Below are 128,083 nucleotides of genomic sequence, written 5' to 3' on the forward strand. Positions count from 1 at the left end.
CCCAGGCTGGCCCATACATGTCAGATTGTGGAAGATAAACACCTCTGAATGTCTCTTACCTTAAAAAACTCTTTGGGATTGCCATACATTAGATGCATGTTGATGACAAAACAAACAAATAAAAGGCAATAAGGAAGCAATCCTAAGCTAATCTACTTAGAAGTTTCAGTTTATTAAGTGGGGCTTACTCTCAAGAAAGTGTTTTTAGGATTGTAACCATCTTAGTAGTCTTTCCTGATTTGGAGGCAGGGCTATGGTGACCCTAATGCTTTACTTTATCCTAAGCAACAAGAAGTTTTGAGATGCAGGGGCATTCTAGAAAGGTCCCATGAGGACACATCTGTCTTCTTTGTTTCCACTACAAAATCCATAGCAAGAACAGTAGATGGTGCTACTTACTTGGCTGATGCTCACATGGGACATTTGGACTCATGAATGTTTTCTCTTGCATTTCTCAGTCCGCAAGATAAAAATAATCAGAAAATAATTTTTGCTCTACTTCTTTTAGTTTAGCTTTACCATGTAACCTGAATTCCTGACCTCTTTTTAGCTGCTCTGTCAATCTGAAGCCCAAGAAAGCTGTTAAATGACAGAAGCTTCTGCTGTAAGTTTATATTTTGCCAGGAATTGTGTTTTCCAAAATGTGGCATTAATATCCTTGGGAATTCTTGACCAGTCTTTAGGGAGAATACAAAACATACTGCAAGGCTTCAGAGATCAACAGGAACATTTGTGTATATGTGTTTTCATCCCATCAATGAACCATAGCAATAAAAAGGGGTTGCTGTAGCTGTGTAACATCTCTTAATTGCCATTCTCAACTAGAATACTTCAGGCTGGGATTGTAACTATTGCTGACTGACAAAGGTATGAGTGAAGAAAGAAGAATACTTGGAAGGGAGGCAGACAGAGGTTCAGTTCAGGCATTGTGAGAAACCATAGTTTCACTGTTGAGTCTTCAATGCAGTCCCTCATGGGGCTGCATAGATGCAGGCTGACCTGTGTCTGTGCAGTCCCATGCATGCCTGCACAGAAGATACTTGTAGTTACAGGTACAGTGGAACCTCAGTTTTTGTTGGTAATCCGTCCGAAAAGAATAGATGAAAACCGAAACAAACTTTTCCATAGGAATCAATGTAAATCCAATTAATCCGTTCTAGGCACTCCAAAAGACATACCAAAAACACATTTTTTGATGAATAAACATAGTGTTTAATGCTGAAAACAGCAACAAACAATAACACTAGGACCAGCTTCAGAGCCAGTGGACCAATGTCGCACCAGAAAGCTGTCCAAAGAGGTCTGTTTCTGATGCCTCTTTAAGATTTGTCTGAAATGGGGCAAGACATTGTCATTAAACAAGTTGCAGACACAGCCTGCAACAGCTTTGTCCGGGTGATTTTTCTCCACAAACCCCTGCACCTTACTGCAAATCGATGAAAACTGAGGCAAATTGATGAAAACCGAGACAAATTTTTCACTGAAAAAATAGATGAAAACTGAAACCAATGAAAACCGAAGGCAATGACAACTGAGGTTCCACTGTAAATGAAACTTTTTATATTAAACCTTCTATGATTAGTGTGACTGAATGTAGGCCATTTCACTAACTATACTTGGCTAGGTTCTGTCAGATATGAGCCATTTATGCATGCACCACTCACCCCGCTTTGCTTCACAGTGAGTTTTTCCCATAGATTTTTGTTTACACAAAGATTCTCTTCCTGAGGAGTGTCCCTAGCTGAGCCAATCTGCCATTTTGCCCACCCGCCCATTCCACCCAACCTCTGTTTGAGTAGTTGCCTGCTGCCTTTGTTGTGTGTACCATCTTTTATTTAGTGGTTGCAGGGAAAGCACTATAATTAGATGCGTGGATTGTTACTTTCATCAGTTCCTGCCATCATGGCCAATTGGCCATGCTGGCAGTGGCTGATGGGAATTGTAGTCCATAACATCTGGAGTGCCAAAGGTTCGCCACCACTGTTTTAGTGTTACTTCTCTAGACCATGTAAATTTCATGTAAATTTAACAGAGTAATAGATATTCAGCATTAAAAAGAAAACAGCCCTTCTGATCATCCTGAAATTGTGTCCTGAAGTGTGAAAGGAACTGCTGTGGTGTGGGTGAGAGAAGGCAAGGAGGAGCAAGAAAACCCAAAGAAAGCTTCATGTACAATGTTCTCCTTTGCTTTCCCTGTGAAGGGAGAGAAAAAGTTGCACTTTAACAAGTTAAGGAAACTGCAGGGATTCTCTGATTTGAGAGTGTGGTAGGTTCTGAGGAGGGGAAACATGTGCGACTAAGAGTCAATCCTGAAGGTAATGTACGCTCATTTCAAAGGTGACCACAAATGTGTAAATGGCCAAGAATCTTAAGTTGGTTCATCATCTACTGTAAGTCTCAAGAAAACATCCTCTTTTGCATTAAAATTGTTTAAATTACAAGAAGCAGAGAGTAAGAATAGATGGACAGCCCTCACAATGGAGCAAAATAAGCACTGGACAATATGTAGGGGACCATGGCATTTTAATTTGTTTATAAACAATCTTGGGGAGAACAGTGTAGTGACCAAGTTTGCTGATGACACCAGATTATTCAGGAAGGTGAAAACAAGATGGATTGTGACATGCTACAGAAGGATCTGTCTAAATTGGACAGGAAGGCAACAGTATGGCAAATGCAGTTCAATGAAGTGAAGTGGAAAATGATGAACACTGGAACAAAACAAATCTTAGCGTCAGAATTAGCTGAGCCTGAAAGAAAAGAGATCTTCTTGGTTTAGTGGACCATAATGGCACTTCAGTGTGCAGCAGGGGTGAAAAAGACAAACTCCATGATGGGGATCATTTGGAAAGAAACCAAAAATAAAATATCCAATACTGTAATGCTCCTGTATAGATCTATGGTGGAGCTTCGTTTAGAATACTGTGAGCTGCTTTGGTCACCTTATCTTCAAAAGGATGTGGCAGAGCTGGAAAAAGAGTAGACGAGGGCAACCAATATGATTAAGGAGTTCCTGCACATTTCCTATGAAGAAATACGGGACTTTGCAGTTTAGAAAAAACAATGATTGAAGGAAAACATAACAGAGATTTATAAAATTGTGCATGGGGTATAGAAAGTGCATTGTGAGAACCTGCTCTCTCTCTAGAATTTGGAGGCAGAAGGTGAACTTGATGGGCAATTGATTCAGGACAGCCAGACGAAAATATTTATTTACTCGACAAGAAATTGAATTGTGGAATTCGCTGATTGTGGACATAATGACAGCCATGAGCACAGATGGCTTTAAAATGAAGTTACACTGATAGATGGCGGACAGCTCCATCAGTGGCTGCTAGCCATAATGACTAAAGGGAACCTCTGCATCCCAAGGCAGTAAATTTCTGAATACCAGCACTAAGAGGGAATGTCAGGGTAAGGCCTAGGCCTTTATGACCTGTTTGTTGGCCTTTCATAGCCAGTTAATTGGTCACTGTGGAAACAGGATGCTTGACTAGATTAACCACTGGTCTGATCCAGTAAGGCTGGTTTTATGTTCTTATGGTTTGTCTGAATGTAGGCATACTGGTTTATAACCTGTCCTAATCCTGGCTTGTTCTTTGGCAATACCCTGTGAGGATATAGAGAGAAGTTGAGCATCTTTGCTGAAGACTGGACATCTTTGACAAAGCTCGCCCCCATATCTACCATCTACCATTTGCACTGAAATCATGCATTCCTCAAACATTCTGTTCCCGATACAGTTTACTTCCAACTACTACTAATAAACTTCCCCAATACCTCACTATTATGCTAGTGTCCACAGAAAAACCATGCAACAGTCCAGGGCAGACAACAGGTATAGCTCTATGTCTGTATGGGTTCTGGTTTCCAAGTAACTGGTGTATCTATACTCTAAGCTTTCCAGAACTCGTGCATTGGAGATGTTTAGGAACTAAACTTTCAGTTTTGGAAAAAAGTTTTTTTAAAAAAATACTAAAACTCCACTGCAAAGGTTTCCTGTTTGAGAACTCAAACAAGATGGTGACAATTCCTGTATTGGCATTACAAACTTTAAAAAATAATAACGCATACTCATATTTATCTGGAACTGTACTGCTATTATGGGATGTTTCCTGCAAGCATCCTAAGTCTTTAATTTTTGACCCACCACCTGGCCGCTTCCGGGGTGCGAGGCACTGTCCTTCAGTGGATTGCCGTCGCTCGACCGACCCAGCAGTTTTGCGTTGTTAAGGGGACCAAGCCTCCCGAAAAGCGCCCACTTCAGTGTAGGGTGTACCTCAGGGAGCCTGTTGTCCCCGCCTTATTTTCTTAACATCTCTACACTTCCACCCTTTGCTCCAGCGTTGGTGCACGGAGCTTTGGGCTGACCTGTCACCAATATGCTGATGACACTCAGCTCATTCCTGCGGTTGATGGAGGGAAGCGAACAGTCGCCGCCTCTGTGGCTCTCCCAGCATTGTTTGGGAGGTGGTCGCTGGTTGGTTGAAGCAGAGGCAGGTTAAAGCCAGCTGAATCCATCGAAGACGGAGATCCCTTTGGCTGGAGTCGGGGGGAGGGGTTGGGGATTTTCAGCAGCCGGTGTGGGGAGGGCGCTACATTGGCACCCGACCTCCTCCGATCACTGTTCAGAGCCTGAGGGTCCACCTGGATTCGCCCCTTTTCGGCCGGAGGAACCCCAGGCCCCACCCATGTAACCCTCGGGTTGTATTTTTTCCATTCCGCCAGCCCGCTGCTGGCCACCTTCCCTTCCTCTCTCAAAGCGGATCTAGCTACTTTGCGGTGATCCATGCAACAGTCACCTTCCAGAGCTAGACTATTGCAACTCGCAAACTACGCATGAGCCTTCCTTGTGTCTGATTCGGAAAACTAAAACTGGTCCACCGAATGTATGCCCGCTTTGCTCGGCCAGGGGGGGGTGCCGCCAGAGAGCCATAAGTGTTTTACCTGTGTTATGCTCGGGCCAAAACTGGCTCCCCTTCGCCGGAATTCCGAATCATTTTTGCTTTTTTGCAAATTGTTGGTGACCTGACCTTGCTGCCCATGCCGCTGGGACCTCCTGCATGCCTGCGGACCTGCCTTTGCCCCATATGTTCCAACCTCGGCCTCTGGGTTGCTCAGCAGAGGCCAACCTACTGGTAGGATCCCCTGGTCCCTCAATGATGCGGTTGTTTCACCCGGCCAGAGCTTTTACAGCTCTGTCCCTCAGCCTGGTGGAATGCTCTGTTCTCATTCACGCTGGTCTCTAAGTGGATCTAAATGATTTCCTCAGAGGGCCTGTGCTATAGAGGAGCAGCTGTTCCGGCTGGGCCTTTGAGGGGGTCCGCCGCTGATGGTTCCCTCCCTCCCTCTTCTCTATAACATCTGTGGACTCCAATGCCTCTTTTCTTCCCCTTTTCCTCTTCAGGGATTGATTAGAGAGAGGACGCCATCAATATATTTGATGTTAGAACGCTGCTTTTAATGGGGTTGGGTTTTAATATATAGAGCTGTTCCTAATGATTTTATAGTTCGATACTACTGATTTTATTGTGCTCTATTGTCTGTTGTTCGCCGCCCTGAGCCCTCTGGGGGAGGGCGGCTTATAAATATAATTAATAAATAAATAATAAAATAATAAATAAATTCTGGGCTACCTTGCATAATTCTATCCTCAGTTTCCATTAGGTTTTTTCTCCTCCAATGGCCTTATCCTTTGCAAACAAACATTTTTAAAATGTGTACAAGATGTGCAGTTCTGTGTACAAGCAGTTATATGTATCCCTAGGCACCTTTCACTATGGCCTTCCAAACTCCTTTCACTCCCAGGATATCTGCTGACTGGGGCTTATGGCAGAAGTCAGAGAACTGTATGCACAACACATTCAAATAACAAACCTGAGTTAGCAAGCCCTGGCCAAAACATGTTAATTATGAGGAGAGGGAGAAGAGGCAAGAAGCTGTTGTACCTGATTTAAATTTAGCAGGATTACAAGAATCAAGAAAACATAAGCTTACCATAACATTCCAACAAAGTGAGATGGTATGTATGAACTGAGAACCACTTAGTTTCCACCACTTACACACAAATAGTATTTATCCATAGCATTCGCAGAAATAACGTTGATAAATTACTCAGGATTCAATTGTCCAGCTGAAACCACTAGAAGATCTTTGTGTACGTTTCCTTCACTTATGCAAACTCAATCCAGTATCAGAAAAAAATCTTGTGTATTTCCACCAACTAATGGGCTGGTTTTTTTGCAGACCTCCTGTTAAGTCTCCACTCTAATTTTACTTATTTTAAAGTAAATTGTTACATTTATATCCCATCCTACTTCCCTATGTTCCCAGGAGGTGTCCTCTCCAGCACTGACCAGATGTATACTTGTTTAGCTTCAGCAAAGCTGCTATATTGTGTGAGAAGTGTAGTCTACTAGCCCAATACATATTTCATAATTCTAAGGCTCAACAAAGTTCTTGAGGGAAATGTTAGAGCTATTCCCTGTTATACTGTTTACTTCGTTGTTAAAGTACCTAGGTATTTGACTTGCCAATTCATCAGGGATGGGAGGACCTGTCAACTGGATTGATGACATTTTGGACTGCATCTGCTTTTACTTGCATTCTACAATGTAATGCCACACACCTAAACCATGAAAAACTAGGGTTTTTAGCCTCTAATTTTATACTGTCCCTCTTTCTCATGTTGTGGTAACCCCCAAACCTAACATTTATCCATTTTACAGATGGAGAACACTGATGCAGAGAGTCTTAGGTGACCCCTGTGAAAGGGGTCACGACCCACAGGTTGAGAGCTGCTGATCTAGATACTATACTCTTACTGATGTAGCATTGGGTTTCTTGGCTGCCGCATCACACTGCTGCTGCATGTTCAGTTTGAGGTCTACCAAGACTCCCTAATCCACAGGTGACAAACTCGCAGCCGTCCAGATGTTATGGACTACAGTTCCCATCATCCCCTGCCAGCATGATGTTGTCCATAAAATCTGGAGGGCCGCGAGTTTGACACCTATGCGATCCCTTTCACATGTACCGTTGTCAAGCCAGGCATCCCCCATCCTAAATCTGTGCACTTTATTTTTTCTGCCTGTGTAGTGTCTTAAATTTATAGGTATTGAAATTCATTTTTTTCATTTTGGCCCAGCTCTCTAATCTGTCCAGGTCATTTTGAATTCTGACGCCATTCTCAGGGGTATTGGCTACCCCTCCTAATTGGTGTCATCTGCAAATGTGATTAGTTTGCCCTCTATTCCATCATCCATCACTGATAAAAATATTGAATAGCACTGCACCCAGGGCAGAACTCTGCAGCACCCCACTAGTCACTTCTCTCCAGGATGAATTTATCTCCAGAATGAAAAGACCCAGAGCAGAGGTATTTTGCCTGTCTTTAAACTGCCACCTTTCATCTAAAAAGCTTGTGTTTTAAGAGATATCAGAAGACACTCCCCCCACCCCCCGAGAGTTTTGCTTTGTATATGTTGTGGTCTATATCATCAAATGCTGAAGCATGTACTTCTGAGTGCTATATAAGCCTGCCAACCCTCAAAATAAATCCCTTTATGGGAAAGTTCGGGACCAGTTCAAACATTATTCTATGTTTGGTAGTGGCCACATTGAATGAGGGGAGGATATAGTTTAATACAGGTTTGAGTCTTGGACTGAATTAAATCCATAAACTGAATGCCTTAGGTTACTGCCCTATCTTATGCTGTGTGATGGCTGATTGAGCAAAAGATCCATAGATGTCCCCTGCCACACATGCTTCTATATTACTTAATTTTTCCACCACTGGAAACTGAAGGTGTGAGACTTTTCAAAAGTATTGCATTTAAGCCCATACCAAACTTCTTTCTGTAGTATTTATATATAAGATGTTTCATTCAAAGGTGCAGTGTTACATTCAACAAGTAAATAATGTGTATGCGCAAACGAGGTCCTATGCTCACAGTGGTGAATGGATATTTTAAGAGTGCTTTTTGGTGAGGAGGGATCTCAGAATTGCCAAATTCCAGGTGGGGCATGGAGATCTTCCAGAATGACAATTAATGTCCAGAATACAGAGATCAGTTCTCCCGGAGAAAATGGCTGTTGGAGGATGGGCTCTATGCCATTATCCCCTACTGACGTCCCTCCCCTGCCCCACCAAAGACTCCGCCCCCAAATCTCCAGAAATTCCCCGCCCCAGAGTTGGCAACCCCCAGTAGATGGTCCGAATATCGTGAGAACAGCTATTCAGGTTGTGAACACCGCTTTCTGCTCTATTTATCGCCCGCTTTTGCAGGAATTTCCAGCGCTGGCGCTACCCCTGCGCCCGCTCTCTTTGGTTGATAGTCTCCTCAGCCTTGCGTTCCCGTATTGCTCCTTCTTCCCCACCTCGTTTTGTTCTGTTAACACGTGCCCGCGGCTGCTTGCACGTGTCTGCCGCCGCCATGCCCGTCCTTGCAGGCTGGCTTTCCTTGGCGGCGCCCGGGCGGACAGGCGGGCGAAGTGGCTCGAGGCGCGCGCGCGGCTCCTTTAACACGGCGGTGCCACCTCCGCCCCTTCCCTTCCCTTCCCCTCCTCGGCAGCCCCCTCGCTCCTTCCTCCAAGCCCGGGGGAAGGCGAGCGGCGGCCGGAGCAGCCCTCGCTGCCCGCTGGAGCCGGCGGCCCGGTGGGGCGCGGCCAGTGCATGAGGACAGCGGGCGGAGGCGCAGGAGAAGGAGGCGGAGGCGGCGGCGACTCCCTCCCGCCCGCCCGGGCACTGGCAGCCCCTGCCGCCGCCGCCGCCGCCTCCGCTACTCCTCGCCGGGGCCCGGGAGGCTGAGGCCGCCGCGTCGCGCCCGGGACATGCGGCCTCCCCAGCCGCGGCCATCGCCGAGGAGACGAAGGACATGAGGCTCCGCAATGGCACCTTCCTTACGCTGCTGCTCGGTTGCCTCTGCGCGCTCTTCTCGCTCTCCTGGTACGGGGCCTTCGGCGGGCACAAAGGTAAGGACGCAACTCGCCGGGAGTCCGCGGAGGGAAGGAGGAGCGCGCTCGCCTGGCGCACTGCGCCTGGCCGCGCTTAGGGGTAGGCAGCAGCGGCAGCAGCCGCCGCCTCCAGGAGGGACTCGGGAACAGCCCTCCAAGAACCCCAGAATGGCCTCGCGTGGGTTTCTTGGATAAGGAGGAGAGTCCTCACCTGAACTTAAAGGTTGCGCTGCTCTCTTTTAACCGTCATTCCTTTGGCCTCCACCAACCTAAATCCTACCCAAAATCCCTTGACACCCATAGCTGACTCCTCTTCCAATCTTTCTTTTCTCCCAGGCGGCCGTCTTCCAACCAACATTTGTTTATCGGGACCGGGGACAGGGACATTTCTGCTTATTTCTGAGATCTGTCGTATTCCTTTACTATGGAATAGGGTGAACATGGGCACCCCCCCCCCCCCATCCATACACACTATTTTCTTCTCCCTCCCTCGAATTTGTGGAAATACTACAAGCAGAATAAATAGTAAAGTGTGGCCTGTGGTTCTCTCCTGTAGAACAGGTAGTTGCCCTTTTCATGCTTCTCTGCTAGATAGTGTTTGTCTTGTTCAGTTAACAAGATCTTTCCCCAGTAGGGAACACTGTAAACCCTAACGTTACTCATTTATTTTGGGTGCTTCTCTTATATGCAGCCCAGTTACCTCTGACTCTGGGCTTCAGCCAAAGTGGCCAGGCGTGGCTGGAGCCCTGAAGTGCTCAGGATGTCACTGAACTTTACAATGCTCAGAGTGAGCAGAAGAGGGATGGCATTCTCTAGCCTTGCCTTGTGCTCTTGAACACACATAGGTGATGTTACTTTGGATTAGCTGGATGTTGGATTAGCTGGACATGGACTAGCAGTGGCTATTGTTTTGTCTTGAACTTGTTTGGTAGCCACGTGCTTATAAAATCAGTCAGTGATATTACTCTGCTTTCTCTTTTTACAGACATCTGAGGTCTCACCATGCTATTTGCTCAACATCTCTTCTCTTCTGATTATGTGTGTTCTAAATACTGTTAAATCTGAGCATTAGCGTCCATAAAGCAATTAAAAAAACCTTCACACCTTTTGATATGCTGTGGCATACAAGGGCATGAAGGACAAAGGAGAGGCTTTAGGGCTGCTTCCCACATTAGTTCTCTAAACCTGTTAATTAATTATTTTCCCCCCAAAAAAATCACATGCACAAATGTGTGGCTAATGGTTCAGGCGCCCTTTTATTCCAGGTGCACACACAGGATGATACATCTGGAAGCTGAATTTCTGATGTGCATATTTGTGAATGTGGAAAACATTTGCATCACAATTCACCCATTACATTTTTCTGCTTTCATGACAATTTCATTCCTTGTTTTTACACACAGAAATGAATTTCCATTTAGAAAAAAAAATGCTTTGTAAAACATAAAAGGCTGTGTATTCACTGGAAAATCCAATCAGTCGCTATTAATATATTGCAAAATGCAAGCTTTAAAAATAATCTTTCTGTAAGAAAAATTACAATTAGCGCTCTGATTAATTCTTGTAATTTACCGCTTAAAGCATAGAGGGTACGCTGGTGTTCACCGTCAGCGTTGACATCAAGATTGTCACCGGATATCCAGAGTTCCCTGCCAGTCCGCCCCTAATAACTGTTCATAATTCATTGCTGCAGACAGCAGCAGTGTTGAAGAGAAGATTCGCGCTTAAACAAACCCGCATCTAAACGCATCTGTAATTTGCCGCCGCGCAAGGGTTTCTTTTAGATGCCGTTCTTCAATTGTGCAATCGGTAATAACTGAAGAGGGAATAGTGGTAATCTCCCAATGGATCTGCCACCATCCTGTACAGTCTTCACTGCCCCCTGGACTCCTTGTTGCCATTCTACCATGCCTCTTTTCCTGGCTTTCTTCTGTTAGGTGAAATATCAGCTGTTTCTCTCTAAGCAGATTGAATAATATAGCTGTCTATAGCATCCAAACACTACCTAATAAATGCAGGTAAACTCTTTCTCCCAAGTTTTAAATTCCTGTACGTACTGTTCCCCTCAACAGTTATTTAATGAAGGAAGTTGACAAGTGTCTCCTTCTCTCTCTCTGGAATGGACAGAATTGTTTTCGCCTTGAGGGTGCCTAAAGCATGATTGCTTTCTTAAGGCAAATGTATGTTGCAACCATGGAGAGGGGTTTGCTGCTTTTCAGTCTAGCACAGGGGTAGGGAACCTGCGGTTCGAGAGCCGCATGCGGCTCTTCTGCCCTTGCACTGTGGCTCCACGAGCTGAGCCGCCGGCCCCATCCTTGCCCGCCCTGCAGGCAGCAGGGCGGGCACACCAACTGCCCACGGTCAGCTGGGCTGCGCCGTGGGCTTCCCCTCTCGCCCGCCCCATTGGAGCGGGGCGGGCACTTTCCCAGTGGCTGGTGAGGCCGAGCTGCCGGCTTCATCCTTGCCCGCCCTGCAGGCAGCAGGGCGGGCGCATCCATGCACTTCTCAGAATGAGCGGAGTAAAAGGTTTAAAAAAACCCTATATATACAGTGTTATCTTTATTTTTAATGTCAAAAATTATTTGTGGCTCCAAGTGTTTTCTTTTCCCGTGGAAAACGGGTCCAAATGGCTCTTTGAGTGTTAAAGGTTCCCTACCCCTGGTCTAGCAGAAGAGAGAGAACTGCAGATGTTATACTGGGATTTTTAATTGAATTGACCAAAGGTTTGAATTATACAGTTGGAAAAGTATTTAGTCGATATTTAACTTGATAGCAAAGTTGATTCAACTTCTGCTGCGCTTAAGTTTCTCTTTGTTGATGAAACCCCCGTGTCATAAAACTGTAACTGTGCAAATGCAAAAGAAAACTGGCGCTCATAACCACAAGCGCAATATTCTCTGACTTTGGGTGACCAGATATAATATGTTTAATCCTCACACTAACTGTTCTTGTGTACAAGGGCCTAGAATAAGCCTATATTTTGTGACTGCACTAGACATCATTATAATAGCACAGCTGGCTGACACCATGGGATCTGGAGGCCAGTGCACTTGAATCATTACGGCTTCAGTCTTGTCAGCAGGCAAATGCTTCTCTTAAGAGAATTGCTTCTTTTTGTTTCCAGAGGTTCTGCCTAGGCTGTGAGTTGCTGTGCCAGCAAAGAAGAGGGGGCAGGGCTGACAGCAGGGAGGGACTGCTGTCCAGTTGTACTGTTACAAACCATGGCAATGGGTCTGAATCCAGAGTTTGATGGATCTGAATCTCAAGGATTGATTGCTGGCAAAGCAGAATCGGTTGCATTCAGCCACACTAGCAATGGCCAACCGGAGCAGTGGTGTGCTGGGTCATCACACAGAATGGAAAAAGATAGAGGGGATATGGTAAGAGAGGTCACAGAGTGAGTTAAATGATAGTATTTAGCATAAATAATCCCTGGTTAGATCTCTGTCATTTATTTGCTTTAATCGGGATGAACTGGACTATACATCCCAGGGACTCACCATTCTCCACACAACTCAGTGGTGGGTTAAAATCGAAGGCAAACTTAATGAGTTGGGCATTCCCTTGGAGGACCTGCTAATCACGTTACTAATAGAGCAGCAGTGGCGTAGGAGATTGCTAAGAGCCTGTGGTATTCAATCTCGGAGGACCTGGGTTTGGATTCTAGCTCTGCCGTCCTGAGCTGTGGAGGCTTATCTGGGGAATTCAGATTAGCCTGTACACTCCCATACACGCCAGCTGGGTGACCTTGGGCTAGTCACAGCTTCTCAGAGCTCTCTGTACTCCCACCTACCTCTGCGTTTCTAATGAGTAGGAGGCGGCATGGAGATTGCAACCCCTCTTTGAGCCTCCTTTATGAGAGAAAGGGGGGATATACATCCAAACGCTTCTTCTTCTTCTTTATGGGGTTATTAAGAAGAGACTTTTTGACAGAGAGTTCCAACAGGTGCTAGAGGAAGCTGACAAAACCTGTTCCCCGATCTCCCTGGGAATACCCTTGGATAGGTTAATCCGTAGCCTGGTACCTTTATCTCCTGGTTGAGGCCTGTTCATTTTTCGTGAGAGCACCACCTTTTAGCTAGGTGTAATGCCCTACCTTCTTCCCTTAGTCTTGGACGCCACCTTGGAATTCCACATAAAGACAGGAAATACCTGTGGTGCAAGGGTTCTAGTGTAAAACAGTATCTCATATACTGTTGAATTGTCCCTTTTATGAGATAGAGAGGAAGAAGCACATAATCTCCTTCCTGCATGGAAATGAAGACATTACAGATAACCAGAAGGTTATATATCTTTTAAATAGCCAAAGCTACAAGTTGTTGGAAGCGGTGGCAAAATTTTAAAATGCTGTTATTTTAACTCATCCGAAGTTGTAAAGGCTGTTGTCTTGTAGTGTTGATGTTGATGCTGAACTATTTATATGCCATTAAAGGTATTTGATTCGATTCTGTCATTTATCAGTCCATTTACAATTTCAAAAATCTGTACTGTGTTTTGTTACTTGGGATCACTGTTCTGAATCCCAGTTATCCTTTATTAGGGATCCTTAAACTAGTGGGACAAACTTTTGACTGTTCATAACATGTTTAATAATACAAGACTTCCTTTTCATACCTATCAATAGAATCAACGTGCTCAGAAAAAATTATGTGGATCAAGGAGAAAGTATGATACCATTGAATGTTATGATCTTGAAGTGTAGGTACCTGACAGAATGAGGGATAAATGGATAATGATCTCTGCAGGGTTAGGATCTTCCTTCGTTTCTTCAAAACATTTTCCTGTTTAATAGAGAGGCCTCAGCTACATTAATGAGTGGGTTTGGATTTTGTGGGTTTAAGATGATTAAAGGTTTATGTATGCACACTCCTTTTTAACCTTGTTATACCTGTTGCTCCACTTTTCAACTGTGAATTCATATACACAGTGTTGATAAGAATTATATATGTTATTTAATTTTTCAAATATATACTTTTAAAGGGGAAAGGGATAGTTAGAAGACTAATCAGTGTTAACCAGAGCTATTGGCTGAAGAGAAAATGAATCCATCATTCAGCCTACAGCTGACAGAGGCAGTTATTCAATGATTTTGGCCCCTGGTTTTGCCTCTTTGGTGGAGGATTATGCTGTCACAGTATTCCTTAATAACAGGGCAGTAGCATTTGTGGAGAGTTTCAGGGCTGTGCTGGGAATGCTGCTTTGGGACCTGAGGTTGGGGCAGTTTTGCTAGATTTTTTTCAAATGGTCCTGGTGCACCACTGCTTAAAGAAATACTCCTTTCTGGCTGTTCGTATTAGTCTGAAAGTTAATTAATATTGTTCTTTGCACACTGCATAGCCTCCTTATTAACTTAGTGTCTCTACTTTTGCTGCTAGTTTCTACACTTTAAAAGTCATTAGGGCCACATCATCCATCTGTCTGGAGGCTACTTTACTTCCCTCTACCCTTTTAAACAACTGTGTCTTTGTTACTGCTGTATAATGGGTTTTGGCTTTGTGATGGTTACTTTATTTTCCTGCATTACTCATCAACTAAAAGGTTCTTTCAACTGAGATTTAAATCCCATTAAAACCATATCCTTTCAGAGCTCTAGATAAAGAGATTTGAGAACTGATATTGGTGCAGAAATTTCTAATCATAGGTACTGCAGTTTAGATCTCATTCCTTAAAACATTATATATGATGTGCATTGCCACTACTTTTGTCTAGTAAATGCATACATACGGAATAACTGACAGAGTCTGAAAAATTATTTTTAAATAGAATGAAGCACATGTATTGCAGAAAGATTGAGGATAAAGAAAAATATTTTTATGCAGGTTATTTTTGTTGTCAAATCTTTCTACTTTTACTTTAGGGTAAGAAGAAAGATTGTTGATTCTCTTAAGTTACAAATATTTCACATTTTATTATTTTAAAATATGTCTGAGCGCTGTTTTTAGCGAGCACACACAAAGGAGAGTTCACATGTGCAGTCCTGCACTGGGGACTACAAATGCAATAAATTGTAATTGCCATATTTTAGTTGTTTATAATTTATACAGTTTTATATCATCTCAACATATATGATGGATGCCAATCTAAAATGGCAAATTGCTTTTATTCTGCACTATTCAGTAAAAAAATAAGTTAACTGTCTTTTTAAAAATATTGAAACAGAGACGTGCATTTGGATGGCTTTCCTAACTTCACTTAAGTAAAAATGTGCAGTCTGTTGCTGAACTTGTATGCATGTCAATCTTTCTATCCTCTCTTTTTGTGAAGGGAATTGACTAGCATAAGTCCCTCTACAAGTAACCATGGTTCTAAATTTCTGATACCTGTGTGTGAGAATAGAGAGTGGTAGAATGAATTAAATATCACATTTGGTGTTGAAGGCTTTCACGGCCAGATTCAACTGGTTGTTGTGGGTTGTCTGGGCTGTGTGGCCATGGTCTGGTAGATCTTGTTTCTAACATTTCGCCTGCATCTGTGTATAACAGACTGCTCTCTGTGATACACCTCTGAAGATGCCAGCCACAGATGCAGGCGAAACATTAGGAACAAGATCTACCAGACCACGGCCACACAGCCCGGAAAACTCACAACAACCAATCACATTTGGTGGGGTTTTTTAAAGTTAGCCAGATCTTAGTTGACCAGACCTGAGTTGTCCTGATACAGTCCTGGATCTCCACAACTACACAGCAGTTGTGAGAAATGTTTTTTTTTTAATAAAGGAGAGCCACGAGAGGCTTGGAATTCTACAATGGGGGGAGGAAGGGCTCATGCCTTTCTCCCCAAGCTGTTTTCCCACATCAAAACTGTATTGGGAGGAGTTATTTCCCCATTTTTGCTGTTTCCTGCAGATTATTCTGGGCACAGGGAGCAGCAAAAACAGAGAAATAACTCTCCCCCTGTCCTGTTTCAGAATATAAAAATGACTGTGGGTGGGGGGAGGGAGGGAGGAGTCCTTCCTTACTCCATGGTGGTGTTCCAAGCCGATTTGGGCTCTCCTTCATTTTTAAGTACCCTTGTTCTTGTTCCTAGCTGCTGTGTGACTGCAGGAATCCTAAGTTACATCTGAGTGACCCTGAGTAACTCATTAGAAACTTGAATGTGTAGCTTAGTCTTGAGGTGTGTGTGAAGTAGATTCCATCCTGTACATTTTAACTTAGTCCTAATAAGTGAACCATCTGAATGAAGCCTTACAGATCATGAAATCTGGAGATAACTAATAGTCTTATTTAATGGGCCTCATTTTCAAGCTTTTCAAATGTAAGCATGGCTTTAAAGCCAAAACTCTCCCTTTCTCCCCAAAAATCAAGATAAAAATTCTCAGAAAATTTTGCAATTCATATTTGGTGGGAAGGATGGTGAAGAGTATATTGGACCACAACAATAAATCAGCCTTGTTGTTTTTACATCGCAAATCAAACACCAATTTTATAACATCTGAATAAAATCTGTGTGTTGCCTAAACTGACAAGAATGGAAAAAAATTGACAGAAAAACCTAATAAGGGTCTTTGGGAGAACATGCGAGATGAGACTTTTTAAAAGTGGGTTTTTGGTATGTGTGATCACTGGGCAGTTTGGCTTTTGTTCTGCTTGGCTGCTGCAAAAATATAAATGTCTATGATTTCATCTAACATTCTTGGTTTTTATGAGCCGCCTTCAGTCCCTTTGCAGGAGGAAGAACAAAGTATAAAGAAATATTATTGGTTTCCCCATTAACTGGACTGTCTTGAAAAGGAGAACAGTTCAAAATAAACAATCTTTTCTGTTGTGACTGAAGTTCTCAGATGAGCCAGTACACAAAGGGGTGAGAGATGGTGGAGCTAAGGAGTATCTGTAGGCAGATCTTGATAGGAGAGAGTGTTGTACACGCGCTACTAGTCCAGCATTAGGCCCTGAAACAGCAGATAACAGAAGCTAGAGGCAAAATTAAAGGAGGAGCAGAGGCGTATCTAGGGTAAAGCAGGCATGGGGTTTTTCTTAGGCACTCCTTGAAGGAGGATGCTGCGGCCCACACCACTGCTGGGAAGACCTGGCAGCCCTCTGGGAGCATGGCCAAGTCAAGACTACAGAGCAGGAGGAGCATACAGAGCAGTTGGACAGTTGCTGGTTCAGGTTGCCTTTGGGTTCCCCTTTCTTTTGGGTGGGTGTGCAACACCCCTCCTCAGGCTTGACGGCAAAGTGGGTGAGAGACGCCCCAGCTGGTTGCTCCTCTGGTGGTTGGAGCTGCCTCCCTGGTCCCATACAAGATTTAAAACTATGACTTGCTACCTACAGCTGGCTACTTTTGACGCCTCCCTCCTTCCTTCTTCTGCCGGGCCACCCTTCCTCTGGCAGCCAGGAGTCATCACACTGCTTCAACAGAAGAGGAGGAGCAGGCAGCCAGTCTGACTCGGCCTGTGGGCTTCAGTGGCTGCTGGACCTTTGCCTTTTCCCTCTTTTCCTCTCAGCTTTTGCTTGCTCTGGCACATGTTGCCATCCAAGGTGACCCTTTCTCCCTTCCCTCCAGTCATTGGGCTTACTTGGAGTAAATATGCAGATTGATCAGGCTGAGTACAGATTGTTCGGGTGTGGCCTGGACAAGGGAGCAGTCTCCATTCCCTTCACACTCTTCTGTTTCTGGGCAGATGGTTTGTTGCAGGCTCTCCCGCTCAGAGTTTCAAACATGAGTTGTCAGATCCATGTTGGGACCTCTGAGCAGTGATGCTTCCCCTCCTGACTTAAGTTTTTTAAAATAACCCCCCATGCCCCCTTCCTCCTCCACAGGGGTGCGTGTGAGAGAGTGTGTGAGTATGTGAAAGGGGAGATGCCTGCTCTGGGCTCCCAACATGAAAGTCAGGGATGATGTGTGGTGCAAGGGAAAAAGGAGGCGCGGGTGGCTGTGCATTGAGAGCTGTGCTCATTTGGAAAAGGGGCCCTGCCTCCAATCCCCCCCCCCCCCATTCATCTTCAGTGCTTGCCCTAGGTACCATTTTCTGTAGATTCACCCCTGGGGAGGAACATCATAGTGCTACAGTTTTTCTTCAATTATTTTATTTTAAAAAGCATCTTCTGGGAATGTGATTTGAAGTGGAAGATCATCATAGAGAGAATGGGACTATGATTTTTTTTCTCATGCTACTTTCTCACCAAAAATAACTTCTCCCTTGCTTTATTTACCTCTTCTGGGAAGATTTTATGTATATACATATTGGTTTTTTCCTCCATGCAAGTAAAAGAAGGCTGGGTATTGCTATTTTTGGTGGAGAAATGGTGCAAGGAGAAAGAGTTATAGCTCCTCTCCCCCTTTAACTTGCAGCTCCAGTAACTATTTTTGGAGTTTGTTTTAAATCACTGCATTACAAAAGTGTGTAGTTCTTCTGCTCCAAGCCTAGTAGCTAACTCAAAATGTCATTCCAACATTGATCTGAAATGCATTAAGGGCTACTGTGCTCCAGGAGAGAGGAGTGTCTTGTACACCCAAACTCCTTGAAGGGGATCTGTCCCTCCCTTGAAGAAGCACTTGGTCTCTGAGGGGTGCATTCCAATAAAGCTGGTATATTTTCTATCCCAGGCCTGCTGCCAGAGGTAAGATAACTGGAGCTGAAAGAGTTTCTTGGAAGCTGTCATCTGTTTCTATATTGGCAGCAAAATATTCTCAGGAGCAGGGAACTGAGGAAGCATAGTTCCCTGGAGCCTTCATCCACAGAGGACTGCAAGAGTAGTTCCCTGAGTTCCAGGGAGAAGGTATTTGCAAGGGTGTTCCAGGATTTGCAAGGGTGTTCTAGGATTTCTCTTTCAGTCTGAAAATAATTTTGACCCATGCCACAACTAAGATTGCTTTTAAAACTGACTTTACCTCATTTGGAGCAGCTCACTGTGTGCAATCTAAGCTGTTCTCACAACCTGAGTTTGATCCTGACTGAAGGTGTCAGATAGTGGTTCAAAATGTTGACTCAGCCTTCTAAGGGCAGTGGAATGAGTACCTTGCTGGGAGTAAAGTGTAGATGACTGGGGAAGGCAATGACAAACAACCCTGTAAACAAAGTCTGCCTAGTAAACATTATGCTGTGTGTCGTCACCTCATGGGTCACTAATGACCTGGTGCTTGCACAGGGCGCTACCTTTATCTTTTTACCACACTAAAAGCATAAAAACATCATGAAGTATCTATAAACATACTGTCCATCGAAAGAAACTAAAAGCAATGAGATAGTTATAAAGTGACTAGTCATAAACCATTACAACCATTACAAGAAGCCTGCAATAAAAGATATGTTTTGTTATTCCAAACCATTATATCGTAGTATTGTTGAAGGCTTCCATGGCTGGAATCGACTGGCTGTTGTGGCTTTTCCTGGCCTTGTGGCCATTGTCTGGTAGTTTTTGCTCCTAACATTTCACCTGCATCTGTGCCATGGAGTGCCTCAGAGAGAAACACTTCTTACTGTGGCATGCTTCTAAAGATGCCAGCCATAGATTCAAGCAAAAACTACCAGACCATGGCCACACAGCCTGGAAAACCCACAACAGTCACATATCATTGCTTGCCTCCCAGTCATGTGACCTCTCTCACCCAGTTTCCCTTCTGCCCTAAGACTTCCTCTGCTTTTCTTTTTCCCTTGATCTTCAAACCAGTTCTACCTCCCATGTCCCAACCCTTATTTGCTTTAGTTTCCTTGGCTCTTGTCCTGATTCCTTAGAGATGGCGTTTCCCTACATTTCTTTCCCTTCTGCCTGTACTCCTTATTTCAAAGACCTGAGAAGCTAAGGAGCCAGAGATCTTTGCTCAGCCAATGACAGGCAGATGTCCTCCTGCTTGTTCCACCTCCCAGTGACATTAGGGCAATTCAAACAATTGCTGTCAGATGCTTCTGTTGTGACAGAATCCCTTGTGTACTGCAAGATATACAGTGGTTTATGATAAACAATTGTAAACTATAAAGGAAAGCAAATAACAAAAGGGGTTGGGTCGTGGGGAAAGAAGCTTTATGGGACTTACCTTGAAGCATGTAGTCCAGGGGTCCTCAAACTTTTAAAACAGGGGTTCAATGGAAACCAGCTGCTTAAGAGTCAGTTTTGAATAGTGGTCAGAATGTTGGACTAGGATCTGGTAGGGGGATAAGAAAGAATTTAATAAATACTTTCAAATGTAAGTACTACCGTTTAAGGTACAGTGATTGTTAAAGGCTGTTTTGCTCATCTTTTAGCTCACCTCTGGATAGTTAATCTTGACTTACAAGAAATAAAGAAAAACTATTTGATTCTTTGTTTACAGAATGGAAGAAGGAAACATAGTAGCAGTTTCTACAGCAGAAACCTTAGCGAATGGACTGCAGTCATTTATTTAATAAGCTGCCAGACAGCTCCAAATTCTGCCTGCTACCACAGTGACAGGTTTGAATGATGATCTAGAGGTGCAAAAACACTGAGGTGGCCAGTTAGTAATTAAACTTTTGAGCTGCTGTCTTCCATTGTGTAACTCCTGGCCTCCACTTGTGAAAAATATTCAGCAAATAATTTATCTGCGTTGCCACCAAGTTGAGATTGAATGTGTTCTACTTACCCAGTGCAGGCTTACTGTTCTAGAAAGCTGGCAGTAATTTGCTAGAGATGGCAGTGTCTACATAATTTCTCTATAATTAGATAAGTTTACCACATTATTTCTAGTAAAAGAAGAATCAGCACAATTATATATCCTTACCAAAGTATTTCATTCTTTCAGTAGACATTCTGATTCCATACTTTGTTGGAATGGGCGAGGTTGCATTCCTGACACCACTTATTTGGGAACAAAGCACCACTGAAATCAATGGAAAATGAGTTGTACTGATTGCAACATCTGCCTCACATTTCCATTTTTTTACCTTGTCTTGTTTTAACATTCCAATTTACTGCTAGTACATGGGGCTTTTTCCGCTGGTTACAGCTCCTTGTGCTTGCATAGTGACAGATTGGGTTACACAGATACTGTCTTTTTTTCTGCAGTAAAATTAGATTTACTGCGTGCTCAGGGCTGGTTTAACTGCATTTAACTTTTCCAATCAATGTCTTCTTTGTAATGAGGTTTCCTGTAGCCCATCGTTACGACAGGGAATACCTGTTGAATGAATTAAAAAACCTCTTACTGTTCCCATACTGTATTAACAGCCTATTTTTGTTAAGAATAAGAGTCTGTTTCTTTTTTTCTCTCTCTTTCACTTCAGGTTGGCCAACAGGCGTAATAGACTTACGTGGCTTTTGATAGGGCTGGCTGTTTGACTGACCAAAGAAGATTTGATCAGTTGACAAGTCAAATGTTGGTTGTGTATTTTCATCAGAACAATAAGTGCTTTAATGCCAACAGATATGCTACTTAAGCTGTTAAAAAAAACACTGGTTAACTCTTACAGTCAAATATTGAAATTAATTTAAAAATTTAAATGAATTCGTATAACTTGACAATATTGCATTTCTGATGTGAACAGTCTTTTTGTTTTTTATGTTAAAGTATCATGTTAGCTACAGTTTCAAAAGATTAAAAAAAACAGAAACAAAACCAATTTTTAGGTGGCAGTTGTGCTAAGCAGTCAGGCCTTTTTGGAAGCATCTGTCCTTATAGCGGAAGGAGCTCTGCTATGTTGACAGGTTTGCCCCTGGCTGCTTCAGGACTAGAAGCCAGATAGACTTCACTCTTGCCTTTACTGGCTAAAGATACCGTAGTGAAAGGAGCTGCCATCTGCACGTTGACATTCTTGGCTTTGTAGAATATTTTTGACCATATTTAAAATGCAGGAAGTCAGTTAAACTTTTAGTTTTTGATTGACCAGTGTGCCAACCATGGTAGAATTTGATGAGAGTAGTGCTAATGCCCGAGTGACTTGCTCTCTTGAAAAGAACTATTCTTTTTCTAGAAAAAAGTATGTTCTAATACCCACTCTCTTTTTCTTGCAAAGTTTATCTATTCGAAAACTCCTTGAGGTAGGGGGAAGAAGACAGGGAAGTATTGGGCAGAAGTGAAGTAATAACTGGATATTTCAAAACTGAAATTCTTGCATGTTGCTGTTTACTTTACCCCACCCCTTTTTCTGTCCAAAAAGAGATTTTTGTTCAGAAGTTAAACAAAAATAAAATAGTTGTTAACCTGTGATGTGCAGATAATGGCACTGTGATTTTTCTGAAATTTGGGTGCTGTGTGGTTTCCGGGCTGTATGGCCGTGTTCTAGCAGCATTCTATATTTCTTTGAATCTAGCAGCATTCAAATTTCTGAAATTTATTTATTTACTTATAGTCCAACATTCTTTCCAAGACTCAGGATAGATTAGAAAATTTTAGAAAATTTTAAATCAGTGCAATAGTAACAGTACAAGACATACAGTAAATAATGCAATTAAGATTGGATTACAATATTAGAAAAACAATGCAATAAAGCAGTATTTTTATGACATCATAATGCAAAAACTAGATTTCAGAAGTGAAAAGACAATGCAACAAGAGCAGGGTGATTGGTTGGATCCACACAAAATTTCTCTATGCATTAAAGCTCTTGTAAAAACAAAAACACAAGAAAAAGACTGCATAGCTACTTGTCTCTCCAGTTGTATTCCCACTTGCACAAAATCTTATGCAACCAGCCTCTGCCACTGTAACATGTAGGGAGGAAAAGCACTAGGTGTTGCATCAGATCTTGAGCAAGTGGCATTGTGCTAAATCAGTTTATGTTTCTGCTTGTACATCACTAGATCCAAGTCAATACAAAAAACAAACAATGAAATAGACTGCAGCCTTCTTCCCTTTATTATAGTACTTTCCTGAGCGTTCAACTGAGGGATGAGATACTGAATCCTGTCCAGGAAAATGAGCATATCATGTATGGAACGTTTCTGGATACATTCTGAGAAAGATAAGTTGCACCTCTGCTATGGCTGCCAGGCTTATGCTAGAAGTTTCAGGAGATTTTGGGAGTGAGACATGGGAAAAATAGGTTGTTGATGCATGGATGTCACTTCTGGCTATAATTGACATCACTGACTATGGAATTGACATCACTGACTTTCTAGGATTTCTCCAGTCAATGACAGGTTTTAGCCAGAAGTGAGATCGATATTTCCTCCTCCCATTTTCCCCGACCTCTCATTTGAGCAGCAGAGTGGAGGCCAGGAGAAGGCGGCAGTAAATCACCCACCATGGCAGGTAAGTTGGCAACCCTTTGCAGTGGTGAATGCATTATACCTATTATAATATTTTTTAAAAGAGAGATCATCGTGATGGAACCTTATTTATATATGTGGAGGAATCCCATTCTTAGTGCAAATTTTCACAACCAGTAGTAAGAGTTGTGAAGTTATTTTTGGTTTGGAGAATTTAAACTGAACTGGCTCTCCTTAAGCTGGCAGTTAATTGGATACCTTTGGATATTCTTTACACCTTGGCTTAGTGTGCACCCAGTACCGCAAACACTGCAACAAGTCCAATTGTACCTTTCCAGGGAGAGCTTTGTCAGCTAGGTTTAAGATCTGTAAACCTCACTATGTCATTTGCAGTGCCAATTTAGCAAGTGACTGACTTGCTCAGTGTGAAAAAAAAATGTGTGTGTGTGTGTGTCATGAAGCCCTAAAGGAACTTCAAAAGTATAGTACAGCATTTGTTTACAATTCTGCTATATCAGGAAGTTGTGATGTTTTGAAAAAAATATTCTGCTACACTGCCCTTCTCAATTTATTCTGCTGATCTGTATGTATGTCATCTATACAAAAGCCATCTCATTCTTATTAAGGTCTGATCTGATTGCAGCCAGTCAGAGTTAAGGATGGTCAAATACAAGAATGATATAGAATGGTGTAGGGCATCTTAGCAATGTTAGGCATTTGTCTCTATCCAGCTATGGATATCCAACTCTATCCAACTCTTTGTATTCTGTCAGAGCTTCACTGTCTTGATTTTTTTTCAAGAGCTTTGGGTGCTGTGAGTCACAAAATGTCAGCTTTGTGAGTGGAGCTATTCACAAAATGGTAGCCTATGGAAATGTTGCAGCATTTCAAAACAGGTCTGCAGTGCTTTGTTTGGGTAATATTTTTTCCTGTTATTTTGCCAAAGCAAATCATGACCACCCAAAATTACAACTTGCTTTTCAGTGGGAAAATGTACAGTTGGTTACCTATATATTTTCCCTGGAAGAAGCAGATAGGAGCTTGGATGCAGAGAGGAAGAGTCAACAGTACATTCCATTCCTGTCCAGAGCAAGAGCACGTGCATGCATGAAGGAAGAAAAGAGGCAGGCGGGAAGGGTTTCTGTTCCCTTTTGCTAGCTAGAGATAGGTGCATGCCTTGCCTCCTGTTTCCCATGAAAGAGAAAGAGGAGAGAAGCTGGTGAGGTAGCCTTGAAGGGAAGAATGAGACAGTGATTACAGTAGTGCTGAAGGGTGGGTGAAAGAGAGCAAGGTTTAATTGCTGGGCAAGTGTCTCCTGGTAACCATCTGCCTTCCTCTGCACTAGAGGGCAGGGATCAGATTTTGAATGTTCTTTCTGTTTTTCTTTATTTGCTTCCTTCCTTTGTACCTTGCCTTTCTGGCTACAGCATTCTCCTCCTCCCCTCTTCACAATAAACCTGTTCAGCTGAGTGCGTGACTGGTCCAAGATTACCTAGGAAGCTTCCATGGCAGAGTGGAGATTTGAACCTGGGTCTCTTAGATCCTAGTCTGATTTTCTACCCAGTACAGCATATTGAGTGTCATTCTGGAGGTGTAGCTGTGTTTAACACAGGGGGATCATTTAAATTACAACCTGCCAACTGCTGTCTGAAGTGCATTAGTAACCGAATTATTTATTTTGTGTTTGCTTAGCTCTCATTGTAGCAAAATCACAGTGTGGCTTACCAAATCCTGTATCCACAAGCCAGTATTCACAAATGTTCCAGACTGTCTTGGGAGTTAAGTTTCATCAGTCCTGGCTTAAAACATGTTTTCATAACTGATTTTATTTTTCCTAAAAAGGCCCAATCACTTTTGGGAGAAGCGCAAAGGCAGAGGGAGGAAGGAATGGATATTATTAGTTTTGGCCTTTTGGGTAATTGTATTTTGGTATTTTGGACTTTGTGTAGGTTTTCTTTTTTAACTAATACCAGCTTCCAGTATGAGTAGGAAAGTAGTAGCCAAGTATGCCTGTCACATGAAGCAGCATTACACTGAATCAAACCATTGGGGTCCATCAGAGCCAGTTTTGTCTACTCAGAATGGCAGTGGCTCCCTGGGGTATTGGGTCTTTCATATCACCTACCTCCAGTTAAAAGATCAGGTAGTAGCTGTAGATCCCTCTGTACCTGTACTTGTCTTCAATGGGGAAAATATACAAAATTGTCTTGGAGAGAAAATAATTTTCTGTGTTTATTAAGAATTATCTGCTTGGTGTTGTATATGAGGAACAGCTGCATCACTTTGAGAATAAAATGCTTAATGTTCTGGTAAGAAGAAAGTATTAGTTTGCATGGCTGTCATGAAGAGAACTGATATTTATACAGGCCCGTTTCTATTACAGATGTAATTTTGTATTTGTGGAAACCAAAAGCATATGAATACAGGTGTGGACTGGCCATTTAATTTGCAGAATAACTTCCTGGTAGGCCCCTGGCAGCTGTTCATTGTTGGTGTTGCTGGCCAGGTATGAGCTGAGTGGCTCTTAAAATATGTTGCTTGTAGCGCTATCGGGGCCACCCAGCCTGGTGTGCTCGTGACCCATTTTAAATTCCCAGCCAGCTCTTGTCTGTGCCCCTGGGAAATGCAGTGTATTAGCATTTAAATATATAGGGTGTTGTGTGGTTTCTGGGCTGTATGGCCATGATCTAGTAGCATTTTCTCCTGACGTTTTGCCTGCATCTGTTGCCGGCATCTTCAGAGGATCATCTTCAGATCCTCTAAAGATGCCAGCCACAGATGCAGGTGCAATGTCAGGAGAAAATGCTGCTAGAACATGTATACAATGAAAAATCTACACACACCTGGTAAATTCCAGCTGTAAGAGAGGCGCCCCGACCCAATTCATTAAAATATATGTGTGAAAAAGAAACCACCAGGGGTTAGCTTACCTGGAAAGCAGCTTCAAGTATTTCATAAACAATTTTGATGTCTTTGAGATTTGACATTTGTATGACTGTTGACTGTATGACTATTTCAAACCCCAACTTTTTTTTAGCTGCTGAGTATTGGGCATCAGGAGGAATTAGTTCATCTGAATGTATTCAACACAGAAGTGAATTTGTTTCTGTAGTTCCTTGGACAAATGGCAAAATTGGCCAGTGAGCAATGACACATCATATATTTGTGGTAGCTTCACTATATTCCTTGTGCATAGCAACTGCAGAAGTCAGTGTGCCACTGGGTAGGTTGAGACAGTTTTTTCTTCCAATTCCCATGGAAACAAACCTAGCATGCTACTACATTATCTACATTATTTTTAAAGAGAAACTGTGGGGTTATTACACCACATTTCTTTGAGTCTGTTGCAGTAATGCATTACATGTCTACTCTCTGTTCCATTTGCAGAATTCTCCAATTGAACACTATGCTGATGTTGTGATGATTGTAGAAAGTGCTGTCAAGTTGCAGTTGATTTACAGTGACCTCAAAGGGTTTTCAAGGCAAAAATCTATCAGAGGTGGTTTGCCATTGCCTTCCTCTATATTTCAGTCCTGGAGTTTCTTGGTGTTCTCCTAGCCAAATACTAGCCACGGCTGATCCTGATTAGCTTCTGATGAGGTTGGGCTAGCCCAGGCCAGCCACTAATTACTATTGGAGGTGATATATTAGAACATACTGGGATTTCTGAAAGATCTACAACATCTCTGGAAGGAACTCTCCAGAACACAGAGTTTGTCTCAAAGTGTGTGCTGAATTTGTGTAGTGAAGTGAGGGACTAAATGAGTGGAAACAGTGAAACTAATACCTTAACCGTTGAGGTTTCCTTATACAGTCAGACCATGCGTCCATCTAGGCAGATATTGTATATTCTAAGTGGCAGCCAATCACTACAGTCCCTGCTTGGCTGAGTTCTCTTTTACTAAAAATGCCAGTTTTCCAACTTCATACTCAGTGGAGCAGTTGAAGCAGAAAAATAATCTGTTCTTATAACCCTCTCTAGAATTTCACCCCTTTGACTATTCCCAATCTCTTACAATTCACTGAAACGTCTCTGCTTTTCTAATGTATTTGCAAACATACCATGGGACTATTGAGTCTGAATTTTTTCTCAGTCTCCCCTCTCTTAACATCTTATGTGTTCTTCATGTCTCTCTTAGTCCTTCTGCTTCATTTCTCATTTGAATTCATTTTCCTTGACACAAGCCCTCCATTTCACTATCCAGATGTGACAGGCAGATACTTTCTCCTTCCACAGATGCTTTTTCCTATAGAGTAAATCTCTGAATGAATCTAGATGATGGAAAACACTTGACTGCATTCTACTCCACAGCTGGCTGTTGGAGCAAGATGCATTGTGGGTATAAAATTCCAAATGTCCTTCCCTTCCTCCATAGTCTAACAATGGCGCATTTAGTACAGAAGCATTTAGTACAGTCCATAGTCTCATTAAAAATTAATGTACATAGTCCTGTTGTCTTTGAAAATTGGAAGGAAAGTTACTTTCTTCTAACTGAAAGGGAATTAAATACAAACATACAAATGATTTTTCCTACCCATTTGTTTAGTTTCCTCCCAAACAAAGAAATTAGTGACAGAAAAAAAACAAAAGAGGAAACCTGTGGAGAAATTCACATGAGCAATGCTGCAATACAGTGCAAAATTAATAAACCAGAGATTAGGTTTCTTGCCATGAATTTTTTTCCTAATGGGAAAAAGTAGGCAAACTGGCATCCAAAGACTCATGATTGAAGAGATATAGAAGGGGTTTTGATCAGGAATCTTTTAAAAAATATTACTTAAGGAGAGTTTTACAGATACTGTGGACTGCCAAAGAAACAAGTGGGATCTAGACAAATCAAATCTTAACTCTTCCTAGAAGCTAAAATGACCAGTGTAAGGCTATCATGCTTTGGTCACATTATGAGAAGACAAGACTCCATGGAAAAGATGATAATGCTATGAAAAGTTGAAGGCAGCAGGAAAAGAAGACCAACATGAGAATAATTGACTCAATAAAGGAAGCCACACCCCTCAGTTTGCAAGACCACAACAAGGCTGTTAATGATGAGACCTTATGGAGGTCTTTGATTCATAGGGTCACCATGAAGTTGAAGCAACTTGATGGCACTTAACATAAACACAAAAAATTCTCCTTTGTTATACACAGTTGGACTTTTCCTCCTTGTAACAGGTGCCACAAAGGCGCAGGGGCCATAGACTGGCAACAAAGGAAGGCACTGCTGTCCCCAAAATGGATGCCCTGCACAGAGTTTTGGTATCCATCTCATGTATCAAGCCTGAGAAGGCAGCTGGCCACTGAACTTTTCCATGGGCCTTAAGGCAGTGGACAATGGAGCCAGCTAATCTCCATTGTATCACCCTAAGATTATTTAATCAGCCCTTCAAGCAGACCATGAGCCCTTCAGGGTAGGGCGGTATACAAATCAAATAATACAATAATACAGTTACTTACCCTATCTGATCCATTCCAATAATCAGTCAGTATTCAAGAGTGTAGTCCGGGCATTCTGTTAGGTTCTGATAACTTATCAAGCCTCTCCTATCTTATTGTCGGAATCCCAGAAAAGCAATCAATTCTTTGTCTCTGGCTTTCCTGCCAGAGTACCTCATACCAGTCTCAGGAGCCATTTGGGGGGTATTTGGACATTCGTAGTGTGTGTGGTCTGGATTCATGCGTGCACCTCCACTTGCATGTGAGCTCTTTTCTCCTGAAAGTCCTGGTTGTTTTCCTCTTCAGTGCTGCTTTCTGTGGATGCCCCTTCAAGAATGGTAACTATAACCTATTCCTGAAATGGTATCCAACTTCCTCCCTTTTCTTTTAGGCTGCTCTTATAGGCTTTGTGTGCATATGTTCATTGCTAAAAATATATTTATTGATTTACTATTTTTATTTTTTAATCAAACCAATTTTAATTATATATCTCCAGCTCACTTGAGAAGTTTCACCCAGGGCTATCCTTGTATACATAGGATATAGATCCCAGTTACCCCCTCTTGGTCTCTATCTCCAACTAATTCCCCCAACTTAAGTGGAGACTGCCTACTCAAAGTAACAGTGTACTACTCAAAGTAGCAGTGTACTGCCACCCTGATCATTATTGGGAGTCCCATGTGATGTATACAGATACTTAGGCACCTTCAGTCTGTAGAATGTTGATAGTCCAAGGGATTAGCATATAACTCCATGTGATTGGCGCTAGAGAGAACTACCAAGTGGTCTTAGCCAGCACTCTGAGAGTTTTATGGGAGAACTGATTTGAAAGCCAGAGTGAACAGTTTTTCTGTTGCATCTCCATTCTCTGGAGGCTGAGGTTCACTGAGTTCACAGTTCTAAGTTCACTGAGCTATTCTAATTAAGTGCCAGGAAGGACAGATTTAAGTTAGGGAATCTGTGCCAAGGTCCTGGAGTTAATCAAAAAGAGTATTCTGTACCTTTAAGGCTCAGGTACCGTATATACTCGTGTATAAGCCGACCTGTGTATAAGCCGAGGCACCTAATTTTACCACCAAAACCTGGGGAAACTTATTGCGTATAAGCCGAGGGTGGGAAGCTGGGGTTTGAGGAAGCCCAGTCAGCCGGCAGGCAGAGGGAGCTCCTTATTTGGGCAGTGACATCAGGGGAATCACTGCCCAAATAAGGAGCTCCCTCTGTCTCCCAGCTGGGTTTGAGGAAGCCCAGCCAGCTGGCAGGCAGAGGGAGCTCCTTATTTGGGCAGTGACATCAGGGGGTGTCACTGCCCAAATAAGGAGCTCCCTCTGCCTCCTGGCTGGGGTTGAGGAAGCCCAGCCAGCCAGGGTGCCTCAGGGTTCCCCCTTCACCCTCCCAGGAGGGCAGCAACAAGCGGCTTGTGCAGCTGCAGGGAGGTTGTCCTGGGCCATGCCCCCAGCCTCGGCAGAGGCCTGAAGAGCCCGCTAGCTGCTGGGGTTTCCCCTTCCGGGAAGGGCAGCAACAAGCGGCTTGTGAATGCTGGTAAGCGGTGACTCGTGTATAAGCCGAGGGGGCATTTTTCAGCCTTAAAACAGGGCTGAAAAACTTGGCTTATACGCAAGTATATACGGTATTGTGAAACACAGTTTCCTTAAGTAATACTAAACAACTACATAGGTATAATACCTTCACAATGATTTTTTTATTACAGCAATAATTTTTATGCCCTTTTATGCCCTTGTTTAGTATTATTTAAGGAAATTGTGTTTCATAGTACTTGAGCTTTAAAGGTACAGAATATTATTGTTGATTACCTACAGGTGTACCTACCCTTTATTTTCATGGAAAGTCCTGGAGTTAACCATAACACAGTAAAATTGAGTAATCACACTGGTGGCTCAGTTGATTTTCTTTGAAGAGAACCCATTCAGCTATGGGGCAGTGAAGCTCCTGAACGTGGTTTGGTTGGTAAATAGAGAAAGGATTGGGTTTCTGGGAGAAATGTCACTCTAGAGGAGAGACTGTCTTAGAGTTAGTGTTTGAGGAACTGTGTAGGTTATACTTATCTCAGGGTAGAAATTAAGGTTTTGTTAGCACATTAACCGGAGAGTAAACAGAAAACTGAGCACCTATCCTGGTGGGTCTTTAGTTGAGAATTTAAGTGACTTTAACAACTTGAAAGCACTAAAGATAGTGACCTGTATGAACTTTGTATCAACTGTAAAAAGATAGTGAAACAACTTGTAAAATAGTTATAGTAATTTCAATTTTATCCTTTGCTAGAAAAACATCTTGATTTATTTCTTGCAAATAAAAACTTTTGATTCTTTATTTAAACTGTTCAAGCCTCTACTGTCAGTTTATTTTTTTTCTCTGACATTAGGGGAAATGTTATTTTGGTATCCCCACAGAGCTGCTAATCTTCCTGTCTATGAAATGCCCAGTTGAACAACTAAAGACCATTCTTATTGTTTAATTTAATTTATAAAAGAGGGAAAATTCAAAGTGCATGCAGAAAAGTCTAAATTACCACATTCTCTGTACTTTTCCTTTCTGCCCTGTGGCTTACAAAGTGAGTCCTGAGCAACCATGTGAAAAATTGCACTGCAAACATGTTCAAGCATTCTTTTAACCTAATGTTAAGGTAAAACTCAAATGTTTTAACTGTACAAATATTTATTCACTGAGGATGTTAATGCTGGTACGATGAAATGAGAAGGCAAGATTGCTAGCAAGCCTTGCAAATTCTAGGGCAAATAAAACTTCTATGAGAATGCCTGGTTTCGAGGGTGAGAGTAGGGATGCAGAAATGAGCAACAAAAATAATAGAGGGTAGGAAGAGAAATGAAAGAACCATCTGTGCAAGTTAATGAAAGCTGGTTTTTGTGTGATATATAAATTCAAAACACCAGAATAAACTGGTTAGCAATTTTAGTTCCTTTTGTTGTTTGTTGTGGTTGCTTTTCATAGTTTTCTTCAGTGTTAATTTAGTATGCCAGAGGAAAGTAATTAAAAAGAGCTCTTAAATGCATTTTCTTGAGACAGTCCTAAGCAGATCTCAGGAGACTTAAAAGGATGCAACTCTGTTTAGGAGCGCACTTTTCCACAGCAATTTTTCATCAATTGGGATTGCCGTTTTGCAAAGTTGCTGACAAAGAGCTTTACAGTTGACTGTTGAAAAATGGCTGTTGATGTGACAAGTTGCTCAGAAGCTATCAATGGAAAATAACTAGAAACATTTTCTAAATGGCTCAGAGGTAATGCAATAGTCAAACATCTTCCAGAGAAAAAGCTGTAAGCTTTCCATTTCACTGAACTCTTATAAAAAGCTTGGAACTAAGCCTGAGATTGCAGAAATTAATCACTGTACATGTTTATTATCTCAATACTTTCTGAGGAATAGATTCAGGGAATGTAATTTATATTTCATTTCGTTTGTTGTACTGACTTACTGGGGCAGAAGTAAACTGTTCATTTACAAAGATTTGCTTCATGTGTTTTTGGCTGAGTTAATATATGAAATGTTTTAACAACAATCCCCCAAAATGCAAAATGTAAATACTATAAACATATTTTGGGAAATGTGTATATTGTAGAGGTATACTACCATTGGCTGCATCTTCACTTTAATTACGAATCTGGTTTGCTTCTGAGTAATATATGAAATAAATAGCTCCCTGAGATAGTTCACTACCCAGATCAGACTTGCATGTACTCTATGTGCCAAATTTTCTGTACTGGGGAAGCACAGAGGAGCAATGCTTCCCCAACAAGATTCTGCTGTGGTGCCTCCTTGTGTAACCTTGTTGTTCAAGAGCAAACCCTTGATGGAGGATGCTATTCGGGAGGTTTCCAGATGAATATGTGGGGGCAAAGAAAAGAGAAAACAGATGAAGGCTTTGGTAGGTTTGTGTGTGGTGTTTGTCAATTAAATGCTTGTCCATCAAAAAAAATTAGGCCCTGATTAGTATAATGTAGACTGATGAACATCCCAATGACCATGAGTGTGTGCAAGAGCTCAGCAAAGCCTGCCTACTACCTAGCAGTGCTGCTTCCCCACCCCCCTTTATCCCCTGTGACCAGTTAAGTTGCATCTAGAGAACAAAAGGAGTTGATTTGGACATTGATCGCTGTTTGCCCTGAAGAAAGCCTTAATTTTCCTCTATTTCCATTGCGTTTTGCAGACATCCTGTTAAACATCACTGGCATTAGACCAAATGCATAGAGGATGAATTTATGAAAGCCATGATAGTGAAATGTAACTGCTGTGTTGAGTGGCAGAATAATTCTGAGTAGCCGTTGCTAGGAGACAGCCAACAGGAAAGGGTTCTTGCCTTCATGTTTTGTTGGTGAGCTGGCTGACTTTGGCACAAGGGCACTAGATGGATCCTTTGTCTAATCCAGCAGAATCATTTGATATTCCTTGTTTGGAAAATGCCAGTAGTGGAGATGCCTGGGAACGAACCTGCGACCTTCTGCCTGTGAAGTCAGTGCTCTGCTATTGAATCATTGGCATTCCCCTTCTTTCATATCACCTGATGCCTGATCCTTTTAATTGGCAGCTCTTCTAGCTGAGACCCTGGAAAGCCATTAGTGCTGACCTTGATAGACCAATGGTCTGACTCAGTTTAAGACAGCTTAATTTGTTCAGAATTCTAATGATTTCCTTTGAAGGCTCATTATGATGATGATTAGAAAAGGCAAGTCACCCCCCACCCACAGTTCTGTCTATGTCTGGGATGTTTGCTTTTGCAAAAGAAGTATATTTCATAAAGACTTCCCTTGCTTTCTTCTTGAACTTGGTCCCAGATATAATAATTAAGCTGAGCAGAGTAGCCATTCAGGTGCATTTAAAAAATAATCGTCATCTCTGTTCTTTTGCTCTACTGTTTCCTTCAGTTTTGCATGGAAAAATGAACTTAAGTTGAATAGCAGTTGAGTGTTAAGATTGGACTGCATTCTTTCCACATTTAATTTTTGAATGGAATTTTACTCTCTTAAAGCTGGTATACTATACTATAAAGAAATACTTGCCATAGATAATTGAAGAGTGCTATTAGTGACAACTTTGCTGGGCTTTCTTTGCCTGTCTCTAGTAATTCTGGGCTGTCATTTTTTCTTTCCTAGTTTAACCTTCATACATTTTCCGTCATTTCCTATTTCTTTCTCAGCAGTTGTCATCCTGTACATTTCCTCTCTGGCCTCATTCTCTATTGTTCTGTCTTGCCCTCTCTACCTTTTGTTCCTCTATTATCTCACACTTCCTCATAAAAACAGCCCTTGTTTCATCTGATGCATAGTTTGAATTTTTCCTCTTTTTAAAACTTTATCTGGTTTATTTTGTTAGTGTGGAATCTCTGCCAATCATTTTTAGACCAGATGTTTAAAATCCTATTACTTGTAATTAAATGCAGTCTGGTGAATCAGTACCATCTATGTTCTCTGCTAGGTCTTTAAAATCAGATCTCTATCACATCCTTTCTTGCTTCTGATAGCTTCAGTGCACCTTAGACTAATGCAGTAAACAAAATTCATTTATAGAGAGTAGAAGCAAGACTGCAAATGACTGGTGATGAGTTGATGTAATCAATTCTTAAATTATAACTGGGCCTGCAGCGCTAGCCAGCAATTTCAAAACCCCTAAGAAGCTCGATTTGCGCCTACAAGTGGAAGTAGAATAGTAGAAGATAGGAGCAACTGTTGTGTAAATCCATAAAATAGTAGAAGATAGGAGCAACTGTTGTGTAAATCCATAAAAATTAATGTGATGCCTATAAGTCCTGTCCTGTTTCAAAGAAAACAACTTTGAATAAGACTGCAAGCTTTGATCTGTTCCATTGTTAATAAAATCTACTCTAGCTACATATAATCCTTGGGACCAAATTTAATTGTTAGGATGTAAATTAGATGCATCGGATACATGTTAAAATTGTGTTCTCTTAACAGAAAATAGTAGACTAATACATTATACTAACGGTAGTCATCTTGCACTTCAGTATTTCACAAAGGTTTTTCAAAATATTTCTGAAACTGATATTAAAGTTTTAATAATGTACCCTCTATGTCATCTCTGTCAGTGGGGCCTGACTATCCAATGTAATGTCGTCTAGAAATAATGGTTATCCTTACTGCAACAGTGTCTATAAGTGTAATATTTTATTTTCCTTATGAGCAAATGGTGATCGTTCAATTATACAGCGGAAAGCAATGTATTGATTTTATTTAACTACTCCATTTATTCTCTACCTTTCTCACCCATAGCTGCTTACATCATTCCTCTCCTTCATTTTATTCTCACAACAATTCTCTGAGGTAAATTAGGCTGGGGTGACTGGCCTAAGGTCACTCAGCAAACTTCCATTACTGAATGGGAATCTGAATCTGATATCCCATGTCCTAGTCAGACAATCTACCCACTTCTGGTGATGGCTCTTTCATATCTTTCATAACCACAGATCTTTCTAGCTTTCTCTCCCCCCTTCCTTCTCCTATGAATCAGGAGGGGGAAAGGGAGCGAAATCCATCCCTTTTGTCTCTTTCCTGAGTGGAATTCCACTAACAGAAAAGGAAGAAAAGAACAATTTGATGCTTGTTCCTCCACAGTCTTGTGAACTACTTGGGCCCTGCAACCCCAAGAATAAGCCTTTACAGTGTTGGAAATTGCTGCTGGTGGGAGAGAAGACCCAAGCCAAGAAGATCTGGGATCCTTTTGCAAGGTCCTTGTTCTGAATTCCACCAGGCGGGAGAAAGTGTCCTGAGGAAAACAATACAAATATAAAATTGCTCTTTGCTTTTGGAAAATCCAGGGTCTGAAGTAGGGTGGTAGAGAGCTTAACTGCAACAATTTACTCTGCACCACAAAACCTGATGAGCCATTGAATCACAAACATTATTGTGTCCCCCACCCCACCCCGCAATCCTCACTCCTTCATTTGCATGGGTGCATGTCAGATACTGCCTCTTCTTCACACAAGACAAATTCATGAATTAATGTACATAAATAGGTTTGTGTATTTACCCAAATACAATTGATCATATTTAACAACAATAAGTAGAAATTTTGAGTAAGGTGTTCATATGAAGTCAATAAAGTTGTAATTAATGTAGATTATGTATGTGGAATTTAAGGTGGTCAACATTATGAATGATCAATGTATCTAATTCACAGCCTGTTGCACATACTTAAATCTGGAGACTGGTATTACAAACAGATAAGTCAAATGTTTCTTCAAAGCCCAGGAATGCATAAAAAACTTTAAATCTGAAAAAAATACTATGGGAAGTTAACTCCTCCCCCAATTAATAGAAGCAGTGCCTTTAGCTTTGAATGCTCTGTGTGGCTCTTCTCGGGGTTGCTGGACAGTGATGATTGATGTGTGTGAGAACAATTTTTTTAAAAATTAAACAAGAAGTATCCCATCATAGCTGGCTAGGAAGCTGGTAGCCCAGCCCTGGAATGAGGGCAGAGACAAAAAGGGTGGGAGTCCCCTGTAAGTCTTGCAAGTCTCCCATTCATATTATACTTTAAAAATATTGTCCTTGGATTTTGTAATCCATCTTTATTACTGTTGTGTATTTTTGTGCTTTTTTTCTTGAAATGCTGCCTTATCTGCATTAGAACATTATCTTACTTTGTTGGTTCTATGTATTGTACTCTTTCTTCCTGGAATGTTTTAGTTGGAATTCAACTAAGTATCAGCCAAAAAGACAGATTGTAAATTAAGTTAATAAAATAATCCTTCTATATTGTAAAATTATTGTTATAATAGGAAACATTACTAGCATTACTGTCCAAGAAAAATAACCAATCTCCGTTAAAGTCCGCTCTGTTTAGTACTATCCAAACCCTATTATCAAGTAGCAACGACTCAATTTATTTGTCTGTTCTGAATTCAGATTGCTTGATGGGAAAAAGAGCAGTTGCAAGGCAGTTTTAACAAAAGATTGAGATGTATTGAGCTGTGAAAATGAAGATAGTACAGTGTTGCAGTGACCTGTATCTCCAATGCTTTTTGTGATGTTTAAAATACGGCTGTTCAGGAATATGTAGTCCTTATAACCAAACACTGAACTGCTAGCACTGGGAAAAAGAGCTCCTGTTTGGGGATGCAAGGGTAATTGGCACCTGATATCATTTTCTCTCCCCCCATCCCAGCTCTTTATAAGCTAGTGTAAATAAAGCTCTGTAAGACAGCTCTCTCACAGATCTAGTTACAAAGCTGTAACAGACACTTGTTAAAAAAGACTTGCTAATATTAATATGAAACCTCTTGGATGCAAACTATACATTACATGCAAATACGTATTTAATTCTCATCCATAAAAATTGAAAAGTAGACTTGGCACTGGTTTTGAGTGGAGCAATAGCAGGGAAGATGTGCTTTCCTCTGAGGTATTTTCCCACTCATTATTATCTCACTCAGCTAATTTCAAAATTATGTTTATAACTAGAAATAAAGCCAGTTGTCCAAATTTTAATCAAGACATGGTATAAAATAAAACTGTTTTCATAACTGGTGAAGATGGGTGATTCTACATTTCAATTTGACGTCTGTGTGTTTTTTTATTGTAATGCCTAAGCACCTGAGTTACTGGATCTCAACAACATAAGTGTTGAATCTGTACATATGTAAGTAGGTCAGAAAGTACAGCAAAATATTGATGGAGGAAGGTTTCAAACTTTGCTGGAGCCATCTCAGTATCTGGGAAAAGTAGTTGGCCCCTTCAGTATTCAGAAGCTTGTTCTGTCACAATCTCAATCTCCCCAGCAACTGTCTTATTCTCTTCTGCCTGCCCTGTAGTTTGGGATCTAAGCTAAATCAGCAAGGAATCAGGATTTATGAGTCAAACTATCCAGTTTGACTCTTCCCACCCAGGATCAGAGACAGAGCAGCAGCCACCACTAGAGAAATTCCAGGTATAAGAATTTTCCTGAGTGATACTGGTGTCCAGCCCATCTTCTTGTTGGGAAGAACTTTATTCTAATAATTCCATTCAAGAAGTACCAATAGGGAGGGAGAAGGGCTAAGGCTAAATAATAGAGCATCTGCTTGGTATGCAGAAGTCTCTGGTTCAATCCCCAGCATTTACAGTTAAATGGATCAGATTGTAGGCAATGAGAAAGATCTCACCCTAACTTGCTGAAGGGCCGCTCCCAGTCTGAGTAGACAGTATTAACTATGATGGGCCAGGGGTCTGATTCCTTATGATAGCTTCATGTATCCAACTATTCTTCAGCAAAGGAAAAATAACATGGGATTGGCTGGAGAAAACAAGCATTATAAGGCTCACTAGAGGTTACTTAAACTACCCTGAACATCCCTAGTCTTTCTTCTGCTAAGGGATGAGTCAGTCTCTGCCCTGTCTATGGGCCTTTCCCCACTTACCTTAAGCCCCGCGCTACTTGAGGAGAGTAGCGTGGGGTCCCTCGGCACTCCCCACGAGAGGGGCGGCGACAGTGCAGCCGCCCCGACGCTGCTGCTGTCGTGCCCCCTCAGCGCTCGGCATCCCTGGTGCTCTTGCAAAGGGTGCCTTTTGATGACCAGCATGAAGCGTGGGGTCGTGGAGTAGGAAATGCCGAGGCGGCCCTGCCCTGGGGATACTGCTGAGCTGAGAGCAGTCTTGTGGCATAGGGGGGATAGGGGAGAGTGGGGAAAGGCCCATTGAATCAACTTACTAAGGCTCATTCCCCTGAGGTTCCAGGAGCAGACAAAGACTAAACAAAGGGGTACATTGTGAATTGGGAAATATCCCTTTGTTCAGACAACTGACAGTTTTGGGCTTATTCTCCAGTTCCCTTCCCAGACTAATTCATCAATAATATTCCCAGTTATAAATAATAGGTTTTATGGCTCTTTTTCCAAAATTTAGGTTTTGGGCAATTTGCTTCTTGGTCTGTTAGAGGCAAAAACCTTAACTTCCATCAGAAGAAAGGCGGCAGCTTAGTGGATGCTTTGCTGCCTGATCTGGACTTTTCCCAAGTTATGTATCACCTTTAAAACGCAACTTTGCCCCATAATGCAGCTAGGGATCTAGTTAGCCATTCCAGCAAATAAAATTATTATTTTTAAGCATCAGAACCACTCCCTATGGTAAAAAGCTATGTTATATGACTCTCCATTATCCAGATAACTCAGTTAGCTTGCACTTGTCATGACTAGTAATATGTCTGGGAGGTGCAAGGCCCATTCCTGTACTTACCAGTCACTGTGAGGATGTGGCAGCAAGATCTGCTGCCTGAGCAGTTCACTGCTTCCAATTTGTTCTCTTGCTTGGTGTTGAAACTCTCAGAGAACATGAATTAAAAGCTTTGAGGGTCACTGTAAACCTGACACTGGCAGAGAATGGCAGGACCAGTAGGGCTGCAGCCTAGCCTGCCTTACAGGGCAGGGCAGGGCAGGGCAGGGCAGGGCAGGGCAGGGCAGGGCAGGGCAGGGCAGGGCAGGGCAGGGCAGGGCAGAACTGTCTCCCAGTAACTTTAAAGGACAGAAAGGCCCAACCCTCACTGCTGCTGATCTGTGACTTTGCTCAGCACTGAATCTCCTAGTGAGAGGGTGTGGAGTGGAAGGTCTTTTGCAGGCACCACGGCTTACACAGAGGTGGCTGCAACCCGAGAGCCCTTTAAGCCACCACAGAGCATGACAGGATCAACAAGGCAGCCGCTGAACCAGCCAGAGATGAACAGAGAATGTGGCTTCCCGGACATATTAAACAGGAAAGAGGAAGAGGAGAACTCCTGGTACTTTTGAACCCCCTCTCCCCTCTCAGTGCAGCCTCACACAATATGGCTAGCACTACACATCAGTAAGCAAAGGGCAGAAGAGAAAAGCATTGTGTTGACAATAACCCTGAAATTGAACGCAGGTTCTTTCAAAGAGGAGGAAGCTGGAGCCAAGTGATGCTTAAGTTGGGCATTTGTTTGCAATATTGAGCCTTATTAACTGGCACATTTGATTTACCAGCAATCCTCTGAGCGCCTGATAACAAAGCTTTTAGTGTACTAACCATTAAATATCACCTGTTTCCTTATCCCTGTATCATATTATGTTGCTTGTTAGGGGAGCATTTTCAGAAGCATAGCAGTTCTCCTCACAACCATGTAGTCTGCAATTTTATGTGCCTGTCCCAAACTTTAGTAAATGGAGTTATTTAGAAGATTGCTTTGTTTGCTTGGGTTTCAAAAGAAGGAAGGTCCAAGTATATTTAAATTGATAACAACCACTGCACTTCTCTCTGTCATGGTAACAAGCCTTCTGAAAAAAAGGCATTGCTGCTAGCTCTGGAAAGTTTGTAATCTTTTCTTGATGCAACAGTATAGAGATAATTCCAGTTTGGATTGAAACTACAAGGGCAAATAATGCTTGAACAATCCGCTTATAGTATGTTCAGACACGGATGCAGCCCACTAATGGAATAAAGGGGATCCAGATAATTATCTCAGCTGCATTAACTTCTCTCTGCGCAGCAGGTTACTCTTCCTTTGACACAGTTCAGTGCATATGGAATGCTAAATCTGCTTAGTTAGAAATACCTGGCTGTTTCTTTTCTGAAATATGTAAATGTGTCTCTTCCAGGTATCTGAGTGATCAGAAGCCTTTCTCTCCCCTCCTTGAAGTGCGTTTCCCCCCCCTCTGTTCATCTTGTGCTGAAACCAAAGCATGAGTTTGATCATGAGGTCAGCATGTGGGTTCTGGTTGTATGAGCAAAGAATGAAGAAAAAAATCTCCTACAAAAGCAGTTTATCCTAAAGTTGAAACTATGGTATGCATACAGAGACAAATGTACCAAATTTATCTCGGCATTCATCTACTATTGGTCTAAATGAGCTTTTGTACAAAACCAGAGAACATGCTATAAAATGCAATCAGATGGGTGAGTAAAAAAAATTATAGCTACATTAGGATCATGAACTTGAAGGATGTTCAATGAAGACAATTCATTCTTACAAGCACTATTAAATTATTTTAATATTTTCTTTGTCTTATGTAGTTTGAAAGTATCTGATTTGCCTGTAAATTAATACAAGAAACACACATAGTTACAGAATCTCTCTGACTGTATTACCATTTTCAGATAGCTGCAGAAGCCATATATGTAATGCTGTATAGGGGCAAACCTCAATGGGTTGTTTGCTTAAGATTCCTTTTATGAAGGACAGATAACATTTACCACATTAGAAGAAGCTGAACTTTCTGCTCAGCACAGCCAACAATGCAAAATCTCAAGGGAGCTGAGAAAATGGATTTGGCGTTCTGCAAGCAGGATCTCCAGGTTTTACATGGGACCTGTTTGAAACTTAGAGTGTAAAGCTGAGTAGGGGACTGAATATGTCAATTCGAGGCTAACATTTGTGCTGCACTGTGCTCTCAGACTCACTGGTTCTCAGTTTCTGGGACACTGACACCACGGATGTGATGTACACTTCAGAAAGAATATGCTGATAAAGGGGACACCTGAGACTTTGGGAGGAATCCCCATCCCCAGCTCATGCTGCCCAATGGGCTGGCTCCTGTCAATCCATTGCTTACCAGGCACTGCCTCCCTACAAAATCATGCTGTGGGAGAGGGGAAATGATGAGTCCCTCCTTTTCCCCAACAACTTCAGGGAAGCAGGAAAGGAGCTGGAAATGCAAACAAAGATTCCCATCACTTTGATTGTTGACTGGGGGTCCGTCAGTCACACTCTCAATGCTTAACAGTAGTTTGAACACTGAGTTCTACATTCAGTCAAAAGACTTACAGCAATATTACTAGTCCTTGTAATATCAATGGAAATTGGACTAAATTGAGCGCTTTAGAAGAAGCATGGACCTCCTTGCTCTGTGTTTGAGCCTGTTGGCAGGCGACACGGCTTCATTCAGACGGCCTTGTTTGTGGGAATGCAGTGAGCCTCAGAACCGAGAGTGGAGTTGAAAGATGCTTTTGAAGTTCATGGAGGGCCTGGGCATAGGGAGTAAGTGACAGAGACCCCCAAACTGACTTTCATTACTGTTGAGATGACTTTTGTTCTAGGGACAACAACTGGCACAGGTCCGAATCAGGACAGTTCATTTACCCAAGTGGAGAGAACAGAACAGGCGGTGCCTAGCCGTCAGCTTGTGAGAGTACAGATGTGGGGTGTCCTAACTTTGAAGCAAGAGGCTACCAGGGCCAACAGATGGGAACCTGTACCATGGGGGTTGCCATACAGCGCCCAAAGGGCTTTCCCTCAACAGCAGAGGCTTTGGGTGGCTTCCAGCGAGAACATGGCTGTGGGAGGTGACAATGAGCAATTCCGAGGGAACTAGAACACAGAGAATCATCTCCAGGGCAGGCAGACAGGCTACTAGGACAGTACAGGGCTCCTTTAGTGTTTTTAGGTAGTGTTGACATTTGGTCAGTGTTAGTATTAGTCAAAACAATATACATTGAGAGTGACATGGTGCCATAGGTAGGAAATGCATTAGAGATTAAGAGCAGGAAGGGGACGACCGGTTACTTTAGCTTTAGTTTACTGTGTGAGACTAGGCTGCCGTGGAAAGTACTAGCTCTAGGAACATGGGATTTGGGGCAGAGTCGCCATGCTTAATGTGGATTCGGCTGTGGGGTATGCTAAGCTGTTGTATCATTGTTACTATGTTTTGTTATAATATTTTGATTGCTCTTAGATGAACATGTTATGCTGCTGTTATCATTATAGATGTTGTGATGTTATTTTTTTGCCCTGTGATATTGCCCCCTTTAATATTGTTATTATGTGTTATTGTATTTCCTATGCAAATAGTGTTATGTTGGACTAACTTGATGGGAATGTTATGTACTGTTAATCTGCATCATTATAATGTCGAGGGGGACCAAAATTGACTCAGAGCAAAAATTGGATATAAGAGTATGCATGTGTTTGGAAAGATTATTAATGGTTTGTGTCTAGTGAAGATGTTTGTCTGAACTTCTGGTGTACTACTTAGTGTTAAGCTTAATTGCAATACGGTAATCAAGAGAATACTAAATTTGAATGAAATACCTGATGCAGAATTTATGTTGGCCTTATCTATGTGATCGTTGATCATTATCGATGTTGGGCTCAAACTGTGTATAATTTGTGCCAGTCTCTTCCAACTTCTGATTCTCCAACAGTTCTGTAGTGCCAAGACCATAGTAATGGATGGTAAGTGTCTTCCTGTGGAATGTGGTTGTTTGTCACTTGATCTAAAGTAGTTACTGAGGAGCAGCAAAAGTTGGTTATACATTGGTGAAAGAGAAATAATAACTTGCTGGAATTTGCCATGTGGTGTACTCTGGTTATTTTCTGATTGATAGCTAAAGGAAACTTAACTATGGTTTTGTTCTGGATGACTCTGGTCAGGCCTGATTCAGATACAGGCAGCTGGTTAGTTTTCTTACATCAGATAATTTGACCTAGAGGTATACCCCAAAACGTCCTATGTAAATTATGGGTACAGTACACAAGTAATACTATTAAAGAATCGCTTCCCTTTTAAACTTTTATTAAAGCACTAGCGGGCCCAGCCACGCGTTGCTGTGGCAATTGTCCTTCTCATCACAGTCCGCAACCCACACAGATGTCCATGCAGGTCCAATGATCCCCAGCATAGCCTTTTGGGGTGATCAAATGGAATCCCTCTTTCCCTTTTCAATGGTGCTGTCTTGTTTTTTTAGTATAAGATAACCCTTCCCATTCCACAACGGAACTGTCCAGAGTGTGAATCCTGCTATCCATGAGGCTGGTTGACACGCACAGTCCTGGCTTGGGGCCAAAGAGCAGAACTGGGGACAGAAGCAGGGACATATCCCAGTCAGGCAGCAGAGGCAGGAGTGGTGAGGCCCTCAGATCGTAGCCCACGACTCCCTGGGTTCTGTAAAGGGCCAATGACTTTGCAAAAGAAGCCGGAGCAGGTAGTGTTGGTTCAGCGCCCCACCCCTCAGATTTTCTTCCAGAAAGAAAAAGGCAGAAACTCCAACTTCGCTTTTAGTAAAAGAGAGCTGTGGCCGAATATGGGTGAGGAAGTGGGTAAGTGGTGTTTGGATGTGAGGGAGGGCAGAGTGAGGTGTGTGAGGATGAGCTGGATGTGTGTTGTGTGGTAGCAGTGGGTGAGGCACAGAGAGTGGAAGTTACCTGCATGTGAGGGGGGGGGACCCCACCTGACGTCTCACACGGCAAAGTGTGTTTGTGTTTCACTTCCACTCGTATACCCTAACAGTATTACCTATTTACTGTTTCCACTGCTCATCTCTGCCCATCAGCACAAACATTCTAAGCCCTCAGGCCACAGACAGACAGGCTGCACGAACATTGTAAGGGTGACAGTTAAACAGAGGCAGCCTCATGGCCTGGTGCACCAGGAAAAAGACGTTTTACCTGGCTCAGGTATGCACTTTCAGCGGTTTGAAGGTCCGAGTACCTGCCAGCAACAGGGCGGGACGTCCTGTGAAAATTTGGGGGCGATCCATCCAGTAGCTTCTGAGGGAGACCATCAGGGACAAACACACTGTTAGATTTTTATATAGATAGATAACTGTTTAGCACTCTTAACACTGACTAAATCAACAAATGAGAAGTAATGTAGAAATTAATTCACTACATGGAACAGATTCTGCACTTGTGGCAGGAAGGGGCTGTCCCAATTGGAAAAAAAATGTTTTGCTCAGTCCACAGAATAGCTGTTCAATTTAGCATAAGGCACCTTCATGTGTTCATTTTCCCCCATATATTCTCAGTGAAGGAGAGCATTTTGGCATTGGTTGCCTGTCCCATCCAAACTGAAAGCAGCCTCAGGCTTTCTAAGTCTCTGAACAGAGAAGCAATCATATCATCAATTCTGATTTGCTTCCACTGAGACAGAAGGGTCCTTCAGCAGATTCTGCAGAGGATGATCAGCACTGACTCTGGACTTATCAACTCCCCTTCAGAGTATATAAAATCGACCATGAGATAGGAGTTTGGTGTTCTGATACAGCAGGCGGTTCCCATACGTCCAGAGAAGGTGATTTCTTCATGGCTCACCAAGACTGCTAGGAAGAGGGATCATGTCAGTCCCCTCAGAAACAGCCTCAGATAGCGAGGACTCCAAGAAAGGGGAAATTTATATCAGAGGTTGTCGAGGACAGACAAGCCCCCAAACGTATAGTCAGATTCTTCAAGGGGAAGGATTACCAGTACTTACTAGCAAAGACACTGGCAGCCCTTGACCTAAAAAAGCCCTAAGGGTGGAGTGGGGGGTGGGGGCATCTTAGTGTTAGCATTGATTAAAAGGCGGATCAGTGTGTCAGGAAGGCACATGAGACCATGAGACCACAGACATGGCCATTAGGGTGTCTGCCACAGTGTCTCTGGTGTCAAGGGAAGCAATTATCTGGGTGCGTAAGTTAATCCAGCTGTTACCAGAAGGGGTAGAAGATTGCAAGAGGATGCCAGCAGGCTGCTGGAGGTGGTGTCATTCACAGCTGATGCTACCCTGGACACTGGTTTTTTTGGGGTGGGAGTCTGGCAGTTATCGCAGCTGCAAGAAGACTTCACTAGCTTAGGGCCTGGCAGGGCATTTGCAGGGGAAACTTGGCAATTAGTGAAAGCTAAACACCTTCTGCCTGCCTCTCCATTTTCCATTAGAAGTTCCCCATTCCCCAAATGTGTTGCTGCCTCCTCTTCCACAGGTGAGGGTTAGGAGGCTGTTAGATTTTCAGACATCTTTATGAATGCAGCCATAAAGCCCTGGTGTTGCAGTTCAGGGAATAAAACACATCTGTATTAATGAAGAAAAAGTAGAAGCCGTTTGAAAACACTGTCAAGAGGATAACTTGGAAACATTTCAAAGCATCAGATGAAAACCCTAAAAATCAATGCTTCTATAGGTACACCCACTTCTATACCATGTCTCACTAAAAGATCAAAGAATGATTCTGCATTGTTCAGTGGAAGTGAAAGTAGTGTGCTTCTGTAGAAAACAAGTCCCAATATTAAAATAGCTGCTGCAGATAAAACCACCTGTATCTCTTGAATTCCTTGGGCTATCACAGCATTTTAACTGCATTCTGCTCAGTGGCCCCTGAGGATTCTCTCCCCCCCATCAGTTTTTTGAAATTCGCCCCCCCCCTCCAATTTTTCCAAAGTGGCCACTATGGGTAAAAATGTGTGTACTACTGGAATCCCATTGGCTATCCCAGTGGTTTTAATTGCATTCTGCTGGGGGTCACCCAAGGATTCTTCTCCATCCATCATTTTTCAAAAACCTTCCAGTTTAATCATTTTTCCTGGCCCCATAAGATGGCTACCACCTCCTTTCACTACAAAGAAAGTCCAGAAAGTAGCTGCAGATTAATTCAACATCGAGGTTCTATCTTTCTGTGAGACAAGGTATAGATGGCTCAAGGTCTCTAAGATGAGTCTTGTGGGACAAATCTTTGAATGGTTGCAGACACCCAAACCCTTGAAGTCTCAGGAAGAATTTGGGATGGGGGTGGGAAGAAGAATCTCACTAAGGAACAAGGATTTATGGTCAACATGTATCTCCAGGCAACTAGCTCTCTTTTAGTCTCTTTCTATCTTAGATAAAGCATAGGAGTGGGAGAAAGAGTAAGGAATCCTGGGTGATAGTGATAGGAGGTACATAAAAATATTCAGTGTATCAGGTAAATGCTGTCTACAGTATCTTCCTGCAAGTAGCAGAATTTGGGGAAATCTGGGCATTTTGTATGAGTATTGTCTGAGTATTAGCATCTCCAGATGGGAAGGAGATTGGGCGTCAGTGTATTTTCACTTTGGAAAGCAGAGAGATGTATGTCTGCAGTGGTGTAGCCAGTGCCCCTAGGGGCAGGGATGCGCCTTGCCCAGTGCACAGGCTTGAGCTACCCGGTTGGCTTGAGGGGGATGTGGCGGGGGGGCAGTTCCCCCTCGCTTCAGCCCTGTATGTCTGTGACCAAATTACTGTTACTCAGGCTTTTAGTGTTCATGAACCAGCTTCCTATAGTTTGGATGGAAGCACACAGTATGAAGTTCAGGAAAGTACCCATCCCTCCTTCAGGAATTCCTTCATCATGACAGTGGGAGAAAAGGTTCTGCAGGAACTCCTGCCTGCTTTGTAGATGAGCCAGGAAAGAGTGAAGCCTGAATTATATGCTTTGGAGATCAGATATGATGCAGTTCACCCATTTCCATGCACAGTTGACATGTCATCTACTCCTAGAAGTACTTTGGGTCCTAAACATGTGATCCTGATGTTGAGGAATGTAAATTACATGTGATTCCACCTCCTTCTCCTTTGTTCTTTTTTCTTCTGAACTGGGATCCAGAGCTAACGTAACCTCCTCTGCCTGCTTGAAGACTGAGTTCAGTTCTGGGCACAGCAATTTAAGAAGGATATTGACAAGCTGGAATGTGTCCAGAGGAGGGCAACCAAAATGATAACAGGTCTGGAATCTATGCCCTATGAAGAGAGACTTAGGGAGCTGGGGATGTTTGGAGAAGGGAAAGTTAAGGGGGGACATAATCGCTGTTTAAATATCTGAAGGGGTGTCATGTTGAAGAGGTAGCTTGTTTTCTGCTGCCTCAGAGACTAGGACATGGAGTAATGGATTCAAGGTGCAGGAAAAGAGATTCCACCTAAACATTAGGAAGAACCTTCTGACTGGTCAGGGCTGTTCAACAGTGGAATTCACTGTCTTGGAGAGTGGTGGGATCTTTGGAGAATTTTAAACAGAGGCTGGATGAACATACGTTGGGAGTGCTTTGATTGTCTGTTCCTGCATGGCAGGGGATTGGACTTGTTGGCCCTTGTGGTCTTTTCCAACTCTATAATTCTATGATTCTATGACTTTTAGATGCTATAGTCAGGCCAGGGGGCATACCAGTGGCCTTCTTCTGGCCAGAAGCCCTGTGGGGGCATGGCTGAACCTGTGAGGAACAAAGAACGCTTTCTGCTCAGTCTGTCCCCTGAAGCTTTCTTTTCCAGCCCCTAGAATGGAGCTTCCCAACAGCTGACTACCATGTGGGTGGTTGCCAACGAGCCAGCTGCAGTTGGCTGCCTGACTATTAAAGGACCAGCTACCATTGACCAGGTGGCTGCTGTGCAGACCTTTACAGGGTGCACACATGGTCCTGCTGGGCCTGACTTGACAATGTGGGGTGCCAACAAGGAGTGGGGTCTGGCATTGTCCCCACTGGCCCCTAACAGCCATTTTGTTCTTGGTCAGTTGGGGACTGAAAGGCAACTTAAGATTTTAGTTTTTAGATGAAGAAATGTTATTTGGTTAAATAGGCAGTTTTGAATTTAGGGGGAGAGGAGTATAGATTTGACTGTGAAGCATCTGGGAATGGAGGATATAAGACTTTGCTGTTTCTTTAGTGGGTTAGATGCCACTTTGGGCCTAGCTTTTTCTATACATGTATATCAGTCTCTTCTCATGAAGAAACCCTGGAGTAAACAGTGAGTCAAACACAATCTTTGCCAGTGTGTTTCAAGAAACTTTTGGTGGTTGCCTGCCTATCTTGCTCTCTATGCCCATCCTCTTTTCCTGCAGTCTCCAGACATCTGGATGACTTTGCTGTAGCTTACTCATTTTGGAAATCCTTATTATGAGCAACCGCTGTGATGATTATCCCCATCATAATCCCAATTACTTTGCTGCAAGGGAAGCCTATTGCACAAGGAGCACATTTTCCCATCAAAACCTGATACTTGAAGGATTCACCTCTGAAATATTCTCTCAGCTGCACTGACAGCAAATGCTTGGAAGTAGTTTTGTCTCTGAAATAACCACCTTATTTGTACTGGCCTATCACCTAACAAATCAGAGGAAAAGACAGCATTACGTTTAGTCCCCTAATATATATTGGAAGCAATAGGCACTCTTTGAGCCCTCATCTACTATACGCATGCCATTATTTCCTGTTGCACTGTTAATGCCCATAGCCTGTTTTTTAAATTAAAGGCTTGTCTTCACACTTGTTTTATAATCCCTTGTTTTTAGATGCTCAAGCCTTCCCAAACCCTTTTGAAATCCATTTCCATAATGCTACTGGGTGTTGCACAGATTTGCAACATCTCTTAATGCTGATGATGTTTGTACAAATGTCCTTCCTTGCTTGTTGTACATTTATATTCAGAGTTAATTCTAATTGATACATTTCTTACTGTAACAAACAAAATACCCAGAACAAAGGGGCGGGGGGAAGCAAATTTTGAGAGCCAATGTAGCATAGTGGTTAAGGTGTTGAGCAAGGACCTCGGAAAACCAGGTTCCCCACTCACACCATGGAAACTTGCTGGGTGACCTTGTGCCAGTCATACACTCTCAGCCTTGACCCTGGCTATTCTTTGGATGGCAGACATCCAAGAAATACCAGTGTCATGATGTGGAAACAGACAATGACCAGCTACCTCCAAAGTCTCTTGCCTTGAAAATCCTAAGGAGTTGACATAAGTCTGCTGTGACTGATGGCTGTGAGGGAGACAAAGAGAGCAGTTTGCAGCATTAGAGCACTGCAAAGATGCTATGTCCCTAGAGCTCCCGGTGCAGAAACATTAATACTCCCAAACTGCTGACATCTTAATTACTCTGGCCACATCCCAGAGAGCTACTTTCAGGTGCATCTTTGTGTACATCTGGTACGGAATTTGGATGTTGTTTTCTCTGAACAACAGATCCTAGAGCTCGGTCACAAATTGTTTTCCAAAAGTTGGTTTGTGGTGTGGTAAGGGGGCTGCTTTTTAACAAACGTTCTTTAAAAGAGCTCATAGTATAACTGTCTGGATTGTGTTCCCCAAAAATCCTTTAAAAATAACATTGGTTTTGCAAAACATTTAGGAAATTTTTATTGGTTGAAGAGGAGGGGTATCATCTACAAATTTGACTGCTTATGACTCTTAGCTATACAATATAATCTGCTGTAAACGTTTGTTATTCTTTTTTTCCTAAGACAACTGAAAGGCAAGACAAGGAGCAGATTTAACATTTGCAGTTGTGGCAGCATTGCCTCCACTACCTGCCAACCTTGTAAGTCTGGCTTTCGAAATACTCATTCAGATATTTGCTGTCTTGTTGCTGAGCCATTTGAGAAATATTTCCAAAAGTTTCACTAGAATCCCAAGGTCAAACACTGCTTTAGGGAGTGTTCAAAGTTGCATAGTTTCAGTGGAATTGGAGGGAGGAATAACAGTGCAGACTTAAACAGACTTACACCTTTGTAAGTCCACAAGTCAGCGGGCTTCAAAAGGTAGACCTGCTTAGGATAGTGCTGTAAAGCACCCAACATTTTAATAACTGCAAAAAATGTTGACATAATTCTAACATTTTAGAAAAAAAAATTAGGATCTTGTTTCTGTAAATTGAAAATGTACTTTTTGTAGTAAATATTTAAAAGGCCTTGCTGGCTGCAGCACTCTTGCTCTAATTAATTTAAGTACATATGTTTGTACTTCACCGCCATATTGTTGGATAATGAAAACAAGGCAGACATTTCACACCCTACAGATTATCAAACAATCTTTATACAAGGGATTAGCTGCTAGATAGAGTATTTGGCTGTTTATGTAGTGCAGTTGTATGCAGCAGTTTTAGTCAAACCCATGAACAGTCGAGTCAGGTTGGTTCAATAGCTAGTGTGTGCATTTGGTATGATGCAAGACCAAATCCTCTCCTGAGATGGATTCTCTTTCTTTCTTTCTTTCTTTCTTTCTTTCTTTCTTTCTTTCTTTCTTTCTTTCTTTCTTTCTTTCTTTCTTTCTTTCTTTCTTTCTTTCTTTCTTTCTTTCTTTCTTTCTTTCTTTCTTTCTTCCTTTCTTCCTTTCTTCCTTTCTTCCTTTCTTTCTTCCTTTCTTCCTTTCTTTCTTCCTTTCATAACCTGCCTTCCCCCAAAGGCTTTTACATCGCTATTGTGATTACTACCTGTGGACCAATCTTTCAGACTCTATTAAGGGAGATTCCTCTCTAAATGTTTTGGGAGATGTAGTAAATGCTTCTATGGCTCCCTCGTACATGCTAACACATGTTTCCCCTTCATGTGTATAAATGGGAAAACATGATTGCCCATGGATTGACATCTCTCCCATCAAGCACAATGGTTGCCATGGGAAATTCAATGTTGGCTTAATTGCAAGGTGGTTGTTAATATTAAAAAGACCACCTGATTCCCTTGGGGAAAGTGTGGGAATGATTATTTTTGCAGGATGTAATTGCCAGATGTAGCCATTGGACCTCGTTTTTCAAGGAAGTTAATACTATAGCAGGAGAGAGAGAGAGATGTTTTTAAGTCTTTCTTCCCTTGCTGTTTTTCTACTGGAAAAAAAGTCCACTGCATTCCCATAAAGGCAAGCCAAGGGTAGCTTTTTTCAAAAGAACCATCTTCTCTTCCCAGAAAAAACAGGTTGCGTAGCTGCATTGGAAGAGAAAAAGAAGTTTAAAAAGTCACATAACAAAATGTAATGTAACATGTAGTTCCTTCCTGTGTGAGGAACAATAGTCAACAATTTGACCACTAAACTTGCTTTTCAAACTAGTTTACATCATTTGATAGTAGTTCATCCTGTGCTCATTAGGAACTGGGCAGCCTTGTTTGGAATCACACAGTTCTTTTCTGCTGGGTTTGGTACAAAAGTGTTGAGAGCTCATATTTCACCTCCGTTACTCTTGAGAGCTTTTCTCACTGCTTTAGCTTTTGTTCTTCCCATAAATACTTGTCTTGAAACAAAACTATATTTTTATTTATTTATTAGGCAGTTAAAGTACATTAAAGCTATGGTTTCCAAATTACTCTTTGCAAGGAAAGTTCTAAAGAACTTGCAATTGTCCGAAGTGGGCAGACTTGACAATATGAAGAACAATGTGTTGGTATTCAGCTTTACACTGCATGCAAAGGGGGCTATAATTTAAAGGAAAGATCCTGTATGCTGGCAGATTTTTCCCTCCCACAATCAGCAGTAAGAACTGTATATGCAGGGCTCAAGATCCTGTGCTAAATATTTAAAACTACACACTAAGGTTGTGCAGTGCATTCAAACAGCGTAACTGTTGAGTTAGTAGATGAGTGCAAGGAATCATTACACAAGTCCCTTGCATCTTAATTAAATAAAGTTCTGGCACCTTATGAGAAGAGTAGGCTGAGTGGGGTAAACTGAATAGGCAAGGCCTGTTGTTACAGTTCCCAGGTATATACATGATTTGTTCCTTTTTCCATTTATTGTCTTCATTTCATATTCAGAGCAGAGGTGGATTTGAAGCTACAGCTAAAGCCTGAGAGACTTGCTTCTTTTGAATGCAATTCCTGAGTTGCTGTGACCAACCATTATTCACAGTGGCTTCAAGCATGAATGAATACTGAGGGAACTAACGTTTGTTGTGCTTGTTTGCACAGGTAGAGTGCAGGTGGCTTCCTTTTTTAATATGGATCAAGATTACAGAATAGCTCACATTGTTCCTTTCCTTCCTCTCTCTTTAATTGTCTCTGGTAGCTGATCATCTAATTTTACCCTAACCTGTCTCTGCCCCTTGTACTTGTTCTTTCACTCCTCCATATTTTCTTAGTTCCTCTCACTAAAATTAATTCCTGAGCAAGTCATGCTCCTTTCTCCCAGTATTGACCTGACACTAATTCACCTTATTTTTTAACTGTAGCTCCCAATTTTACTGAATTAATCTTTCCAAACAGTAGTTTCTGACAAGTGTGTACATTTCTCTCTTTGACTTCCTGAATATCAAGCTGAATAAACACAAAACCATTCAGATCCAGGCTTATGATTTCTGTACTGTAGTATGTACTTGTCATTGATCGTGAGGGAAACATGATATTCCCGCACACAAATTATTGGAATGCAATTTCAGATAAATGCTTCAAGGAATAGTTTGAAAGAAGGCAACCCCTCTTGCTTTTACTGTGTTTTCAAAAATAGGTATCCATGCATGAAATGTGGCAAATTCACTGGAGTTCAAATTGTATAAGCACAGGTCCACATAGTAGTGCCTTCCAATGTCTTTAGACAAATCCTTTTGATTTTCATACTCTTAGGTCATACCTAGTACTTTCATTTATTACAGGGTTGATAAAAAAAATCAGTGTTATGGTTTATGTTTTAATTTCAAATTTATTAAGACTCCAGTGTACTAAATAATGAAATGTGAGATAATTTATTCATGGAGTTTTTTAAGAGAAGTTTTATCAATAGTTTGCAACGAGCTATTTACTGTATTCAGGACAATATTGGAACCCAGTGTTACCAGATTCCCAATGTATCCTGTGTGAAAAAACTTGCTAGGGGAACTAATTGTTCAGTATAGAAGATTCACAGTTTAAGAACTGAAAAACCAAGTGTCTCTGTTGCAATTTGTATTTCCAAAGATAACATTCTTGATAACAACAGTTTATAGAGATTAATCAGCCCCATAGTCTCTCCACAGAGTAAAACCCCTTTTCTCTTTCCTAAAAATGCTAATTTCCAAGAAGTTTGTCAGGGTCCTGGGACTTTGCCCCTGACTGGTGATAGTGATGCAGCTGATCCCAGACGAGCCCCCATTAAACTGATGTGTCTAGGGAACTTTTACACCCCAATTATGTTCTCCTGAGCCCTGGCCCAATTAGCACTCAAGAGGTGAGAGGTAGGGTGAAATAAAAGGAGTGGTTTATGCTGCCGCAGCACCATTTTCCAATAAAGGCAGAAGCCCTGAATACAATTGGTTTCCAGGTTTTATGCAGTTTACAGAGTCATAAAGTCAACATCATGGCAGCATCATGGTGAAGTCAGATTGACCCTCCTTGTACATATCAGGGCATTGGAAAGCCATATAACACAGGATCTAAAAGATGCACCTTGGGACCTCCTCTGAGTGGAGATTTTACATTAAAATGAGGCGACAGGGTCATTCAGCTGCCAGCTTGACCCCATGTGATATCTTGTTTATTTTAGAATCTGGGAGATGTTTTGACAACAGGATATATGGTAGCAACATTGGCATTATTATACCATGGGAAGACTTACACAGGACGAGAAGATGTCTCTAAGTTACTCAGGAAGGGTTGAGTGTAGATTCTAACACACATCTTCGTGACAACAGGCTTTGTTATGTTAACCCTTTTATTTAAACATCTTTACTGCAGGCCCAATTAGCCAGTTAGCTCTGTTGAAAACCAAATCATCTGTTTGACAAGGGAATAACTTTAAAACTTAGCCATTATTGTCTAGGGCTAATACTTTCACCCATAAGCATTTCAGCCAACAGAAAAATAAAACATTTTACATGCATAGAAGAATACAAAGGATGTTCACAGGGGAGAGAGGGCTATTGTGCATTTATAATTGTCATTTTCTTTCCTCAAAGATGACACCACAGTAGCAGCTGATCAAAGGAGGGGTGGCAGGGCTCATCAAGTCTCTCGATCTTCTTTCCAGCTGATTAACAGCATGGGGGCAGAACCCTTAGAGGCCTCTTGCCCTATAGCCTCGCTGGTTGGCAGCCTGGGGTTAGGGCAAGAGCTGGCCTATCCTGGTTCAGGACCGGAGTGTGAAGCGGCCTCACCAGGCCTCTTTCAGGGGAAGGTTCTCTCACAAGGGATGGGGGTTGCAATGAAGCATGCATGGTAGGATTGCTAGCTTTGGGTTAGAAAATTACTGGAGATTTGAAGCGGGGGTTGGGGGTAAAGGAGCTCAGCAGGGATGTGATTTGGGTTGCCACCCTCTAAGGGGCAGCTGGAGATCTCCTGCTATTGCAGCTGATCTCCAGACGACAGAGATCAGTTCACCTAAAGAAAATGGCAACTTTGGAAAGTGAACTCCATGGCATTATACCCTATTGAAATCCCTCCCCACTCCAAGCCCTGCCTTCCCCAGGGTCCATCCCCAAAATCTTCAGATATTTCCCAACCGGGAACTAGCAACCCTAGATATAATGCCATAGAGGCCACTCTTCAATGCTGCCATTTAATCCAGAAGAACTGATCTGTGTCATTTGAAGATCAGTTGTAATTCCATGAAATCTCCAGGCTCTATCTGGAGGTTGGCAACCTAATACACATTCTGTGATGTTGCATTTAAATCTCGATGGGAGCAGGCTGAGGAGGTTGTGCTGAGTTTATGGGAGTAGAGGTGGACTGAAGATGCCTTCCAACCTCCTTCCCTCTTGGGCAGGGGTCTTGGAGAAAAGGGAACCTCTTGTGGGGGTTAAGCTGTTGTGAATCTTATTTCTCACAAAGATCTATGGATTGATGAGAGTAGAGTAGATTTGGGCAAGGGGGGAAAGGAGGTGGGGGAGAGGCTGGAGGAGCAGGTGGTACAAATGAAAGTGAAACTGGTTGAACAAAGTATTTCAGTGTCTTGAGATATATGTTAGGCTATTCTTTCTAAAATAATCCTTCCTATCATGGCAGCAGTGCATAAAGGAGAGGTGATCTGGAAATATTTCAGTGAAATTCCTGCACCTGTGGTAAGGAAAGCTTCTGTGTTAAATGCAAACAGTGCAACAAGAAATATAAGGCTTGGTTTCTCAAATGAAACAGTATCTCTTGAGAAGTTCTCTTTCTCTAAAGGAAGCATGTTTGAAGATGGAGCCAAAATCAGTCTCAGAGTTTTGAACAATATGTATTAAGATTATATCAAATAACAAGAATGAACTGGTTGTGGAAACAGTAATCTACAGTGCAACCCTAAGCAGAGTAACACACTTTCAAGTCAATCGAAGTCAGAGGACTTTGAAGGGTGTAGTTCTGTTTACGTTTTCTCTGTAAATTGGATTTTCTTGAGTGATTTAAATCACATTCCCTATTTTATTATCATAGAGGAACAGCTAGTAAAGAAGGCTGCAGTCAAAGGTTGAGCAAATCTGAATGTAAGTAAACTTGTTTTTAATTTTAGGAACCGTAAAGATATGCTATAAAAATGAACAAAAGCAAATATGAAGCTGTATGCTGATTGGAAAAAAACAAAGTTAAAAGTTGCATTTTAGTGGGACACTTGTTGTGTATTCATTATGAAGGCAGAAGTGGGAAAGAGCCAACAGAATCTTTTGCCAACATCTTCCCTGCTTTGTAGAAGAGTTGGTTTTTATCTGCTCCTTTTCTCAACCATAAGTCTCAAAGTGGTTTACAAACGCCTTCCCTTTTTCTCCCTGCAATAGACACCCTGTGAGATATGTGGGCTGAGAGAGTTCTGAGAGTACTGTGACTTGTCCAAGGTCACCCAGCATGCTTCTTGTGGAGGAGCAGGAAAATAATCCCAGTTCACCAGATTAGAGTCCGCTGCTCGTGTGGAAGAGTGACACTCAAACCCTGTCCTCCAGATTAGAGTCTACGGTTGTTTCCGCATGGTCCAAATATCCCAGGTCGAGCAAGGGAAATATCCCTGTTTGGCCAAGAAGTTCGCACGGTTCCTGATCTTAAAGCACATTTGTCCTGCAATATTTTCCTCATCCCAGGATTTTCAAAAACCGCCAATTCGGCGATTCTTTTAAAAAATCCCGCAATGAACCCGCTGCTGTGCAAACACCACGGGAGCAGTTTATTTTTCCTGCCAAGCCGCCTAATCTCCCTGCCCTGCCTCTTGCACCCCCACAATCTCCCATGTCATGTCAGTTTTCAACTCTGCTGAGCCACCGACCGTTGCAGCCCACTCTTCCTGAAATGTTCCCCCAAGCTTGTTTTCTGCTCATGGTATCAACCAGGGGCTATTTTGTCTGGTTTAATCAGGAGTGGAGTCCCAAAATGTCCCCATTTTATTTTCTGGTTGCTCGGAGTGCATATCTGGGGAGATGTGCACTTTGGGCTGAACACTAGTGGGTATATCACGGGGGTGGGGAGTCTCTCGTTTTCCACAAAAATTTGGGAGCATGAGTGGGAATGTGATGTGGTGCTGTCCCCCATTGTTTTTGTGCTGCTGCTGCTCCTTGCCATGTTGAGGCCTGCACCAGGCCCTATCCAGAACTGGGGAAAAAAGGGGGGGGCTTGTTTTTCCCTGCTCACTTTGGGTTGACCAATCAGAAGCACAGCCTTTTTGTGGGGGTGGCAATGGCCTGAAACGGACCCTGGGCAGGAAGCAGCCAGTTTAAGTTCAGTGTTAAGGAGGGGTCGCAGCAACTGCTGGTGTGGTTTTGAGTGATTGGCATGTACGGACGACAATGGCTGGCACAAGTGGCGAAGCTGTTGTTGGGGTCTCTGGCGGGAGCTCTTCCAAGGGACCAGGGAGAGGTGTTGCCTGGAAGGAGGCGGAAACCAGGGACCTACTCAAGATCTGCGGTGAGTGGGCAATCCAGCAGATCCTTACCTTACTTGTCAATGATGCCGCTTCCAAACACCCCTAACTGCCATTGCATGGATTACGGTCTGTCCGTGGGATGAAGTTAGACACCAGGCAGATAAGACCCCCGCTTGTGTCCATAGAAACCACAAGAGTATTGGCAAGGCCTGCAAAATTTCCCAGTGAGGTTTCAGACATTCTGGATTGTGAAGCTGCACATGCTGTTGTAATTGTCAATATCAACCCACTCATATTTACAACATATCAGATGCTACTGAAATAGCAAATGGTGTTTTCCCGCAAATTGTTATCTGGTATCCTACCATGGTGGCAGCTCTACACTGTTACTAGCAAGGAGAAGAGTCACATTTTCCCCATAGAAGCTGTACATTTAATAATAAGTGAAGCTGAAAATACCTTGGTGGTGAACTAAGCAGGGCAACCTCTGTTATTTATCTGGCCTGTATGTGAGAACCTCGGGTCGTGCAATCCCCATTTCAAAAAATGTACAAACAGCACCCTCCGGAAGGCCTTGTTTAAATGGATATCTTCTGCTTAGGTTCTGGGTTCACATCACCTCCCCATTAGAACTATGTAATCCTCTGTGTAGAATGGGACAGTATTTTTTGCTTGCCTTGACGACCAGTGTTCTGGTGAATGGTTCTCTTGGAACCAGACAATTATTGTTGTGCCAGCATGAGTCAATGGCGGGGGTGGGGGGGTGGGATAATGTTCATCTCTTTATTTAAAAGGCAGGCAGGCAGCATGCATTTTGCTATTTGCCCGCCCGGCAAGAGAGCTTGTTATCTGCGTGGATGCCGAGCTTCCTCACTGAGGGCTGGGCCTACGAATTTCCAGGTTCCAAAATTCCAGTCCCCAGATGCCAGTCTGAGCATGGTTTGCAATATTTCTTACAACCCAATGCAGGGACTTCATTTTGACACCTCTTGTACCGTATATATTCGCATATAAGCCAAGTTTTTCAGCCCTGTTTAAAGGCTGAGAAAAGCCCCCTTGGCTTATACGCGAGTCACCATTTTCTATACATCACAAGGAGGCTGGGGGCGGGGCTGGGACAACCTCCCTGCCGCTGGGAAGCTGCTCGTTGAGGGTGAAGGGGCTGGGCTGGGCTTCCTCAAACCCTGCAGAGGGAGCTCCTTATTTGTGCAGTGACATCAGGGGGAGTCACTGCCCAAATAAGGACTCCCTCTGCCTGTCGGCTAGCTGAGCTTTGTCAAACCCAGCTGACAGACAGAAGGAGCTCCTTATTTGGCCAGTGACTCCCCCTGATGTCACTGCACAAATAAGGAGCGCCCTCTGCCTCCCGGCTTCCCACCCTCAGCTTATACCCGAGTCAATAAGTTTTCCTAGGTTTGGGCCGTAAAATTAGGTGCCTCGGCTTATACCCGGGTCGGCTTATACACAAGTTTATACGGTATATGCCCCCAAACATCCTTGGACTGTTAATTTCCCTGACTAGCATCTATGAATCTCTGTTTCATTTATGCCCTGAGATAACTCTGAATCTGTATTTGTCAGATTTCAAACTCTCCTCCACCTTTCCAACAATCTTAGTGGTTTACACTGAGCAATGACTTCCTAAAAATGAAATTGTCGTCACTGCAACATGCAAAATAATTTGTGTTCCCCTTCTGTGTCTCACAGCCTCTCCTAGGAAACTCTTCACCACAAATGAGGAACACCTCCTAGTTAGTGATGTGTCGAAGGTCTGCTGTAAGATTTGAAACTATTTTCCTGGGTTGCCTAGTGTAGTTTTAAAACCTAATACACACACACACACCACTGATAAAATGTAGTGATTTTATTATTAAATCAAGCAGTAAGCAAGCATTACTTCTCTAGAAAGCAATCTCTTCCCAACAGACAAAGAGATAATCATAATCAAGGTGAAGTAAATTTTCAGGTTTTTAACTTTTGAATCCAAAGTTATTTTTAGTTTTGATGATCACGCATTTTCTATAATATGTTATGTTGTTCATTCCTAGCATATTTTATTCCCCAGCCAAATGAGAACATAAAAACAAAAACAAAGCCCTTTGTGTGTGGAACAGAGAAAATGCTTAGAAAGCTTTATTTCTGCTGCACCACTTGAATAATTAGATTACTAATGAAGTAACTCTGCTTTTGCAAGGGTATGAACTTAAAGTAAATATACATAATAGAAAAGAAGTAGAAATATTGGTCTAATGTCAGTGTAATGTTACCATTCACATAACCATGGTTACATAACTGGGAACACCCTATAAGTTCACTATATTTGCATATTTGGCACCAATCACTTTTTGCAACTGTGGCTAGAAAATAAATTGCAAACTGGTTTGGTTCCAGCTGAGATTAATAGAGCCACCTGTACAGGTAATGAGAACCATAATTTGCTCCAAAACTGAAAATGGAGAAGGGTGAATGTGCAAAGTTACACTATGCTGGCCTCCCCACAGTGAGGGTTAGGCAATTAAGGCATTTTCCTCACGGTCCAAATATGGGATGGGCAAGTGAAATATCCCAGTTTGTGCAAGATTTTGGCATGGTTCCTGGTCCTAAAACAGATCTGCTCTGGGGCTGCCCCATGATATGTCCCTTATCCCAGGATTTTCAAAAATCGCCCAATTGGAGGTTCTTTTTAGAAGTCCCAGGGTGAGCCTGCTAGGGCCTGATACCGTTCAAAAACCAATCAGGAGCAGATCCGGTTTATTTTTCCTGCCCAGCCACCTGATCTCCGCGTCTGACGTTCATTCAAGCTGCCTCTCTGAAACAACAGCCAATCAGAATGCGGGACACTGAGCATGCTTGCAGCTGCCACTCAAAACAACCGCAAATCAGAATGCGCAACACCAAGAATGCTCATTACCGTACTTTCTACATGTTTACAAAATGTGGCGGACACAGTATTTCAGTCAGTATTAATCCTGATTCCCAAAATCCTCTGAACTTTGGTCTTAATTAAGGTTTCAAAAGCTGCCATTTCACAGACAAGAGGAGATTACAATGTGCTTATGGCCTTGTGAGATACGCTTGAAGCTGCCTGTCAAAAACAACAGCCAATCAGAACGCAGGCATGAGAGACTTTCAGCTGCCACTCAAAAACAACAACAGCCAATCAGAATGTGGAACAATTTCAATGTGAATACAGAAGTCTCAGGCCCGTGCAAAAGAAACTGGAGTACTTCGTCCCAGTTTTTACTCAGTTCCTTCATGAAAACGGAAAGCCATGCGAAGGGAGAAACCGGGATAAAATCGACCCGGTATGTATGATCCCAGTTCTACCCCAGTGTAATTGTGGTGTGCGGAAAATGCCTAAGAATCATTAGGTCTATACCAGGCCATTTTGAAAGTGAGTTTTCCTGGGTTTAAATGCTGATGATAAAATAAAATAGTATTTTCTCATGGACCAATATGTGTCCCTATTTGATTGAAAGAAAACTGAACTTCTGGCTTTTAAATTACTCCTAACATGAATACAAATGAATACAAAACACTATCGGAAATTGCACAAAAGTCATTTTGCCTTTCTAGGCACAAGGCAACTGTCTTCTGCAGATCTAGTTGCTCAAGCACAGCTTTGCATATTCTCAGAGGAATTGTGTTCATCTTACACTTTCATCTTACGCTGTTTTTTTCTTTTCTAAAACCATTAGGCACTTATGATAAGAGGGCTCCCTTATCTTTTTAAACAGCATGTCAAAGATTGCATAGATTATTATCCATCACAATGTTGCATCTGTCAGCTGTATGCTCCAGAAAGCCTCTTCCTCCCAGTAATTGCCTCGGGTCCTGGATGCAGGATATCTGACTGCATGAAGACTCTTGTTCCTCCCTTTCCATATGGTGTGCATTATGTGAATCACCTAAAGAATCATGTGCTAAAAGATTATTTTTAACAAAAATCTAATCCCCCCCCCCTGATCTTTATTGTAATAAGAGCAGTTCCTTTTAATTATGAGCTTTGGAAAAACATAGTGAGGTAGATCTAATCAGCTTTTCCACACTTCAAAAGTGACCCCCCCCCAAAAAAAACTATGATAGGGTTTATAGGACACACATAGGCAAAAGCCACGAGATGTGGGGGCTGTAATAAGGATGAGATTTAATTGCAATAGATTGAAAAAGCTGGCTGGATCCAGCCCATGTCTCAGTGGGGCAGTGGCAAGAAAGATGTACCACTACAATGGGTGTTTTGATGGTGTGTGTGTGCAAAAAGCTACAGCCATTTATATAATTGAGAATGCCTTGTCCGTATAACAGCATGAGTTGACAGAGAAAGTCACAGATTGTCTCAGGGTACAGAACTGAAGCTGTTCTAAGCAATAACTAAGGGACAGTTCAAGCCAGGAATGCGAAGCCCCCAGTGGATCCCTCACCCTGAACTCCTGTTGCCTGCCACTGCCCCAAGTGGCTGCTGGGGACAAGGAATGAACTCACCAATGTCGTCAGTATGATGTCACTTCTGGAGAAAAATAGGAAGTGACAGAGAAGCACTAGGAAATGTTGGAAACTATAATTTTACCATAGAGTTTCAAGCGATTCCTGTAACTACTTCTGTTGCTTCTGGGTTTTCCTGAGAAATAATATACTCACGCTTACAACGCTAATCTCCCACCATATCCAAACCCCTAACCCTCCTGCCTGTTGGCTGCCTTGGCCTGGCAACTCTATTTCCAGTTGTCATGTAAGTGTGGCTCTTTTGGTTGATGGTAACAGTGAATGGGGCTGTCTGTGGGCCCTGAAAGTAGTACCTCTTTATTAGACAGTAGTGAATGAAAGTTAGAAATGGTAGGATGGAGATAGGCTGATGGTGATTTTGCTTGTTTATGTATTCATTGCATTCTTTTTATTTCACATGGTGTGTTTTCCTTTATATTGGATAAGTGTCAGTAATTGTTTCCAGCTCTTTTAAATTGAAAGCTGTTAATAAAAATAATTAATGACCGATTATGCACAAGATCTCTGCTGGGTGCCAAGAGTAAATGTCTGTTGTGGGAAAATTTCTTGCACAGACATAGTTCCCTGACCCCCGCTTTCACTCTCCATTTTTCCCACGGCAAGCAAGACCACGTGCAGCGCGACTTTAATGTCCTTCACGGTCAGAGCAGGGCAGATTTGCCAGTGAGCACATCTTTGCCTGCACATCTTTCCTCCACCCATGCCCAGCCTACCTAGCTTCACCCCTCCCACTCCCTCGCTGTCCTTTCACACCTTCCCTTTTGGCCCCCTCCCTGTTGCTGACTCCTACCCTTTAATCATGTTAAACGCTGGGGGGAGGGGGGGAGGGATGATCAGGAATCTGTAGAGGTTGGGAAAAGGCAGACTGCATTGTCCCTTTGCGGTTGGCGGGCTGCCATTACTCCCCAGTCCCTTCCTGCCATAGAAGAGAATCAGAGCTAGTCCTTGTGCTGAACAAAAAGTGATCCCTTGTTCAAACATTTTAATATGATTATATTGATATATCATTATAAACGTGGCGCACCAATGGAAAAATTATGCTTCTTTTTGTGAAAGGGAAGGCTTTCTGGTGCTTTTTCTCCATTGGCGACATGTCAAAATGGCAGATCCACTTGTCCTCTTTACCAGCTTGCCCTGCTGCAAAGAGGGTGAGAAACTGCAGGGGAAAGGAGCAGTGAGTAATAATAATCAGCAGGCCCCAAAACAAAGAAAATGCAGTGAATTCTGTTTGCGACCACGGCAAGCTCACCATGCATAATGGACCAGTGACATGTGTCTCCTAGTGTTCTAGGCATGCATGAGCACACTGATGTCTTGGTTAGGCACAAAGAAATGTCTCTCATATATGTATCATTGACATTCATTACAAAATGATGTAGTAAAAACATTGACACACACAGACACACACCCCTGTCCATATGGGAGTTGGGTTTGCTTCTTAAAGTGTCTGTTGCCTGTCTGGTACTTCATCTGTAAAGGAAGTGTGATGGCATTCCCTTATGGAGTGTTGTGAATGTAGCTCTGTTCCACACAAGCTCTATGCAGGAGTGTAAAATACAGAATAGTCGTACTTGCTCATGAGGGTTTATGAAGTTGTAAAAAAACTGTAAAACAACTTTCACTATATTTAGAGGGAACAGTAAAAGCAGATGAGCTTGAGTCCAGGAAAATGCATGGCAACTCCCCCACCCCCCGCCATTCAAAAATTTTAGAATAATTGTAGGCATGAAGGGAGAGTTTGTTATTTTTAACTCAATTTCTGTGGAGTACCTTGTTTTTAAGGCACTTTATAATTGTGCAGTAACCACCGGCAGTGGTTTATGCCTGTCCTTAGAAACCAGAATGGAGTAGCAACTCTGGCCTGTGTTTATGAGGTGCTTGGTTTTCAAGTAGGGATCCAAATAATCTTCCACTTGAACTATTTCTTTTCCTCCTCTGCATTTGCGCTATTTCCCCTTATGCTTTTAAAAGAGCTAATATCCTCTCTAAAGCCAGCAAGTCTAACTTCCCTGTTCCTATAGCTCAATGCCATTGCTTTTTTGCCTCACATCTTCGCAGCAATATTGATGATTTTCCACAACTTGAACAAGAGGTGCCCTTCTGGATCAGACAAGTGGTCTATCTAGAATTACTGGAGAGACAACAAGCAAACAAACCATAGAGGTTATACCTCATGTTGTTTCTAGCACCAATATAAATTTAAAGATTTACTGGCTTTGGACTAGAAATGTAAATACTCGGGGAGAAAAAACAAATGCTTGTGGGGGGAGGAAGTCCTCTGAGGACGTATTTGGCAGCACTGAAAGATAAGTGAGATATCTTATAAGGAGTTACTCTAAATATGTGGTATATGTAGTACAATCTATACCTTTAGATAATGATAATTATTGTGAATATTGTAGGCATATACAACATATTTTCAAAGATACATGTTCATTTCAAAGATACATATTGTCAAAGATACATGCTGGTGGGATTAGTGTGGGGCCACGCCAGTGGATTTGCCCTTCCCGGAGCACTTGCCCTGGCAGAGGAGCAAATCTGCTGGTGGGTGGTTGCCACATCCCTTGCCACCGCCCCTGGCATCGTGGGGGTGGGCCGAGTGAGGAGCTGACTAGCGTTTTCCTGCCAAATAGACCAGCTCCCAATTCTTGGGAGCCCAATGGAGGGCTTTCTTGCCTAATGGGAACAGCAGGACACTGTGCCTGCAGTACTGTGGCCAGGTGTACAGCTGTTTGGATGGGGCTGTATATGTGACTAACAGTTAATATGCTATAATGTACTTGATGATAAGGTGCTGTTGAAGAGTTCAGTTTTTTCAATGTTATAAAGTTTAACAATATCCAAATATGGTGTTAGTCCTATTATGGGAGACTTTCTATTCAATAAGTGACTTTTTTCTACATTTCTATTTTCTATTTCATTTTTCCTTACCTCTTTTGATTGAAGAAAGCCAAGGTACATGGGCTAAGGTTTGGAGCAGTTTGTAGTTATCTCTCTCAAATATTTCCTTTGGATTCCATTCTAATTCATTTGGATTCCATTCTAATATCAGTTGGTTCCAGAGTAATGGCTTGTGCAGTTGTGTAGAGTACTTTTAAGCTTATTCAGTCTGAGGATGTGGATAGGAGTTTTGAAAGATACCTACCAGTCTTTTCTGGTTGCTTAAATCTGCCAAGGGGGAAAGTGTCAGACAGGGTCCAAGAGATAGTAAATGCCTCCTTGAGAGCCAGAGTGGTCACCTCTGCCTTGAAACAGGAAGTGGTGAACTTATGCCTGAAGAAAACTACTCCAGATCCATGGACGTAGATAACTCTTGTCTGGTCTCTGGTGTGCCATTATTGAGCAAGGTAATTGAAAACTTTATGGTTGGTTAACTCCAAGGATTTTGGGGGGAAGTAGATTGTTGAGGTCCTTTCCAGTCTGGTTTCAGGCATGGCTTTGGGATTGAAACAGCCTTGGTCACCCTAGCACAGGGGTAGGGAACCTGCGGCTCTCCAGATGTTCAGGAACTACAATTCCCATCAGCCCCTACCAGCATGGCCAATTGTAGTTCCTGAACATCTGGAGAGCCGCAGGTTCCCTACCCCTGCCCTAGCAGAATACCTGTCCCAAGAGATGGATGCGGGGGTACAATCCTGTTGTTTTCTCTTGGACTTCTCAGCATCCTTTGATACCATCAGTCAAGGTATCCTTCTAGGTTAGGACTGGGTAGCACCATTCTGCAGTGGTTTCAGTCCTCTTTGGAAGGCAGGGTTTCAGATAGTCCTCCTTGGAAGGCAGGGTTTCTTGACCTGTGGCCTACAGAGTCCTGCAAGGTTCAGTTTTGTCCTTCATACTTTTAAAATCCATGTGAAGCTACTGGAAGGGGCATCCAAAGATTTGGGCTGGGGTTTAATTAATATGTGGATGATAGCTCTGTCCCGTATTTCCAGTGGATCTGGAACTGGGTACTAGTGCCTAGAGGCAGTATTGGGATGGTTGAAGGCTAACACGCTGAAACTTCATCCTAAGGAAATGGAAGTGCTGTTGGTGGGAGGAAGGATTGATCCAAAATTAAGATGTCTCTTTTTCTGGATGGGGTTGCGCTCCCTGTAAAGGAGCTGTTTCATTATTTGGATCCAGGTGTCCTTCTGGAAAACCAGATGGCAATGGTGGCCAGGAGCAGCCTTCACTAAGTTTTCTTGCCAAAAAATATATTATCACCATGGTGTCTAGCCTGCCATCTGAGGCTAGATTGGTGACAACCTGAGGAACATCATTCTCAATCATGGCAAAATGATGAAATTATGGGAAATTACGGAATTCCCTCTCTAGGGAGATTCACTGTCTCTTTCTCATTGTCCTCCACCAGTGGATGAAGACTTTGATTTGTCTGGCTTTCTTTCAGTAACTTCTACTGACCATTGTCATTTTATAGGATAGATAAATTAAACTTTTATGCTGTTGTCGAAGCAGCATAGTATAGGTTTGAGAAGAAGAAAAAAACAAGATAAATGACAGAGTTCCATGTCCCCTACTGGAGATTTTGTTCAGCCATTATGGCCAGTAGGCATTGATGGACTTGCCCTCCATGAATCTTTTGAATCTATCTGTGCTAGCTGCCATCACTACATTCCCTGACTGTGAATTCCACAATTGAATTGCTGATTGAGTGAGGAAGGAGTGTCTTTTGTGTGTCCTGAATCTGTTAGCTATCAACTTCTTTAGGTAAAACAGAATGTTGTGTTAAATGGACTACTGGTCTGACTCAGCAAGCTGCCTGTTATTCTTCATTCAGTATGACAACTTCTTCTTTTTTGCTTTGTTTTAAAGAAGAAAAACAAAGCAGAATATTTCAAAAAAGTTGAAAAACTGTTCCAGGGATGAAAGAAAGAAGAGGTAATTACATTATACAGACACCAGCCAACCAGCACAGCATGTCAGCTCTTGCTACAGCCACATAGAGCAAGTATCCCCTGAGCTCATTTCAGGAGTGAAGACTGTGTTTTTCAGTGAAATTCCATTTGAACACCTTGCCTATTTCTTAAATAAGAACATAAGAACATAAGAATAAGCCAGCTGGATCAGACCAAAGTCCATCTAGTCCAGCTCTCTGCTACTCGCAGTGGCCCACCAGGTGCCTTTGGGAGCTCACATGTAGGATGTGAACGCAATGGCCTTCTGCGGCTGTTGCTCCCGATCACCTGGTCTGTTAAGGCATTTGCAATCTAAGATCAAAGAGGATCAAGATTGGTAGCCATAAATCGACTTCTCCTCCATAAATCTGTCCAAGCCCCTTTTAAAGCTATCCAGGTTAGTGGCCATCACCACCTCCTGTGGCAGCATTATTCCAAACACCAATCACCGCTATGCGTGAAGAAGTGTTTCCTTTTATTAGTCCTAATTCTTCCCCAGCATTTTCAATGAATGCCCCCTGGTTCTAGTATTGTGAGAAAGAGAGAAAAATTTCTCTCTGTCAACATTTTCTACCCCATGCATAATTTTGTAGACTTCAATCATATCCCCCCCCTCAGCGCCTCCTCTCCAAACTAAAGGAGTCCCAAACGCTGCAGCCTCTCCTCATAAGGAAGGTGCTCCAGTCCCTCAATCATCCTTGTTGCCCTTCTCTGCACTTTTTCTATCTCCTCAATATCCTTTTTGAGATGTGGCGTGACCAGAACTGGACACAGTACTCAGAATCTTGATGCATACCACTGCTTTATATAAGGGCATGACAATCTTTGCAGTTTTATTATCAATTCCTTTTCTAATGATCCCCAGCATAGAGTTTGCCTTTTTCACAGCTGCCATGCATTGAGTTGACATTCCCATGGAACTATCAACTAAGACGCCTAAATCCCTTTCCTGGTCTGTGACTGATAGCACTGACCCCTGTAGCGTGTATGTGAAGTTTGGATTTTTTGCCTTTATGTGCATCACTTTACATTTTGCTACATTGAACTGCATTTGCCATTTCTGAGCCCACTCATCTAATTTATCAAGGTCCGCTTGGAGCTCTTCGCAATCCTTTGTGCATATGTGTATGCATTTTAAACTGGTTTGCTTGTAGGTAACTGCGGCATATGAAAACTAGGAATACCATGTGGGTATGATTTTTGGTTTTACTGTTCTCTTTCTTCCTCACCTTATCAGTTGACAGTTCACAGTTGGTGAGTGGACTTTGCTTGAACATTGACTGTGAACTTTGTTTTCTTCATGTGTGTTTGCTGAATAATGTTGAATGTATGCACAGGCTGTTGTGGACTGTACAGTAGTAATACTGATGAGCTGGAAAAAAAACTCTAAAAGGAGGGAATAGAGGGAAATGAGAGTTTATTGTCCTGTTGGGGCTGAGTAATGTGGATTAGGAAGTTAAACATGAATATGGGAATTCACATTCAAAGGGGGGGGTAGGTCACAGGAGGAAGAGAGCTAATGGTTCCTTTAAAGAGCTCTCTGAAGTGTTTGCCCATATGATAATTTATGACATTTAAAGTAATGATGGCAGGGTTAGCACCTGTTTATGGGGAACTGTCCTTATAGCCAAGCGCTGGAATGTGGAATGCTAACCTAGATTAAATGTAGAATTTTCAAGACGCCTGTGGTACTCAAGAAACAAATTGTGCATAAATTAACTGCTGCAGCCATATTCTTTGCTTGCAAGAAAAGATACATATCCATAGAGAATGGATAAGCATAGCTGATGCAAGTGGTTTGTCCTATCTCATGTTTTTAGACAAGAAATTGCTTGTGACAGTACTGCAATGATATGAAAAAGGGCCCTTAGCACTAAGAATCTAAAATGATGCAGGGGAAGGAAGGGTAGGTACATTCTAGAAGGAAGTATGATGGCTTCAGAGCACTTGAAGATGATTCAAAATGGAGGAACTGTCTTACACTTTCATAGTATAAGCATGATCTTGTGTTATTTTGGTTGCTCTTACTTGGCTTTTTTTTCACATTATGCTTTGGAACGTTGTGTAACATCTGTATTGTAACATCTGTTAATTGCACAGTCATTCAAGAAACCATTCCTTGTTGAATGCGTCAGGGACTATAATATTTTGGTTCCTGTTTTCCCACCTACTTTTGTTTGGCAGTTGTTATAAATTTATGCCAAAATCATGATTCTGAACACAATAAATATCTATGTTCATTTTGACAAATAGCCAGGCAAGGGTGATAGTAGGAGTTTAGTGTCTAAATATGCACAGGCCTGTTCTCATGGCAATCTAAGTCTTGTGTTTTGCAGTTCTGAATCAACCTTGGCTTTTGAAACCATTAGGACTCTAAGAAAGAAATGGTTGGGCTTTACTGATAGATTAGTACTGTGTGGATTCTTAGAAAATCTTCCCTTTGGTAGAAAGAGAGAATGTTTTCCTCTGATGTAATATAGAGTGCTGTGTGACCATTCTGAATCTGCTGTTTAACATTCACTTCAGACAATGCCTTGAAAATGTGATGATGGCGGTCAGCACATGGGTCAGGCATAAATCTGCCATGAAAACTGACTTTTTAGTGAAAGACTAAATGTAAGGAATATTTTGTTTCTGAGTAGATAATGCAAAATTACACCTTTTTGACAGTCTGGGGGCAGGTGTTCTTGATGGAAATTGGTCCATTACTCATTTTCTCCCATCATCCTCACCTATTTGTTTCTGCTGTAGTTTTGTTCCTGCTAAGTGCTTTGTTGAGCTCCATCATTTGATTGGCCAAGGCTTGTAAAGACTGCTATGAAGGGTTTTTTTCTCTGAGTTCTGTGCCAGCAGTATATAAGCAAAGTCACTGGCTGATCTCTCTCACGGAGGCAGGTTTAAGACAGAAAGGGAGGATCTAAACTAGAACCAAGGCCTGGGGGAGCTAAAAAGTCAGGGCTGGGGGAGCAGCTGCTTATCCATTGCTACCTTCTGGGCACATCCTGCTGAAAATAATATGAGTTTGACTTTGCTTGCAGTGAACTTTGAGCTAATCAGAAACGAGCCTTACAGATAGGACACTCAGGGAAATGCCTAACAGCCTGCTAATTAAATACTTGCTCCATCCATTGATTTTGTTTTCCCAAGTGCTGCCTTGTGCCATCTGTCTAAGGGGACAATCTGAGGTCTTGTATTATTTCCTTAATTATTTATGCAGGTCTGTTTTTGAAGCAGCTGGTACTTCGGACACAGCTGGAAGGTGTCTTGCTGATCTGACTTTCATGATTCGGCCTAGCCTGCCTTAGGTGGTAGTGGATGACAATGGTGGTAGGAATCCTGGTTCTTCAGTCTTCAAATAGTGTGTTTTATTACAGAGCCTTCGGATCAACATTTTAATTTGAACCTTTAATTATTCTTCCTTTTTGCTAAGTTGCTGGAATTTTGGACTCCAGTTTGTACACAGCCTGGAAAATCAGATGGAAATCTGGGGAGGGGGTTTCCTTTGGTAGTTTGGGTAGGCTAATTTTGCATCTTTCCTGGTGGCTGGCATAAGGAGTGCCATAGTAATAACTATGACATTGCTTTACATAGCAAACTCTTCATTTGAATGTTTGGGATCTAGTGAAAATTTCTAGTAGCGGCAGGCAGGGGGTCAATACGAACTTCAAATATATCTCCCTTTTTTTTCCTCCCAAGTCTTCAGTTTTGCAGTTTCTTCTAACAGCCAACCCTGTAGGGGTAAGGCAGAACGAATGAGGGCAAACAGTAGTTTATGGAGAGTTCTCTGATGCATTTCTTTTTTATTGGTAAAATAGGTGTCCCTTTTTATCCTGTCCATCTCCTTATTCTAAGCTGTTGAGAAACTGGAAATGTCAAATTGGTTATTGTGTTTTTGTAAACATTCTAATGAAAACCCTGAGACTTTTCTAGGCTACAAATTCATTAACACTGGTCTCAATACATCTATCAATACAGTTGAAATCAATCACACATTTATGTCTATGAGTGTGCACACATACAGTGTGTGGCACTGTTCCCCAATATGGTACCTGTAGGTACCATGGTGCTCACCAGTACTTCCCCTGGCAAGTGAGTTTTTCAGAAAGTGAATGGGGCCATTACAAGGCAGGGCGTCTTAATGACTGTCCTCATTCAAATGAAGAGGATGGAGGATCAGAAGGTCTGATAAACACCTGTCTTTTCCTTAGTCAAAGTATGGTTCTACTCTTCCTTTCTTGTTTTCCTTCTTCCCAGGAATTATGTGGAGGGAAATATTATATTTTGGCCCTCCTGGCATGGTAGCCATTTTGAGTCTGGTTCAGTCTCCTGCTGCAGCCATTTTGGGGTGCTCATCACCCCATCTCAAAATCTAAAGGTGCCCCCAAGTGCAAAAATGTTGGGAACACCTGGTTTATGGTTAGATACCTCTGGCTATAAATATCATGGCAGTGATTCACTTGCAGTTCTTGAAATGTTTAAACATTAAAAAAACAACAGTATTCATCCTGTTCCTTTCTCTGTTATATATTGTCAAATGTGGCTAATCAATATGCTTTCCTCTCTTCTACCCTGATCATATAGGGTCTGACTTGTTACTTTCTTATGCTTCACCCTGTTTTATTCAGCCCTTTCTCCAAGGAGATCAGGGCAGTGTACATGGTTCTTCATTTTTGCATTTTATCCTTGCAACAATCCTGTGTTCGATTTAGAGAGAGTGACTGATCCAAGAACCCCCCAGTGAGCTTTGTAGTAGAATGGTGATTTGAACTTGGGTCTCATCTCCTTACACTAACCCTTGAGTCATGCTGGCTCTATATATAGTTGCCATGAAGCAGGACAAGCTCAGCCACTGCTTCCCTCTGTTTTCCTTAACAAGAATTGTTTTGGCAAAATGAGCGATTCCATGAATTATCTAGCATGCTTCCATCTCAAGGTGACTTTCAAAGGAACCCAGTTTATATGTAACCATTTAACTATGACTTTGCTTCTGGCTACTTCTAAAATTATCTATGGTTTCAGAACTCCTGCCCAAAGGCATAAATCATGGTACAGGTGTGAACGTTTAAATATTTAAAAGAGGTGCAAGATCTGCTTGCTGAAAGCACATACCCTGTTTCTCTGAAAATAAGACATCCCCTGAGAATAAGATGTAGTAGAGGTTTTGCTGAAGTGCCAAATATAAAACATCCCCCAAAAGTAAGACGTAGCAAAGTTTTTGTTTGGAAGCATGCCCGTCGAACAGAACACCAGAGCATGCAGCTGTGGAGTGGAAAAATAAGACATCCCCTGAAAATAAGACATAGCGCATCTTTGGGAGCAAAAATATCTTATTTTCGGAGAAATACGGTATTGCTTTGAGTAATCTATTTAAATCCAAGGGCTTTTTCCTTTTCCAAATTAGCTATTGAAGCAGGCTGTTCTGTCCTTATCTGTTCCTTCTCTATCCCCCTTGAGAGAATGCTGGGATTTAGTATAAACTCTTGCAGCAGAAAAAAATACAGCATTTTCTCTTCTCTGCAGGTGATGTTGTGGATATCTATCAGCGAGAGTTCCTAGCACTAAGAGACCGCTTACATGCTGCAGAACAGGAGAGCCTTAAGCGGTCCAAGGAGCTGAACCTAGTTCTAGATGAAATAAAGCGTGCCATCTCTGAGAAGCAGGCCCTGCAGGACATAAACCGGACGTGGAGCAGCTTATCTGGTAAATCAAGCTGTAACAAGGATGAGCTCATGATACATGGAAGCGGTAGAGAAGTGCGCACATCCATTGTAGTACCTCAGACAGGACAGGCATTCTGTGTGTCCCAGGGGAGATTTATTGTAGGGATGTAGTGCTGAGCATATAAAGGTTTCTGGAAATGTTTATTTGCAGCGTGTGGGAAATACACCTTTCCCTTAAGGTACACCAGCTGTGTATTTTATGTGACTAGGATGGAAAACATTTCTAATCCACTGAAACACAATCTGAGCTTCCCAGCTGTTGCCAGAAGTATGTGGCACTTCAGTAAAAATAGCAGAGGCAGTGGGAGAAATAGCTGCCATAGGGACATTGTCAGGGGAAAATGGCTGTCATGTGTTTGAGTAAATTTGAATTTCTCACCCACACAATGACCATTCAGGCTTTAATGCAGTCATCTCCAGAATTTCATAACAAAAAAGGTATGGAAAATGGTGCTCCTGCACTGAAAACTCTTCCCGCACACCCCCAGGCTCAGTCATGTTGGGAGCTGAAAGCAATGTGTTGCCCCAGCTGCCGCAGTGCCCTCTACAAGTGGTGACTTGCCACCTCAGGGGGGTTGCATCTGGATCATGCTTGGGTTTTTTTTCCTGAACATTTTGTTTTTATAAAGATCCCCAACTGTGTGATAGGTAGGCATGCAGAATCCCATGAGAAATGAACATTTCATGTTTTGAAATGAATTATAACAATTTTTCACTTCATACTACTAGATTTTGCATGCCAAATAATACTCATTACATTGAACCACACATAGTGGAAGTTTCAAAAGCCATCTCCCAGAATGGCACAGATTTAGTAAGTAATTCTACAAAGTTAGGACCATGATAACCAAGTGCCAGGATAGGACCTAGTGCAAAAATGCTGGGTACAAATTCTTAGCTATGGGTTTGATTTCCTGTTCTCAGAAGATTTTGAGGGAGGGCATGCTCATCCATCATGAGCCTTAAGTAATTCCAGCTGCATTTAATGGGATTAGTGGGTGCAAGTGAAGAAGACTGGACTGATTAACCTAAATTAAGTGATAATCTGGACTGGCCAGATGGTACTGTGAAGTGGTGGATATGTCTCTCAAACCTTACACTCTCCCTCCATTATGTTCTTGGAAAAAAGGTTTCACTTCCCCTTTTTCAGATGAAACAAAATTAAAACTGTGGAATATCACTAATAAGAATGTGCTGCATCTCCCTACCATCTTTCATCATTTGCCACATTTGCTGTCAAAGGAGAACAGCCTGCAGCCTGCTGTACATGTTGGTCAGGGGCGCACTGGCGGTAAGTGGCGTGGCTTATACCTCTTTTAGTCCTTTCCCTTCCTGGCTAATCCATGTTTACCTTTTCCCAGTCTCAATCGGATTATCAAGACAGGCAAGGATGTTAATTTCATTGTTTGATGCATTGTGATCTTAGGATCAGTAAACTGAGTTGGGTTTACATGTTAAATCTGCTAGGTTGAGGACACTTTCAGTTGGCCCTTGAGGAGCCCTTATCATGGAGGTGATCAGTTGTATGAACTGGGGCCGTAACAGTGCCAGTGTTTCCTTTTGTATTGGTGTGGAAAACCAATCTTATGGCAGGGAAAAGCTTCCATCAGGAGCAACTTAAAAGTGACCTCAGTCTGACAGCTGTAATGTTTACATTGGCCCTAGAAAACAACTTGCTATTTCATCCCCAGGACATGTCCATGAAGGAGTTTCTGATTCTCCTGTGCATCTGCATGTTTGCACTAAAGAGGAAATGCAGAAGGAAGATCTTGGAAACAGTGTAGAACAAGCTTTGCTCTTTTTGCTTGCATGTGTTCTGTCATCAGCTCAGCTTACAGTTCTGCTGTGTGGTGCAGAGGATCTGCACAGGATGAGTATCTGTGATGTGCATCTATGGTGATTACAAGCACTAAAAATGTCCCCAGAGAGGCACTTTCTCAAGGATTCACTGCCAATGCTACCTGATAGTAAAAGAGTGCACGGCTACATTATTTTTAGGGTCTGCCTCATTGTTTGTCAGTCAGAATAAATTTCATCTTCAGAGGATCTGCTGCTGATTCTCTAAAATCTTAACCTAGCATGAAAGGTGTAGGACAGATTGTTCTTCAGTTAGGAACAATGTAGAGTTGAATATCCCTGTGCCAACATCAGTTTTGTGATCACTACAGTGATCAGTACTCTACAGCTGTCCATGATGAATCTACTGGTTTGTTTTCTTCCATACTTGGAGAATTGTACTGAAAACATAAAGAATGACATTCTTAGGAAAGAGTATTAGATGCTTTTTGGTTGTCAACATCATTTCCGCTATGCTTTTATTTTGTTCCTATACAGTCTCCGTAGTGATGGGAATCCCCAGTGTCAAACGGGAGGTTCATTCCTACCTTACAGATACCCTAAACTCTTTGATCTCAGAGCTCAACCAGCAGGAAAAAGAAGATTCCGTCATTGTGGTTCTGATTGCTGAGGTAAAATGATCTTTTCACCTCTATATCCAGCTTCGATAAATCTGCATTGCTTTATTGTGTGTTTGAGAGGGATTTGGTATGGATCCAGGAGGCTGTGTGTAGTCAAAAAGCAGCATGAAGTGTCTCTGCATGGCAATAGGCCAACTTCTCTTTTGGTACAGAGAGGTAAATCCAACCTTGGGCTGCTGTCCGACAAGGATCATCAGGCACATCGCCCCTGTGGGGCCCAGCAGGTTGTATCCAAAGTGAAACAATGCTTGGGTGCACTCAACTGTGGAGGGTCAATACGTTAGCAGAAGGCTGAGTGGCTGTTGCCAAGATGGCAGTTGTGTACACCTCTTTAATTTAAATTGCATTCAGCTTGTTGACCTTTGGTCTTACAGAATGTTAGGCAGCTGTTGACTGAATTGTTTTAAAAAGAAGCCTGGCACAAATTGGCATGTCCTCACAGGCTTATATGCATTTGCTGCCACCACCTGCTCGGCACCCCAAGAATGGCTTGGCTTAAACTCAGGGCTATCCATTTTTCTACTCTAATACCCCTCATCCAAACAAGCTCTTGAATTCTAGATTAAAATGTCAATTAATTTATGACAGTTGCATTTTATCTTGAGAGTTTCATGGCTTTCCCCCTCTCCGTGGCACCCCTTCTTTGGCTTTTTTATTGTGGGCCTGAAGCTTTCTTTCTTTCTAAAAATCCTTTGAGGAGGAAAAGAGCCTTCAGTGATATGTTATTGCTGAGAGATTTTTGACTCTGCATTTTTGGGGAACTCCTTGCAGCTAATCAGAAGAAAGGCATTTTACAGACCTAATGTCTGCTGCTCATGAAACAACAATCATTTGCTTAGCAGAAGGCTGCTTCACATGTTTGGGGAGTTTTGCAAGGAAAAGTATGTTTGCAATAAAGTATGAAAAGCATAATAAGTCATGCTGTGTCATTTAATGCATAGGTTAGGAAGCTGCTGCATGCATCAACCTCTTACTGTAGAGAAGACACTCTACAGTAAGATTGCCCTTTGCATTAATGCCGATGTGCTTGCTATGATGTGAAGGTCAAATTCAGTTGAAAAGGGGATATGTTAAGCAGTCCTTAGGGGGCCTGATTGGTGTGACTGAGTTCAGGCAAGGCATTTAATGTTTCTGTTTTCTATTATAACCTATCTCTGAATCTTTTATGAGAATTATAAAGAGATAGTTCACTGTAAATAGTTTGTGTGTATATTTTTCAGATATTATATGGATAACTGAGTTTTCTTTGCCAATTTTCTTGTTTCTTTTTTGAGAAAAACTATTGTTCTACCTTCCCTTTAAATGAAATAGATCAATAAAAATTTTCTTTTTTTCAAAGTATGTTACTGAAGACTTTAGATGTGGAGACAAATAGTCCCAGCTAGAACAATTTTGGTATAATATCCCAGGAACTTCTAACAATATATATCATGATATACTATCCATAGAAGGAAAATAAATAGTATTAATGTGATACCATTCTTAATTCAAACTGCTCCCCCCTTTTAAAGTCTGGTCTACACATTACCTGATCTGCATGATGAGACATTGTTGTGTATTTATTTTAGTACATTTTAATGCCTCTGTTCCTGCAAGATGGTGTATGTAGATTTTTCCTCATCCATTATATCCGCAGTGTAACCCTATGACAGTGGTGGCGAACCTATGGCATACTTGCCCCGTGCCAGAGGGTGGCAATTTCAGAGCCCTCTCTGTCGACGCGTGCAATGCAGTACAGGGGAGTTACCGTCATGGGGGGGGGGGGGGGCAATTCCCATCCCAGCACATCTAGGCTGGCCTGGGCCACTGGCCATAACGTGTGCGCACTGCGACGAGCAGGGAAGACTAGGATGGCGGGCCTGGTGCCTGTGCCTGAGGGGGGGGGCAGAGGAGATGGAGATGCTAGAGCAGTGCAGAGCAGCACGTGGGACTTGCTGGAGGCTAAAGCAGGCTGACCCCTGTTTGAGGGGGTGGGGCGGAGGCAGAGGAGTGGGCAGAGGCATTGGAGCAGTGCAGGGCAGAGCTGCAGGTGCAGGCTGGCTGCTGCTGCTCGAGGGGTTGAACAAACAAAATGTTCCTTTCCAAACACCTGGGAAACACTCAGACCCAAGTTTTTTGCCGATTGCCTGGGCAGATCAAGCCTACGGAGGAGTAACTGAGATGCATTTAGGATTTTTTAAAAAACACACCAAGGTCTTTGCTAGAACTGCTTTTATTTTTCTGTTCCTGTTGCATTTTTGTGGGAAGTCAAGTGCTGTGATGACATGTGAAGGAAAAAACGCAGATCAGATGGCTGCTCCACCATCTTTCCTGAAGTTATCCCACCCCTCGCTTAGGATTCTTGCTTAGAATTGCCTTCCTTGACTGCCTTTTTACTTCTATTTTGTGGTGGGGGGTTATTGGGTTTCGGAAAGCGAAAATTTTACTTCCCTCTCCCCTCACACCCCTCCCCCTTCCCCCACCAGGCCCCCAGTGTGATAATAGTGTAGTTAATTCAGGAAGATTATTAGCATTAAACCTAAGACCTAGTTTTGGGGAAGCAAAACCCCACTGTTAAACCCCACTGATATTCATGGGAAGAACTAAAGCACGATCCTTTACCTGGGAGTAAGCTCAGTTGCTGGCAATGAGGCTTGCTTCTGAGTTAACCCTCCTAGGGTCGTGATTCACCCATTCAAAGCATTGCCGGTTGCTTCGAATCACAGCCACTGTCTACCATCAAGCTTACTCCCGAGTAACGCACACCTCGGAGCCACCTGTTTATTCTAAACCAAAACTTCAGTATTCGGGTTAAATTGCTGTGTTGGCACTTTGTGATAAATAAGTGGGTTTTGGGTTGCAGCTTAGGCACTCAGTCTCTAACAGGTTCACCATCACTGCCCTATGTGGTCGATGGGACTGAGTGACTGGCCCAGGGCCACATAGTGGATCTTGTGACAATCAAGGATTTAGGTGCAGTCTAACACTAACTCTAGCTCACATTGTCCTTTGATGACTCTGTGTCTCTCACCATAACAATATCAACAATATATCTAATTTTCAACCCAGCAAATTTGAGGATACTTAAAGCCAGATATTTCATGCATAAATGTTTTTAAAATCCCCAAATGATAAAAGGAACACCTGTAGTTTTGAGAAATGGATGCCCTCATTAGCCAATGCTGAACAGCTAGAACAATTCTGCCAATAATTCACACTTCGTTTGAAAGTTACCATGTTAGTGAAAAGCAGGGAGAGCAGCCAGGGACCTTTCCTGGGTTGTATGGGGGGACTCAGTGGAGTCCTCCCTGGCAACAACTAGCATATACATCTTTGCATGATAGGCTACTTGCTACTGTTCAACAGCAGCCGCTCCTCAAAAACGAGTGGGCTGTAGTGGTTAGAGTTTCAGACTAGGATCTGGGATACCCAGGTTTGAATTCCCTCTCTGCTGTGGAAACTAACAAGGTGACCTTGGGTCTCACACATAGTCTAAGACTAACTCACCTCATGGATTTGTTTTGAAGTTTAAATGGAGGAGAGGAGAATAGTATAAGCTGCTTTGGGTCTCCATTGGAAAGAAAGGAGGGGCATAAATGAAGAAAATAAATAATAACAATAGCTTAAGATTGGTGGGCCTGACCTGGGTGACCCAGGTCAAATTTCAGAAGTCAAGCAGGGTTGGTCCTGGCTAGTATTTGGCTGGGACACCATCAAGGAAAATACCTTGGTCATTATGCAGAGAAAGGCAGTGGCAAACCTCCTCTGTTAGTCTCTTGCCTTAAAAACCCTACTGGGTTGTCCTAAGTCATCTGCAACTTGATGACACTTTACTGATACACCCATGATGGGTAACAAACGAAAGGCTGGTTATAATGAAATGTCAATCATAAACTTATTCACCAGTAATCAAATAAGCCATGTTGTTCAGAGTTCTGGAGTGCCTAAAGACACAAGATATATAGGAACTGAAATAGTCCAAAGTGCTATGATATTGAAAAGCCTGGGAAGCAAGAATGTATATTTATAATATAAAAATAGTTGTCCTAGAGCAAAAAGGAAAAAAGGGTTGTACTATGAAGCAGTTTTAAGCTGTGGAGGATATTTCTGAGGGGTATGACAAAGCTACAGCATTCTAAAACAGGATTTAAAAATGCAGAATATTGACTAGCCTTTGTCAAGATATGATAATAATCTAGATGACTGCCATAGTAATATTACTAGAGATTACTTTTTTGAGATGCAGAGTGTATGTGCTAATGTGTTTTTTCAACCAGGGTGTGGCTGTTATTTCACACAGTTTATTTTTCCTTTTCAGACAGATCCACAGTACACAACAGGAGTGGCAGAAAATATAAAAAACCAGTAAGCCATTTTCTTCTGTAATGTCAAATTCATTGTAGGACAGATACTTTGGTTTTCTTTTAATGGAAAAACAAAATATTTTGTTTTAATGTTGAATTTTAGAATACAGGACTTGTTATGAAAGCTAAGGTTTATGCATCAAACTTTCATCCAGACTAACCTCAGTTTCTTCCTTGCCTGTTAAATATGACTGTGAGGCTGCATCAACCATTAAACCAATTATGGCATCCATTTATTTTCCCCTCTGTTTCATTGGCTTGTCAGGGACTGATTATTTAGAGCAGCTGAATGTTCTTCTGTGGCATGTGGTTTGTACTTATGCTGCTGGTAGACTGTGTGGCAGATACTGCCGACTTAGATTTACAATATCCAGCCGTCTGCTCACAGCATGGAAAGGGGCGGTAATTAGGCAGCGCTGACCTCAGTCCAGATTAAAGTCAAATACAGGCTTCTGGGTTTATTCCCATTCTGGCTGACATCAACATCCCCTCCCAGAACGACTTTACAACTTTAGGTCTCTCTCCATCCCACCCCAGTTCTACAGCTCTGATTTCTCCAGAGCTCCATGTGAGCTTAACTGTTAATTTCTATTGTGGAGCTTTGCAGTGTCAGGGTTTTCTCATCAATCAGTTGCTCTGCGTTCCCCCGCTCTTACGGATTTGGAAAGGAGACTCTTGTGGGTTGTTTTTAATTATTTGCAAGCTTGTAAGAGACAGCGGGCAAGAATTAGCAGCATCAGAGCTCTGAGGACAGAAGATTTAGAAGATAATGGTAATGTTAGAAGCCCGACCCATCTTCATTACTGCTCCTGCATTCTGCATGCTGCCTATTAATAGCATCCGCTAAGATCAAGACTTGGAAAAAGGATGGTGTGACCTAATAGCTCAAATTCTGCAGCCCCCACTGTACAGGTGATGAGAAATGGCTTCTTTAATAGCTGAAGTGGGGACTATTGTGTTTTGAGTGCAGAGAAGGAGTTCAGAGCTTGTGTTTAGTCATGTGAAGTCAAGCAGTTCTCCATGTTGCCTTTTGGCCCTTGGCAACAAGGCACAGTTAACAGAAGATAATGTGTGTTATTGTGTAATAGACCTTGATAAAATCAGCAGACATTGTCTAAGTGCCCCGGCCAAGTGCCACCCCTTTTCTTCATCCAATTTAGTGACTTGATTTCCCCCCACCAAAACTGCATTCTTTATCTCTTAAATTGAATAGGCAGAAATGTAAGGGGAGAAGTGTGTGTGTGAAAAGTACAGGAAGTAGAGATGTACAATCCTTAGCTGACATATTTTTGAGGAAAAAGTAGTTGCTTCTGTGTAAAACGGAACTGTGTTCACAGTTCAAATATTGCAGAAAGAAGATTAATTTAATAGCAGATAAGGTTGTCAACAGGAAATCATGTTTTTATTTTTTTTTAATGAGGTTGAACACAGACAGCAGTTATTTTTGTTCCTGAATAACTGTTGTTTTTTGGTAAGCACTTGAATTAGAGGGGTAAGGTTGACTACAGGGCTAAGGATGACATTGTCTGTAATCAAACTCTGTCAACAAGTATACTGTTCAGATACTTTAAAATCATGTCATAGGAAAGAGCACTGTGATTATATGTACATACACGTGAAAGATAAAAATTACAGGTTAATTGTTTTGGACCAAAGTCCTTCATTAGGAACAACTCAAGTGGCACAAAATAATGAGCAAACATTTCAGTTCAACAAAACACTTGTTTGGCCTTTGGATTAAACAAAAACAGGGATGGAAGAGAGTGATGTTGATGGATAAAGTGAAAAATATAGTTAAACAAAATGAAACTCTTGTGATAATGATGGATAGCCCTTAAATGCAGTAATCCCCGACATGGCATCCAGTTGTTGCTTTCTTGGTGTTGATTTGCTTCTCCTTCCCCAAAGTAAAGATCCAGTCTTGGCTTTCCTGTACCTCATGGGAGTGGTTCAGAACAATCCAGGAAGTTTTTAGTGTCTGTTTGGAGCACCCATTCAGGAACAGGTGACTGTATCATAGGAAGATGCTTAGGCTCAATAAGAATAGGAAACCCTACTTTAATATGTCCAAGAAAACAGAATATTGAAGTTGGTCTGACATGACAGAAGAAACTAGCACAGTAAGCAAACCAAAAGATATGTGCTTTAAGGAGTAGTAATAGCAAAGACACTGACAGAATCTCTGTAAGACAGTATTGGATTAATGAACTGCTTCCTTTGCAAAACAAAACAAAACCAACAACCCAACTTGCCCTCTTTCAATATGTGTGTGTGTGTATAGACAACTAGAAGCAATTTAATAGGGAAGTTAAATTGATTAGCTGCCATGCTTTTTGGCAAGTTAAACCTAGAAATTTTTAAGGGAGCAGGTACACTACATGGCAAAAACTAATAGGTAGTTTTTAAAAAAATAGCCCCAACATGCACATCAGAGAGTACTGCCCACTATATCCAGCCAATCTGCCTGGTGGTGGTGGTGATTGGGATTTTTTTTTCAACCAGAAATATTGTGATTTGTCAGAACCCACATATTGAGTCATCTCAAAGAAACTTATGCTTCTCAAAACCTTGCTCCCCAGCTTTCTGAATCAGTTTAAATCCATTACTCCATGGCCTACTCTCAGTAGTGGAGCTACGAGGGGGTGGGGGCACGTTGCACCGGATGCATGCCTGAGGGGGATGTGGAAAATCACCCTGACCCCTTTCTCTCCATGGCATCCCTGCACCCCTTTGCATGCCCCTCCACCTACCTTAGTTCCCACCCTTTGCATGCCCCTCCACCTACCTTAGTTCCCACCAGGGCCCTCTTCAGGCTGCTCTTCAGCCTGAACTTTTTCAGGCTGAAGAGCAGCCTGAAGAGGGCCCTGGTGGGAACTACACTACCCAGGAGACCTTGTGAGCCCCAAGGTGTCCTGGGTAGTGTAGTTCCCACCAAGGCTTTTTTCAGCCTGAACTGAACAGGCCTGAACTTTTTTAGCTGAACTTTTTCAGTCTGAACTAAGGTAAATGGGAGGGCTGGGGGGCTGGGGCCGGGGCCAGGGTGGTGGTGGTGGTGTTGGAAAACATAGAATCTGCCCTGGGCACAGTTTGGCCCAGCGTCGCCTCTGCCTAGTCTTTCTTCCTGCTCCCTTGCCATGCTTTCAAGCTGAATCAGATATTGTTCTCCTTAGGAATCTTAGTTCCTCAGTGTTACTCATATCACTTATGTTATTTAGTTTGTCCCTGAAATGTTATAATATGATGGAATAGTATCAACTAGAAAACAGAGCTAATTTTATATTCAGATCTATTTTGCACATGAGAACATTTGGTGTGTAATCCACAAAGAAGAACATTTTTAAAAGTCTTCCTTGAGCATCTTTCAAAGGCAATGCATACAGAAAGAAATACAGGGCCTATTGAAAAATCTATCTTCAACTGCTTTGAGAATATTAACAGGGAGGCATTTGGGAAATAGGAACAAATGCCCCCGCTGATGTCGTTCTGTTTAAAACCAAATCTGAAAGTGCACTTGCTCCTCTGGAGCCTCTGTCCAATTCTTTTAGTGTTGTCTGGCCCTGTGGTATACTGTGATTTTAAACTATTAAACATTTGTGTTTGATTGCATTTTCCTTTTTAAGACAATTGGCTACCTCTGTGTTTTCTCTTTTTTAGGTTCCCCAACGAAATACATTCTGGTCTTTTAGAAGTCATTTCCCCTTCTCCACATTTTTATCCAGACTTTTCACGTCTTCGAGAATCTTTCGGTGACCCCAAGGAGAGAGTCAGGTAATATTTGAGGACATGACTAGTTTTTTATACCATTCTGAATTTTTGTTTTGTTTCATGAGCTTTAAACTTAGAAGGAAACAAAAATATGTGGGGAAAAAGTGACTTCTTGTTGGCTTTCTGTAGTTTAAATAACCGTCCTGTGTTTAATGTATTGTCGAAGGTTTTCATGGCCAGATTCAACTGGTTGTTGTGGGTTTTCCAGGGTTTGTGGCCATGGTCTGGTAGATCTTGTTCCTAATGTTTCGCCTGCATCTGTGGCTGGCATCTTCAGAGGTGTATCATGGAGAGACGCAGTGTGTAACAGACTTCCCTCTGTGAAGCCCAGAAAACCCACAACAACCATCCTGTATTTCTTTGTCTCTTAAAAAAATGCACATTCTACTTGAGGAAATCATTTACATTTTGGGGAATTCTTTATTTCTTTAATGTATTTATTTGCTGCTTTTTCTGAAGTGATTAAGACAGTGTCAAATAATATACATAAACGTGCAATAAAATATTCCAAGGATGTCCTTTTCTGTTTTATTTCTGCTGTGAGTAGTGTACATCTTAAAGCATGGATACCCAGTGATTCAGGCCACATGTGGCTGTTTGACATGCTATCCATGACTCTTCCATAGTGTAGTACCCTTCTCATGTTCCAGAAAAGTGAGCAAGATCATTGCACAGTAGGTCATGTGGTTGACAGATGGTTCCTACTTTGAAACAACTGAAGGATGGGTATGCTGAGCTATGCACATCATTCTTGGGATGGAAGTAAAGGTCTTGTCCTCTACAACTGTCCTATCTTCTTCCTCTGGGGGGAAGGAGCCTGTCATCTGGTTGTGGCCCACCCACCCCGGGAGGAGGAGGGGGTCCAGCATCTGGTCATGGCCCACCCACCCAAGGGAGGGAGGAGACTCAGCATTTGGTCATGGCCCACACACCCTGGGAGGAGAAAGGGAGAGGGGGTCCAGCATCTGGTCATGGCCTATCCACTCTGTGGGGGAAGGGAGAGAGGGGTGTTGGCCCCACCCCACCCCACCCTACCCTACCCCACCCTTCCCTACAGCCTCTGGGTTCTCATCTCAGCATTGGGGAAACTGCTAGGCAGACAGCAAACTCGCTGCAGTGAAAAGAGAGCAGAACCACCACAACAGCTACCCAGGAAAAGAGCAAGGTGACCATTATTTTTTGAAGGGGTGTATTTCCTGTACTCCACAGTCATCTCATCCTCCTGTGAGCACCTTGTCAATCTCACTCTCTCAGCCAGCCTGCTATGCCTCACACTGAGGAGAAAGGGGGAAGGTTGAGGGGGAAGCCCTTTCACTTACTCCAGATACACAAGGGCTCTCTAAAGTCCAGCAATGGTGGGGAGAGACTATCCTGCCTGTGCAGAAGTATTCCAGTCATTTAAACTGTTATAGTTATATACAAGAGTAATAGTTATATCTTATATTATTCTTTTTGAGTGCTTGGTGGGTTGTCCTGCAGTATTCATTTGGCTTTTTTGATTGCTGGTAATTGTGACTGTGGCTCTCTGTGAGATGAGGGTGAGCACCACTGCCTTAAACTCACCTAGATGGCCTAATGAACATATATACCAGTGACCCCAGTAAGGTACCTATAGCATCTGTCAATGTATTTCTTGGAGCCATTTGTTTCTTCCCACAACATTTCTTCTCAAAAGGAAAAGAAGTAATTCAGGCTATTCTCCACTTGTGTGGAGTTGGAGGTACTTCAGAAGAGCCCAAGAGCCCAGGAACCATCACCATTATGTCTCCATGAAGTATGGAGACATACTTAGCTTTAAAAGGGGCTTGGACAGATTTATGGAGGAGAAGTCGATTTATGGCTACCAATCTTGATCCTCTTTGATCTGAGATTGCAAATGCCTTAACAGTCCAGGTGCTCAGGAGCAACAGCTGCAGAAGGCCATTGCTTTCACATCCTTCATGTAAGCTCCCAATGGCACCTGGTGGGCCACTGCGAGTAGCAGAGAGCTGGACTAGATGGACTCTGGACTGATCCAGCTGGTTTGTTCTTATGTTCTTATCAATATGGAAACAGCTTTTACTGTCATAGAAAGAAGCTTGGCATGGATCTTTCTAACATTTTGAGGAACCTTACAACATTTTGGATCCAGGAGCCATGACAACCATTTTGTGATTACCTCCCACCCTCAACAGTGATTTTGTTGTGGTACCTACTACTCATTCTGAAAATTCCACGAGTGTTTATAGGTTCAACAAAGTTACAGAACCCAGTATATACACTGTAACTTTTGTGGGGTCAGAATTCAAAAATTCTTGATTATGAATATTCTGTGGAATTTGTATTGTTGCTCCAAAGAAAGAAAACGTCGCCTAACTGCAATGTAGCATCTTTCAGCTTTGTATATAGTTGTAGTTCTTCTTTGTTTTATAGGTGGAGGACAAAGCAGAATCTAGATTACTGCTTTTTAATGATGTATGCACAATCCAAAGGCATTTACTATGTGCAGGTAAGTTTAACATTGGCCAAAGTATGTATTTAATATTATTAGTGCTGCTGCAAACATGAAGTATTGTCTGTGGATCTTTAAACAAAACACACAAAATTGGGGAAGAAGGCATTTGGTTTAGAGCATTTTTAGTCCCTTTATTTTGATTAGGATCTTATGGGCACCACTTCAGGAAGACTGAATAATGACTCCATCTTTCTGAAGTTAGACTTGAAATGTCCTTTGGGACTCCTGCATTTGTTGGCAACATGAAAACTGCTTAGATTTATATGGAGAAAGAAATATTATATTAACCTTCTGAAGACTGTTGCAAGTTAGTTGCTCAGAAACCAAGTTTACCAGCTTTAATGCCTTGTGGATTTGAAAGAGTAGAGCTAATACTGCTGTCAGTCCCATGTTGTGGGTGTCATCTTTTATAATTAACAGGACCTATTTACAATGTTTGCCTATATAAAGTAGCTAGACAAACTTCTGTCCTGTTTGATTATTTAATTAATAATAGTATGTTCTGCAGTTACTTTACCTTGACTGATGTAATCTTACTTATTTTGCTTTGCTTAAAAAGATTAAGAAGCTAATGGAAGTGGAGGCTTTTGCTTTCCATAATAAAGTCTTTTCCTTTGTTCAGAAGCACCTTCTTTCTTCATCACTAAATGCAAGTTCGAAGTCAGTGTTTTTGTTCAGTAGTGTATGTGTTCTGTTCTGAGCATTGATGTTTCCTTTGTTTGTTTTGTAGCTGGAAGATGATATTGTAGCCAAACCAAACTATCTCAGCACAATGAAGAACTTCGCTCTGCAGCAGCCCTCTGAAGAATGGATGATCCTGGAGTTCTCTCAGCTTGGGTTTATTGGTAAAAGATACTCTTTCTCACAAATACCCATCATTAGATACACCTTCTTTAGAGGAACAGTCTGATCAAAGATATGGTGCTAAAGCACATGCCAAACATAGCTTGCTAGGGCAGGAAATGTCAAAAAAGTTTTTAATAATTTACCTTTTGACAGAAAACTAAACAGATAAACATGTGTTGGTTTCTTTATTCTTTTGGTACAACTCAGGACATACATGAAGGATGTCCCCAAATCAGCTCTTTCCTCAGTAGTTCTTGGATGCTCCATACCTGTGGGGTAGATAGGGATGCCTCTGGGGTAGATAGGGATAAAACTTTTGAAAAATCTAGCATGTGTTGAGGAAACTGCAGAAAGAAAGGAGAATTGGGGATATAGTCCCCTCCCCCCTCCAATTACATGAGCAGAGAACACTTGGCTCCAAGTATGTTCTGCTTGGCTACTCTACTCTTGGAGGAGGGAAGGAGGATTTTTCTTGATCCCCTTGGTTTGGTGCCAAATGTTACATTCTTAGGAAGGTCCCCAACTCTCAGCTGAGGCTTTTGGAGGCATGCAGAAGGCAGCTGCAGGAAGGAGAAGGTAGGAAAGATCAATTTCTGCTAATGTAAGTTAGGAGCCAACCCATGGAGCATGCAACAATGCAAGCCATCTTTGCTTTTTATGTGACATTAATGATTTATTGATGTAGCTTGTTAAACAGGTCAGGCATCTTAAAAGACTCTTATTACAGTTTGAGAGTAGTGGGCAGTTCTTGTACATACTTGTCGGGGAAACATAGGTGCTAAACTACTGTAATGCTTCAGTGATTACAGCTAAATTGAAAAAAAGTAACCCTTTCTGCCACTCAGTTGGCCATCAGCCAGTTGGATGGAATCTGGAAGAAGTCCAGTGCACCTGAACTACGAAACATTCACACAGAACTGTTTCATGAGCAGCACTGTGTGTTGCTTTTTAAAAAGACCTTAAAAGTAGTCTACCAGTTGTGGCTGCTGCACAGCCATATTCCATTTTGGTTCTGGCTAATATTTTTGACCTTTGATGCCTTACTAAAATGTTATCAAAGGCCATTCACCTACCATTTCACTTGTTGGTTTCAAAGGTGGTGGAAGATGGACCAGTTCCATATTATTTTGTGACTGAGCAGATGTACTCCATAGTTGTAAAGCCCTTTCTCTAGAAAATGCAGAGACTTAATTATACAGCCTGAGCTCCTGTGAGAATTCACCTGTGCCTCAGAATGTGTTTCTGGCTCCAAGGCTGGTATCTCGGGTATAGTGAAGCTGTTGAGATGGCAACTATTGGTCTTTTTGAATCTGGAGCTGGTTTCAGGACTGCAATAGCGTATGGTTGCTCTAACTGTGCCTTTCGGTTCATTAATTGAGAGTAAGGAAGATCTTCCTGTCCTGTTTATCTAGTGAATTTGTGAATTGTGTGATTCTGCTTATCTTTTGTCTTCTCTATTTAAAAATTGTTTCAGGAAAGATGTTTAAGTCACTGGATCTCAGTCTGATCGTGGAATTTATACTCATGTTCTACAAGGACAAGCCCATTGATTGGCTGCTTGATCACATTCTTTGGGTGAAAGTCTGCAATCCAGAGAAAGATGCAGTAAGTCAAATCCCTGTTACAGGAAACTGTCTCACGCCATTGTAATGAAGATGGGTCTTTCATGACATCTACCAAAAACACACACTTGGAATGGTCAAAAGTTTGTTCTGGGCATTTCCACAGTACTATTGCTAATAATTGCTCTGGTGCTTTGCTGAATGAAGATATCCAGCAGCTATTCATAACAGCAACAATGTAAATAACTGTAGTTGAGAAACCAGTGTTTCTGCTGAGAAACCACACTGAAAATGGTTGGTCATCTTCTTTTTCTATTTTAAGCCTTCTCCTCCTATACTGGAATAGTATAGTATTCTATTTTAAGCCTTCTCCTCCTATACTTGAGTTCATTTTCTGCTTTTTATTGTTTCAGAAACATTGTGATAGACAGAAAGCAAACCTGAGGATCCGCTTCAAGCCCTCACTGTTCCAACATGTGGGAACGCACTCCTCCCTGGCTGGCAAAATACAGAAGCTAAAAGTGAGTCTGTGAGATCACAGCCTTGGAAACTCAAAATGTGCATACGAGGAAAGGGCAAAAAGGAAAACTTGGTTATGTCTTTGATTAGTCAAAGTTTCTATAAAGTGTTCCCTGCAGAAATGGGGCAGGCAGGGCAGGATGAAGAATTCCATTCCTTTCCCCTCCCATAATGACTGAAATCCTAAGTACATTTTCCTGGGAGTAAGTCCTTTTGAATACAGTGAGATTTGATTCTATATAGACTTGCTTAGGATCACTCCCAGTGTCTCCCATCCTTTTGCTGAAGACAGCACCTAGAGTGGATAAATATTTCACCCCATTAAACTCAGTACATGCCACTAAGAACCAATCATCTGCATAATCTTGCCTTGCATAAAGTTGTTGACTACATGTGTAGAATTTAAAGCACTGGCTTTTACATCTAAATGCCCTTCGTCATACTGAATTTTGTGTTTGTGTGTGTGCATGCATGTACACACATGAAATTAGGAAGGGTTTGCATGAGTCTTTGAAGGGGAGAGGTGCAGGTTTTTCTATATAATCTGTGCACAGATACTTATGTTTAATTTATAATATTTTTGCCATGAAGAAGAGGCATCTTGTCTCTGCAGACACAAATTCACAGTTTTGAGAACCTTTCCAGAGTGTACCTTTCCAGAGTGGAAAGGCAGTGGCTTTGGCTTCAAAACCCACGAATTTATACTTAATAAAAGTCACCTTATTAAAATTCCTCTCTCCCTGTGAGTGTGTGAATGTGTTCCTCCTTCTCTGCTGCATTAATGCCCTGCCTATAAGCAAGTTTTTGTTAGGTTGATGAAAAAGAACCCTCAATAGATTTCTTGCAAATGAAACCCTATTTATGTGAATCAAAATCAGATTAGTTTGGTGCCTGTAGTAGGGAACAAAGACTAACTCCTTCATCCAGATGCCCCTTCTACCTTATTCCACCAGCACCTCTTTCATCAGTCAATAGGAGATTGTCATAATGGTCTCTGGGGTTGATCTGTCTTTTTCTGGTGAAAGGAGGAGAGGAGTATTCCAGCAATTTTTCTGCTCTGGTGATGCTAAAAGGAGCATAAATAAGTCATGCATTAATCTCTCCTGTGGTGCCCAAATTGCCCCTTTGGGGGTAGGGAGGATTAGTGAATTATAAATAATGAGCAATGGTCAGAAAATGTTCCTAGTCCTCATGAAGAAGGGATAAAAGCAGAAAACATTATATCTTGTCTTTGTCCTGCACTAATCTGAAATGTGTATTATTTATTATTATTATATTTCTTCATCACCCTCCCCTAAAAGGCTCAGGGTGATTTACACTCTCAGGTTAAAACAACTTCAGTTAAAACAATGCACATTACAGTAATTACTTAAAACTCCTTTTCTAAAAATCTGTCTGAATCTACCAGTAATTACTTAAAAGTATCGTAGCCATCAGATAATGATCTGATAGATCCTCTATAGATCCATGAAGCAGATCCTGGGACAGATGGGGGAAATTTCTGTACATACCTCAAAGAGGTCCTAGGTTTTCAGAAACATTTAAAATATTTTAAAAATGTATTGGTGATTACAGCTCTCCAAAATAATAGGAACTCCTGTAGCTCTAAAAAAAGAATCCCCACTGAGCTAGGTAACCCAGCCTTATTTCTGAGCCTTCTAAGCCTTGGTTTCTGTCAACTAATGCCTGGGAAGCACTTGGAGGCCCATAGCCCTGCAAAAGCCCTGTCTCTGATGGAGGAGGACTTGCTGGGGACTGGCTCTGCAGCAATTACTAGACACTCACTTCCCATACACTGGGCCTGGCCATTCAGCTCCTGATCTGCAGCTGGCAATACAGTAGTTGGTTGGTTGGTTAGTTAGTTAGTTCGTTCGTTCGTTCGTTCGTTCGTTTGCTCGTTCATTCGTTATATCCTTCCCTACCCCCAAAGGGTTCAGGGCAGCTTACAATGGCATAAACTTTGCTGACCACCAAGAGTTTGAGTATGATACTCAATGCATCTTTATCTATGGAGGCTCAGGTCACAAATGTGGGCAAACTGGCATTTATTCCAAGCCAGGTTACTGGCCCCTCACTTGTCACTCCCTGACCTAGCGACAGTGATCCATGCAATGGTCACCTCTAGGCTGGACTATTGTAAGTTGCTCTGTTCTTGACTACTTTTGAAACTGGTTAGGAAACTTCCACTGGCTCAAAATGCAGCTGCAAGGCTTCTCACTGGGACACTGGCAGGAGCACATTAGTGTAGTTCTCCCAGCTGCATTGGTTACCAGTGGAGTACCAAATTAGATTGAAGGTTTTGTGTTAATCTTTAAAGCCCTGAGTGATCTGAGAACTTTGTATCTGTGAGACTGCCTCTCCAAGTACTTGCCCAAAAGAGCACTTTGCTCTATAGATAACAACTAGTTGGCGATCCCTGGCCCAAATAATATCTGGCTGCCCTCAACCAGGGCCAGGGCCTTTTTGGGAGGGAGGGAGGGAGGGAGGGAGGGAGGGAGGGAGGGAAAGAAAGAAAGAAAGAAAGAAAGAAAGAAAGAAAGAAAGAAAGAAAGAAAGAAAGAAAGAAAGAAAGAAAGAAAGAAAGAAAGAAATCTATAATAAATAAAATAAGAATTGGTATAAAATAAGGAGAGGTATTCTAGCTCACTCTTTGGTTGCTGGTTGTTTTAAATCCTGTATTTTGTTTTCTGAGTCCTCTTCAAGGAAAGGCAACATATTTTCAGAGATCTCTCCCTTCTCACAAGGGCTTGAAACAGTCTTTTGCTTTAAGCTCAGCATTCAGTGGATACGACATTGTGTGCCAGATACAGTCTGTGCTTGATTAGTGAACCTGTAGGCAGATGCTGTGTGTAAGCCCACACAAGCTGCATCTTGGGATATCAAATGGATTTGTATGAGAAATGTAATGGGTTTTCAAATTTGTGCAGCAGTTCAGGTTGAAAAAGCAGGCTCTTCTGATGCAGGTATATTCCCTGGAGGAAGGAGGTCAGGTGTGCTGTTCTGCACAGAGGGAGTAGATGCTTCACTGGAAGAAATTTTAAATGGTTTGGAAGAAAAGGGGAGGTGCTGGGTCAGGAGGCAAGGGAATTGGAGCATTGCAGGTACGGACTCTTGATTAATAGCAGCTAGGAAACATTCCCTAGCTATGTGATGCAGCTGCTTTTAAAGCCTCAGAGTCACAGTGTGTTTCAGAAAATGATACTGAGTGGAGGGCAGGGGATCCATATGAATCCCTGACTTGAAGTCTGAGCCATTGCAATCTGTTTAAACCTTGTGCTGCTTGAGGAAGCTCTACTAATATTATTATGTGGAGGGCTTATGTTAAGATTTTGGAGGGCTATTTCTGGGAGGGGATTATCTTAAAAAATGCTGTCTCTTTAAGCAAACTAAAATTGAGCAGAACAGACCTAATTTTTGAAGGAATTTTTATTTCATGTTGATCTCTATCCCTTGCCCCCCTTTTAAGCAGGCAATAATAGGTGAAAAATAAAATACATCCACCCCCCCACCCCCCACTTTCCCTGTTAAATTAAAATCATGCATCATTCCTAACCCTGGTAGTTGGATCCAGCTTTGATAGACTTGTAGGAGAAATAAGGTTCTCTGCTGTATGCTAGCTACCAAGAGTTCCCCTTTAAGTGTCATTGCTGTATGTACTTGGCACACAGACAAGACTGTCAAGGAGGCGCTTTCAGGTGGTCTTTAATCATCATGATGGTACAAAGGAAAACAGGTAGTTTCTGTTGCACAGGGAGAAGCGACATGATGTGGCAGCAGAGTCTGTGTGGGGAGCAAAGGAGAGGAAGAACCAAAAAGAAAGCTTTGTATGTAATCAATAAGGATGAGTGGTGATATTGGCCGTGGATATAGGACAGAGAGTATATGATAAAAAAAGGGAGCTGGGGGGGGGGGGGGAGAAATATGCCTCTTATTTAAACATTCTCCCAATGCATCAGAAGTGGAACATTTCCATGAAAGTTGGGTTGGATGTTTTAAATAAAATTGTTTTGCTTTTATGTTTTATGTATATTGAGGACAAAGATTTTGGAAAGCAAGCTCTTAGGAAAGAACATGTCAACCCTCCTGCAGAGGTGAGCACTAGCCTGAAAACCTACCAGCACTTCACCTTGGAGAAAGCATATATGAGAGAAGATTTCTTTTGGGCTTTTACCCCTACCTCGGGTGACTTCATACGTTTCCGCTTCTTTAAGCCGCTACGCATTGAACGGTGAGTGTGCAGGGTTTTGCAGGAGAGCAGGATGGCAAAGATCTGCTTGACTTTTGAAAGTCACTCCTTATTTCTTCAACCCCTCTCCCCTGCACTAGAACAAAGTTAATCTGAAATGAACTGCATGAAGGTTATATTCTGTTCTCTTGCTGCTGCCCACCTGCCTTTTCATTCCACCTCTTCATTGCATAGAGCAGTTAACAATAAAAATAACAGGGAAACACAGCTGCCAGCGCATCAACAGTGAGATTTAAAGTAACAGAAAGGTTTTAATTAAACAGACATGTTGAAGTAAGGCTGCTTCTGTCGATTGTGCAAATAATGAAATTGATTGGGCAGCCATTGTGACTTTTTCAGAGTTGGAGTAATATTTTTATTTATTTTATTTGACTTAATATCCCACCCTCCTCGGCCAGGGCTGCTAACACATATTTAAAAACAATAATATCATTACATATTAATACATTAATAGATTAAAATCCTCCAGTGTACAAAAATAAACACATGGAGATTTAACCACACCATGCCTACATATTAGTCTCGCTCTCACCAGAATTTCTTAAAGATTTTGAATCTTATAGGTGAGAAAGGAGGGGGTGTAGATTTGGCCAAAATGTTGCAATTTGGGACTAGTGTATTCAGTTGTAAGCCTGGCAGAAAACTTCAGTCCTGAGTCCACCGCGCTTTTGGGGAGGCCGGCTGCTGATTGCCCCCCCCCCCTTCTTCATAACATCAGTAGACCCTGCCGTCCCCCCCTCTTAAGGGGTTTAGGATGTGGGATGCCATCTATTTTGTTTGTAATTAGAATGCTGTGTTTTAACGGGGTTTAGTTTTAATATGTACAGAGCCATAATTTAATTATTCCTGGTTGTTTGTTGATTTTACTTTGTGCTCTGACTGTATACTCTGTGTTCACCACCCTGAGCCCTTCGGAAGAGGGCGGTATACAAACGTAATAAATAATAATAATAATAAATAATTACAGACGCTGCAGAATTGACTAACATCCTGCAGTGCCCTGATGTCCACCAAGAGAATAGAATAGAGTAGAATACTTTATTTACAGTCAATGACCAAATATACCACCAAGAGGGGAACCTAGCCGAATGTCCATGGGGCCGGGGACCCCCAGTAGATTGCTGTCAGAGGATCAAAGGGTGCTCTGTGGATGGTATGGGGAGATTCAGTCCTGAATATATGATGGTCCCAGACCACTCAAGACCTTAAAATGAAATGATCCAGAATGCAACTGGCAACCAGTGCAGCCTTTAGAGCACAGATCTAATATGTTCCCTCACTGGTGTTCTACTAAGCACTCTTGCAGCTGCATGTGGACCAGGTGCAATTTCTGGAGAAGTCTTAAGTATAAACTAGCATAGACCAAGTTACAGTAATCTAGCATGGAGGTGACTGTTGCATGAATCGCTGTGGTCAGGTCTGTAAGGGACAGATAGGGGACCAACTGCCTGCCTGATAAAGATGCCAAAAGGCTGCCCTGGCAGTATGTGTGACCTGGACCTGCATAGATAGGGAGGGTTCCAGGATCACACCCAGGCTCTTTACGGCAGAGGCAGGTGTTAAAACTTCACCATCCAATATTGATGGTTGGAATCCGCAGTCTGGCCCCCCTTGTCCCAGCCACAGGACCTAGGTCTTTGATGGATTTAATTTCAGCCTGCTCAGGCATAGCCATCCCACCATGCCCTCCAAACACTGGGCGAAAGTATGCATCTGATATCCCACACCAGCTAGGAGGCAGGCCACCATGTTTTCCATCAGCTGTAGTTTGAGTTACTTTCAAGGACTATGCCATGTAGAGCACTTTACAGTAGTCATATCTCGAGTTGACATAAGTATGGATTGATGTGACAGAGTCAAGAAGGGAAGAAAGATTTCAGACCAGATGTAAACAACAGGAACTCCTGGCGACAGCACCAGCAAGAGCAAAGAGCAAGGCTGGACCAAAAAGCACAGCCAGATTCTTCATTGCATTGGACAAAGCCAGCGTGTCCCCATCCGGTCTGGGTAGATCATCCACTTTCCCACTCAATTACACTTGTCTTGTCTACATCTAACATCTAGGCCAGAGGTCTGCAACCTGCGGCTCTCCAGATGTTCATGGACTACAATTTCAATCAACCCCTGCTGGCAGGGGCTGATGGGATTTGTAGTCCATGAACATCTGGAGAGCCGCCGGTTGCAGACCCCTGATCCAGGCACTGAGAGAGGACAGCTTTATCTGGAGATTTTGAAAAGAATTTAAAGCTGGGTGTCACTAGTATATGACTGACAGTCAGCTCCAAAATTCTAGATGATCTCATTCAGTGGTTTCCTATAAGTAATGAAAAACACAAGGGAAAGCATTGGACCCTTGGAAACGCCATACATCTTTTACCAGGGTGCTGAAGCTACTTCTCAAAAGAAACGCTTGCCACCATTCACATAAAGAAAAACAACCAGGAGAGAGAGGGGGGGAGGGGGAGGGAGAGAGAGAGAGAGATGATTTAAGGTGATCTTGAAAAAAAACTTCAACCTACACTTCCCGCCCACCATCCCATTCTTTGGCAGGAGCTTCAGAAAAGGGGCTAATTCATTCTTCTGCAGCCACAGTTTTCAGTGGTGCATCTCACTTAAGTTTCATCTTTGGTGCTGGCTTCCCTACCTTCCTTCTGATTTGGACTCAGCTTTGCAAAGAGCTGACTTCTGTTCAAGAATAGCAGTACTGTTAGGGAAATACATGGATACGGAAACAAGGACTGTCAATATCCTGCTTTCACATGTGGTGCTTGCAGATAATATGACCCTTTGAGCACAGTTAGACAAGGGCAGGTGCTACATTTGCTTTAGACTCAGAGGAATCGAACAAACCAGCTCATCTGGGAAGGCGTTTTTCCCCTGTGTTTCCTTTCTTGCCTTTTGTGTAAGTGGGAACTTTTAGTGAGATCTTGCTCTCTCTTTGTCTCTCTATCTCTCTGTCTCTTTTGACAGTCTCCCTCTGGGCTTCTTCCTTCTGTCCCATCCTAAAATGTTTCCCAAGTCAAATTCCTACTCATTAAATTCTGCCTTTATCTCACAAAAAAATTAAAAATATATTTCTCAATTTATACAAATGTTGCACTTCAGTATCTTGAAGGCAGTTAGCCAAAAAGGAGGACCTACTTTGTGTTACTGAAAATTAAATTAATTCCTTTTCAGTCAACTTTACTAAAGATTAGAATTCAATGATACAGATGTTGTAAATACTGTTATCATTTCCCCCCTCTTCAAAGCCATTTTACATTTATAGTTTCTTGGCTCTGTTCTTGGTCTTAGAAATGCAACTTTTCTTCTCCTGAATTTTCTAGAGATTTAATCTAGAAACTGAGAGGAAAGTCGCATGTGGCCATTGGGAACCCATCTGTTGTGTACTAAATTTCTCTCAGGATAAGGAGAGTGTCTTTTTATTGGTGAGGATTGAATTTTCTGGTGGTAATATCTTATTTGTGTGGCCGCATCCTTTCTAGAATCTGCGCCATTCTTCACACATCCACTCATTTCTCCAGAAGAAAGAAGAACAGAAAACTGATCTCACCATGGGACTGGATAATTGTATTTCTTACATATTCAAATACAGTGGAGTTCTTAATTTACAGGAGCAATCAAACAATCAATCCATAATTGGTTGTTTTTGCATTTAGACTTGTCTCTAAAAGTGGGTTTTACTGGGGTAAGAGAGCCACCTGTTGGGTGGGACATTTTGGTGAGCTCATTCCTGACAGGTTAGCTTTTTGTGTGCTAATATGTCCCCTGTGGATCTGTGCAGTCATATTGGGTTCTTGTCTTTCAGGTTTTTCTTCCGCAGTGGCAACATTGAGCACCCTGAAGACAAACTGTTCAACACAACAGTGGAAGTCTTGCCCTTTGATGTGAGTTGTTGGACTTTTGAAAGAAGAGAGGGAGGTAGAAGTTAGAGAATAAAGCTGTTTCAAGATATTTATGGAGGAAATCCCTTCTTTGAGAATAAGGGACAGTATTTAACTTGTTTGTGCTAGTGCATGGGTGTCCAACCCTGGTGCTTCAGATGTTCATGGACTACAATCCCCATCAGCCCCTGCTGGCACAGCCAATTGGCCATGCCAGCAGGGACTGATGGGAATTGTAGTCCATGGACATCTGAAGCACCAGAGTTGGACGCCTCTGTGCTAGTGAATGATAGGCTCTAGATCAGTCCTAAACCATTAAGTTAACTGTATCGTCAAAGGCTTTCATGGCTGGAATCACTGGGGTGTTGTGTGGTTTCCATGCTGTGTGGCTGTGTTCTAGTAGCAATTTCTCCTGACATTTCGCCTGCATCTGTGGCTGACATCTTCAGAGGATCTGATGGTGGTAAAGCAAGTGGAGTATATTCCATAAACCTTTTACAAGGTAACTTTGTGGCTCTGATAGTCTCCTGAAAATAGATGGGAATTGCTTGCATTAGAAACTCTCAAAGGCCAGACCTGTTCTTGGGAGGTTGTAATCCAGATTCTCATTACTGTGCAGTGGCATCTTTTCATAAGAGTATCTACTGGGGGTTGGGATTGGCTGTGAGACACATGAGAAAGCTGCCACACAGACTGAAACCAGATGCTTATTTACCCTTGAAACAGTATACCAAAACCTCAAAGAAAGTCTGCTAAGTCATTTTCCTACATAAAGTACAGAGTCTGAGGAAGGAAAGGGTATTTCAGGGACTGTTCTGCCTGTAGATATTCAGCAGACTTTTGTGGGTCTTTGAAAGGCATAGTGAAGGTCTTCTAGCAAGAGTAATGTTCTGTCTCTGAAAACATAAGCATTGCCTGGTGCTTTATGGTACCCACAGCAGCCTGCCTAAGATTATTTGTTTCCCTGCACAGAGTCTCCAGTCAGATAAGGAAGCCCTGCAGGAGGGAAGAGGGACAGCATTCAAGTACCACAGGACATCTGACGGCTACATACAGATAGGTAAATTGCTGGTTCAAGGCAAACAGTAAACTGCAGGTTATGGACAATGTTCTGTGCATGTTGCTGTTCTGATAACAAAATAACGCAGAGTACGCTCATAGGAGGTGTTCCGGGTAGGGCATGTATATCCTGTGTGGACTTTTTCCCTACTTGCTCTGGAAATGAGTCATTCATTTTTAGAACACATCCCCCCCCCCAACAAATAAAAGTCCCTGTGTTTTAATCATTTAAAGGTTCTGAACAAGTAGACTTTTCAGTTAATGTCATGCAATCAGAAATGCTGCTAGTTTAGAGAGCAAAGGACTGGACAAATCTGAAAGAGGCAGAAGGCAATTTGCTTAAAGAATCTCAAAAAACTCACTCTGTTTATTTAGCACATTTTATTCTGCCTGTGCCCAACTCCAAGGAGTTCAAGGTGTGACTCATTGGTGTCCTCTTCCATGTTAGTTCTGAGATTAGAGTAAGAAACAGGAACTGCCCCAAGATCATCCAGCAAAACTCTCAAATGAGTGGGAATTTGAACCTGGGTTCCAAATCTTAGCCCATCACTTCAACCACTGTGCCAAGCTGTCTTTCATAGTCGATCCAGGATCTCAGATTGAACCCACAACCTGTTTCTTGTAGGTTGCAACTTTAAGTATGTTTATGGGAAAGCCCACACTATCGAAATCCGTGGGGCTTGCTCCTGTATAAGAACATAAGAACAAGCCAGCTGGATCAGACCAGAGTCCATCTAGTCCAGCTCACTGCTACTCGCAGTGGCCCACCAGGTACCTTTGGGAGCTCACATGCAGGATGTGAAAGCAATGGCCTTCTGCGGCTGTTGCTCCCGATCACCTGGTCTGTTAAGGCATTTGCAATCTCAGGTCAAAGAGGATCAAGATTGATAGCCATAAATCAACTTCTCCTCCATAAATCTGTCCAAGCCCCTTTTAAAGCTATCCAGGTTAGTGGCCATCACCACCTCCTGTGGCAGCATATTCCAAACACCAATCACACGTTGCGTGAAGAAGTGTTTCCTTTTATTAGTCCTAATTCTCCCCCCCCCCCCCAGCATTTTCAATGAATGCCCCCTGGTTCTAGTATTGTGAGAAAGAGAGAAAAATTTCTCTCTGTCAACATTTTCTACCCCATGCATAATTTTATAGACTTCAATCATATCCCCCCTCAGCCGCCTCCTCTCCAAACTAAAGAGTCCCAAACGCTGCAGCCTCTCCTCATAGGGAAGGTGCTTCAGTCCCTCAATCATCCTTGTTGCCCTTCTCTGCACTTTTTCTATGTCTTCAATATCCTTTTTGAGAAGCGGCGACCAGAACTGGACACAGTACTCCAAGTGCGGTCGCACCACTGCTTTATATAATCTGAACCATAATAGGGCAGTGCCAGTCCATGGTAGAAATTCATTTGCTGATCATTTTGATCATTCTGGGTTGCTTCCAGTGTTCTAATTGCATTCCAAGAAAATTTTCTAAGACTTGGCCATTAAATTGCTTGCAGATGCATGTTTTTGCGTATTAGAGATAGTTGGACACAGTACATGGAGGCTTTTCAGTTGTTCAAAGATTTGTGCCCTCCAGCAGCCATTCCTGGTGGCTTCCCCACCTGGCTTTTCAGAACACGAGGAAGGGATGGTGATATCAGAACTGCTTTTCAACCTGGACAATTCTGTTATGCCGAGCTGACCACTTCTCAGGTTTTGAGAAACTACTGTAGCTCTTATAGTTACACTTTATAATCACCTTGCATGTTCTTCAGGATGATTCGTAAATTGTGGAAAATACAGATTGGGTCTGCAGACCACACCCTGTGTCACAGTCACACATAAGTGGTGAATCCTCTTCAATTCTTGGGTCCATGGTGCTTGTGTCAGATCATGGCGATGGAACTTATGGAAAAAAGGCTTCAATCTTTCCCCTGCACAATTTCTCAACCTGCAGAAGTCCAAGGAGTATGCCTTTTGGCCCACTGGGAAAACCCTCATGCACCTTTGTGGATTTCACTTGAAGACCATACTTGCTGCACCAGATGGTTGTCAGAAAAATGACACATGGGAGATGATGAAGTTCCTTCTCTACATGTGCTATTGTTGTGATCTGAATCAGATACCACGTGCACACAATTGAGGAGAATCTACAACTCATATCTTGTTGTTACACAGGACACTAGGTGAGGCCCTCAAACCCAACCAGTGTTCTCCATAACATATGAATAAGCCCTTAAGTACCGCAGCAATTTAAGGCTTACATATCACCACTTTGGAACTGGACACTGTACAGAGCATTGGTGTTGCACAGTCCCAGCATGGCTGACCACTGGTCACCTCAAATAGACTTTCCCACCAGGGCCCCCATCACTCCCACAATAAGTTTTGCTCCCCCCATCCAGACTGGGCTGTTAATCTTTCATTCTCTCGTGATTTTAAATTCTTAATGGTATATTATCCCCCCACCCCCACCCAAATCCTTGGCCTGGGTTTGCTTGCTTGAACCATTAAAAATACAGAATCACACAATTTTAGATCACATAACATTCATCTCTGGTGTTTGAAATGCTCAGGGAACAAATTCCTTCAATCTTTTCCCATTCAAGCATCACATACAAAATAGTAACCTGTGAACTGATGCCACCTACTGGACAGCAGAGGTTTCACAATTTAAAAAAATAGACTTTTGTGGGGTGCATGTGTTAGGTTGCATTGTCACTGCTGCATGAAACGTTATACCAAAGTTTGTTAGTCATACTTCTTTGTGCAGTGGTGCTAGCAGAGATTCTTTTTTACTTGTTCTATGTTATGGCTGTTTCTAGAAATCAGTTTGGTGTGTAGTGTTATTGAGAGCAAAGGCAATATTCCCTGGGATGGTAGAGTTATTCTTAGGTTTCCCAGGATCATTTGGATTTTAATAAAGGCAGCATCCTTCCACATGAGCAGGTCAGCTCACTTGGTGGGGAACCAGGTATCAGTATCATTCACTGAGGCATTCTACAGTTGTGTTTTGGTAGCTGTCCATAAAAGAAATATCAGGTATCTTTTATAGTGTACAGATGAGCGAGGGCATCCCAAACACTCTGGGCTGCCTACTGTACAAGCAGTAACTCTGAGCCAGCACAGCCACTGAGTCTTGTTTTTTACTTGGCAAGTCATCCCTGGGAACTGCATCTGGTAGTCAGATTGGCCACATCTTCAGAGATGAGCCATGCACTGCAATTTGTGGCAAGTTTAGCAGTGATGAGCAAGAAAGAAAACTCATCCCTTGGTCTGCTTCTATAATGTGTACTGTAATGTGTACTGTAAAAAGAAGTTTGTGACCTTGTGAAAAGGTTTTGAGTGCAGCATGTAAACTAAAAGGAATGTGTGTGCCTAGAAGCAAAAAGAAATTAAAGAAGGGCTAAGATATGGCCATCTCCAAACAGTAAAGATTACAGCAACCTTCTGTAATCCTCCCCAAGTTGGGCTCCTACATGTCAGTCAGTGGCCCTGAAGAAACACTGGGGGAGGTGACTGGGGAAAAATCTTCTTTCCCTCCTCCACTGACTTTGGTTCGGAAAGAGCAGGGTAAAAATCAAATCAATATTACTAATAAATGCTGTTCCATTGGAGGAGCTGGCATTGTGCTGATGGGACAGCACCTTTGGTTTCCATCCACTATTTGAATGCACAGCATTTCTAGGTATGACTTAGGTGCTAGAGCTTGCTTTAAAGGGATGGGTCATTTCACCAGAGAAACAACTTTTAGACTGATAAAAAAGTTTGAATCCAGTGGCACCTTTCAGACCAACAAAGTTTTATTCTTGGGGTGTAAGCTTTCTCGTGCATGGTTGGTGACTTCTGTTTCAGTGTATCTGAGGAAGTGTGCTTGCACACGAAAGCTTATATGTTTTTATCATGTTGTTGCCATCCTGAGCCACTCGGGGGAGGGCAGGGTAAAAATCCAAAAATAAATTAAAAATAAATAAATACCAAGAATAAAACTCTGTTGATCTCAAAGGTGCCACTGGACTCCATCTTTTTTCTGCTGTTTCAGACCCACACGGCTACCCACCTGAATCTACCTTTTTGACTACAATGGTTTTGTTGCCGCTGAGAAATTCAGAAATCAGCCCTGAAGTCCTCTCTCTTTTCCCCCCCTCTTCCTCAGGATCTTTTTCTAAAGGCATTGCTGAAGGAGAAGTAGACCCTTCCTTTGGGCCTTTGGAAGCAATACGACTGACCATCCAGACGGACTCTCCTGTATGGATCATCTTGAGTGAAGTAATACTCTTTTCTGGAGGAACTATTTCTTAGGAATTTGGGTGCTGTGTGGTTTCCGGGCTGTATGGCTGTGTTCTAGCAGCATTCTCTCCTGACGTTTCGCCTGCATCTGTGGCTGGCATCTTCAGAGGATCATGAGGAATGATCATTTCTTAGGAATGTTTGTAGCAGAAGGTCTGCACTAGATTCCTGAAGGGAAAGCCCAACAGCAAAGGAAAACTTTGAGCTGAATTTTTTCTCTATCTAGGTATGCTGTGACCACTGAGTCAGACAGACTGCTTGTAGTATGCCTGGACTGCACACATTTCACTTGGCCAACAGTAGGTACAGTCATGGCTTTCTAACAACCATATTCACAAAGACTCAAATTCTCAGCTCGTTGTTTCTCAGCTGATCATGGGAATGACCTGGGACACCTGTTACGTTGTCCATATTAAAGTAACCCGGGGCCAACTAGGTCATAACCTTCTAGAAAAGTGCTGATCCAGCCTTTAGCAGGAACAGTGTGGACTTACTAAATAATGACAATGGTATTATTGCAGTGGTTAACAGTTGTGTAAATTAACTACCAAGAATGGACATGTGTCCATAGCCACAGCTGTGCTTCATGGTTTAGTAACTGCATTACAAGTATGCTGTGAGTGCCTTGCAATATATTTAATACTGTCTAAAAGGAAGCTTCTTGAGTCCACAGGCACTGAATGGCAGATTACCCCACCCTTATCCGGCACTGGCACAAAAATTGCGCTAGAAGTGCTCTCACTTTCTTTTTTTAAAATTTAATCTTTATTCGATTTAATTAAAACAATCACTTAACAGACATAACAAACATAAACTGACATAACAAACATACAACAAAATTGATACATCCTTATTATTTCATAATTCAACTAAGGAATGGTGTCAGGCTTCTTCTGTCTTTTCTTTTACATGACCTTCTTTTCTATTCCTTCCTTATCCAAACTCATTATCTTCTCATTTATGTACTCCTTGCTTATTGACTTCTCCTCCAGTCTGTCTAAACAATTTACATCACTTGGCTAACAGATTTCCGAAATTGCTAATATAACATAATTCTTATTCCCTCCTAATATCCAACCGGTGATATATTTACATCATTAATTTTTAATATTTAGTTAGTCCACAGTTCCTAATTCTTATTACATGTCTCCGCTGGTAAGTTCCTTATTTGACGTGCCAGTCTGTCCATGGTATAGAAGTGTTGCACTTTATTTCTTCATTCTTCAGTTGATGATATCTGTTCCTTTTCCAAAGTTGAGCCAAGACTAGTCTTGCTGCTGTTATCATGTGAAACAATACATGCACATAAGTTTTTATAAGACTACATGTTGCAAATACTGGTCCTAAAAGGTAAGTCATCAATTGCATTGGAAAATGTACTCCTAAAACTTTTTCTATTGTATGTGTATCTTTCTCCAATATTTGTTTACTTTTTTGCAGGTCCACCAGACATGATAAAATGTTCCTGTTTCTTGGTGGCAAGAAGTGCTCTCGCTTTCCACGGGCGGGGCAAGAGGAAACATGTCAGGACAAGAAATCTTGCCCTGACACATTTCCTCTCTCAGTGCACCACAGGGAGGAAACACGTCGGGACAAGAGTTCTTGCCTCAACATGCTTCCGCTCCTGGTCAGTGCCAGGGAGGAAGCACATCGAGACAGTATTTTTTGCCCCAATGCACTCCGGCAGTCAGCACATGGCAGCTGCCTCATGGGCAATTGGCCAACATCTTCACTTATCTCAGTAGGCTATAATGCACTAAGTAAGGATAATCAGATGAATGGATGTGGGAATTCCTGATTATTGTAGGGGGTTACCCAAAGATATAGTAGAACAGAACTTAGTAGCAAAGCTTTCTAGGCAGCAGTTGGGAAGGGGTTTTGTCAACATTATTGCTCTGTTCAACAACTGTTTACAGGGAACATTTGTCTGGCTTGAGACATTGTTTCCAAGAAGAAATCAGGACTCAGTTCTTCATTTCTTTTTCAATAGGAAGATGATTGGTGGCACTAATAGTAAAGTGACCTACTGAGCTCTGATAGCTTTTTTTCCTTTTTAAATTGTGTTTTCAGATATTCCTGAAGAAAGCTGACTGAAGTCTAAGAGCAGGAGATGAGCACTAAGTGGTCATTAGCTCTTCCCGCCTTCTTCCTCTCTTCTATGAAACTGCAGACATTGCAGAAAACAAAGGCAGCCTGTCCGTAAAGCAAAGGTGCGTGCTGAAGGCCACAGCTGCTCCAAGAACAGGAAGAAAACATGTGGTGAAACTTGGCAGGACCTTGTGTTTCATGACCACAGACTAGGAGAAGAGAAGCATTTTTCACACACGGGTGCTAGACTGCATTACATGAAGACGCACCAGTGCTGGCATATCTTGCATCTAGCTGCCTCTGCAGCTCCAGAAAGACACAGGGAGATGAAATTACTGTGTCAGAGATTTTCAATTTTTTGTTTCCTTGAGCAAGGACCACACTGTCCCCACTACTCTTCCTTCCCCCGGGTGTTGGTTCCTGAATGTATCACTGAGGTGTGCATTTAGAAATACAGGCTTAAAGAGTGAAAAGGCTAAATTGAGAAGGCAACTTGACTGTGTCAGGCTCTTACAAGCTGCAGAGCAGCTCAGAGGTATATGTGGGAAGGGGAGGAGCAGATTCCCACCCGTTTGTTTAATAAAAACTGTTACTCCAGGCCATGTCTGAGGATTAAATATGAAGGGTAACAGGTCTGAAAGAAGATGAAGTGCAGAGGTGACAGACAGCATGGCAGGGAAATAATGAAACCACACTGTGCCTGCCAGGGTTGTACATGGCCCCTTCATACAATACAGTTCATGTTGAAGTCTCCAGTGTCTTCATGCCTTGAGAATGAGTGCAAAAGGCCACCCTTTTAAATCCATATTTCCGTTATTTACTGGTTGGTGTGAATTTTGAAGAAAAACATGTAGGCCAGGTCTCAATTGGTAGGGATTAGAGTGTAATTTAAGAACAACAACAACCCTCCCCCCAATGTCACTAGCTATACACTGGAATGCATTATACTACTTTAATGTGCTGTATTTTTTATTATTGGATACATTTGATTTTTTCAAGTATATCTATATAAAATATATATTAAAATGTGCATTGTAAAATTTTAATTCCATTTAAAGTAACTTTTTAAAGAATTGTTCTACGAAGCAGGGAAATTAAAACACCATTTTACAGGCATATTTGCTAAAGCTTGTAAGTGTGAACCATTGTCCACTTGAATGTATCTTTTAAAACCAAATCCACAGATTCTACAAGATACAGCCTATAGAATACACTGGTGAGCCGGGTGGTGGTCCTCTCTTGCTGTAACTGATAATTTAAACAAACATGGTTCCCTAAGGTAGATGGGCTTTATAATTAACTTCAATTATTTTCCGTTCAATTTGGAAAGATACCTAGGGAAAAATAAAGGTATGAAAGTGAAGTGGAGCTCTAGGCTAGATTGGGTCTGGCAGCTGTGCAGCTGTGGTCAGAACAACTTCCTCTTAGACTAACCCCTTATTTATCTTTGAACTGTAGTATACCCCCCTACCTCGCGTCTTCATATATATGGCAACAGAAGTCACCCTGACACCATCACATACTGGAAAAACTACTTTGCCGTTCTTGATTAAATTGCTAGCTATGTAGGTAACTGATTGGTTAACTATATACGCTATCAGCTTAAACTCAGAATTCTGTTGTACCTAAGATTCCTTAGCCAAGAAAGTTTTTGTCTTCTTGTGTAGTCTGGCCAACAGCTGGACAGAATTATGCAAAGTAGTCCACACTAGGTCAGTGTGGCATGTAAGGGAAACCAATTTCAAAAATCACATGTCAGTGAAAATTGATGGTACCTTTTGAGCTGGGGCAAGCTCATTCAAGCATCAATGAAACAGTGGTAGTGAATCTTATCTTCATTCATAGCAGAGCCTATCATTGATTGAGATGGCACAGCTGTAGAAGTTAGTCATTTTATTAGCCTGGACCAGGAACCCAGCTTCTTGGAGAGAGGATTTGGGGCTTGCATTCTAAGCTCAGTGGAATAAAAGGCAAAGAATGTGGACCAAATTGGTAAGACTTGGTTTGTCAGCATACAGGTGCCAGCATATCCAAAAGGCAGTATCACCTCTGATGCTGAGAATCATGGCTAAACACCCCTTTTGAGGTGTGGATTAACCTGAGATCCCTGCCCCGCCCCACCAAGAGAAATCCAAAAGGGGTCTCACCCAGACTTCGTTTTCTCCTCACTAACCAGAATTCTAACTCTAGTTAACCCACGTGCCCACTGCATTTGTCCCTCATGGGGTTAGTATTTAACTGTAATTCTGAATATGAAAAGGAAAAAATAAAGAATATATCTATATGAACCTGGCAACAAACTAGGGTCATGTACATTTTCCCATAACCATGATTATGTGCGACATCTGATCGCAGCAAAAGACAGGAAGCCTCATTTAGATGACCTCCAGAAATCCAACTTCTGGTGATGTTTGAAGGTAAAAGAGCTTTAACTTTATGGAACTTCATCTTTCAGCAGGATAACCACATGAATATCTAATTTAGGCCTATGACTTATTCATGAAAATAACAGAAACTCAGAAGTTCTTACGAGGAGAGCAGTTTTACTGATGCTTTTGAGGTAAAGGACTTATATTAATATACTATCATAATTACTTTCAAAATATATCTTTAGAAAAACTAATTCAGAAAAGAAATAAGTGAAAACTGAGTGACACTTAAGGCAGACTGCAGGCAGAAGGGCACTCCCAGTTGATTTAGAAACGTTCTTCAAAAAATAAAAAATGTGAGCGGCACAAAGTGGAAGAAGAGCCCCACCACAGATAATCCAGTAAGAACACAAAGAACTCCACTGCTGAAGTACATGGGACCCAGCCTGTGCAAAAAAAGATTGGGGGGGGGGGGGAGTGTTAGTTAATTCATGAGATTCATTGTGTACATATTTAAAGTTTCTCTTTATGGATGGTAGAGTATGCTATCACATGGTCTGAATCACAAATGAGCTGTCATAGGATATCTGCTGTTATGTGACAATTCGTTTAACATGTGGGAAGAAGCCCCCTGGTAATCAGCATCTCTAACCTTAATTCACAAAACATGTTTGGGTAATGTATGATATGCCAGCAACTACTGTGCAGTCTTTAGGAATCTTTCAGCCAGAGGCTGGATAACCACTCATCAAGGAGTCTTTTGTTATAACAGAAGGTTTAGGTTTTTTAAGCATTGGGGAGGGAGAGGCTGGACTGGTTGATCCACTGTTCTTGATCCAATACTGCCTTTCATACTGCAGGCATTGACAAATAGCCTCTGAACATCTCTTGTCTTGAAAACTCTACCTGGTCACCATAAGTCAACTGTGATTTGCTGACAAAAAAGCAACTATTACAGATTAACTGAACAACACAGAAATACACCATACCACTTTCTGCTCTTTTTAAAAAACAGACCGCTCTTGCCCTCCTTTTTAAAACTGTTTTAACTGAACCAAAACCCTAAAATCATGAAAGTGATACAGCAGATTTAAACAGCTTTGAACATTTTGATGACAAAGATGAGTAGAAATTTAACAACCACAACTCAATTTGGTTGTGTCTTGAAATTAGACACAGCAGTTTCAGTTTAATAGCATGTTCCCTTACTGGCATTGAGGTCTAGAAAACAAATTTAGATCAGATAAGATAAGATGTGAAATGCTGCTAGGAAATTTAGCCACAAGCAACAGAACACAAGGGAGAGGCCTCACACCTGAAGCATCATGAACATACGAAACCTTCACTTAACATATGTTAGTACCAGCAGCCACACTTTGCTTCCATGATTATTCCTTTCCAGGATGCAACAAGCTGTCCAGCTGGAGTCTTGCTGTAGTAAAGATCTTTGGGCCCTGACAGGAGCTCCAATGAGAAGCTGAAAATACTCCACCCTGTGTACATGCAATCCATAACAGGCATGCATACGAAGAAACAAGATAATTCCTTTTTATGTTTTGGGACCAAGTAATCAGGAATTGTTATGCAAATGAGGTTCCCAGATCAAAGGTTCAAGGTGTATCTTTTCTTTGGCCTAATTCTCACTAAAGAGGTAAATTTGTGTCCAAATTGTACCACCTCAGGGAGCAGGCAGAAGATTCACATGATTGAATACCACTCCAACCAGAAAGATCCCTGCACATGGAAAACCAGCACATCATGGAAAAATCTAGGGTAGATCCATTCCACTTAACATACTTTTTGTTAATGCCAAGGAAGATGTCTGTACAGAGGAGAACAGTTACCACTGTTCAGTCCAGCCACAGACTCATTTACTGCAGTAATAAACTTTTTGTTTTGTTTTTAATCCGCTGCAAAAACCTGGATTTTAGCAATATTAGTGGCTACAAGGCAGGCAGGCAGGCAAACAAGCTCATTGGTACACTTAACAAAATGTTACACTTAGTACTACTCACCTTCCTTGCGCAGCCCAAGCATATCCACTAAAGTACTGATAGCGAGCATACAGATAAATTAATCCACATAATGCAGCTGATGCTATAAAAGAAGACAGTAGCCGAATAAGTTACCATGGAAAGCTTGTGAAATATTTGTCCTACTTTTTAATTTCTATTTCCATTTCCTACTTTGAAGTGATAAGCAATCTCACACACACACTCACATTTAAATACTGGAAAGAAGAGAATGAGCAACTTTGTAAAGTAAATGGGTACATTTGTTTTCCTGCTATTTTAGCTGGGAACCACAATTAATAGCTCATGCTCTTAACTACTTCATTACCTGAGTTCACAAGAGAGGCGAAGTGATTACTGGACAAGCAGAAAAATCTAGACTTAGACTGGTGCCCTTCTGTCACTGAAAGAAAACTGCTTAACTGTCCAACCAACTATGTAGAAATAGTAGCCAAGGCAACACAGGAGCACTTTTAACAGATGGCAGTTCTTTCCTTCACCCCATTTCTGTGGTGAACACAGGCACTCAGGTATTGGACACATACTTGAAAGCATCCTATGTGAAAAGACCCCCCCCCTTTTTTTTTTTTTTACTACTGAGGGGGCACACAGTTTTCTAAGATTTTTGGGATCTAGATCCCTTTTGAACTATAAACCTTCCCCTTGGTTTCCAGGTGTTCTACAAGTAGCGAGTGTGAAGGTTTGGGGTTACTGCTATGAAGTAAGTTTTGTGGTTCACAAAGAGATTATTGAGATTATTGGATTAATATATAAACAACCAAGATTTATTCGTTTACAATTTGGTTTTGAAGGAACAAACCAGTGGCACAGATCTCCAAGTGGACAAAAGTAGAAGCCTGGCTGAGGCACAAACATTTAAACTGGTTATGACTTCAGAGAGTAGTTAGACTTTTCTGCAAAGCTTTTAGCACAGACTGATATTGACTAACCACTAGGCAGGATCCTCTCTTGCACACAGGATCCCACCCACACCACACCAGCCTGCCCTTTCCCCAGGGTCATACTAAATTGTACAAGGTCTGCTCATCACCAGAGACAGGCCTAACAATTGAGCCCTCTCTTCTCTCCCAGATAAGATGCTCCGTCATATATCCTCTGCCTTAATCAGTGGTCGTATTCAAATAATTTAACAACCGGTTCTGGTGGTGGGATTCAAATAATTTAACAACTGGTTGTATACAAGCACCATTTTAACAACCGGTTCTGCTGAAGTGGTGTGAACCTTCTGAATCCCACCACTGGCCTTAATGCCTGTGTTTCCAGCATCTGTGCCTAGGGCTTGATTCTGTAACTCCTGTATAAGGACATTTAAAGATATGGGTATGCAGCAATCATGTTAGTCACAAAAAATGTCAATAATGTTTAAAAATTTGCCAGACACCTTAATTTAAATATCTTAAAACATCATAATAATTGTTACACTTTTTCAGCAAATAATATTATGTCAACATGGAAAAAATGTCTTGCAAAACTGTACCCAAGAATAAATGTCCTGGATTAAATGAAAGGCTAGTTAATTGAAGTGCCTACAGTACAGTGTTAATATCAAGTGAGCTAAAAGTCAACCCTTTGTCACATTCAGTTTATGAATTAGATTATAGATTTTACCTTGATGGAAAAAAATTCCAGCCACCCACAGCAGAGAAAGAAATATTGGGAAGTATTCTGAGCAGTTCACTCTAAACAAAATCAGAATAAACAGTAAATACAAAAATTTATCACACAAAAATCTACCTAGGCTCAGGAGAACTTTCTTTAAAACTCCCATGACCACTTCCTTTCAAATTGAGCTTTAACATGAAACAATGGGATGCAATCTTGCTTGGGCACCATTTTCCTAACTTCAGCTGTCTTGGACAGAAAGCACAGTGGAGAAAAGTAGGTTATGGCCCCTCCCGGGGCTCTGTATTTGGGCTTTAAAAATATATATATCTAGAATTGAAAGTGATGAATGTGCAAGTATCACCAAATTACTCAGAATGGTAAAAAAAATGTTGCACTTAACTGTAACTGTTGTTCATAGAGTGTCTTCTGTGCAGGCATGCACAGGAACTGTGCAGGTCAGCCATGGAGATGGGACCAGGAAGGCTTCTAGAGTTTTTGATTACTTGGAGCGCACTTCCCCCTCCCCTCCAGAGCCAAGATTGGGCTTGTTTCTTGCCCAAATGGTCACATAAAAGGAGTTGGGAAAAGTGCTCCTCAGTTCTCCATCAGTGTGGAAGAGTAGCAGTCCAGTAATAAGACAGCCCACAATGGGGAAAGGATGGAGGGATGCTTGTCTGCATAGAAGACACTCAATGAACAAGTTACAGGTCAGTGCAACTTAGTTTTCATTGCCATGTCTTCAGTGCAGTCCTGCATGCAAGAATAACAAGCTCACTTAGCATGAATGTAAGTGTAGGCTTGTCATCGAAATAACAATTATAGCACTGCTCTCCCAACAGCTGCATCTCTCCTGGAATCCACATCAATGGAGCACTGACAGAGAAATGTAGATGGAGCAGACCAGATCAGATGCTGTGTGAGTTGACCCTAGCAAGAAAAGCAGCTGAAGAGGCTTGTGCCCTGGTGGGATGAGCCTTTACCGGCAGTGAGCAGTCCACCCTGGCACTGCGATCAGCTAGCAATGGTACAATCCACCTACCTTGAAACAGTTTGGAGTGAAGCAGACTTGCCCTTATTGAGACCTTTAAAGCAAACAAATGTTTATCTTGGGGAAAGGAATTTGTGAAACTTAAATAAAATAGGAGTACCCTTGTAATATCAAGGGTATGTAGTATCTGTTCACACAAGAACTGTGGATTGGATAAAAACACAGGAAGGGTAATGTCTTTTTTTAGGCCTGAACTCTAAGCTAGGGCATACATAGAACCATCTTATCAGGATAGAATCTGGTAAAAGATGAGTCCACCTGCTATAATTTGTGACAAAACCAAAGACAACCTCCAAACAGGGAGAGCAGGTTTAAATACAGAGGTCAGTCAGACCTCTCAAAAGTGCTTGGAATCAGGCACTAATAATACAGTACAAGGCCCCACTTGAACATGGAAATGCAGAAATTGCAGCAAGGTGAAACTTGATGGAAATAGTGGCCATTACAGTATCTTTTAAATACAATAAATAATAAAAAATATCAGATAAAGGACAAATGTCAGGTCTCAAGATGTGGGATTTGCCCAACAGACCAAATGTGCCCACTTGGCATCATACAACGTACATGTGGAGCGTTTTCACTATGCTGTCAATACTTGCATAACCCTGCCTAAACCTGGCATTAAGTCTGTCTCAGCCATACCATTAGATGCAAGGACAGAATGTCGTGATGGAGAATGGTCCTGATCATGAGCGGGTTATTTTCCTTGGAGAGCCTTGAAAACTCCTTGCAACTTTCTGAGGAGACTGGGAACCACACCCTGTTGGGCCAGTGAGGAGCCAGCATGGTGTAGTAATTAAGAGTGGTGGACTCTAATCTGGAGAACCAATTTTGATTCCCCATTCTTCTACATGAACAGCAGACTCTGGTGAACCATTATTATTTCTTCATTGCTACACATGAAACTGCTGTGTGACTTTGCACTAGTCCCAGTTCTCTCTGGAAAAGTAACTCGAAATGTTTGCCCAACATACCTCAATAAGGCCCTGCCTGTGAGGTGTTACGAATTTATAAGCCTATTTGAGACTCCTTAAATTTGAGAAAAGTGGGGTAGAAATCCAAGCTCCTCTTCTTCTATGAGGATTAGAAAAAGGTGATCCAAGGCAATTTTTGCAAGGACTTTGTGAAGGAAAGAAAATGGAATGCATAGGAATGCATAATAAAGGGTACCCAACCAATGAAGCTAAAAATCATCCCCAAGGGAATCCTTGCCTATCCCAGCTCTGGATCAAAACATGGGGCGTTTTGTACTACCCACTCTCTGAAAACATGGGGCGTTTTGTACTACCCACTCTCTGAAAATGAGAACCAAATATCAAGGGTTTAGGGACCATTCATGAGTGGATGACATCGGCCTGCTGAGGAAATCCATAGTCACATTGAACTCTCCATTCACATGAATGGCAGCCAGGGAAATGTCTCATGATATGGCCCATCTCCATAAATGGGAGACCTAATTATAGACGGACATAGAACCATCCTCCCTTGCTTGTTAATGTAACATTTGTCAGCAGTACTATTCGCAGCAATGAGCAGAGGTTTCTCAGAAATGGTGGCATAGAAAGGACTTAAGAATAGCCCCAGGTATGGACAGTCAACAACACTGAGAAACAACATCAGGTCTAAGTGACCTTCGGAATCAATTCTGTAAACAGCTGATATTTAATCTTAGCATGTTGGATGACAGGAATGGTAGAGGCCATGTAGCCCAAAAGCTTATTGATGTGAATGGCACTTTGAAACCTATTTCAGTGAGGAAAAAACAGTGACTAAGGACTGAATGGCCTTAAAACGTGCCTGTGGAAGAAATGCTGTGCAGGCTGTGCCAGAAATGGAGTCTAGCACAGCCCCAATAAACTCAATTTTCTGAGTGGAGTATAGACAAGACTTTTGGTATTAATTAGCAAATCCAGGTTGACTAATGTTTGTGTGGTCAGAGTAAAGTCATAGGAAGCTTTTTACTGGTATGGTTTATCATATGAAAACTGATCATAATAACATAGGAAATACCTTTGTTTAAAGGTAGATGTGACCTGGAAAAAAATACGCAACAACTTGGAACTGAGATAGTTTTTTCCTAATCCTATTGAGAAGTGTGTCCATCTCCTCACTAAAGAGTGTCCTGCCTTCAAAGAGAAGATCTTTGACTCTAACCCTAGTATCAGGGGGCAAAGAACAGCCATGCAGCCAAGCATGTTTCCTCAGTACAACTGACTATAGTCCAGCTAGCACTGTCACCCACATGTTGTACAGCATTTTGTTGCTGCTTGCCCAGTCTAAAACCCTCAGCAAATAACACTTTACCCAGAGTCTTCTTGTATCTGATAAGAAGCCAATGAGCTACAACATGCATTCTCAAAAGAATGTCTGATAGTGACCCATGACAGCAGAAAACTAGAGATCCTGAGGCCTCAAGCACCTGATGAGTACACCTTCCAACCCAGAATGTTTAATTTCCTCCCTTCTTTATCTACAGGTGAGGAACAATAATCCGATCTGTAAAGGGGAAGGGAGGACATCAGTAACAAAAGCAATAGGTATTGGGTGCTGAAACAGAAACTCAGAATTTGCACAATTATGTACAAATTCTCCACTTTTTGTGTCGAAGGCTTGACTTGATGCAGGCTTAGCCCATATACTGTTGACAATTTCATGATTTCCCTTAATTAAAGGGAACACTACTGGTCCCACATCAGGATCATAGAGGACATTCATAATTGGATCAGAAGACCTAGAATCTGATTAAACATATGTAATGTTCAAGGCTTTAGCCATTAAAATCAGCTGCTCAGAATACAGCTTCAGGTCCTCCCTCTGTTGGAGAAATTAGACATGGATCTCTAACATCAAGATGAGGTGAAGGCATGGAGGTGTCCCCGGACTTGAGATTGGATTTGGAGGCATGACTATCAACAGGATCCTGATAGGGATATGGGGATGGGACAGAAACATCAGTGTTGATGACTGAAGGACAGAAGATCTCAGATGACAGGATGACATGTGGCATGGAAGTTGTATGTCCCAGTGGGTGCATGGAGGGGAATAGAACCCCAGACATGGATGACTGATAAGGCTGATGGAAGCCATGCACCTGAGTAGACGGTCATGTTCTTAACCTCAAGGCCTTTCCTTGATCCAAAGGCAGCAGAGGGACCTTGAAAACATCATCTCCCAAAGGGGGAGAGGGCTGTCTGCTAAACATAGGAGAGAGTGTCCTTGGACAGTAGAGTTGAAGACTGAGAGGAACAGTGTAGTCCTTAATTAGAGACATCAACAATGGACCACCATGGAGAGCCTTGACATGAAGCATCTGGACTATGACCACAACTAAGATGGGGACTTTGACAGGGAGGTGATTTTGACTCTCGATGTTGAGGGGATGAATGACAGGGAACCAGAGGCACACATACATGGTAGATGAACCAGGGAACATATTTGTGGAGGGTCGGTGACATGTCCAGAGTTTGAGAAGGAAGCAGTTTGGTCTGAGAGGAATACTGTCCACAGTATATAACAGACTTCTCTCTGTGATACACCTCTGAAGATGCCAGCCGCAGATGCAGGCGAAACTTAGGAACAAGACCTACCAGACCACGGCCATACAGCCAGGAAAACCCACCAGTAGATTCAATATCTTTACAAGAGGATTAGACAAACTGTTGAGGATCATTACATCTTAGCTATTAACCATAATGACTACATGGAACCCCAGCACAGGCAGAATTTCTCTGAATGCCGGTTAGCTAGGAGGCTGCAGCAGGGGAAAACTTTGGCCTCTGTTCCTTGTCTGTGAACTTTCCAGGAGCATCTGACTGGCAAGCATAGGAAGCAGGATGCTGGACTAGATGAACCACTGATCTGATCCAGGATTGTTCTCATGATGCTTAATTAAGGCGGTCACACACTGGCACTTAAACTAAGAGAAAGTACACAGAACATGTCGAAAGGGTAACCATCACATGTCGAAAGGGTAACCAAGGAGCAGAAGTGGCATAGGAGGTTAAGAGCTCGTGTATCTAATCTGGAGGAACCGGGTTTGATTCCCCGCTCTGCCACCTGAGCTGTGGAGGCTTATCTGGGGAATTCAGATTAGCCTATCCACTCCCACACACGCCAGCTGGGTGACCTTGGGCTAGTCACAGCTTCTCGGAGCTCTCTCAGCCCCACCTACCTCACAGGGTGTTTGTTGTGAGGGGGGAAGGGCAAGGAGATTGTAAGCCCCTTTGAGTCTCCTGCAGGAGAGAAAGGGGGGATATAAATCCAAACTCTCATCATACCATTACAGCAAAACTAAAACAGATTCTTGTGGCACATCAGATACCTTTTAGTCCAGCATAAGAGCTCTAAGTCTAGAGCTCACCTCAGAAACACAAGGAGGATCCTCATGAGGAAGATATATATATGAGGTTAGAAAGGTGGGAGGGGGAGTTATCATCAGGAAGATTTTTAAAAAGATATCAATGAATACAAATAATTTATATTAAGGGAATTATATATAGATATAATTCAAGCATGAACAATGAGAGTACAGAAACCCTGATAATGCAGTCTCCCTAGTTCTGGTAAATATTAGATTAGTTAAAGATTAGTTAGTAAATATTTGTTAGTAAAGATTAGTTAATTGCTGTGAAGGTGAAAGACTCCCAGGTCCTTGTTAAGTCTGTGGAAAATGATATCAAGCACCTTGATCTAATTCTGCAACATCACACAAATCCCACTGGCCTTCTCTTTCCTCATAAAGCTCAATGAGGAAGGGCAATTCACATCGGAGTATGACAAAAAAACCTCTAGTGTTTTAATTAACACTGGAATAGATGGAACACCTTGCACAGTCATTTCATATACAGGACATCAGCACAATATTACTCCTGCTATAAGAAAGTTGAGGCATGTGGGTGGGGATCCAGGGGAAGGATCATGGGCCTTCCTGGCTTTCCCTGTCCTCAGCAGTTCTTTCTGACTTCCAGGAATGTTTATTCCTGTAGTTGCAGCACCCACATGGAGTAATAAGCCAGAGGAATTGGGAAGCTGTAACTGAGGAGCAAAGTTGCTCCTTTCTTCCAGAAAGCCACATTTGGCTCATGAAAAATGCAGCAGTAATTTCATCCTCTTCCCACTATAGCCTTCCCATCCCATATGTCTATCATTCTACTTTTCCAGAGGCAGGAGAAAATCAGAAAGATTGGTAGCTGTCCAAGGGTACATGATCAAACCCAAGGCAGAGTGTACCTAACTGTGCCTTCATGCAGTTCAACTTAACTTTTAATACAATTTGAAATTTATCAAGCTATCTCTGATTTTCTGGTATATATATATCTATGCTATGAATTTATCTAATGCACAATTGCAGAGAAATGTTTTAGTCTGTGAATACTATAGTAGAGACCAAGGATGGGAGAAACAGTTGAATGTCTTAGCATCATATAGCTAGTTCACCCTGACCGTATTAAATAAATGCTCTTGAAGTTAAGTCTAATAGCCTCAACAGAAACTTTTCTAAGTCAGTGTAGTTTAGGATGTAAGCCATAAACATAAACCCCCCCGCCCCAAGAGGTTTAACTTACTGGGCTCTGAAGATTCTTTCAAATGCTGGTGGACCTGCTATACCAGGAGGAGACACTTTGCACTTACGCCGAGCATAGATCACCTGCATGGCAAAATAGCCTGTGTGGAAAAGGAGGGGAAATCAAATATTTTAAAGTGAAAAGGTGCAGACAACGGAAAATTACCAGCGTGCTTATTAGTTTTTTAAATCTATTATTAGCAAATACTGTTCTGGTTTAATATGCAAAAGCAGTCAATGGAGAATCTATTTCACTTTTGCAGACTGGTTGACCTTTATTCTTACCTTGTTAGAGATATGATTTCAGTCTCTGCACTCAATTACTCCAAACATCAGGTTGTTCTTAGAATAACAGCAGAAAACCCAAAGAGGATAGCCTAGGCCACGGGTCTGGAACCTGCGGCTCTCCAGATGTTCATGAACTGCAATCCCCATCAGCCCCTGTCAACATGGCCAATTGACCATGCTGGCAAGGGCTGATGGGAATTGTAGTTCATGAACATCTGGAGAGCCGCAGGTTGCAGACCCCTGGCCTAGGCCCTAGGACTTACCAAGTGAGTATGATGGAAGGCTGCCAATGCAGCTCCAAAGTGAGATACCATGAGGGTTGGGAAGCTGGATGGGAAAATGGCTGCAAGCGGTCAGGATGAGCAGTCTTTCAAAGTTAACACTGGCCTTTTCCACATATTGCACTTACCCCATTGCAAAGGTGATTTCTATCCCATCATTTTCTACTGTGTTGGTCCACACTCCACTCCTTAGAACATAACTTTTTTTTGTTATTTTCCACACATGCATTGTAGCAATAATTCATTTAGTCAAGAAACAGAGGGAAAAGGAGATAGCAAGAAATGGTAAAAATTAAGAGGAGAGGTGAAGTAGCAATGATGTGAGGGACAGAAAAAGTGGTGAACCAAGCAGCAAAGGGGAAGTTGAATCACTACAATCACGTAAGGGAAGCTAGCTCAGAAACGTTTCAAGGAAAAAGCATCATGACAAAAATGTTTCGAAAAACAACAAAGTAAAAGGTTGTTGGAAATGTTTCCAGAGCCAAACATGGGTAGAGGGAAAGGGTTGTGGAAATCCACAGAAAAATTGAGGCATTAGCGGGCTGGGAAGGTTGCAAGCAACTTTTGCAGAAAAGACCATATATAACCTCCAAATTATAGAAAACAGTATGCCAGAAATGTAGGTCTGTCTGGAAAAAACATAATTGTCTGATCAGAAGGCCCTTTTTCTTGATATAATGGGGACACTGTATATAGAGGTACATATATATTCTGTACTTGCTCAAGGACTCATACTCTTCTGCCCGTCGTAGGATTATGTCGTAGCCTTGAAATTAAATGCTGGGCTGAATGCCACAAATTACCTCACCACCATTCTCAAGATGTCCATTTTTCCAAAATTTAACTTTATGCACCATCTCAAATATGTTTAAGTATCTTACAGACTAACAGGTATACTGTGTGTGAATTTCAGAAAAGTGGTGAGGTTTTCCTGAAACAGATTTACATGGCTGCTCTTCTAGAATTTTTCTTGAACGGCAGGTTACATAGGGGATGAGACCAGATATTAAAATGATGTTCCATCTAAGGAGGAGGTAGAAGTAGAAAGAAACAATACAAAAATTATATTAAGGCAGTGGGTTGTGTTCAAGAGTTAGCCAGGATTGCAGAAAATTACCCCCTGTCCCAGGGAAACAAACCATTTAACATATTTTTATTCTGGCTCTTCTTCAGAGGAGCCCCGGTTAATTCCCAGCTCTATTTATGATTCACTTCCAATGGTCGGCCTTACAAAGAATGCGGAAATATTGCATTACACATGAATTAAGCATTTACATACTGACATATAACAGTCTGGTAGCCCAAGGGAATTTGTGTTTAACCTGGGAATCTTTACCCCTCATGGGACTGGGAGTCTTTACCCAATGCCTTTCCCAACTGCTGAAACTTTCACTGCCTAACTACGTGGTTTGTTGTATATTGTGTGATGCCATATCTATTGCATTCTTTCTAACTATGTAATAATCTATACCCTGTTCAGGATAAAGATGGCAGGAGATTTTTGAATTATCTGCCATTTCCTGGACCATTGTTGTTCGTGAATGCTCCACTTGGGTCCTAGTGTCTACCTAGTTCTGTCTCCAAGGCAAGCAGAACATTTTAGAACAAAGACAGTCCAAGAAATGGCAGATGAATTCATAAATTTCCTGTCATCTTTGTCCTGAAAAGGGTATACCTTGTGCCTCAGCAAAAAAGGTGAACTACAAATGGAATGAAATAAAAAATGAGTCCCTTCACTTACCAGAACCATTTTATCCTGCCTTGTTTCTGCTTTTTTTCCTGCCTCCACTGCCCTCTCCTTGGTTTCCACGCAGCAAAGAGTTGGCAGTACAAAGTTTGTCATCTCATAAATTTTTTTCATGACTTATACCTTATCTTCTGCTTATTTTCCCCTTTTCTCTGCCATGCAGTCCATTCAGACTTCCCTTTTTCCTTTCTTGTCCTTCTCCTCAGCATGACTTCTCCATTTCCTTCAACACCTGTGTTTTTTTCTGTTTCCTTCACTGACCGCGGTCTTTTTTCTTATTCTGTCTCTATTTTAAGTGTCTAGCTTCAGCAGCTCCTCATTTTTTTTGCAAAAACCATCCCCCTTCTTTCCCAAGTTCTTCAACTAAGCTTCTGAATGTAATGTTTTTACTCATCTGAAGTGCTTTTGATGAAGACTCCAAATTTGTACTTGGAAGTTTTTCACAAGACCTCTCATACTTAGCTGCCTTTCAGAGCACAGAGATAAACTATGTTGTAGGTTGGCAGGAACCCCACAATTGATGCACCGATAAGCACATTCACCAGAAATGTTGTCACTCCTTGCTTTACATGGTAGAGATAAGCAGGGAAATTAGAATGTCCTCCTTTTGCTTTTTTGGAGCATATGCCAATTGTGGCATGGATTTATCAAACGGTGCTGCAAGTGTACCAATGTGGCTTTTATGCCAGTTTTATTTTCTTGACATTTTCTAGAACTCATTTTAACACTGTTCCAGTGATATACTAGTCCGAACTAAAGAAAATATATATATACACACACACAATCTTTTCATGCAAGCAGTGTAATGTGGGAGTAATGAACCCATGCAAGATGGCAGCCCTGCCCCATTGCCTTAGAAAGGAGAACCACAGATACCCCCTCCCATCATCACCAGTTTGGAGTTTGCCGGCCTCATGTTCCCATGCTCGTGTCAAGCACAAGCCAGGACCCAGCCTACATTTAATACTTACTAGTACAAAATAAATAATGTTTTAATTAATTGACAGTTGTCCACTAGGATTCTATCTTTTATTTTCCCTCACAGTCAATACATGTTTTGAATAAAGCTGTTTGGTTCCCTGCATTTTGTTAGTGTAATAGTTTCAGGACAGGACAGAAACCTCTGAAATGTCTCACATTTGCTATCCTAGATTTTTTGCGAATTCTGTCCACTCATCATATTATAGTGAGAAAAAGGTGCATGTATTTTGTGTGTGCCTTAAATCTTTGTTGCATATAGCACCATCAGGTTGCCATAAGGTAGCTCTGTGAAATGTGTTATATCGTACATCACTTTAGTGTCTCTATTATTTCCAAAATAACTTGTTTTAACTGATGGACATAGACCTCCCCCACAACCTCCATTTAAACAATTCAGTGACACACACTAAAGGCTTGCAGTTGGAGGTTAGAATTATATGTTTTTACAAATCCTTTCTGTAGACTTACTCTGACCCAATTCTAATTTTATTTCTTTATCCAACTGTTGCTATTAAGCAAACAAATTTAATACCACCACCATCTGCACCCATGCAAGCCCAGCAGTTAAATGCAATTACATTTTCAGGCTCTATAATGGCTACAAGAAGTCAATAAGATTTTAGACTTAAGCCATGTAAATGGCCTGCCAGGGCATCACAAAGCACTCTGTGTCTTACTCTCTACAGTTCAGGCAACTTTTCCATTTAACTGGCCTAAGAGATTCTGCTTAGTTTACTGTGGCTACCATAGACAGTATTTTTTCTCCATAAAAGAGGCAACATGGTCCTTACCTTGTTCCAACACTCCCAAAATGGTAACAGTGGCCAGCCAGGCTATCTGATGTAACATATTGATGCTTAGAAACTGAAGAACAAAAGTAAGGAAGCTACAAGGTTCAGTGGACTTTTGACACTGTAAAAAGTCCTAATATACATATCCAAAGCTGCTGTCACAGTTCATCAGACCACGCAAGCCTTCATTTCCTCTTCCAAAAGGTTGAGTGGTTAACTCTCTGTTTGCCAGACAGTTGTGAATAGATCATAGCTATCAAAGTACTGCTAACCCCATTCTGTGAACTTCCTGCATCTATTGTTAAATTGTAGACACCCACAGATGTCTAAAAATCTAGAGCTTTCCATCATATTCTTTTACAATAATAATATCAGACACTGGATTCCAGGATTTAATTTTGCTAATGAAGAAGAGGCTCCCTGATAGCAAAGGTAGCTGAAGAGCTGATCCGTTTGTTGCTTTTAATGTACCTGTGTCCACGCAAGAATATATTTGTTTTCCAAAAACAAATCCAACACCATTAAACAGCATAGGGAAGTGATGTTTGGTTATGGAACAGGTGTTTTCCCTATGCATTGAAAAAAGGCTTAATATAGGGAGAAGGAAGAGTGGAAATTGCTGTAAAGCAGAAACTTCCAGAGCTGTCATTCACCTCTTTTTCTTTCAGCTGTTATAATCAAACCTCATGAAATATTTGCACATCCTTCTGAACCAAACCTATCTCCACAAAACCTTTAAAAAAATTCTAGGGGAAGTGTTTTACCATTGCTACAAGCAGCTATTTCATACTACACCACTATGAATAAAATGTATCCCCTGTTCCAATATAATTCTGCTCTGTAATTTCTGCAGTTTTACGTCATGTTAATACTTGTATTTTGTTTCAGCCGTTTCTGATTCCCACAATCCAAATCCTGCTGCTCTGTCTATTGGATGACCCAGCCTATTGATTGTATTGACTTGTGCTGTTTCTCCCTTGAGTTTCAATGAGAATGGTGGGCTATAAATGTAATTGGATAATTCAAGGTGATGTACTTGTACTTTAAAGCCCTAATGGTTTGCAGAGTCACTGAAGGATCAGCTCCGCTCATTTCAATCCAGCCAAGCCTGGAGATCAATGAATTAGGCCCTTATGTGAGAGCCTGGCCTCAGCGTAAGACTGATGGGGGAATCATGGGCAGGCCTCGTTAGCTGCTACCCTCCATGTTATGGAACATCTCCAGATCAGAGGTTGGCACAGTCATTACAAAACCTCAGGAGCTGAAGACTTCTTTGTTCTCCAAAGCCTTTGGGCTAACTGCATGGTACCTTCTCCCACTGAAAAAATTAGGATGATATTTTAAGTATTTTTTTTCAAACTGTTCTATGCATTTATGATCATAATGAACCACTTGAAGGCATTCTAAATGGAGATGAAAGGCAGCACCACTAAAGGAAAAAAGGCAACCAGGCTTCACGTGGTTGGTTGGCTGGGTTACAAAGATGCTAAAATGTGGTAAACTGGGAAAAGGAAGGTTCCCGTCCTCCCGATAGGTTTTTTTAAAATATAAATTTAGAAAAACTGGAAAATTTTGGAGAACTGAACAAAACCCCTATGAAATATTCTAACTGGGAATAAGTGAAATATTTTTAAACACAAGGTTTTACTTATTCAGAACAGCAGCATGAAGATATTTATGTATGGCTACCTACAACAATAAATAATAGTAGCACCTGTGTACACTGTACAAATACCAGGTATATTTCCACAGCGTCTGTAGAAAATGAGGCACTTTCAGCTTTAAATTCCATAAATATGCCATACACTATAATTCTGTATGCTGAATTATAAACGTTAGAATAATAAAATAAGAAGCATTGCACTTATTCTACCCACCCACCCCAAATTAAATAAAACCTATGGGAAAAAATTCAAGGCATCAACTTTTCAAGAGGTTTTATATTTCTATAGTTGCCTCCAGCAATCTGTCAGATGTGAAACTTGACCATATTCCTTCTTCCCACCAATCCATCTGGATTCTGGTAATGTTGATTCCTGGGACTGGAAGGAATTGATGGGGGGAAGGGAATGCAGCACGCATCTGTGCTCCTTAAGGCTGAAAGATCATTGGACCCAACCCAACACACTGAACTCCTTGACAAGAAACGATCAAGTTAACAAAGCATTCTAAAGCCCAGGAAGTACTGATCGTAGATCAAGGCAAGGATGCAACTAGATTGGGTCTTGTAGTTTTTCAAGAATTTAACAAGGAAGGGAAGTGTGGGGTACCACAGTTTGAGAATAGAGTAAAAGGGCCTGAGGCAGAAAGGACTGGTGTGAGGAGAAGGGACAGGGGTAGTTGACAGGGTGCAATCTCTATGGGGGTGTGGAAAAATTTGAAAATCTCAGAAACTATGGAATGTGGGAGAGTGCAAAAACATGGTAAACAACAATTCTTATTTGCATTCTTGAAAGTTTTCTGAATAACACTTTATGCGTGAGGAATGTGAGAAAATACTCAAGGTTAACAAATATAACCCTTCCCCCACTCCCCAGGATGGGTTGTTAGTACGTAATCGTTGCATAAAAAACAATAATGTTTAAATCAAATTGGCTTCTCCTAGACACATTTATTCAGGTTTATCCTACATCTTAATAGGACTTTTCTTCCAAATTAGCACAAAAGAACTGCAGTCACAGTTGTGTGGAATGAGCAGCAAAGGTTGAAAATAGATTGTCTTCCATTCTCAATCCTGATTAATCTTGAATCATGCCAGATTCCCAATAATGTAAGAAGGCGTTTTCCACAGTGATTTCTGAAATAATTTGAACTTTTTCTTTACTACCCTTCAAATACATAATGCCATACAGATGTATGTACAGATATTTTGCTAGGCTAGAGTGCAGCAAGGCCCTGCAACATCCTACAGCCTCTCAGCCAACTCCACAGCCATGAGTTCCAGGGAAGCCTGCACTGGAAAATGTGGTGAGTCAAGGCCTGTCTGTGGCAGAGATAGCTTTCCCTGTTTGTTGGGAAATGCATCCTGGGAATCTGAACCAAAACAAACAAGTTTTCGTCCATTTGACATCATAGCATGTAAAGATTCAGTCTAGAACAGCAGGATTTTTGATACCCCAAACCAGGGGTAGGGAACCTGCGGCTCTCCAGATGTTCAGGAACTACAATTCCCATCAGCCTCTGTCAGCATGGCCAATTGGCCATGCTGGTAGGGGCTGATGGGAATTGTAGTTCCTGAACATCTGGAGAGCCGCAGGTTCCCTACCCCTGCCCCAAACCAACATATTTCTGCATTATGACATTTTATCGGTGCTAAAGCTGCAGCCACAATGTCACGTAACAGCGAAGGTCTATATTTAGTTACCCTGAAGATAAAAATCTGAAAAAGCTTATTGTACTGATGCAAAACAAGATTCTAGAGCCTGGAACAAGCAACAACAGATAAATTATGCTTATTGTGCAGTACAGCTGCCTGCTATCACTCTGTGGTCTCTTTATTCATCATATAAGAATCAATGGCAAACAGATGTCATTTCCTTGGGAGGCAGCAGTGAAAAATGGCATATGAAAATAACTACAACCAACTGCCCACACATTTGTCTAGAGAGCTGATAACCCTAGCTCACTTAATTTGAAAATAAAGACATAAACAGGACATTTTTCAAATGCTTTGTTAAAACATTTTAAATATTAATCCAAAAATATAAAGCGGGAGTAACTCACATATCTATCATACTACTCCAGTGTTTGCTTCTGTGTAGTAATTGTGTAAAATGGCCCATAAAGGTTGATTACACAGTCTTTGCTGCTTAGCGGAGGCCAGTGTTTGCCTTAGCAAGATTTCTTGTACGGGCGTATTTTCTGGAGCCCCACTTTCATTTTCCATTCTTGTCATGGCAAAATAAACCACTTATAGCATGATTTAAATCTTGCTTCACTGCCAGAGCAGGACAGATTTGTCAGTGGGAACAGCTTTGCCCCAAATGTGTCTCCTCTGCCCATGTCCAGCCTTCCCACTCACAATCCTTTGCACACCTTCCTTCTCAAACTCCCCACCCCACCCCCATTTCATGCTGTTGGCTCCTTCCTGCTTCCCTAAGTGCACTGATCAAGAGATTGACAGATCGATTTCTCATATGTATAGTGGGGAGATGAACCGCCCACCTCTGTCTAAGATCTGGGGTCAGCCTCTCTCCACAGCCTTAGCACAGCAGTCCTCAGTTGCCAGGTGCCCTGGAGCCTTACTCTGGGGCCCCTCTCCATGCTGCTGGTTCCTCCTGAAATGCACATATTGAGAGATCAATCTTTCAATACAAAGTATCAACAAAGAGGGTTTTTGCAAGGAACAGTACAAGCATCTTTTTGGCTCTACCCTATCTCCCCAGCTCTGCTTCTGCCCTCCCTGATGGCTGAGAGGGCTGTTAAAACTTTATTTCAGTCAAGACACTGTTTTAAAACAAATTTCTCTCTTTTCTTGAGATGGTGACAGAGTGTGCGTGTGCGAAAGGGGAAAGGAGTGGGGAAGAGAATATCAGCTCTGCGCCTTTAAGGCTGTTGATGGGTGGAGTTATGAGAACCGGGAGAACGGTCCATTGAATACTTACTGTGAAAGGCCTTTCTCATGGTAGGCAAGGAGGACATCTTGAGTGGGTATTCCTTTACCCATTCGCAAGGAGGCAGGAAAGTCTTTTACATCACTTCCTTTGGGAGCCCTGGGGACCATCTTTCCCCAGTAAATCACTGTCTTAGCAGTAACCATAACAACATGAATATAAAGATAACAGGAAGCAATGTAGAATAAGCATAACCCGTTGTAACATAACAGAATAGAGATTTAAAGATAACATCAGTTTAGGCTCCTATGTTTGAACTAGCATGTCTAATACTAAATGACCATGATGACTGAGTCATTACAAAAAAATCTTGTCCGGAACTAATAGAGAACCAGGGAGGGCCAAGATGTCCTCCTTGCCTACCATGAGAAAAGGCCTTCACAGTAAGTATTCAATGGCCTGTTCTTATGGAGGCAGAGGACATCTTGAGTGGAACTCTCCGAGCAGTGTCCCCAAAATGGATAGGCGCTCATTAGTCCCCAATAATATTTTCTAGGACCCTTCTGCTGTACACAGTGTCCACAGAAGTCAAGGATTACAGTTTGTAGTGCCATATAAATGAAGAAATTGAGGACCATGTTGCTGCCTTGCAAATTTCTTTGACTGACACTTGATTCCTGAAAGAGGTGTTGGTTGCGGTGCTCCAGATTGAGTGTGCCATAATGCCTGGTGGAATCGGTAAAGATGCTGCTTTGTAAGCCTCGATTATGCACGCTTTAAATGTAGTACTTATAGTGGATGTTGACATCTGGTTGCTGAAGTTGGGATGAGATATATTGATGAAGAGGCTCTCTGATTTGCGTAGGTCCTCGGTCCTAATTATGAATGCTTTTAGCGATCTGTGGACATCAAGATTATGCCACAGCTGTTCCTTCAGATGTTTCGGGTCTGGGCAGAAATTTGGCATGACTATTTCTTGACTCAGATGGAATTTGGAGCATATCTTAGGTATAGAAGTAGGGTCAGTCCTGAGAACTTGTCCTTATGAAAGATGCAAAGTTTAGAATTGATTGAGAGAGCCCTTAATTCCAAAACTCTTCTGGCTGATGTGACAGCCAACAGAAATAAGAGTCTTCATCCAAAGCCATCTTAATGGAATTGTTTGAACTGGTTCGAAAGAATTCTTGGTCAGTGCTTCTAGCACTGTGTGCAGACGCCACGATGAGAACCCATGAGGTACTGGGGGTTGAGATAATCGTACCCCTCTGAGAAAGACCCGTATGTCCGGATGCTGAGATATAGGTCTGCCCTTGATGGAAGGGCACACTGTAGATAAGCCTACCACCTGATGCTTGTGAGTAGAACTACATAATACTAAATCAAACCCTTGCTATAGAAAAGTAAGGACATTCGCTAAGGATGGATATTCTGGATCTATCTGATGTTGTCTACTCCATCTGGCAAATGTTTTCCATGAGGAATTGTAGATATTTATAGCGGACTTCTTTCTGGATGCCAAGATGGTAGATGATACTTTGAGTGGTCTTTAGTTCTCAGTTTTCTCCGCTTAAGATCCAGGCGGTCAGCGTGAGCCAGGAGATCCATTTCCACTGGAAGTTGTACTGGAGTTGATAGCGCCATCTCCTGAATGGTGGAGTACCAGGGGCGTCTCGGCCATTTTGTGGGCACTAAGATGATAGTGGCCCGTTCTGTCGCCACTTTCCTCAGTAACCGTGGGATGATGGGAAACAGTGGAAAGGCTCCTCCAGCTCCCCAAGAGTCTCGGAGTGCCTTTCCACCGAGGCAGAGGTCACTGAATTCTCCAGTCTTCGCCACAACAGGGAGGGGTAATGCCATGAAGTTTTGTCTGGGGAACCACCTGAATTCGAGGACGTACTCTGTGCTGACCACTTCCTGTGTCTACCTGTTGACATGTTCGCCTTCCAAGCTGTGCTGAAGTGGAGAAGATGGCTGCCAACTGGGATGCTTGGATAGTCATTGTTTGGGGGGCCTTTTGTTGTGAAGGCTTCCCCTGGAATTTGTTGAAGGGACGAAAGGAAGGTTTTCCTTGGTTGTTACCTTGATTCTGCCATGATGGGGGCCATCTCTTGGTTGAATCTGGGAGGTATTTGTGGGCAATCTTGATGCACGAATTTTGGCATTGCCTTCTTCTTGTCTCTGGTTTCCACCAGCACTTGTTCCAGTTCTTTTCCAAAGAGAGATGAACTGTCATAGGAGTAACCGGACACCACTGATTTTGAGTGTGTGTCGGCTTGCCAGGTGCGCAGCCACACGTTGTGACATGCAACTAGGTTGAATGCCATAGACCGCTCCACCAGGGTTAGGGTGTCGAAAGAAGCTTCTGCAATGAAATAATTGGCTACAAGGACTCTTTCAACCCCTTCTCTAAGCCCTTGCTCCTCTGGAGGAATCATTTCTAGGATTCGCTTAAGCCAGACCATGGAGGCTCTGGCCACTGTAGAGGAGGGTACAAGGGTTTTAATTGCAAAAGCCAGAGACTCACAGGACCTGCGAAGGACAGTATCAGAACGCCTGTCTTTGATGTTACCCTCACCATCCTTTGTTACCAGGCCTCCTGAGTGGACGATGATTACCGGGAAGTCTACTGGCAGTGTTTGGAGAAGAGTGTGGAAGTGTTGAGGGACCACGTAAATTTTCTTAAACGAAGGTGGAAGGCTTTTGTTGATGGATGGATTAAGCCATTCCCTTCTGATGTGTTTGTTGAAGCAATCTGGCATGAGGAAGAATGCTGCTTTCTCCTCTTCCTGAGGAAAGTAGTCTGCACTTCCCTTTGGAAAGCCCTTAAGGGGTTTGTTAGATTTTCTTGAGGAAGAGAAAGGTTCCTCTGCGTCCTCAATCATGGAGGTCTAGAGCAGATATGGTTTTAGCAATGAGAGCATTGCTAAATCCTCCTGTCTAAAGAATCTGAGGTTTCTTTCTGCAGGGTCCTGGGTTTGATCCTCAGATTCAGAGAATCTATCACCATCTGGTCTGTCCCCTGCATCACTGTGAGTCTCCTCCTCCTCATCCCCAGGGAAGTGGAGGGAATCCTGATTTGGGTCCGTGCTAGTCCACCTATGGGAACTATGAGGGTTTCTAAGTCTGGTGGGTTCCTGGCTTTCTCTAGACTGATGGTAGTTTGCTATTTCCTCCCTCATAGCCCTTCTGAAACATTCAGTAATGTCAGGAGGGGAGGGGAGCCAGGATTCTTGATTGGGCACGGGCAACCTGGGGGAAGCCGCGGCACCTGCAGACTTGCCATGCCCCCCCCCCCTTTGTCCAGATCTTGCCTGTTCTTGCAAAGACTGGAGAATTCAGCGACCTCTGCCTCAGTGGAAAGGCACTCTGAGACTCTTGGGGAGCTGGAGACTTCTGTGGAGCCGCCGCGCCCTTGGGAGGCGCTTGGCTCCGTTCTTCCAGACATCTTTTCTTGTTTTTGGGAGGCGCTCCTCCCCTGCTTCTTGTTGCTGT

At 42.2% G+C, this 128,083-nt stretch overlaps 2 protein-coding genes across 4 annotated transcripts; one reads left to right on the plus strand and one right to left on the minus strand.

Annotated features, from left to right (window-relative positions):
- The first annotated feature begins 8,517 nt into the window (after positions 1 to 8,517).
- MGAT4B (alpha-1,3-mannosyl-glycoprotein 4-beta-N-acetylglucosaminyltransferase B) lies at positions 8,518 to 104,378 on the plus strand. Of its 3 annotated transcripts, XR_007243940.1 has the most exons (16): positions 8,518 to 8,973; positions 71,579 to 71,758; positions 72,929 to 73,069; positions 74,113 to 74,246; positions 78,553 to 78,599; positions 82,253 to 82,366; positions 84,776 to 84,851; positions 85,588 to 85,702; positions 87,178 to 87,308; positions 87,679 to 87,786; positions 91,819 to 92,012; positions 95,839 to 95,917; positions 96,887 to 96,974; positions 101,111 to 101,256; positions 101,380 to 101,470; positions 103,315 to 104,378. XR_007243940.1 is itself a non-coding variant. In XM_048489841.1 (15 exons), exons 1-15 carry the CDS (start codon positions 8,877 to 8,879, stop codon positions 103,336 to 103,338), a joined length of 1,620 nt encoding a protein of 539 aa, XP_048345798.1. In that variant the 5' UTR covers positions 8,518 to 8,876; the 3' UTR covers positions 103,339 to 104,378. The 3 variants fall into 3 exon arrangements, 2 of the variants coding, with proteins under 2 accessions (XP_048345798.1, XP_048345797.1); XM_048489841.1 differs by lacking the exon at positions 101,380 to 101,470 and having other exon boundaries at positions 101,111 to 101,202; XM_048489840.1 differs by lacking the exon at positions 101,380 to 101,470 and having other exon boundaries at positions 8,520 to 8,973; positions 101,111 to 101,223.
- A 90-nt stretch (positions 104,379 to 104,468) lies between these two features.
- Positions 104,469 to 120,096, minus strand: LTC4S (leukotriene C4 synthase). Its single transcript, XM_048489846.1, has 5 exons — positions 120,039 to 120,096; positions 115,952 to 116,051; positions 109,343 to 109,413; positions 107,717 to 107,798; positions 104,469 to 106,147 (listed from the first exon to the last, which is right to left on the minus strand). The coding sequence occupies exons 1-5, from the start codon at positions 120,094 to 120,096 to the stop codon at positions 106,042 to 106,044; spliced, it is 417 nt and encodes a 138-aa protein (XP_048345803.1). The 3' UTR covers positions 104,469 to 106,041.
- Between the last annotated feature and the right edge of the window lie 7,987 nt (positions 120,097 to 128,083).

This window comes from Sphaerodactylus townsendi, linkage group LG03 (genome assembly GCF_021028975.2).
Source record: "Sphaerodactylus townsendi isolate TG3544 linkage group LG03, MPM_Stown_v2.3, whole genome shotgun sequence".
Taxonomy (NCBI): Eukaryota; Metazoa; Chordata; class Lepidosauria; order Squamata; family Sphaerodactylidae; genus Sphaerodactylus; species Sphaerodactylus townsendi.

Excerpts from the sequence above, each read along its gene's own strand:
- MGAT4B (XM_048489840.1), top strand. The coding sequence starts at position 8,877 with ATGAGGCTCCGCAATGGCACCTTCCTTACGCTGCTGCTCGGTTGCCTC. Across the intron at positions 8,974-71,578 it reads GGCCTTCGGCGGGCACAAAG|GTGATGTTGTGGATATCTAT; the intron begins GTAAGGACGCAA and ends TCTTCTCTGCAG. Across the intron at positions 85,703-87,177 it reads CTCTCAGCTTGGGTTTATTG|GAAAGATGTTTAAGTCACTG; the intron begins GTAAAAGATACT and ends AAATTGTTTCAG.
- LTC4S (XM_048489846.1), bottom strand. The coding sequence starts at position 120,096 with ATGTTACATCAGATAGCCTGGCTGGCCACTGTTACCATTTTGGGAGTG. Across the intron at positions 109,414-115,951 it reads GAAAGAATCTTCAGAGCCCA|AGTGAACTGCTCAGAATACT; the intron begins GTAAGTTAAACC and ends GATTTTGTTTAG. Across the intron at positions 107,799-109,342 it reads TGGAATTTTTTTCCATCAAG|CATCAGCTGCATTATGTGGA; the intron begins GTAAAATCTATA and ends CTTCTTTTATAG.